This window comes from Acipenser ruthenus, chromosome 4 (genome assembly GCF_902713425.1).
Source record: "Acipenser ruthenus chromosome 4, fAciRut3.2 maternal haplotype, whole genome shotgun sequence".
NCBI classification, from domain to species: Eukaryota; Metazoa; Chordata; class Actinopteri; order Acipenseriformes; family Acipenseridae; genus Acipenser; species Acipenser ruthenus.
In genome coordinates, this window is record NC_081192.1 from 37,790,530 (window position 1) to 37,934,708 (window position 144,179).

Consider the following 144,179-nt stretch of genomic DNA (forward strand, 5'->3'; position numbering starts at 1 on the left):
AGTTTTCTTTTTTTTTTTTTGATACTGAGTTTCATTGGCCATTGGTTATTTCTTCTGATGTTGCGAGATAAGGATTTCTTAACATGAAACCTGCAACAGGATTACAGGAGATAAGGAAGTGTATTTCTGTCTTAGTAAGATGATTCTTCAATTTGTCCTGTGAATTTCACACACTTTTGATCCATTGGTGCCCAATGTCTTTGTAAACATAGCCACCGAGACCAAACTCCCATAATTGTCCCGGCACTGTGGGATTAATCTCGATTTTAACTACAATATGATTTATAGCACCACTTCCGAGAAAAAGATAATTCAGAGTAGACAAAGGTATATTTATTACACCACCAAACAGTGTTTTAATGCATTACAATACTATATAAAGCTGTAATTTCAGAGTTGAATGTTACAAAAATAAATTACCGCATATATAAAATAATTTTTATATAAAACATATTTAAAAGTTAGATCTGCTAGTAGTCAGTGTGCCAGTTCCATTATAGATAGGCAAAAAAAATAAAAATAAAAATAAAAATAATAAATTAACACGGTGGCTGCATTATCCTGTTAATTATTTTAAGACCAGGAGAACTGCTTCTGTTAAGAGGAAAAAAAAAAAACGACCTCAATACAGAATTGCGTTAAACTTGCAGCCATATGGTCAGCATATTTACACATGAAATGTCTGCCATATTTCAAAGTACAAGAATTTACTGCTACCTAGCAACAGCCAACAGGAAGCCTTATATTTCATTGTCTGTCCAAGGGACAAACAGTATGAAAGCAATATCGTACCAGTTCAATCCATCTGTACCTAACTTAAAAAAAAAAAAAAAAAAAAAAAAAAAGACAACCTTGGATGCGGTTTGTTTTCTCAAACTTTTCAGTTGAAATAATGTTCTAACTGTGTGGTTGCATCCCTCTATTTTGACCACCAAGGAGACAGACTAATAGAGTGCGCAATTTCCATACTGAAATGGAATTACAGCAAGTTGTGTGGAGCTGGATATAATTTACTCTATTGCTTTTAATAGACAATAAAGTAATTGTACTCTCAATGATTGTCTTTAGGGGAAAGCGACATGGGAGTTCAGTTTTGTGTGCTGGAGGAATAGGCTGGTGGGACTGTGCTTCTTGCCCGGGCTGCAAGCTTTTGCCGGAGCTCTCGGACGTCCATCATCAGTTCACGCTCCTTGGTTTCTAGGTCACTTCTCCCTCTGTCTAAAGAAACTGGAAAGAAAAGAACATTCTGATTGAATCCAGTTTTTATTTTGCTTGGTGTGAGCTCATGAGATTATAGCAACACATTTCCAAGACTCCTGGCAGGACAGCAGTAGCGGCACACATTCAAACATGATGAAAAGCCAAATAAAACAAACTAAATGGATATATATAAAGTCCTGGATCCATAAGCTACTGGTCACAATGTCAAGAGTCTAATCAGCAAACATATTAAACAGTCAAGTGTAAATCACTTATGGCACAGGTCACCCCTGGCACGATTTCAAAATTAAAAAAAAGAAGAAATGTGTCATAAGATGGGTATTGAGGCTGGCTAGGAAAGATTTCAAGTTTGCTCGGCCAAGACAGGAAAAGGCATGTTGTCTTTAGTTCCAGCCTAAAAGGGCAGAAGCAATTTAATCCAGTAGTTTGAACACAGCGATATAGAACACTGAGCACTATTTTCTACAGTGCTGAAACTTATTTAACAGTTTAAAAAAAAAAAAAAAAAGTGCAATAAAATCACACTGCATTTACAGCTACTTCATTTGTTTTTTTTATTTTTTTTACTGTCAAAGAACATTTATTTTAAAATGAAAAGGCATTTTCAACACAGCTTTATTTATTTTATTTTTTTTTTAATACTATGTAAGTTTTTGCCTTTTCATTTTTTTTTGTTTGAAACTATGTTTTGGTTCTGTTGATTCAGTATGGAGTCAATATCTGTGAGCTTGTCTGGAAAAATGTAACTGTCTATGACTGAACAGACTTGCTCAGGACATAAATCATGCGACAAAATGGCCTTTCAACTTGGCTCTCACTCTCCTCTCTCTGATTGGGACAGCAGAACTGAAAGGTCACTCTGTCTCATGGTTTGAATGGAGTGAGGAAGGCTGTTCAGTGTGAATGATAAAGCAGTACAGGAGCATCAGAAGCACTCTATATGACAGCAAACATCACAGAACGTCAAAAGAAAGGGGGAACAAATAAATTAAATGACAGTAAGTTTCTTGCTGTTTAGAAAAAAATAAAATAAATAAATAAATAAATAAATAAAGTCTTACAAGTGTGACATTATCCTGGACTTGTTTATTTTAACAAGCAGTTAAGCACATTTCTCAACCTTATAAGTAATTATAAAAACGAATGCATAAAACAAATTCGTAAGTTTTCGCAATTTTTTTGCTAAATGAAAAACTAGCTGCTATAATTACAGACTAGCAAGGCGCACGAAGGAGCCCTTAGATTGACATTATTTCTTTTTCAAAAGCTTTTTTAATATGGCACCAGCTCTCTTACTGTATACAGCACCTCCCAATACCATATCTTGGGTGTGTTTTATTTTTAAAGACTAGACTAACTTGCCAGTGTAATTACTGAGAACAACAAAATTCAATTGGTATTTACACTTCCTGCTATGGAATGCATATAGGTATAGAAGTAAGGAAATACAGCAAAAGGCACACATCATTTCACTTACAGTGAGAGGATGAATCATCCGAAGACTTGTCGTTTAGACAGATGTTTCGAGGTTTGGGCTCCACAGCAACAGGCTCTGTCAGTAATCTCCTAGCTGAGTTTGGAGATCTTACTCTTAGGTCCCTCAGTCTCTCTGGAAGGCATACAGTACATTTATTACTGGTTAATCAATAGGCACTACTTATATGTATGCACAGTGTTTGTGAAAGCGGGTTTAAAACTGAGATGCAGTAGTTGGCAGCAATGGACATTTTGTTGAGATGTTCTTTCAGGATTCTGCTACAGAATAAAATGGATTAAAGTAAGCTTTATGATTTAACTAATGCATTATATATATAAAAAAGTTTGTCTTCATTTACCACATTTGTTTTTTATTATAGCATGCTACATACAGTAGCCTATGGCAAATCCAAACCCGGCAGTCTGAACTGACCTGTAAGTCGAATCATGTTATCATAATGAACTGCATTTATAGAAACTTCAATATCATAATTTAAAACATTTACAACCAATTGTATTTAAAGGCTGCACAGTACATACCAATATTCAGTAGTCTAGCTTACTATTGTACAAGCAGTGTCTTTGATATGTGAATGCAAGGTAAGGAGGTGCATTGACAGCACTGGAGACTGATATCCTCTTTAACGCATGAATGGAACAAGCAGTAGTATGTGCCTTAAAGTAATTGTTCCATGTCTTTCTCTTATAAAGAGTACCTCCTGATCTGAACCTAGGCAAAGAGTAGCTGTGTGTGCAGGTCTTTTTTTAGCAGGGGACTCACCAAAAGACTCTCCTTGACTCCTGTTCAGGTTCTCCTCATGCTGCATGGCCTGTGCCATCTCTTCAGCCAGGAACTGTCTGCGGCGAGCTTCGGCTAAAACACTGCTCTGCTTTTCTTCCTCCAGCTGAGCTCTTCTCTCCACAACATCCTCCCACTGCCGAAAAGAGAGAAGCGGGCATTAATTGAATTGTGTTTGTCATAGTCGAATGCCTTTTTCTCTGCATCTTTTAGAGTTGTACTCATTTTCCACTTCGTGGTAGCAACTCTGTTTTGAATCATCATAAATTTGCCAAACTACAGAAATTCCCCAAGGTGCAACATTTGATTATGCAATACAAATTGCATTTCCAAAGTACTATTTGTGAGCAAACCTCAATGAATTAATAAATGAATGAACCAATAACTTAAAAAAAAAAATACAATCATAAATTATAAGGTAAACTAATGGTGGAAGTCAATCAAATACTACACACTACAGGGAAGTAAGCAAGCAAGCTTCCTGCTAACCAATCCTCCCTGTCTGTTGATCGATAACCAGAAATAGCTAGAAGTTCCCTGCAGGGAAGTGCTTTTGATCCCTGCCCTCCCCTCCCCTCCTGTCTCATGAACAAATGTTTCCCATTGTACGTTTATTAGTGTAAATCATGCATTTATCTGAGAAAATGACTTGTAAATGTATGTTTGTTTTCAATAAACAGCAATTCAACTACTCTGTGAAAAAAACAAAACAAAAAAACAAACAACTGCACATTAAATTGACCATACATAAAAAAATGGCAAACAAATAAACAAACAATCAACTGAGATGGAAGACTCATCTGTCTTTCATTTACTATTCATCCTGCAGTCAAGTTACCCTGCTGTTGTGGAGGTTGTTAATAAGTGGTTCAGTATGTTTGCATCATCTAATTTGGAGCAATTTTCTTAATATTTGTTTGGCTTCCTTCACTGAAAGAGGTTTGTTTGTTTACTTTACCAGAAAGTACATTCAAACCACTTACTAATGGTTTTCCACTATAACCCAGTACTATTAACATTGGCTGTATTTAGTTCCAGCACCATTTAGATACATTTATACCCCTTATTGACATAGCCCATTTGTATGTTACTCTCCACTGCACAAACACTATTTTGGAAAGAAGCATAGTGATCCCCTGCAAGAGGGTCAGCAAGAATGGTTAGTAAAACATTCCCTCAGCAGGCACAGTGAGCACACCGACCTCTAAACAGGAAAGACACAGGGCCCAATTCACATACCAACGGTAAAACTGGAGGTGTGTTATTAACACTCCTCCAGACTTTACTCCGTGGGTCTGCTGTAATTCACTTGACCAAATGGTGGTTTTCGCAGTAGTGTCCAGTGGTTAAAGAAACAGCCTTGTAACCAGGAGGTCCCCGGCCACTGACTCATTGTGTGACCCTGAGCAAGTCACTTAACCTCCTTGTGCTCCGTCTTTCGGGTGAGACGTAATTGTAAGTGACTCTGCAGCTGATGCATAGTTCACACACCCTAGTCTCTGTAAGTCGCCTTGGATAAAGGCGTCTGCTAAATAAACGAATAATAGTGTTAGATCTTCTTTCATGAATAATTATTTTGTGTTAATACCACCCTTTTTACTGTAATAAATGGCCACTTGTAATACCCAGTACAGCTAGAATATGCCTTTGCGTTACCTAAAAATGGCTCAACTAGGGAGTACATTTTAACACTGATATTCTAATATATATTACTTGTTACTTATAACGTTTCTTCTTTCGAGTTGTTTTTCTGTTACTTTCAAGCAACAGTAATGTGAAATGTATTATTCATGCCGTGTATGATTTTATGTGGCTAATAATTTGGCCACTTTGGACCACTTTCAGAAGCAAATTTGGACTCGACTTTGTAGAAAAAGAAATTCAGAAATTACTTCACTTACAACTTGTCATTTTACCAGATGGATCAACCACTCACATGAGGTTAACAAACATAGTTTTTGAAATGTTACTGATCAAACCTTTTACATGTATGCCCAATTCACATATTACTTTTATAAAACCTCAGCCGCAAAAATCATATACAATCTCTGCTTAACTCAATCAGATATCGTAAATACTTCTGAGTTTGACAATTTTCTATGTTGATAACTAATAACTAAAGGTGAATTTTTTTTTTTTTGCATTAACAGTTTATTTAACTGTATAATAACAAAAATCTAAATTATACTCACTTTGAGTATAGATAAGCTCTGGACAAGTAACCTTTCTTATTCAGTAACACAAGTCAGTTTTGGTATCTATAGGTGAGTGTTTCATTCTAAAAGCAGTACAACAATTCAGTGTTTTAATCAATGTCAGAAGCAATGGTCAAAGAATTTTATGTCTCAATCATAGGCGCATAACTTTGTTAAACAGTAGGGGGGGCAAACTGAAGGACTAACTGCTGAGCATAGAGAAGCATATGTTTTTTTTTTTTTTTTTTACAATTAAGAAGCTCTAAGAAACCAAGCAAACCTTGCTGTTGTGTAGTTATCGTTTCAGGAATTGCAAACTTACAAAATTGAGCAGATGTTTCAGCATAAAATGTACAATATGAACTTAATGCGCATGCATTAAATACAAATACATGCAAGTCTCTGCACAGTGCTACACCTAGAATTCCCACATGAAGCTTATTAAAAGGAAAGAAAAGCAAGTACTGTTCTTTAGAAGGTAATTATTCCCCAAGTAAGGCAGTTCAAAATACTTGCCATATCAAAGCACTGTTTTACTATATAAAAAAAGACTTCACTCGAGCAAATGCAAAGGCATTTTTTTTTTTTTTTGCTGAATAAAACAATTTCAACAGTATAAACTTAGTTGCAGGAAGGACCAGTCAAGAGTTGTTTCTTGTTTTATTTAAACAGTCTTATTGCTCTAAGAAATTGTGTCTTTGCTTTTGTGATTGCTTCTAAATATGGTCAATTGAGTTAGAGGGCAAAACAATAATGTAAAACAATAATGTAACTGCTGGTAGTGCAACAAATCATTTCTTGCTAGTTTTAAAATATTTATATTTTTTACTTTAATATTCAGGCAAGTTTTACACTTGCTACGGATCGGGTACATTATTTATATCTTTAAGGGCTGACAGTGCGCAGAACGACAGGGAGAGTATAAATAAGCAAACAATTTAATTACCTTACGATTCAGGTGCGTGCCTTTAAATTAATATTAAACCATTGTTATTATTTATACACAAATAAGCTTACTTGACTTGAAAAACGTCTTAAGCAAATTCCTACTTGGTTTGCTTGAATGAGTAGTATACAACAAGCTTCAATATGAAAGCTGAAAATTAATTAATAAAGAACGACAAGTTTTTCATGAAAAAAAAAATCATTTCTAAAAGTAAAAAACGGGATTCTGTTATTTTGCAATACCACTGCTTCAGATTATTACCAGTGCTTAATAGCAGTAATATTTTATTTAGAATTGTTGAACTTAAACCCGATCACGGCCTCGCAGCAACACAAACCTAGTAACTTATTTAAAAAAAAAAACAAAAAAAAAACACATAAATAACCGTCTGAATATAATTTAATTAATGAGAATAAAACAAACTAAAGTAACAATTACTTAGCTTATATTTAATTAATCATTTTTTGTAGTATCCAAACAACCCAGCCTTTTCTGTTGCAGTCACACCACTGCTAGCGTTAGCTGTTGTAATAGTGCAGAGCGGACTAGGGCGGGTCAAACCAATGTTCATGTAGGGGCCGTTTTATTGTGGGTTTTTATTAATTTTTAATTTTGGACTTATGGCATCTTATGAATGGCTTTCCTTTTTTTTAACACTTTAAACAGTTTATAGGCAAAACCATAACAAAACATAGAATAATAACGTGTTTACACGGAGCAAAATATATAGCTTGCCTCCCCTGTGCTCTATGGGTTAGGAGCCTATGGTCTCAATCAAGATACAGTTCAACAGGAGAAAAAAAAAAAAAAAAAAAAAAGGTCACAAGTCATCAAGTACTTGAGAAAACATTACAGTCTGTCTGTCCCCCACCCCCACCCCAAACAGATTTTTTTGGCATTTCTACACGAATCATAGGAATGGACCTGGGTGAGGCCATTTTGATAGAATTCTGTCTACAGATGGAGCACTTTCACCCAGAAAATTGTAATAGGAAATAACATACAAAAAATGCAGCACTGATGACTGCTACATAAACTTGCTGATAAAACCTTGCCGTGTGAGGCGAAACCTTTTAACAAACACGTAATCTGAGAAAATGTCTAAATTTGTTTGGGTTCCGATATGGAGCAGATGGGATTTCCCCTACTTAATTCTTGCTTTCTGACACCTTTTATGTAACCAAACAGACATCTTTCTACAACGCCTGGGTATAAGAATGTGGTTAATACCTAATTTTTTAAAAGCTAAGTTCTCCTGGTTTTAATAACGCTCCACTGAGGTTGTGCTAAAAAGTGTCTTACACCTTCATGGATTTCACGGATTATATAAATTAATACAGGAACGCCCCAAATGCATTGAAAATGTGTTAACAGCACTAATACAAGCACACAGACTGACCTTTGTGGGTTAGATAATTTGCTGAAGAAAGATATTAGCACTGATACCAGGTCAGAAATGGTACCAACATCAACAAAAAGAGTTTATGCAATCAGGCCAATAGTTGGGAATGGGAGTCCGAGATCTTAAATTTATTGGCCATCAATCTGCCATATAATTAAACACAGATCTACTTTTTACTGCAGGTGAAAGCTATTAATTTTATCTGTGACTGCAACAAAAACACATCTGAGGCCTGCAAAATCGACAAATGTTGTTTTAGCAAGAAGGCTCAAACCCTGATCCTCACCCTCTTTCCCTCAACCTCCTTCATGAGGCCGAGGATCTGCCCCTCCTTGGCCCGTGTCCCTCTGCTCAGTCTGGCCAGTACTTGGTGATCCCTCTCTCTGTCTGTATCCGCTTGCTGCTGTCTGCTGATCATCTCCACTTGCCAGTCTGTGTCGGTGCACAACTGATCTGCCTCTGCCAATGCTTCCTCCATCTTCTGCAGGGAATAATAAACAACTGGATAAGGGTACTCCTTGTTAAGGATGGACAAAAGGCGCCAATGTCATAAACATGTAAATGTGGTAAGGACTGGGGTGCTGTCACAAAGTATAGTCCAAAACAGAGGTTCAAATGAGAAATGCATTTAATTAGCTCAGAAGCATCATCGTGTTAATTAAAACTGTGAGTAAAGGTCATTCAGGTTTCATAAATAGGAGATCATATTTATCTAGTATAACATCCTATTGCTAAACTATTCAGTATGCAAAACCCTTACCGTCTTGGCGCCAATGTCATGATACGCATCCGTTTCTATCAGTTTGTATAACATGTGATCTTCGATTTCTGCCTTTCGCCGACAAGCATCCACCTGTCCTTTTACTTCCTGGGTCACTCTCTCCTGCTCCTTAGCAAGTTGCTATTAAAAGGGAAGGCAAACCACATTTGAACAACAGGGCTTTCTGTACTATAATCAGCATTCCATCCTAAAAAACAAAATCATTAAAAATCCATCTTGGCTTTTCAGTTTGGCTGGTTGTAACACTGCACCTTACTCAAACCTTAAAATAGTTTAATGAATACCTATTGTTAAAGAATTAAGGAGTTGTGAATAAGAACCACTATTTCTTTTTCAACTTGCTGGGGGCAGTGTGGTACTGCTGCAAATTCAAAATAATATAGTTATGAGCGCCATGTTAATTGGCCTGCAGTCACTGTAATAGACAGACACAAGTGCGGGGCATTGACATAAAAGGCAGGTTTGTGGCTTTCAAACAAGCCCTCATTTGTGTATTTCCGGTAAGGCAGTCATTCGCTAGATCATTGCGAAGGAGAAGTTGTCATAGCAAAGTGGAAGCACTGAAGGGAAGACGCTCAGTCACAGTTGAGAACCGCAAAATTTTGAAAAGAATTAAAAATAAAACCTAGAAAATGGCTTCATCTGAAGGACAGAAGCGGAGCTATACTGCACAGGAAGCTTTTTATTTGATTGAAGATCAAGGTGACAGTTCTGGGTCTGAAAAAGACAGCTGTGATTCTGCTGAAGAATTGGATTTTGCAGAAGGACTTGATCCACTGATAGACAGTATAATATTTCATGCTGTAACCATATAGTATTCTGAAATTGTAATTCCTATATTTTATGTATTATATTTTGAGAGTTTTATCATAAATGCGCTTCGTAATCACCCGAATTTATTGGATTTATTGAAAAATAGTAGTGAGAAGATAGGATAGTGCTTATTTTTCACACTTTTAGCTTGTTTTGCGTTTTTGGTAATCATGTGTATATTAAGCTGTAACGTTTGTAAATATGTTCCAATTTCCACAAATATTTTTATTTATTTTTTCACATGTTCCCAACACACTGAACTTTGAATATAAAAGGTCAAAAGGTTACTGACATGCCTAAAGTTTTTTTGTGTGTTTTTTGTTATCTGTACTAAATAGGGTGGGTCTCAGATAATTGAATTTGACTTTTTATTGAACCTCAGTTTGTGCTGATTAATTCCATATATGACATGTACAAAAAACCTTTACAGATAGAGTTATAATCACAAATCTAACAAAATTGCAAAACAGGCGAAAATATCACAGACTTTAAAGGGTTTAAATAAAAACATATCTCCAGAGTTTCTCAAATTTGCCTTACTCATACCTGTTCAAACATTCTTCTCTGGGCCTCCAGTTCCATTTGACGTATTTCAATGTCTTGCACCGCAGTGCCAGTTTCTTGCTCTCTTAGTGACCTCTAATAAAATAAAATTAAAAAAAACACAACATGGCCAGGATTTATAACACATTCGTTCAATTCCTATTGATCACTTTAAATCACTAACACTCAATAATAAGATATTCAGCAATATAAAAGTAGCAAGGTTCACTTGTCAAAGTCTTGAGTCACCTTAAATCAAAATGCTTGTTTACTGTAACATTTTACCGACTGATTATTTAAATTGATGGGTGAAGTATTGGGCACCACTAACCAGCTCAGTGATAGAGCAGCATAAATAACAGTTTAGGGATCCAAACCTTTCTGTCAATCTCATCATCCAGTCTCCTCAGCTCCATTTTCTTCTGATCCTGCTGGTATTTCAGAAAGCGCCTCCGTGATGCATCGAGCACATGCAGCTCCTTCACTTTCACCTCCCGTTTCATAGCAGCCAGCCTGGGAACACATTAGTCCATTATTAGGTACAATAAACACTGCTTAGCTAACTTAAAGGAGTCTATTTTTCAACTTCTTATTAGCATTAGAAATAATGTTTTTGAGAAGAGATCACTTGCATAAGTTTATTTTTTTGTTCCAGTTTTGGTACCACCTACCTACCTAACACAAACCTGAAATGCATATATATTTTTTTATCATAGCAAAATAACCATAGCAGTCATAGCAAAATAACCAGCAGTACAACAATGTTTAGTTTGTATACTGCCTTTAAAATCTGAATAATTAAATGAACACATTTTGTAACAGAAAATCAGCATCGCTGTTGTGTAAAGGCTGCTGGTACCGGACTCTCTGGGCCATCAGTTTGTTCTCCTCCTCCAGAAGTATCTTCCTCCTCTGCTCCTCTGCTTCCTGGAGTAGCTCCTGCTGTTTGTACCACGCCTCGTCCCCAGCCTTCCGCTTCACTGCCTCAGACTCCAGCTCGTGGGCTATCTGCCTGAAGCGCAACACAGGGTCAGGATGCAGTCACTGGGGACATGCAGTCTTTAAAACGTTTCGATGACTCACTTCATAACAACCTGCACGGATATATCTGTTAGTGAGACTGCAAACCATGATTTCACAATGAAATTAACAAGAGAGTGGACAGAGAAGAAACTGAAAAGAAAACGGTCATCTACTGAGAATTCTCTTCTATCAGGTTTTGGCCAAAGCATTATTCAATAACACTTACGGTAATATATACACACACACATACAGCAATCCGTCGTGTATCTGCCCGTCACATATCTGCCCTAACCGTTTATCCGCTATGATCAAAGCTCTTCATCAACGTTAGTTTATTATTGAACAGAGAAGATTAGTTCAGAGATTGTAGATCCCACCAAAGTACACTGTGTTGTATGTACTCTGTGCGCTACCATTGCTGGTAGTGTCACGTGAGCTGTTCAGTGTGTTGATATGTAAATAAATCCTGTTTGCCTAGGGGGCATATCAACTTCAACCTCCGTCTCAATCTCCTGCCTGTCACTCAGCAGTGAATGCACGCACCCACACAGCAAATGACTACCCTGTCACAAGCATTAATACCCTGTATCTTTCTAAACAAGGGATTTAGGGGAGCTCCCTAATAAAAGCTGAATCTCAAAACAATAATTGTGTGACTATAGTAATTGTTACAGCTGTGTGTAATGGAATTTGAAACAGGATTAATTTATCTGACTTTTTAAATTCTCTCTCTCTCTTAGTGCTGGGACAAATATCCGAACAAATATTTTTTGACATGTATTTGGATACATAAATGAGATGTTCGTATTCGCTAGAAATGACAAACATACCTTGCACTTATTTACCACCTCACCAGAAGTTGCCCGACAAAACCAGATTATGCAGGCGCACTCATAGTGATCGCTATGGAATGCCATCTAGGACAAAAATGCGCGTGCTGCTTTAGAGCGAGCCAGAATCTCATGGGACAGAAGAAAGGCAAGTATAATATTATCAAGATTTAAAGTTACCGTATATATTTGGTAGCATTTTGCTATCCAAAACACTTAATTTGATACTAGTTTTTTTATGCTGCAGTATATGACCCTGAGTGAACATGTACATAATTACAGGTATTAGTTTTTTTTTTTTTGTTGTTGTTTTTTTAACACGTACATTATTAGTATCTTGCTAAAGCAGGAAACCAAGCTATGTAGATCAGCGAATGAGATTTGTTTTTGTAGCCGAGCGATCATGTAAATGAACAGATTGTCTATTACTGTAAACTCTCGGTTGTGATCTTCACATACGTACAGCGCTTGTTAATTTATTTTTTTTAAACAAAAAAGTGGGCTTGCATCAAAAAATATTAATGACATTTCTTTAAACTTTTTTTCATACAATGTAGCTAGTGTACCCAAGTAGTCTGTTGAAAATAAATACTTACTTTCTCTAAAACTAAACATTGCTAAACAAAATACTTTAGATTGCCGTTGAACAAATGTTATTATTTCCTGCAAACTGTAGATAAAATGAGAGGTTTATCTGCTTCTGTTTTTTTTTTTTTCTCTGATCTTTGTGATGTCCCGTTTCTTGGACATGGTGCTGCCTGTTTGATTTGACCTTTCAACTCTTTTTTTTTTTTTTAAAAAGGGGCAGTGCTCTGTAGGCTACTCAGAAACAACCAATTTAAACATCTCGTTCTTATTATTGAAGAAAAAACATATAGTTTCATTTTGAACACGTTAACAAAACCAGTTATTTGGCATGCTGATTTTGTAACGTTGTATATATAAATAACAGGCAATGAGCTAACAGGATATTAAGTTTATGTCTATAAAATGTTAATTGAATGTGTCATGGAGATCATTTTGTTATAATGTTAACCCTGGTTTCACACACACTAAAAAAAAAACAAAAAAAACACACATAATAGGTAGATAATTCTGCCTACAAAAAAACCCCCCAAAAAAACAGCAGCAAATAGATAGCTATAACGTTACCATCAGTTGTTTTATCAGTACGAATAATAGACGAAACACAATCTTGAGGTGTATTAATTTATCTTTTTTATTTTATTATTTTTTTTATTTTATTTTTTTTAAATCGCTTTCTATAGTGTGTATGATTTGTTAGTTACCAAATCTCAGTCAACAACTGAAGAGGATAATTTCATACTACTTAATTTGCACCGATGAAACATAACCTAGTTACCTGTACTGCTGGCACATTAAATGCTTAGATGACAGATATGGTTGCATTATAAAATACATTTCGACAAGGACTTGCATTAGTTACATTATTAAGGCTACGAACACACAGAGGCTAAATGCGGTGGGGAGTTCACCTTTTGCTCTTAATACGGTACTAGAGTGACAAAGAGAATATATAACTATAACTGTAACTTACCTTTCCCTTAAATACTCTAACTCCTGTTGTCGAATCCTCTCCCTTTCCTGGGACTGGTACTCCACAATGAAGGTGGGGTACTTGTTGAAGACTGGGTACTGCCCTCTGGTTAAGGGCTCAAAGTCACTCAGCATGCGCTGTGGATGGAGGTCGGTCGGAGTGCTGTCCATGAGTCTATAGGTTTCCTTGATCATTGCATTAATATCCAAGTTATTGCGATGGTGGAAAAAATACTGCAAGAGGAAAACATAACTTATGGCTAGGCTTGTTTGAATCAGCGCAGCAAAAGATCAGTTACAGTTGCCAAATGGCAAACTAACTGGACACATGAAAAAAACTGTTGAACGAAAAAAAGAGACAGCCAGACAGAGGAGGGCCCTTCAAAGTAATGAAGTTGTACTGTACTATTAAATACATATTACAATGCCCATGTCATTTTTTTTTTGTTATATATCCAATTTCTTTACTTTCCTGAAGACTCAAAACACAATTAAAAATCTAACTGTGCTACTATCATAATTCCCTACCTCAAAGTCATCCTTCAATGTGCAGTGTATTAAGGGAGCCCGGGAGCAGATCACATATGACACTACTGCCATCAGCAGAAAAGAGGGGTGGTTGGAGAAAACATTATCAAATAACTTCAGCCATTCTTCTCGCGTCAGCACCTCAGAGAACAGGGTTTCCAGAAGCGGCCAGGCGTAAAGCTACAAAGGAAGGGTGGGAGTACAGGCAAAAAATTGAAAATGATTCTTCTCTGATGTAAGAGATACAGGACAATGAAGAAGAACAATCTGATCACTTACCTCACTAAAGCCCTATTCACTACGAGTAGAACGAGGTGCTACACATGGTGGTAGCATCTAAATTGCACCCAGGGTGATTTATCTGGTCAAGGTCCCTTTCTCACTTTAGGTTGACCTTTGCAAGGTCACAGGTTGAAGGGGAAATTTTAAAAAAAAATAATCATTTCTGAACTCAGCGTGTCTGAAAACCCCCAGGTGAATCTTTCTAGGAAAATCTGAGACGGACGGGCAAAGGCACTGGTTGAGTTGGCATGGAATGACACCCTAGTATTTATTGGTCCACTTGTTGAATCTACAATGTTCACCATTTTCTGTTCTTACTACAGTCGCTAGGAGTAGAGACAGCCATGTTTAGCAAGTAAAAAAAACTTTAGACAAGTAAAAAAAAAAAAAAAAAAAAACTAAAAACCACTCTGAGTACGTAGTATTAAGGAGTTAATGATAAATTAGAAATAAGTTATAAAACAAAATTGTGATAATAACTAAATAAATGAATACATAAATTCAATTAAGGTTGTGTCCAATGATCCAAATAAACATACAAAAACGTTTTATACAAGCGTCATCGCTGGGCTTCTAGGTAGTGTAGTTTTCAAAGCAATCCATTATTTTTTATAGGAGAATAACAGTGGTAAAAGACAGTTTTCTGTTTTAAAAAAAAAAAAAGGTGCAGTTGCAAAGAAGAATTCCATTCACAAAATTCCAATTCCGTTTCCAATGTCTAATTTCTGTGATCGTGGAAAATCAGTAGCCCTATTCTTGTTTTATTATGTTTATTAATATATATATATTTTTATAGGATTGGGATAAGCAGGTACTTCATAGTTATATATGGTTGCTTACACTAATCAGTAGTATGCCAATTATTTAAAAAGCCTTAGTTATCACTCATTTAAGGTCTTCCTCGCAGTAAGGATTCATCACATAATAACTTGATATCCTTCACAGGCACAAATAAGTAACCTTGGTCATTCCAATCCAGATCTTTGTTCCAACCATGTCCTTAATTATTAAACTTAGCAAAGCTGGTGCTGCCTATCCCAGCTAGACATCAAAAAGTCATAAAACATAAGTGATGCATATATATTTAAATCGTGGCTTTCTTTTTTGCCAGAAAGGTAAAAATGACAATTACAAGCACTACTGTATTTTTTCCCAAAAATCAGTAGCCAGCTTTTTCTGCATCATTTTCTCCCTGTCTCCACTGTAGCAGGGCAGGAGCTCTGCACATGAAGAGGGGGTTTGTGTGTATGCATTGTAAATAGTGTTTTTGTGTAATTGTTGTCATTTAATTTATTGCAGTATCTGATGCTCCTGGGATAGCCTGCCTGCTGTGTGTGATTGCCAGCTGTGGATGATCAGCGGGTAGGTGTGTTCCAGCACGGCGTCAGGTATAAAGAGGTCCTGTTTGTTCACCTCGGGGCTGCTGCAAAGCCAGGGACAACGGGCTGAAGATCGTCCACACTACCCGAGCATAGTGAGAGAAATAAGTTGCTGAAATCCTCCAATAGCCGTGATGGAGAACCGGGATCGGAGCCAAAAGCCGGAGTCAGGGTTTGTGTTGATACATAAAGATTAGTTCGGGGATGGTAGATCCCTTATATATAGTATAGTGAGGTGAGCAAGCGGGACCTCCACGCATTAGGGAGTAGCGCAGGCCGTCTTTATGGCACCTTTTATTTTATAGTTTTTTGTATTGTGTTTTATTTTGTTTTTTCGTACGCTGGCAGTATGCACTCAGTGCGCTACCATGGTTGGTAGTGTCACGTGAGCTGTTCTGTGTGTGTGTGTGTAAATAAATCCTGCGCGCTTGAGGGGGGGGCAATTTCAACCTGTCTTGGTCTCCTGCCTGTCACTCAGCAGCGAATGCACGCACCCACGAGAAAGAACCCTTTCACATAGACTAAAAATAAACACAGGAAAATTCTCAGAAATTTAAGAAAAACAAAACTAAGAACGCCAAGGACAGTTGAGATAAGGACGGAGTTCTGCCGATTACCTGCGAGGTTACTCCACAGTTCACAAGGTGCTGGAGCAGCTCTTTGTCATGATGGGCCAGGACATTCTCTGCCATACTCAGCACATTGAGGGGAGGGTTAGGGAAGTACTCAAACCAGTGCTGGCACCAGTTCACTGGGGTAGAAGAAATAAGAAAAGGAAAAAAAAATATTAAAAGCGCTGTTCTTTTTTTTTTCTTCTTTAAAATGAATACTGTCCCTAGTAAAATGCATTTTTTTTTGTTATTGTATTTCTTTTTAGCACACAAATAGTGTGTGCGGCAAGAAACAAAACAAGTTGGTATGTGGTTAGGTGAGATTTTATAATTATTATTATTATTATTATTATTATTATTTATTTTTTAGCAGACGCCCTTATCCAGGGCGACTTACAATCGTAAGCAAATACATTTCAAGTATCACAGTACAAGTAATAATACAATTAAGAGCAATTAATATTCACAGCATAATATACTGTGAATATTAATTTGCAATTTCCTTACTCATTTGGGTAAATACTCTACAGGTAATTTTACAATCGGATAAGCAGTTCTTTAAGTATATTTGAAAATGTAAGTGTGACATTCATGCAGTATGTACAGTACATACAAACACCACTTTATACATATTTGTTTATTTAGCAAACGCCTTTATCCAAGGCGACTTACAGAGACTAGGGTGTGTGAACTATGCATCAGCTGCAGAGTCACTTACAACAACATCTCACCCGAAAGACAGAGCACAAGGAGGTTAAGTGACTTGCTCAGGGTCACACAATGAGTCAGTGGCTTAGCCGGGATTTGAACCAGGAACCTCCTGGTTACAAGCCCTTTTCTTTAACCACTGGACCACACAGCCTCCTCTGATAAGAAACATGTTTCAGGAAAGAAGCTTACTTACTTATAACTGTAGCGATCACCTCAAAGCAGATCATCTGGTTATTCTGGAACAGTTTAACAAATGGAAATGCCACTAACGGCAGGTAACGCACCTCCCCAAAGATGGCTGACCAGTGAGCCAACAATGATAATATTCTACAGACACAGAAACAAACAAGCATCAGTTAGGACGATATACCTTGAGCACAGACCAATGTCTTAACTAAAAAAGGAGCCTTGTGGAGTTACCATTTAACACAGTGAATGAGGATCAACACTTGTTGACTGAATTAGGCCCCAGATGTAGGCACAGCACCAGGGAGAACATTATTGTCAGTACCATAGTTTTACCATATATTATAAAGCAGGTTAAATGGCCCTCTAGAGAGCAGTGCCCCAGACACACCTCTGGAGGACTCTCTGCAGCTTGGTGCTCTTGATGGGATAGACCTCGTGGAGTCTCACAAAGGCAGAGTGGGTGCCCTTGTCAGTCAGGCTGCTGAACGCTGCATGGTTCTCAGGAAGGTGCAGCAAGGAGCGCCAGATGAACATTCTAGAACGAAAAAAAAAAAGGAACATCAAAATGGGGCATGTATTCAGAGTGATTACTCTGTAATTTGCTGCTTTTTGGAAGTAGAAAAAGCCATGTTAATGTTACAAAATATGAAAGAAACCACTTGAGGGCTTAAAGTACCTGGTGCTAACAAAATAATTCCAGTAAATCATACCTATTTATTTCTATAATTTTATTGATATCAGATTTTCCTATGTGAAAAAGACACACTACAGTAAAGGTACATTCGATTTTTTAATAGTAAATATTTATCAAACCCTCATTGCAGATATGTCAATGCAGTACTTCCGGTCACCTTTCTAAAGTTGTATGAAGGAATGAAGTCTCCATTGAAAACACGTGTCATAGCAAAAGCAGTGCTCAAATGTGAGCCGATGTGTCTAGCTTCTCGGAGTTTCACTTATTTAAAAGAAAATAAATGGCAAAGATTTAAAATGTTTTGGTTTTTTTTTTTTTTTTTTTTTTTTCTGTGACCATGAAGAGTCATTTTCTAACTAAATGAGATGTTCATAATTGTCTTTCCTACTGGACTCCCAGAAGCAATTCACGTGTGCCGGTCGCACAAGATGTGTTCGCCAATTTTATTGTTTATAAATGCAGATTATATATATATATATATATATATATATATATATATATATATATATATATATATATATTATATATATATAACCGAAGAGCATATAAACGGGGGAGGGGGTGGGGGCCGCCGTGGGGCACAACACACATCTGACTAAAACACAAAATAAAATAACTCCCTCTCTATAATGCACATGCAGTGAAGCAAAAATGTAACTTTCTGTGAATTAACCATGCATAAAGTACCATGTAATCAACGCTATATTTTTTACAAAAAAATAGCCTGGCTGAACGATGGTCAGGAGTTCAGTTCGATGCAACAGACAAGCAAACCAAGTGTGAGAAGGAGAGCCGGTCAGGAGAGGGGAAGAGAGAGTGGGCTCGCCTCAGGTTCGGCTTCTGGAGCGGGGCTAAAGCGAAGCTGAAGCGTCTTGTCCCCCGGAGAAAGCTGCAGCTCCTCTCGCAGCAAAAAAGTAAATACTTTAGGAAAGATAACCACGTAATAGGCCTAATATTTATTTAGTTATAAAACTAATGCTGAATAAGATGTCTGCGTTATAAAGTGCCAGTGTAGCTTTTCTTCAGTTCAGATACTGTATCAAAAGGTAGAGACAAAAATGGAAGTTAGACTGAGAAGTTGTTTACGGTTTGAACAACACCGGTACTGTATTTACTGTAGAAATATTGCATGAATCACTAGTATAGGGAATTGGGGGACATGCTGTAGGAGTGTTATATCCGAGGCGCGTTATAAATGAGAGCTTTATAGCGAGGGAACACCGTGTGATCATTTTGACATGGAGTAGCCCTAGGAATACAGTTTATTTTATCAAATCCTTACAGCTAACATAAAATGTAATTAGTGTTGCGATTTGGTACTTTAATAGATGCTATAAGGATAAAGGAGCCATAATATGCAATCCTAAAGTAGGTCAGAAGAGAAACTAGGCTTTGTTCACAAGTGATATAATATTGCACAAAGTTAGGTGTTACAAACGAGACGGCTTGGATTAAGCCACATCCCTACAACAGATGAAATGCAGGCTACAATACCATATTAACCCTTTAAGGACCGGGATCGTGTTAGCACGATCTTACTGAAGTGGGCTTCTAGGACCGCTATCGTGTAAACACGATAAAAAAAGCACTTAGTTTTTTGGACTTACAGGGCCACCATACTTTGCAGTACAGGTTTGAAACACATCAATGGATAGGGGAGGGGCTGATGTTCACTTCCCGATAGTGATGTCACATGAAAAAAAAACTGAGAGGGGCATTTGGTGTCTAAACGGAGGAGACTGTTTATAGCAGCCTGGAAGAGATGAAAGCAGAAATAAAACATCACAGAAGTGATTTAGAGCATTGTTTGGAGCGAAAAAAAGGGAAACACTGTAAATCTGATGTATTTGACTTACAATTATATTAGAACATTTATTCTGTCTCATGTGTCTTAATATATATGTTTTTACAACATTTATAAATGTCAAGAAACGAGTGGATATAAGCAGATACTATTTCATGAACTAAATGTATCAGCTACATTTTTTTTCCTATTACTGATGATAATGAAATTAGTAACTTATTTTATTTATAAATATTTATTTTGAGAATAAATCGAGAGTAGTGTCCATTATTGCTTATAAAGATCATGAGAATAAACATGCATTATGTCACTGCAATCACTCAGGTGAAAGAATGTCTTGTAATTTGCCCAAACATCAGTATGTTTTAACAAAACTTTCAGGAAGTATTGTAAGGTCCCTCGGGTCATAGAATAACATTTTTTTTTACACATATCTCTAAACAGAATACATAACAAAAATGACAACTTAAAAAATAAAAATAAAATAAAATATTGTGTTGAAAAAAAAAAAAAAAATCAGAAAGTTTGTATGGTACTTTATAATGTTCCCCAGAGTATTCTGAAAAAAGGACACCATTTCTAAGATGCTACTGTAAAAAATGTATTTTTAGTAAATTTTTATAGGAAGAGAGTCAACTACAGCCTAAAAGCGCCTGGTCCTGCGGGAGCATCCCACTGAAAAATGCTTGGCCCTGAAAGGGTTAATGTAATGGGGCAGCACCCCTAGTGGCAGAGCACCCTGTCATGAAGGCACACAAACTGAATCATCTCTCATAAACCCAAAGCAAGCAGAAAAACTGAAAAATGACCCTTTACTACATATGCAGCTTAGATGTTATGGCTATTTCTGATTCACGATTATACAATACCTGTATTTTGCTGGGTATTCCCCAAATCCTTTGAGCAAGGCTTGCAGTCTCTTTTTGTTTAAACCCTCTGGCAATTCATTCTGAAATGCAAGTGCATTAAATTAATCTTTGCTGTCTTCCAATTACAATTTCAGGAAAACATGTATTAATCATAGAGTTTCTTCAGTTCATACGCATATTCACATTAGTTAGATCAACAGAAGAATCACCAAGAGCTTTTTCACATTTGCATTGTTTGTATATGCTCTGTGGGTTACTAGCCAACTGGGTTACTTATTAGGATTTAGACCCATTACCACAAAAAACATTTTCATTGAATAGCCCAAAAGCTAGAAGAATGCATGGAAACACAGGCACATACAGTTGGTGAATCAGCCACTGTGTTAGGCCTGCTGCAAATAATCTAACCATGTTGACCATTAAGGTTTCACTGGGTTCATCCCACCTCTTTATCTTCCAGTGTGTCCGCAGGAGGTCTCAGGATTCGGGTCTGGGCTTTGGAATCTCTTGTCTTAACAGGCCTCTCAACACGCCCAGATGCCACCTTCATCTTCAGGCCAGAAACTGGATCTCTGGAAGCCTTGCTTCTGTCAAAGTCTGTAATCACTTTGACCAAAGGAGGTGGTGGCTATGGGTGCACACAAGATAAAACAGTTTAGGAGAATAAGATGTAAAACAAAGTGCTATTTCTAATCTTCTGATAGTTTCCAGACTATACACATGAGCAGTGTAGGGGTTGTAGCACATAAAAATAGGCTTCAGCTGACTCCCCCTTGCTTGCCAGAAACAGAATTACCCAGCAAACAGAAATGATCCTGCTTTATTTGCAAACCATAGGCTTTTTAATTACTTCAATCTGTTAGCAAGATTTAAAAAATGAAGAGGATCTTTTGTTTCCAAATAGTGTTTTTTGATGTACTGATAACACTTTATAGGAAACCAACAGAAAACCATTTGCCAATGTTTGAAAATATACGCCTACGTATCTGTGTTTTGTATCTGTGTTATTGGTTACCTTATTAACATCCTGCGTGAGAGACTGTACGTTGTATATGTTAAGGCTGCCATTTTCCATCACAGCAACAATGTAGTGTCCATTTGGAGCAATTACAGCTGAACCAATGCCGTCGTCATGACTCCCAATGTCGAAGATCAGCTTGCAAGTCTGGATGTTGATGAACCTCAATATGCCATCCTGACTCAAAACTCCAAGGACCTGAAAAGGTGGTACGAGCACAAGTATGCAAGTTATTTTTACACAATGATGATGCTTTTTTTTTCTTAGCTGTAGTCAGAGAGCATTTAATGTTATACAAATTCAACCACCAATGCCTGCGTCTATATACAGCAAGCTTCATTACCGGGATTGGACAAAATAAATCGAATAATCTGACACCATCACTTTTAAAAAAGTTCTTTGGGAGTAGGTTATGGAGAAGCACCTGCCAACGAAGCTCCTGCTATCAACCCTCAAAGTATACCAGATCTGCGGTCTTGCCCATTGTAACTGAAACTTAAAATAGAACTTTTAATGCAATAAAAGAAAGTCAAAAGATCACTGTTTTACCAACCTGACTCGATCCTCCATCAAAGCTGTCAGGCAGAAATACCATGGAACGAACGGTCCTGACTTTTGGTGGCATCTGAATTATTCTCAGCAGCTGCCTGGTGTCCAAACACCACAAGTGAAGGTAGTTTGATTTCCCCCCAGCAACCAGAACTCGCCCATCCCTGCAAAGATATTGTAATAAAAAGTGAACAAGATTGCTATGGAAACACTACAATTATAATAATAAACTTTAAAAAATCATCTGTTGGTATAGATGTACAGTTTGTATATATACACACACAGTATGAAACAAGGCAGTGGGGAGTAATTTATTTTACATTTCAATGAACAGCCAAAAATCTATTTTCCTAACTTAAAATAGCATTACCAACCTTATCACTACTTTCCTTACTGTGCAGAATGTCATTTGGTTCTTTGCTTAAATGGGTCTATTTTACAGTGGCATCTCTAAATTATATTTCCACAACACTCGTAAGCCTAATATATTGCAGACCTTTTTTCCATTTTTATTGTGATGCTAAAAAGGGGGGCAATAAATCAACCCTGTGGAAGAACTATAGAATTAAAAAGGTGGCGTTATTTAGATCAGCCTGTTTAGATCATTAAAATCCCTTCCAGGTGTGGAAACAGCATCAACCACACAACTCTTTCTGGATCAATGTTCACTTTCTTAAGGAAAGTCAATACCCCTACTCATTCAAAGGGCTGAGTATCATAGTACATCCATACAACAAAGCCCTACCACCAATAGCACAGTGCTGCTAAACACACAACGCATTGGGGTTCTGGACAGGTAAATGTTGTTAAGAGGAACATTGTGAGATCGAGGTGAAAAAGACCACTACAAAATCTTGAAGCCACTATTATTTTCACTGCAATATAGGAACACTGTAAACGAACTCACTGTGTGACTGCAAAAGCTTTGTAATGCAACTTGGGCCCTTCCTCTGGTACTGGTAACTGATATTTACAGTGCAGCGTGTCACTTTCCCAGGCGAATATAGAATCATCCTTAAAGCAGCTCAGGATAATGTTACTTAGAGGCAAAAAGAAAACCTGAAAAAATAGAAATATATAAATCAAGGGTACATTTCTTAACTGAAATATACAAAAGCAACATTCATTTTACAAAACTGGTAACAAGCACCTCAAAAGGTTATTTAAGGACATAAAGATCAGTTGTTTGTTACTATTTTTGTCCTTGATAAATCAGGCCCATAATATATCTCATTGTGTGCCAGTGTCAGATTACTCTCATATTGAAGCCAGGGCACATGATGGATAAAGTAGGCCAACTTTCATCTTGAATTCTGTATTTACAAAAGCACCCAGTTGTTCTCTCATTCAGCAATGCCATTTTCTGCTTTAGTTGGAGTTTAGAATATTGACATGCACTTAAATACTTGGGAAGTTCTGTAGTCCTAAGCCACTAACATAACCCTTTAAAACACTGGTTAGCCAATTGGCATATTGCAGTTCTACTGTATTACTTATAAAATACAAAGGGCTTGAAGATTATGACCTTCAGGGAATTTGGGGGTGTAAATCGTGGCAGCCACTTAAGTCAGGAGTACTGCCAATTGACTCTCTTGCCAAGATACTGAACCCAAGATGTGATGTCTAGCCTGGGAAATCCATGCCTGGCTTCATTGGACACTTGACCAGTAGGGGTCATTAAAGCACAATTAGGTGAACTACCCCTAGCTGATATTCAATACTCACATGAGCCACTGTGCACTGTAACTAGGTAAACCACTGTGGACCTCATAGTCATCCCTTTTGAGATACAAGCATAAAAAAAGAGGTAAACTGAACACACGAGCACAGCTAAACACCTCTTCATTATCCACTGTGACATGGTCCCCTCTACCCCCCCCCACCCCCCATTTCTCCAAGTCATGTTTACAGCCTGTGCTGTGTTTTGAGCACCAGGGATTTTCTGTCAAGATGATCCTTTTTCCCCTTCTTTGCACTGACCTTCTGTATACCAACAGACTGGCGGACGTTTAGCTTCCTTTTCCTCTGGAAAGTGTCCAGGTCCCAGAGCTGGGCTGTATCCGTGGAAGTGGTGATGGCATATCTCCCTGATCCATGCACAGAAACGGAAGAGACAGCTGATTCGTGCCCTCTCATCCAGCTTACCAGCTCCTTGGTGTCTTAACCACAAAAACAAATGCACATCAGGCACGTATTATACTAACCACAAAGGAAAACTTATTGGTGGGACTGCCAGCCCCATCTAAAATCCATGTTCCGAAACATGACGTTTAATCAGGTTGTGTCTTAAATAAACTTCATCGGTCCGTGTTTTTATTAACTATTCCCTCCTCCCCCTCATTCAGTTCATTATACCACTACTTGATATTCTTATCATTATGTAGCGTGTCAGTGTAACTTAAGGTATCTTGCCACACTGGTTCAGTCACTGAATGCAGACGTACTTGAAGCAGCCTATGACAATCATTACATGGAGAAAAAGTGTTTACATTTGTACAGCATTTCAAATAATAGCTGTCATACAGTATTTACACAGTAGTATGATTGAATTGTTAAATTATGACTATCTTGGGATTTAAACCAATTTAAAGGTGTGATACTAAGGGTTGGTTCATACTTCTGTCACAGATTACTGCGACACGTCAGGCGCAGCAAGTTGACATTTTACAGGTCGCAGACGCATGAGAAAAGGCTGTCTCACAGGGTCAGAAACCCTCGACTCTGACCAGAAATGATATTGGTCTGAAGTATGAAACAACCTGAAGGCTTTAAAGTCCATTGGTCTGAGTAACCTCATCACTTATCCCCTTTTAGCATTTTCACCAAGGTCAGATACCAACATGCATTCTGAGTTTGTGTATGGATTATATGACTTCAGGCAGCTGTCAATAAAACGACCCTAAATAAAATGTTGACAATCATTTCCGTTACTTAGTTTCAGTTCCTCTCAGGAAACTGCTGTACCTGTGTCAAAACACTTGATAGAGTAGTCTGCTAGTGCCACCAAGTATTCGGTCTTCCTTCGCAGGTTGAAGGCCAAAGCAGTGCATGCCTGTCCAGTCTTCTGTACAAGGTTAAACCTGTAAAATTATCAAGCAGATTACCACCAGCCTAAACCAGAATGATAATGTACCAAAGCGTACAATAGAACAGAATTTAACATCAGACCATGATTTAAAACATTCACTGCGCAGCAGTTTGAGTCATTCCGTAGTTGTATACAAATGTGCATTTGACAATCACCGTCTTGTTAGGTTGTCTCAATGCCTAGGTAGTACAGGAAATCTCTTAGTTGCTTTTCATTGCTTTTTTTCTTATGCGAGTGGGAAGAGATACTAGGATGTAGAATTACGGTATGGGACACAGCCCAGATTTTAGTAAGTGACAAACACAATTTAGGCTTGCATCTATCAATTCCAAGAAATATAACACAGATAAACATTGTTTACCTGTTTCTGTTTAAGTCAAACGTATAGACATTTCCATGGTGATCTCCGGCAAGAAAAGCCTCCCCTTTTGTGTCAAAGGCAGCGTGAAGAAAGCGAACTGTCTTGGACGGATAGCCGGCTGCACTGTGGATAACATTAACCATTACCCTGTATGGGGGGGGGGAAGGACAGTCACTGAATTTGTTTCACTAATTGTAAACAGGAAACCAAACTTTAAATAAAGCAAACCCTGTATTATAACCATGCCTCCCAGATTGTGCTTGCAATCAAACAGAACCGATCAGCTGTTGTGCCTCTTTTCAACCAGAAGATGGCACCACACTAGTGACCCAGGCCATTACATTTGATCGTTGAAGCCAATTCTAGAAATTAATCCCATCCAGGAATGCTAGTTACGCAAATTGTCATATGCACAGCTTGTGAAAGGATTTTGCTTTGTAATTGAATTATTACAATCATCTATTATTGAATCACTGATACAAACAATATATTCCCCAAGACTTTACTACATTAGGTTTAAAAATGGTGTTACATTTCAGGCAGATTACCACAATTTACAGTAGTAATAGTGAGCAGAGATAAGTGTAAGGATTCAAAATGGACTTTTCTGTTAGATTAAAATTCAGCTTCATGTTGTAATAGCCAAATGACTTTCCCTTGGGGTAAGGGTTGTGGTGTCCTCTTGGCAATGAAACAGTTGGTACTATGTGCACTTACGATGTTAAGTTATATTGTTAACATGATGAAAAACATACAGTACATCTCCAATTTGTAAGCAGTCATCGACCTTTATCGGCCGAGTAGTGGTACCCTTTAAATACTGTAAATGTGTCTATTTTTTAATTTAAGGAAAGGATGTGAAATATAAAAATAACAAAAAAAAAAAAAAAACGTACCCATCACTGGATGCTGGCGAAGGTTTTCTGTGCCAAATCTTTCCGTTTCCCTTGCTCCCTATGTCTGTAGTCTGCATTTCCTGAGATTAAAATGTAGCACTTTACCAGTAACTGGCTTCTGCTGGAGATGCAGAATGCGTTTGCTTTCAAGGCGCCTAATGTTGCGGGAAATTCAAATATAACTTAGTTTGTAAGCAAACTGTAAAGATACGCTCTAGGCTGTAATTCCGATAAATGTATATACATTCATTTTCTGAAGAACACTGAATTTATATTTATAACATGCACGATCTACATCAAAACTACAAATCAGATTGCAACTACACTGCACAGATCGTTTGTTGACAAACCAGGAAATTGCCGAAAACTAACAAGAAACATGGTGGGTTATGGGAGTTGTCGTTTTTAAGGCCACTTCCTCCCTATTCCTAACATGTTAAACCAGTACATATAAACTACATATCCCATAGTTTATTTGCGTACAATACTCTTAGAAGGTGAATGGTGGGTGGGATTTAAAGTAACTGCCAAATGCATATATTAAATCTTTAATATCACATGTATGTTGTAGTTGCAAATACGATACTCACTTCCTATGAAGTTTTATAGTGTCACCAATAAATTACATATGCATTAAATAGTAAATACATTAAATAGTTACGTCAGCCATTATTACAGTCTACTGAACCAATGTGAAAAATCAATGATAGTGACATGTCTAGGACCGGGACAAACCGGTCCTGCTAATTGCTGAAATCTTCAACAGGTTATTTTCTAACTGCAAGATTTTGATGTTGAAGACAAGGTGATTCGGTCCCATGGTAAACTTTTGAGGGTTTTTTAACATGTCAGTTCCACCTGTTGCCACTGCGGTAGAGAGCTTTGCAAACAAGAAAATCCATTGCGGTGATTTCTTATGTAATAATAACTTGTATTGGCATGGAAGGCGACAAGTAATCTATTAGGTATAGGCCCTGTTCACAACCTGTGAAAGAATAGGACACATACCCACTTATATTATTATTATTATTATTATTATTATTATTATTATTATTATTATTATTATTATTATTATTAAATATAGATATCATTGTTTTATTATTATAATTATGTAGTTCACCATTAACTTCAGACCTATAATAACCTTAAAAGGTGTTTTTGTATTGGCAACCTATTTCATGAACCGAAAAAATGGAATATCTTCTGCTCGCTTAAATTGCAGCAGCTGAACACTTCTTGACAGCCCTCCCTCAGTCACAACTTCAAGTTCTGAGGAAACCAGAGGGGCGCTGTGCAGTGCACACTGCACGCTGCACGCTGCGCAACTGCCCTGCCCGGTTCCTGCCTGCATAATTAGTAAGCAGGAAGTGTATTTAAAAAACAAGTCCTAAGCAGTCACGTCGGGGAAACTTAAGATTGTTGTGGAAGCAGAAACGTCGAGATCTTTTTTGTTTCGTTTTAAAATAGCACAGTGACTTACAAGAAGCATTCTAAAAGGGTCTGTGCTGGTATATATATATTTTTCGCCTGGTCGTCTGACAGGCACTCTGTGTACGTCTGAAGAAGTCTGAGTCACAGTAGTACATTACAAAGATGTCCGACATTGGGGACTGGTTTAAGAACATCCCATTTATCACCAGATACTGGTTTGCAGGATCAATCCTGGTGCCTCTGATTGGAAAATTAGGTCTCATCAGTCCTGTGTACCTGGTTCTGTGGCCGGATGCCTTTATTTACAAATTTCAGGTAATGTTGATTGCTATACTACTACACACGCTAATATGTCAATACTACTATGTTCTCTTCCTATCTCGGTATAACTGAAACCATTGTTGACTACCACTGTAATTCTACGTGTAAATTAAATTCGTCTTCATTGACCTACAGTGTATCATCAGCTAGTTGCATTTATTGCCATCATTAGAGCAACTCGTGTTACCAACTGTACTCGTGTATATCGGCTGCGCTAATGTAATGTACGTTTCAGTCTAGTTATGCTATTTTATAAATAGACTCCGGTGTGTATATGGGTGTTTAAACATCTCGCAATCTCTAACTAGGCCTGTTAGTACGGGTGTTTTTCAATGTTGACACCAAAGCTGACCATTACAGAAGTGGCATATTTAATACATGACCAATTAGGATGCAGTGGAGGTGGGATTTCCGGGGTCTGCTTTTTGCTTGACTAAACAGATTACTGAATTATCGAACGTGTGTGTGTATATATAATTCTATACAAACCAAATGTATTTCTCATTTTACACTGTTATATTTCGCTATCTGCATATGTCTTAAGTGAAACACCATCCTACTAAATATTTTCCTAATCAAAGAAATTGTGTATAGGCTGCATTCCAGGAAACTAAACCTGAGCATAGTAAGGTATTCAGCAACTGGAAAAAATGTGCATGGAACGTTAGTATATGTTTACCAAGCTTTGTATGTGGTTTACAAAGTGATTTTCCCTACTTTTTAAACGTAATAAACCATAGTATTATGTACACAGAAAACACGTGAATCTTTGAATCGGGAAGGATATCATAATTTTACTAGAGATAAAAAATAAGAACCCAACATTCTATTACATTCTATTTTTAATGTATGATTTCAATTTTATTTCGTCATAGTGGTGATGCAATTGTATACTACACTAAATGGCACTGGTGTTTAACCCATTGTTGGCTAGGTGTAATGCAATGTTTGTTTAAATGTGGTTTGTCCTGGATGTCTATTTATCCCCTGCTGGGTTTGCATATCCCTTGCGATGGGGATATCTAGTGGAGGCAGTCAAGTATCTGTACTATTGTATGTTGTATGTGACTGATGCAGTCATTCTATACTAAGTCACACTCATCCACTGTCCAAGTCTTTTGTGCAGATGAAAAATGATTCACTTTCTGAACTAGGAAAATATATTTGGAGGCAATTGTTTAACAGAGCACAAGCTGTGTTTTATAAAAGGATCAGTGTGAATTATCTGCGAGTCCTGCTTCTGTACAAAGGAGTGAAAAGTAGTAATAATGTTTAAAGAGCTTCATGCCGGTAAGCAGACATGTGCAAATTCCACGCCTTGCTGCTGAAGTAGTAGTGGCCAACTACTAACACCTCTCTGTTATCAAATCAACAGAGCTGGGAGCGAAGACTTTGTTTATCATTTTTGCTTGTTTAGGATTACCCCTTCTCCTTTTGTCCCCTTTTAATATTTTTGTTCTATCTTGACCAGAAAACCTACGCAGACTGATGTCTTTGTTCCTCAGACCCACAGCCAGTTGTTACTGTTCTTGATTCTTGGTCTATAGTAGATATTCCAGCCTTTTGCATATACCAGTACTTTCTGTTTCATGTCTATTACGGTAATGACCACAACCCTGTTTTGCTCAGATGATATGTAAATTAAAGTGCTGGCTGCTACAGAACAACCTGCTAAAGTTGCAGATAGCCAGCATCAGTACTGATTTGAGAATGCTATCATGGCATCTCGGTTTGTGTGTTTTAGAATTTGCATGATGTCGCTATTTAGGACGGTTAGTAACTGAAGAAAGGTCACCTGGAAGTGTAAGAATGGAAAGTGCGACTGTCGGGTAAAAGGTCACCAAAGCGTTAATGCTTAGTATGCAGCGAAGGAGGAGAGATTGGCTGTGATTTTCCACTTAGCTGTGTATAAGAACTTTGTCAGTTTTCCACACCAGGGAATTGCTAAGCAAATATGGATGACAAATGCACTTGTCTTTTTGCTTCTAAGACCCTGTATAACTGTTGCTGTATTGCAGCCCAGACAGAATGACAATACCCATTTCAATTGAGGTGTAAGTGGAAAATTACATAAGGCGTTATGAGGCTGATCCATAGAGTACAATCATTTGAAATTTATTCTGTGTTGTATTTTGGCAGTCACAGTTCTGAGGATAAACTGCTATCACTAACACAGACAGGGAGAAACAAGCAGCCCCAGTATCTAATAAACACATTGTAAGTTTGAGATGTGCACACTTGAATACCTAAATATGTAAGTCTAAGTATTCATTGAATACAGCATAGTTATTTAAGGAACTTATTTCCCCCCAAAAGTATGATTGTGAGTGTTTGTACTGTATATATTTCTTGTTGTTTTGTTTGTTTGTTTAAGCTCTTTATTTTGGCCCTTGTGCCCTGTTTGTTTGTTTATTGTTCCTGTTTATTAATGAATGTGCATTTTTACTGAAGCTTTCCTGTCTGAATCTCCCTTCCTGATGATAATATCACAAGTATACTTTGTAATATGGTCAATCTAGCTTCAAAATGAAATATTTTGGTAGCCAACCCCATGTTTTTAGGGCCAGTGAATCAATTAAATTATTGTAACTAGGCTTACTTTTTTTTGTTTTAATGGAGTAACCCATGTTATCCAAAAAAACAGGCTATCCCTGGAGGACCCTACTTTCATTGCATTGCATAACAGTTGAACTGCCATGAAGAAAAGTTCCTTTGGCAGCAACCTGTTTTCAGGTTTCTTGGGATACGACAAACATTGTGGATTGGTAAACATACTAATTAAGTCAAAGTGGATTGCATTTGTGAGTAGATTCCATGCACAGTTACTTCAACTTTTCATTTTACTTGACATTCAGTTTTGTAATGGTTTTCCTTTTTGAGACGAGGACTCCTTGTATTAAATTCAATGCTGATTTATTTTTGCCCTTTTTATATTTGACAGTGCAACAAGCAGTTTACAATTAGCATCTAAACAAGTCATCTTCTTCTCAACAGATATGGAGACCGATATCATCAACGCTGTATTTCCCGGTAGGCCCAGGGACTGGATTTCTATACTTGGTTAATCTTTATTTCCTCTATCAATATTCAACAAGACTGGAAACAGGTATGGCATAGATGGATCGCATCACCATTTTGCAGGGTTGCTTGGTATTTGCAGGAGTAAAATAACCAGTCATTTTAGACATGTGATTCTGTAGGTTTTTGTTGCTATAGAGTAACATAATATACAGAATCTCCATTCTGAGGTGCAGCATGCTTGCTTTTTTCAGGCAGACAACAACGTATAGGCTTTTTTGTGATGTTTTCAGAAAGATATTTTATGCTGAACAATTAAAAAAAACAAAACAAAAAAACAACAACGTTGAAATATTTGGTTACACGCAATTATCTGAAGCAGTTTGAGAGTGTCAAACACTTAGGCTATAAATTGTTACAAATATGGTGCAGTAGGTAGTTACACCTGTGCAAACACATCAGCTAGGGACTAAAGCATATCCAGGTTTAGCACATCAGCAGGCAGTGGAAGGAAATCGCTGGTTCAGCTTGCCTTTCCTTATATGATTTAAATTGTTCAGTCTATTTCTGAAAATAAATCCATAAAGTGCAATATATAAATGAAAATGGTACAGTACGTGTCATTGAAATTCTGCATTTAATAATCGGCTGATGTTCTACAGTATGTGTTTTTATTTTTTGTAGGTGTCTTTGCTGGAAGACCAGCGGATTTTATATTTATGCTGCTCTTCAATTGGATTTGCATTGTTGTATCCTTTTTCACACTGTGTTGGTGCACCTAGGAGTACTTGAAACCAGCCCAAAATAACGTTTTGTTTTTTTCTGTAATTTACATAAGAGAACAGTTTTTTAATTGTCATGACATGTGGTTAGGATATTATTTAAATGCATTTAGACTATCAGAATATGGGGATATGTCCTTATGTAAAACAAATCCATATGCTTATGGGGGATGGTTCACTAGTGTGATATGTTCTTCAAGATGAATTGCTGTAGACTCAGATCCTTAACCATACCATACAGATAACAGGCCTAATAATGGACATGCAGGTCAGCATTTCACTTTTTCAGTGTAGTGCTTTTGAAGTATAGGGAGGGGGGTGTAATAATCTTAATGATATAATCAGATTTAAGGTGTCATTTTGAAGAAGTAATCACCCTTGCATTGTGAATCAAGTATCCCTGTAGGTGGGCTTATACAGTATACTGGGGCCTCATATGGCATGCAGCCAATGGTACAGACTACAGCTGAGTCCCTTGACAGATTACAGTACAAAAAACCATTTCAGAAAACAAGTGTGTTTTGTTCAGGGGAGTCATTATATATTATTTAGAGCGATAATGGGACCTGTAACCCTGTAATCAACAATGGCTTGATACTACATCTACAACACAATACATTTTTCCTTCTTGTAAAATATGAAGTACTCTTCTTTTTCTGCTTCTGAAAGTTCATTAATAGATTTATTGTTTCTGGTGGCCATTTGCAGTTTGGCTGCTGTAAATCATTGGAATGGGTATTCAGCTTTTCAGTGGAAGGATATATAATGAGGTGGTCTTTATGTGTGTTTGTACTTTAAAAATCAGTTTTATAATTGCGTTGAAACTAGGTATGGATATTCCTTGAAGTTATAGGTTGAACTAATGAGGACTATTTTTCAGAACCGCTTCAAATATTCACTCAGAGTGAACACAGTGCTGATTGGCTAAGCCTATTAAAATATGTTTGTACATAGAGGTATTATGAATACAATACAATTCTAGACATTTAGTTAATTTTTGTATTATCATAACAGAAGGATAATATTTATATTTTTGTATATGACATTTATTTAATAAATGTATTTGTATTTTTTCCAGCTATTGATGATTCCCCTTATAATGTCAGTGCTGTACGTATGGGCTCAGTTGAACAGAGACATGATTGTATCTTTTTGGTTCGGCACTAGATTTAAGGTATGATATGAATTGCTGTATTCTGATTGATTGATTTGGGGGTGGGGGGTGAGGGATGATTCATTGGATTTGTTTAAAAATCCCAGCATTTGTCATGTTTCTTTTCTTTTATATTTAAATAATAACAACAAAACCCATTACATAGATTGTGTACATTGTAGGTCTTATACTGTGTAATGTATGTTCTGTACAATTCTTTTCAATGACTCAACTTATTAAACAGTCAATAAAAAAAGATTTTATATTGGTTCTAGGCTTGCTACCTTCCTTGGGTGATTCTCGGTTTCAACTACATTATTGGAGGATCGTAAGTATTTATTTGAGCTTTTTGCTATTTCTTCCCCAGTGACTGTGCCCACCCTCATTATATTATTTGTGGTGGTGCTGAATGGGAGAACCAGATCCTGAATGTTATGATAATGACTCTGTGGATGCTGGTGTACTTTCAACTGCTCCAATCCTGCCTCACCAAGGCCTAAATTAAATGAGAAATGTAAGCAGAGCTATATATTTATCAGCACTGTAAAGCCCTTAAGTATCATGTCACTGAAGCAGGGCTATCCATTTGATATTGCAGAAACTTAAGTAGTAATAAGTAGCCCTGTTTGAGATCCTAATGCCATGCATGTAACATGTACCAAATTTTATGATTAACCAAACAATGCTTAAAAATAAAATGTAAGGTCTTGTTTCTATTTTTTTTTTTCAATCCAGGAACAAGGAGTGCTATAGTACTTATACACACATTAAACCTTAGTTCTAAACTTGTTTCATCTTTAATATTGGGATATGAACACAGCGGAAATGAAATATACTATAACCTCAATTACAGGATTGTCAACGAGCTTATTGGAAACCTTGTTGGACATTTGTATTTCTTCTTGATGTTCAAGTACCCCATGGACTTGGGAGGGAGGACCCTTCTCTCAACCCCGCAGTTTCTGTAAGTTTTCAGCATACTGTTTGCTTCCCTTTTTATACATTACCTTTCTACAATTACAGGTGATTAGTAATTAGGAATTAGTGCTGGGACAAGCATGGAATTTTCATATTCACACCAGTATTCAGACAAGCTAATTTGCAGCAGTGTGGAGTAGTGGTTAGGGCTCTGGACTCCTGACCGTAGGGTCGTGGGTTCAATCCCATGTGGGAGACACTGCTGCTGTACCCTTGAGCAAAGTACTTTACCTAGATTGCTCCAGTAAAAACCCAACTGTATAAATGGGTAATTGTATGTAAAAATAATGTGATATCTTGTAACAATTGTAAGTCGCTAAGAAATAAATAATAATAATAATTTGCAAAACATTATCGGTGCCATTGTATGCGACACTGTATTAAAAGTATCCCATAAGTAAGAATAGGTTTTGAAGGCTCTACTTTATCTGACTGGATTAACTACAAAACAAGGATGCCATACAGTAGTTGAGGTAAAAAAAAACTGTAGTGTCTATTTACAGTACATAAAGTAGACGAAGCATTTACTTTTATAATCCCTGCTTTTATCGTGTCTTCCCAAATTAATAAAGTAGTCATGGACACATTTTCATGAAGTAATAGCATTACTTTTTAAAGTGACTAAACACTTCAAATTAAATAAATGTGATAAAGGGTGCATTGTACAATGAAGAAAAAAAGTTTTCTTCTTTTATTACATTCCACATAACAAACTAGGATTTCAAAATAAAAGAAAAACAAAACATTTATAACAATATGAGACATTTCCTTTGCAAGTTGCACCAGTGTTGGAGAACGTGAGGCCTTTTGAAGTGACGTACTTGATTTGAGTCATATGGCAGACAGAAATGGACACCGATTGACTTGCTTTCCAAATCTGAAGTAATACTGGCAACCAGCATTCCCTCTAAGGCTAAAATGCGCACATTTTTTGCAATAACTGGCAACATCCTTCGCATTCAGTTTACTAACTTTCTAGAGTTATAAATATCAACCTGAATGGAGACTCCAACCTATCATTTTGAGAGCATTCTTGCAAAGCATTAACAAAAGCATACTTGCAGCTGATTTTCTGATTTCCCTCTGTAAAAATGCACGTCACAATGCAGAGCTTGCTCGGGCACCAGCAAATCTATTAGTACAGCAGGGGCAGCAGTATGGAGTAGTGGTTAGGGCTCTGGACTCTTGACCGGAGGGTCGTGGGTTCAATCCCAGGTGGGGACACTACTGCTGTACCCTTGAGCAAGGTGCTTTACCTAGATTGCTCCTGTAAAAACCCAACTGTCTAAATGGGTAATTGTATGTAAAAATAATGTGATATCTTATAACAATTGTAAGTCGCCCTGGATAAGGGTGTCTGCTAATAAATAAATAATAATACAGGGTGGGCAAAGCAGTCATCTGGTGATTCTGCCTCTATGGAGAGTGCTGCTCATGAACTTTACAGTTTTGAACTCGTCGTAAAATTGAATACTAATAAGTGAAGCACAATCATTCTGCATTATTTAGAAGTATAGATACTCCAGTAAACAGAAATACAAATCACAATACTCATACTTTGACAGTTTTTGTTTTAGTTCCTTTAAAAAAAATGACCATTTCAGAAATAGCATCTTCTGCGTTTTGAAACTGGTAAAAGTGTAATCAAAATATTAATTTATAGTCGAAAGTACACATTTAAGTGTATAATATAGTAATTGAAGAAGACATACCATGTGCATTTGTTTTTGCAAGTTGAGTTTATTCATTATGTGACTTCAATCACGTGTCTCTGCTGAAACTCAGCATGGCAGCTGCATGGGTGCTGTGCGTGATTTTTTTGGTTTAATATAGATGCTCAGTAATCGTATCCCGCTGAGCAAAATACATTTCAGTGTACTTCTCGAACTTAATGGACTGATAATAATAAAAAAAATAAAAACGTTTGCATGGTCGAACGTTGAATCAGGAGTGGCTCAGCGACAATAGAAATACCCAAATGGCAATGAACAGTGAGTAAGCAAGATTTGCAAGAACCAGACTTTTGCTGTCCGGTCACTGTACGAATTCTCTTAAAACTGGATGTGCAGTCGAAAACTGTTTCTGATGTAGAAATAAAGACAACTACAAGCTGTTAGTGAATCAAAGCCATGCTGAACACATAAAAAATACAACCAGGGTCAAAGGTTCAGGAAGTAACAGTGTGGTATAACAATGAGCCACAAGGTGGCGCAGACCTGCAGTTTAACATCCATAACATCTCCCTTTTTTTAATAAACAAAAACCTGCAACTTGAATTGCGTATAAATGTGTACATTTTTAAAAAGTTCAATCAAATGTCTTTCTTCATATCGTCTGTATGATCAGTTCCTACAGATGAAATCTTTCCGGTGGCATTGACTGTCTTCCACTGTGAGAGTAAACAGGGCTCTTTCCTGCAGGGAGCTGCTTAGCTCTCACTGGTGTTGATGAGCCGCTATGAGCTCTCCAAGCTGACGTACTTGGCACTGAAGTGCTGACTGGTGTGCTTGCTTGCTCCCAGCTCTCATCGTTACTGCTCTCTGGTTTGTCAGCTGTATACCCTCTACTCTCCCTGCTTGTCCTTGCACTAATTGGGCTGCTTGGCACCTCTGTTTGGGCTGTGTGCAAGCTGTCCACTGTCCTGCATAGCTGGCTGCTCTGCCACTCGCAGATCCATACGATTGCGGCAGTAGAGAGTTCCTTTAACGTCCACAAGATATGAGCGTGGTGCGACCTTTTGCATACAGGTACCCAGTATCCAGCGGCCTGTTCGATCTCCAGGCAGTGGCTTCATGTGAATTGGCTCACCAACATTTAGCTCAGGCAAGTCTTTGGCAGATGTGTCGTAGCCTAATTTAGAAATCTGCTTCTTCTGTCGCAGCTTCTCTGGTACGCCTTGTACTACACTGGGCTTGAGTAACTTGTTGGCTAATGGCAATTATGTCTTTAGTCTCCTTGACATCAGGCGCTGTGCTGGGCTACTATCCATGCACTCTGTTGTCGTGTTTCTCCAATGCAAGATGGCTTTCCATGGGTCTTAACCATCACTTTTAGCTTTCTTGCACAAGTTCTTCACTATCTTGACAGAGGATTCAGCTTTGCATTAGGTTGCAGGTGACGCGGTGATAAGGTGACATGCTCAAACTCCCATTCAGTGTCAAATCGTCTGAATTTTGCATGTAAATTGAGGTCCATTATCTGAGATCATTCAATCCGGTTGACCATGACGTGCAAACTGGTCCTTGCAACGCTGGATTGTAGTCTCAGCAAACAAGTCTGGGAGCTCTTTCCCTGCATAGTTGAATAAGTACATGCTGATAATCTTCCAAGGCTGTGTTGGTATCTCATGTGACATCATGGTTTCCTTCTGCTGCTCATTTGCATATTCATTGCAGCTAGAACAATTGCTGACAAAGTCTTTGATCTCACCTTGCAAGTTGGGCCAGTACAGCATGTCGCGTGCCTGCCTGTAGCATGCTTCTCCACCAATGTGGCTTGAATATATGCGTGCTAGCATCTCTGGTTGCAATGATTTGGGTATGATGACCCTTGGCCCTTTGTACCGAATGCCATTCTGTATTCTGATTTCATCTCTAAATGACCAGTATTCTCTCACAGTGATTGATGTTTCCTCCTTCAATTCTGGCCATCCAGTCAGAACTACTGACTTCAGTGCTTGCAAACATTAATCTCTCTGTGTCCTGTACAATCTGATGCAATTGCTGATCTGTGACATTCAAATAATCTGCTTGATTGATCTGCGCTATGTCATTTTGCTCCTGTTGCACACTGCAAACTGTGTGATGCTCATGCTCTGCACTGGACATCCTGTCTGCTGCTGTTGCTCTGCTGAGTGTCAGGGCCTGAGGCTGTAATGTAAACTTGGGTGCGCTCAGGAGGGGCTTCTTGAAGATGGCTATCAGTGGCTTATGGTCAGTTTCTGTTGTGATCGTTTCTCGGCCGTAGAGATAGTGATGGAAACGCCGGCAGGCGAACACTATGCTCAAGCATTCCTTTTCTATCTGTGCATAGTTCTCCTCAGTTGGGGTTAGGGCCTATTTTTGCTTGAATCACTCTGTAGTGACAGGCTTCATAACATTATAGAAATTCAACACAGGTGTAACTGTGACCAAGCACTTTATTTCCTGCACTGCCTTGTCATGCTTAGGAAGCCAGTGCCAAACTGCATCCTTGTCAAGACGCCTTCTCAAAGGCTTATACACCTCTGATAGGCGTGGCATGAATTTGGCCAGGTAGGTCACAAACCCAGTGAAGCGCTGCACTGTTTTCACATCGGGAGGATGTGGCATCTCCAGTATGTCGCTGATCTTATCCGGGTCAACTTTTAAGCCTTTTGAGGACAAGATGTGTCCATGGAAGGTGACTTCTTTCACCTTCAATTGCAGTTTCTTCATACTAAGCCTTAGCTTCACTTGCCTGCATCGATCCAATAGTGCTAGCAGCTTGTTGTCATGATTACGCTCTGCTTCCTCATCTGTATTACCACAGCCAACAATGAGGATGTCATCTGCTACTGGCTCAATGCCACTGAGCCCAGCTAATAGCTCATGCTGCTTACGCTGATACACCTCTGGTGCTACGGAGACTCCAAACGGTAGTTTGAGCCATCTCTTCCTGCCCCAGGGGGTCCAGAAGGTTGTCATGTACCTGCTCTCTTCATCTAACTTGCATTGCAGAAATACATTACATGCATTAACAAACGTAAACACCCATGCTTTAGGTAACTTGTACTAGACGTCCTCAAGTGTTGGCATGATGTAGTGAGATCTTCTCAGTGCCTAGTTTAGAAACTTTGGATCTATGCAAATTCTCAGCTTCTCAGGCTTCTTCACAATTACCATGTTGCTTATCCAATCAGTTGGCTGTGTCACAGGTGCGATATAGCCGTCTGCTTCATGCTGATCTAGACAGCTTTCAGAACTGGGCAGACACATGGCAAATGACATTTAATAGAGAAAAGTGTAAGGTACTGCACGCAGTCAATAAAAATGTGCATTATAAATATCATATGGGAGATACTGAAATTGAAGAAGGAATCTTTGAAAAAGACCTAGGAGTTTATGTTGACTCGGAAGTGTCTTCATCTAGACAATATGGGGAAGCTATAAAAAAGGCCATCAAGATGCTCGGATATATTGTGAAAAGTGTTGGATTTAAATCAAGGGAAGTAATTTTAAAACTTTACAATGCATTACAATAAGGATATTGCTGCTCTAGAAAGAGTGCAAAGAAGAGCAACCAGAATTATCCCAGGTTTAAAAGGCATGTCGTATGCAGACAGGCTAAAAGAATTGAATCTGTTCAGTCTTGAACAAAGACGACTACGCAGTGATCTGATTCAAGCATTCCAAATTATATTCTTATGCTTATCTAGCTGTGCCTTTACCGCTGGCTTGATGGCGACTGGCACATTACGTGGGACACATTGTACTGGTGGACTGCTTGGGTTGAATTCAAAATGAACCTCTCCTGGAACTGATTCTGCTGGCCCATTCAACACATCATCATATGCACTGGTCAGCTGTTTCGACAAAGGTCCATTTGGCTGATGTTCTACCTTGTTTAGCTCAGCAGGGATGGTGAATTGCATCAGTCCCAAGCACTTGCATGTCGAACCAGACAACAACGGTTTCTGATTGGCTTCAGCAATTTCAAATTCCAGCTTGTGCGTATGTCCACGTATGATACACTCTGTTGTGAAAAGTCCCAAGGACTTCATTAGCTCTCCTGAGTACAGCTTCAGTTTGGTGTCGCTTGGCTGTAGTCGGGTTCTAGGTGCTAGCTTCATCTTGGCTTTTAGAGTCATTACATCACATGTTGCCTCAGAGTCAAGCTGGCAGGGTTGTAACTTATTATTCAATCTGAGATTCACAAACCATTGTTGGCCTTTTGCTTATAGTGGCAATGCATTCTTTGGAATAAATTAACTCGGCGCTTTGGAGGTCTGCATGATCTAAAGCTGTTTCCTCTGAGTTGTGCTGCTTCCCTGCTGAATTTCGTCTCTTACTTGACAGGCATACTCTAGCAAAATGATTTAGGCTGCCACATGACCTGCATGTTTTCCCATGTGCTGGACACTGCTCTTTCCCTCGCTTGTGTACACTGCTGCAGTACTTACACGCTGTAGGCTTCGCTACAGGTGAGCTGCTGTGGTAGCTGTTTTGCTGTTGTTTGCCTGGATAGCCAGCCATACTTCGCGGTTGCTTTTCTGCGGCATTGGCACGGTCTGCTGCCTGTCCTGCTCCATGGCTCATTCGCTTGTCAGTGATTTCCGCTGTGCAGCACGTCTAAATAGCTGTATTCAAGGTTAAGTCTCGTTCTCTTGGGAGACAGCGACATGTGCTCTTGCTTGCTACCCCATAACTATTTTGTCCTGAATGAGCTCATCTTTCAGTGGGCCGTACTCGCACGTTGCTGCTTTTTCTCTCGGTCGTGTAACAAATGTCCCAATTGATTAATCTTCTTCTTGTTTGCAGCAGCCGAACACGTACCTTTTCATAAATTACATGTTTTGCTGGTCTGAAGTAAGCTTCTAATGCATTCAGGATGGCTGTTGCGTCCTTTTGCTCTGCTCTGAAATTTTCCCAGTTGCTGCTCCAATCACTGCTCATCTTCATCCCTTCAGGGGGTGGAATACTATTGGCAGCTGCCATGGTGCTAACATATGTTTGCACTCCCTATTTACAGCCTCTGGGCTCCTGAATAGCAATAATCTCAATAGCAACAATGAGCCACAAGGTGGCGCAGACCTGCAGTCTAACATCCATAACAAAAACCAGACAGTTGGCAATCCTAACTACACCGTTTTGTTTCATAAAGATTTTTCTCTCCGAGAGGCATAGCTCTTGTTAAATTTAGCAAATAACAAGGCAGAATTAGCAAATGATTAATTGGGAGGATTAATTATGCGTTTACATTAAAAGGGGTGCTATTTAAATTACAATCGGGTGATACACAGCACTGAACCTGTGTAGCGCACTGAGTCAGTCAACAGTACACCTTTTTTTTTTATATGTGTTTCATGTTTTATCCTGGTTATTGTAATGCCAGTAAAACACTAAACATAATTTGTGGAGTACTGATTATTCTCGCATGACATTTGCTGGACTTTTACTGAACTGTTTCATATTTTCTATTGTTATTGTAATGCCAGCAATAATATAAACCGATACAAAACCATTTGTAGACTGAACTACAGTGTCAGTGGAAGACTGCAAATATGATTCTCACAACAATGCTGGACATCTGTTTTCTGAACTGTTGTAATATTGTTCTTAGGTTGTACTGCTTATTTTAAAGCCAGCAATGAGCCAGTGATAAATATTGACAGGTTTGACGCATCTTCAGGTATGTTACTTACTATTACAGCAACAAAAAAAAAAACAACTCTTGGCTTTAATAAAAATAAATAAATTGTGGTAATATTTATTCATTTACTTATTTTAACTATCAACATTATATTTATGTTCAAATGCCATGTTTAATTAATAATACGTCGATAACAAGTGGGGGGGAAAAAACACAATTTGCTATCCAAAAAATGGAAAACCAGTAGCCCTAATAGATAGTTACAATTGAAGGCAGTGCAGACACCAGTGTTTTATACAGCAGTATAAAGCAATTGTATGCAGGCCGTCCGTTAAGCAAGCAGTCTACTGATAAGGCTGCATTTATGATGAGATCTCAGATAGGCTTCATAAAGGTAAATATATACGCTTCATAAATTTATATATATATATATATATATATATATATATATATCAGGATGATTCAGAATCCGAGGCAGAGCCACAATAAATGACTTGTTTAAATTTCAATTAAATTGTAAAATTGTTCTGATACTTGTGTTGGAATATTGTTTCAAAATTGTATAATGCAACAAAAATAATATATTAAATGGGTAAGGTATGGCCGAAAGTTTCTCTCAGCTAATTTACCCTTTCTCAGTCAAAACCGGTAAGTTTCTCTGTATCTAAAAAGCTTAGAGGGAACGCTGCTGGCAGCTACGTGGAGATCACTATTTGGCAGCATGTGTTGCATGTACATCAGAATCTGGACTCTGTTTAAATTATAAAGTTTCTTGACAGCCAGAGGAAATGGGGAACCAAAAGCAATGTGTTGATCTTCTGTTTTTTATTTTAGAAATCCCACACACAGAGTTATTTTTCCACTTTCTAATTTTAGAAACTGTTGTGCAAGACAAAACGCATTGCTGTATGTGTCTCTCTCAGTTGTTTTTTTCTGGCGGACGGGGGCGTGTCTTTTGTTGCCTTTTGAATACATTTGGATAGTTGTCCCAGCACTGAGGAATTCCTGTTCAAGAATATTAATGCTATATAAAATGATCTGACAGTTGGAATTGGCTAGTCCAAGATGGTCACATTTATATTCTTCTGAATGCCGATATGGAGTCTTTGTTAGATTGCACTCACCTCTTGTCCCACTGGATTGCAGGTACCGCTTCTTCCCCAGCCAGAGAGGTGGAGTATCTGGGTTCGGAGTCCCCCCACCTAGCAGGAGACATGCAGCCGATGAGCAGGCTGGGGCGAGGGGTGGCCGACATAACTGGGGCCAGGGATTCCGACTAGGGGACGACTGAGGAAACCTCCCATTACAAGCAAAGACTTTAACTACTGTGCAAATGGACATTATTCAGAACACTGTGTGGTTTTGAACAAGTTGTATCTAGCATTCTGGGATAAACGCAAGGTGCAGCAATGTGTCGAGTATTGATGTCAGAGCAGCAGAAAAGCACCATATTACATCACGCTATGCATTTACATACAGTGTCAAGCTAACACAAACAAATTAAGGTTATACACAGAAATGTAGAGGTAAATATTTCCTGACAGTAGTTTGTTTGAAAGGTGTTTTCTGTGGAAAGACTTATGCTTGCCTTTTACTGTATGTTTTCAGTGCATTTTTTTTTTTATTTAGTTTTTGCTACTTTTGCTCCAGACGCATTGTGTAATGTTTTTGCTTGTTTGATATGTGTAGCTTGGTAGCTATTAATTTAGCTACATCAAATGGTAGATGGAGATGAAAATGTACAAATTAAACAAAAATGCATCTTTTTTTTAAAATACTGTATGAAATTATACTATAGGCTGTTTTTTGCATGATCTATATATGATCTTCCAAACAATATTGTGATTTAAAAAGGAAGTATCTGCTTTAAATGATAGTGTTGCACTGGTACAGGATGCTTCACAACGACTGTTAAAACAAAGCCTATAGACTGGTAGACATTCACAGATTCAAATATTTCCTAGTTACCATAAATACAAGAGAACTGAAAATGGTCTGTCTGTGGTTATGAATGATGGAATTGTATTATGTGTTTGTACTGCTGTTCTAATACCAGTCTAAACTCTGTAAGAGGTGGGAGAATGTGACATCTTTACGGTGCATCCAGCAGAGTCTTTTCAGTTCATAACTTGCTACTGCTTAGATAATTGATTCTAACCCCCCAGGTAAAGACTGGGTGTAGGACTGTTGGCCCTCCCTGTAGTATTTCAATCTGTTGGTAGACAACATATCAAAGTGCTGTTTTATGGTAAACTGTCACTATGGGTATAAAATGTATGGATACTATTGTGTCCCATTACCAACTAAATACAGTGTTCTTAATGATGGAAATGCTTGTCTGACACTTTTTTTTTTTTTTTAATTTGCAGAAAATATTTTTTAATGAATATGAAATTGTGAGATAACAAGTTTTCCAGCCTGTTTTATTACACAATATGTTGTTAACAGGTTGGCAATTAATAACTCCAGACATCAATTTTACAGTAGATAAATCAATGCAACACCAGAAATTGCTCAAAATTGATGACTTTAAACAATGGAAAATATCTGTTAAGGTATAAAGTTTAGTTATGTTGTATTTTTAAGACAATATAAACTAATATTATTTATAATTTTATTGAAAAAGTTGCGATTTCCACATGGGGTTCAACAAAAGTATTGATTTGCCTTTAGTATATTGTTCAGGAATATGTGCAAAAATAAGGCTTTTTTCCCTGTCATACTGAGAAATAGTTTCACCTCAAAGCAGTGATTATGAGTACCTCTTTGTCTTTATGACACATCTATCTGTATAGCTAATCTTTTTCTTCAGTGCCAGTTTTACAAAAATTACAATAAGAAAAACTGATACACTATCATGTTAACAGCAGACGCCCTTTGACTCCAGCCATTGTTTCCCAACGGGTATTTATTGTCACAAATAAAAAACAGTGGAATGAGGTCTAAATTGGAGCTGGTTTAAGGGTCTCACTATAAAATCCAGTGCTGTTTAGATCATTAAAATAGACCCCGCTGACTTGTATAATGACAAGATTGACAGAGATGTTTTTCATTGGTGTTGCGGTTATGTTTCAGTCATTACCACCATCAATCAGGGATAGCAAGTCACATGAAAACATGCATCCCCATCACTATGATGTATCATTTGCATTCATACAGTATATGGGATAGGTGTAAGTTTTATAAGCTAAGATCTATTAAAAGTTTTTGCAAAATTCTTGTATGATTGCAATTTATTGTATTCAAATGTGTGTATTCACAGCACACAGGACTGTAATCTTAAGCAGTGCCTTTTAAGCCAAGAGTCACCATGAGTGATTAAAGTCATAAACATGTCTAGATTCGAAGACCCCGTTATGCCACCTAGTCAATGAAAATAATCCAGACACTGTTTTTGTTTTGTACAAAGAACTCTCTTTTTGTAATTATTGACTTTAAATAATGTCATTTTAATCTTAACACATTTTTTCAATGTGATTTAAACCATTTATCAAGAAAATGTTATCTGACTCAAAAATACTAGCCTGAGTCAGGCTGCACACACTGTACATACAAACTGCATAGTCACTGTGATTACAGTGAATTTGTCAATTTGCTTCTGCTCCATTTCCAGTTTTCCACACACAAATATATGTGGGTTTGTTTTGAGGTAATGTTTTTTGTTAATTTTGCTTCTATGTTGGGTTTTCTACAGTGCGCACATCCATCTAGAATCAGGAAGGTTTTGTTAATATCCAGGTTAGATTTTTTTTTTTTTAGACCTTTGGAAGCTACTATATGGTAACTCAACTGATGGAAAATCAGATTACTATATCCATACTAGTTGTACAAATCAGCATTGATGTAGATTAATATTACGCTGTTGATTTAACTAGTTAGCTCTGATGGTTAGTTTCTCAGGGTACCAAATTTAGTCCACTTGATGCAGCCAACAGGGGGTTTACATTATTGATAATCTGGATCAATTGCTGCCTACCAAAAATAGATCATCTGTTAATCTTGATCAAGGTTTGTGCCGATTGCAGTGATGCAGCGATTGCAGGTTTGTGCTAAATCTGACCCCAGCGGTCACAAAAAAGATCCACATATGTGACCGGTTTCACAGGCTCTGATTAGCACTAATCTTGGACTACCTACTGTAATATTAAGGTACACTATGATTAGTACCTATGAAACCAGACCGAAGTGGATTATGTTAGTCTGCTTTCTCACAATATTTACTTGAAAATCTGTTTAATGTGAGTTACACACATTAAAACATTGTTCTTATGCCCCTTGTACCTGTAGGTTTGTGCATACAATGCTTTCACTGCATTATATTATACTGTGACATTTTACATTTTTTTTTATTTAAAAACTTGTACTTTTAGCTATTCTTGATAGTATTTCACCTTTGCTCACCTTTATAATAGTTAACATACTATATACTGTGTTGAGTCTAGATATTAATAACAGAACAAATGGTGTATTTTCACTACAATGTATTCTCAATATTTCAATGCAAATTTATTCAGATTATGAATTGAAGTTTGGATGGGATTGAAAAAAAATCAAAGTACAAATGATAAAACAACATTTATCAAGAACATAAATCATCAACATGTATGCAGACCACAAAGTGGGGCATAGATTGTCTTGTAAATTGTCTTGTAAATAAACTATATATATAGTCATTGCCAATTATTTTTGTTATTTTCTCCCAATTTAGAACGTCCAATTATTTTTAGGCTCAGCTCACTACTACACCCCTGCGCTGACTCGGGAGGGGCGAAGATGAACACACACTGTCCTCTAAAGCGTGTGCTGTCAGCCGACCACTTCCTTTCATACTGCAGACTCACCATGCAGCCACCTCAGAGCTACAGCGTCGGAGGACAACACAGTTCTGGGCAGCTTACAGGCAAGCCCTAGGCACCGGCTAGACCACAGGGGTCGCTGGTGCGCGGTGAGCTGAGGACACCCTGGCCGACCTAAACCCTCCCCACCCCAGGGTGGCGCTCAGCCAATTGTGTGCCGCCCCGTGGGAGCTCCCATCCACGGTCGGCAATAGAATAACCTGGACTCGAACCGGCGACGTCCAGGCTATAGGGCGTATCCCGCACTCCACGCGGAGCGCCTTTGCCGAATGCGTCACTTGAGAGCCCAATATATATCTTTTTTAATAATGGTTTTAAAATTCTAATACAACCTTACAGCCCATATGAAAATTGACCATGGTAATGTTTCACACATTTTACACTTTAATACTGTGCATTTTATAAGTGTTTTAAAAGTAAAAAACACCAATTATAATTTCTAAAAAAACAACTTCCGTCTACTTACAATCCCCTGATTTAAATGTCAAGTTTTTCTAGCATTTAGAAAACGTGTTTTTCTTGTTTTGCACAAAGTTATGGCACATTAACATTAGGCGCTTTTTGAAAACAAGTGCTTGTTCTGGGAAAGTTTCTGTTGTTAATAGGCTGCAGTGTTGTCTCTGTCAATCACAAAGGGGTAAACTGGTTCTGAAAATAACAATGACAAAAACACAATGGAACTCAAACTTGGAATTCTTACCCACTATTGCTTTACTTTAGCCATGTGTTGTGTTTTGCCTCAAGGCAGTGTCATGCTGTAAGTTAAGATAGTAATATAATTGATCAACAAAAACACAACAGAAAGACAGCAGGAGGAAGTCTGTGCAGAACAATGTTATCCAAGCATATGTGAAAAGGAAAAGTTACAGTTAAAAAAAAGTCACAGATATACAAATATTTATATTCTTATTACTGCATTTTTTTTTTGTTAATGTAGATAATTCAAGCAAAATTAGAAAACAAACGTTGTAAAGTAAATCATTAAATATTGCATCAAGCTGTGCTTGCTGGATTGACAATATTCTTTGGTATTTTTCTTCCACAAACTTCTGGTTCTGTAGAAGAGCTAAAATGTTACTTATGTAAGAGTGGGATTGTGTACTTGCCAACCCTGAAAACAAAACACACACACACATACAGTGCCTTGCAAAAGTATTCAGACCCCTGACCAATTCTCTCACATTACTGAATTACAAATGGTACATTGAAATTTCGTTCTGTTTGATATTTTATTTGAAAACACTGAAACTCAAAATCAATTATTGTAAGGTGACATTGGTTTTATGTTGGGAAATATTTGTAAGAAAAATAAAAAACTGAAATATCTTGCTTGCATAAGTATTCAACCCCTGTGCTGTGGAAGCTCCCAGTTTACACCGATGAAAGAAATTGTGCTAACGAGGACACAATTACCTTACCATTGGCCTCCACCTGTGAACCATTAAAGTTGCTATCACATTTTCTGGATAAAAACCCCACTGTTGAAGGATCATTGGTCAGGCTGTGAATCTGAAGGAAAATGAAGACCAAAGAGCATTCTACAGAAGTTAGAGATAAAATAATACAAATGCATAGATTGGGGAAAGGGTACAAAATAATATCCAAGTGTTTGGATATCCCAGTGAGCACAGTTGGATCAATAATCAGGAAGTGGAAGCTGCATCACACAACCCAGGCACTGCCAAAAAAAGGCCGTCCCTCAAAACTCAGCACTCAAACAAGAAGGAGACTTGTGAGAGAAGCCACAGAGAAGCCAACAATCACTTTGAAGGAGCTACAGAGTTCAGTGGCTGGGAGTGGAGTAATGGTGCACCAGTCAACCATATCAAGAGCTCTACATAACACTGGCCTGTATAGGAGGGTTGCAAGAAAGAAGCCGTTACTCAAAAAGTACCATCTGAAAGCACGTATGGAGTTTGCCAGAAAGCATGAGAGTGACCCAGCTGCGATGTGGGAAAAGGTTTTGTGGTCAGATGAGACCAAGATAGAGCTTTTTGGCCAAAACTCAAAGCGCTATGTGTGGTGCAAACCTAACACAGCCCATGCCTCAAGACACACCATCCCTACAGTAAAGTATGGTGGTGGCAGCATCATGCTGTGGGGATGCTTCTCATCAGCAGGGACTAGGCATCTTGTTAAAATTGAAGGAAGAATGGATGGAGCAAAATACAGGGAAATACTGCAAGAATACTGCAATTACTGAATTACACATGGTACATTGAAATTTCGTTTTGTTTGATATTTTATTTTAAAAAACTGAAACTCAAAGTCAATTATTGTAAGGTGACATTGGTTTTATGTTGGGAAATATTTTTAAGAAAAATAAAAAACTGAAATATCTTGCTTGCATAAGTATTAATAACAGCTTTAAGTCTTTTGGGGTAAGTATGTACCAGCTTTGCACACAGTGTCGGAGTGATTTTGGCCCATTCTTCTTGGCAGATTTGCTCCAGGTTGGTCAGGTTGGTTGGACGACGCTTGTGGACCGCAATTTTCAAATAGTGCCACAGATTCTCAATGGGATTGAGATCAGGACTTTGACTGGGCCACTGTAGGACATTCACCTTTTTGTTTTTGAGCCACTCCAATGTTGCTTTGGCCTTGTGCTTGGGATCATTGTCCTGCTGAAAGGTGAATTTCCTCCCGAGCTTCAGTTTTTTAGCGGACTGAAGCAGGGTTCTCTTGCAGTATTTTCCTGTATTTTGCTCCATCCATTCTTCCTTCAATTTTAACAAGATGCCTAGTCCCTGCTGATGAGAAGCATCCCCACAGCATGATGCTGCCACCACCATACTTTACTGTAGGGATGGTGTGTCTTGAGGCATGGGCTGTGTTAGGTTTGCGCCACACATAGCGCTTTGAGTTTTGGCCAAAAAGCTCTATCTTGGTCTCATCTGACCACAAAACCTTTTCCCACATCGCAGCTGGGTCACTCTCATGCTTTCTGGCAAACTCCAGACGTGCTTTCAGATGGTACTTTTTGAGTAACGGCTTCTTTCTTGCCACCCTCCCATACAGGCCAGTGTTATGTAGAGCTCTTGATATGGTTGACTGGTGCACCATTACTCCACTCCCAGCCACTGAACTCTGTAGCTCCTTCAAAGTGATTGTTGGCCTCTCTGTGGCTTTTCTCACAAGTCTCCTTCTTGTTTGAGCGCTGAGTTTTGAGGGACAGCCTTTTCTTGGCAGTGTCTGGGTGGTGTGATGCAGCTTCCACTTCCTGATTATTGATCCAGCTGTGCTCACTGGGATGTCCAAACACTTGGATATTATTTTGTACCCTTTCCCTAATCTATTCATTTGTATTATTTTATCTCTAACTTCTGTAGAATGCTCTTTGGTCTTCATTTTCCTTCAGATTCACAGCCTGACCAATGATCCTTCAACAGTGGGGTTTTTATCCAGAAAATGTGACAACAACTTTAATGGTTCACAGGTGGAGGCCAATGGTAAGGTAATTGTGTCCTCATTAGGGCAATTTCTTTCATCGGTGTAAACTGGGAGCTTCCACAGCACAGGGGTTGAATACTTATGCAAGCAAGATATTTCAGTTTTTTATTTTTCTTAAAAATATTTCCCAACATAAAACCAATGTCACCTTACAATAATTGATTTTGAGTTTCAGTGTTTTCAAATAAAATATCAAACAGAACGAAATTTCAATGTACCATTTGTAATTCAGTAATATGAGAGAATTGGTCAGGGGTCTGAATACTTTTGCAAGGCACTGTATATTAAAATAGGGATGAAATCGGTAAAAAATTTGTTTTGAACTTAAACATCGGTAAAAATCGGGGGGAAAAATCTCAGTATACACACTTACATGTGGAATATGATGTGTAGCAGTTCTGGTTTCTGATTAATAATGTCCCTGGCATGTATAATGAAGCACAATCTGTGCAAGTCGAAGCCACATTTTCCCAAGGTAACTGGTACTTTGCGAATGTCCGCTGTGCTGACGGAAACAGTATTTACAGAAGGTATGAACATATCAGCACGAAACAAGCCAGGTTTATTCATCTTTAAATCATAAAAAGTAAAGAAAATTGACAGAACTGGGTGGCGCAGGGCATCGGAAGACGCGTCAAAAATCACACTGGACATTTCCATCAACCCGTTCCATGTAAGTTTACCAACTAAAGCATCACCATTTTCAGTCAAATATTTACGATCAAGATTGTCGGCGTTAGACAGTGTTTTAGCTAATGGACAGAGAGTACTATCACACAAAGTCACCGATACATACCTCTGCAATAACTAGTGGCTGTCCAGCAAAGCACAGTGCTCTGAGAAACTCATTAACAGTCATTCTGCGTTCTCTTTTTATTAAAGCGTGTGTAAAAGCCGCAAATGGATTGCTTGTCTCTCAGTTCACTTTCTTGTTTGAGTTTGTGTCGCTTATTTTTCGGTATGTTCTCCATTCCTCATCCACTAAAAATGTTATATTTTCGTGTATTTCAATTTAGCTTTTGATCAAGCTGTTACTACGCCCAGCAATTGCCACAATAATCAGACTTTGATTGGCCAACATAATCAGGTGATAGTGCGTTTGTGAAGTGACAGAGAACCACAGTTGAACGTTATTTGATCCTTTGACGTCTAAACAGCTGTTGTATCCTAGGATACAGTGTAGGGATGCTTATTACAATGTCGGAGTCAAAATAAAACAGCATTTTGATCAAATTATTGTGTATTTCCTAGAAAACAGTACTGGGTTAACACTGAATAATAGACAACAATCAGGCATAAATCAGTAAAAACCGACGTCCAAAAAAAAATCCTGTAATTTTTCAGTAAAATTCGGAATAAACCACAAAACACGTAACACTATGAATCTGCGCAGAATGACCTCCATGAACACACCCTATCTGTGCATTACCATCGTTGGTAGAGTCACATGACCCATATATTTACTTTCTGTTTTGTGTTTAATAAATCCTGCACACCTGTGCCGGCGTTTCAACTCCAACTCCCATGTCTCTGTCTTGCAATGCGGTTACCCACACATGTGACACGAAAACCTTGTCACAATACCGTTTAAATGTTGATCAATGTGAAGGAATCTTCATAAAAGTACTATATATTGATGTTAAATTCCAATTTGCCGTTTTGTCATTATTCTGATACAGAAAAATGCCAAACCCTATTATTGTGAACACCCTGATATAACGAACATTTCTCCAGGTCCCATGGGGGTTCGTTATAGTGAAGTTAGCTTGTGTGTGTATGTATTGTAGCGTTTCCGCGCAGTGCGCAGGATAGACAAACACAACACGCCGTTTTCAAGTTCAACGCTTTATTTATGAACTTCTTTAAGAGCCCACTGCTACAGCCACTTGCTCAGCACCGACCACAATGAGCGTGCAACGCCCTGTTTTATAGCTAAGCCCCGCCCCTTTATGTTAATCGGGTGCCAGAGCGAACAGCTAACCGATTGGTCCCCAGCCGCACACCAGGACCAATGGGCACACACAACAAACAGCCTATGACAGGGGCAGCTCGCACAGCCAGAGACAGAGCGAACCCGCAGCTACAGGTAATACAGACGGGGGAAAGGAACACAATACAGCGGCAATAACAGACAGTAGAAACAAGAGGGAATACAGTACACAAAACACAATACACGGATCGCTACACTACCCCCACCTTAGCCTTTTTGCCCCCAAAAAGTTCACAAGGCTCCATGCAGCATATGACTGGGCTCGGCAACCTCCACCCCTGAAACACAGACCCCCTCCCCGCATGTCCGGTTTTCCTTCCAGGGCCTTTGGTGGGTGAGCCGACGGGCCGTGCTGTGCGGAAGGCAATCGGCTATTCTCTGCTGAGCTGAGCGACTCTCGGTACCCCAGTATCAGGAGCTCTCCCTCAGGCGCCAGTGGTTCTCTTTGCTCCTGTCCCTTGGTCGCGCCCTTTGCAGGAGCCCTTAAAAGGACTGGCGCTTTCAGTGGTAGCTCTCTTAAGGCAGGTAGCAGTAGTGCTTTCTCAAGCGGCGACGGGCCTCTCTCAGGCGGCGGCGGCGGCCCTGGCTCTCCCTCACGCGGCGGCGGCCCTGGCTCTCCCTCACGCGGCGGTGACAGCCCTGGCTCTCCCTCACGCGGCGGTGACAGCCCTGGCTCTCCCTCACGCGGCGGTGACAGCCCTGGCTCTCCCTCACGCGGCGGCGGCGGCGGCGGCCCTGGCTCTCCCTCACGCGGCGGAGGTGGTGGCCCTGGCTCTCCCTCACGCGGCGGCGGCCCTGGCTCTCCCTCACGCGGCGGAGGTGGTGGCCCTGGCTCTCCCTCACGCGGCGGCGGCCCTGGCTCTCTCTCACGCGGCGGCGGCCCTGGCTCTCTCTCACGCGGCGGCGGCCCTGGCTCTCTCTCACGCGGCGGCGGCGGCAGCGGCGCTCTCTCGGGCGGCAGCGGCGCTCTCTCGGGCGGCGGCAGCAGCGGTAGGCCCCCCATCTCACACGCTGGAGATGATCCAGACTCCTTCGCGAGCCTCCTCGAACGACCACCCCTTCTCCGCTTTTGTTTTCGAGCAGGCAGTAGGTCCCCTTCCTCCTGGAAGGGGCAGCACGTCACCTGGTGCCCGAACTCCCCGCAGGCAAGGCACCAGCCTCGCTCCTCCAAGTCACCGAGGAGATCCTCCAGTCCGCCGTCTCACCGGTTCTGTGACGGCTTGGAGTCGTACCACAGCCATTGGTCCATCTTTGTCTTCTCCTGGTCCTGCGCAACGCTGGATTACTCGTTGTATTGATCCCGCTTCTGACACCAGTGTAGCGTTTCCGCGCAGTGCGCAGGATAGACAAACACAACACGCCGTTTTCAAGTTCAACGCTTTATTTATGAACTTCTTTAAGAGCCCACTGCTACAGCCACTTGCTCAGCACCGACCACAATGAGCGTGCAACGCCCTGTTTTATAGCTAAGCCCCGCCCCTTTATGTTAATCGGGTGCCAGAGCGAACAGCTAACCGATTGGTCCCCAGCCGCACACCAGGACCAATGGGCACACACAACAAACAGCCTATGACAGGGACAGCTCGCACAGCCACACAGAGCGAACCCGCAGCTACAGGTAATACAGACGGGGGGGGGAGGAACACAATACAGCGGCAATAACAGACAATAGAAACAAGAGGGAATACAGTACACAAACACAATACACGGATCGCTACAGTATATATACATTATATATATATATATATATACAAAATTCAGTAATTTGTTTAGTCAAGCAAAAAGCAGACCCCGGAAATCCCACCTCCACTGCAGCCTAATTGGTCATGTATTAAATATGCCACTTCTGTGGGAGGCAAAACATTTGGTACTTGACTAATTTCACTGGGACTTTACCAGTCCCCCCAGAGTTTGATTCTTGAACCAAGTGACAAGCAACATGTCCAGCAAATATTATAAAATATATTATTAAAACATGTATAATAAAAAAAGGAAGTTAAAACACTTAGTTTGTTACATGACCTACATCTATAGCCTCAAAGGTTCGTGAAGCTTTTGCCTCCAAAGCATTCTACCCCACAATGCAGGGGCAGTATCTTTTAAACCTGCTGTGGGAAGATGAAAACACTCATCAGTTTCTCATTAACTCCAATACTTGGACCAACTTGACATGGAATGAGTTGCTCAGAAATAAAACCTAAAAATAAATGTGATAAATAAATAAATCATTGTGAAAATTGTTTTAAAAACCTGACAAATCCTGTGAAGCGAGCAAACATTTTGTGAAAATGATGCTCTGTCAGAATAATCACACAAACCGTTCATATCTGTTTTCATCAGAAGCGCATACATCTTTTCACATGAAAATTACACTCACTCAAAATTCTCACTTTTGAATGTGTGACGAATAACTGAAACTTTGTCACTTCAACAGGTGAAAACATGGTCAAATCGAAGCGATTAGATGAAAGCATTATTCAAAAGAGGAAAGATATTTTTTACACCTGGATGAAGAATTTCACATCAGTTATGATTTTAAAAATATATTTTTTATGGATTCACATGTGACCAGCACTGAGAAATAAGGAAGCAGGTTTCATTTGAATAGTTTGTGTTTATTGGGTTACAGCAGATGGGCAACTGGTTAAAAAAAAATCTTAAAATCTTAAAATCATGATCTCCATAACAGTATAGTATTGCGGTATAAACTTTTTTGAACATATAACACTATTGCAGAAGCTGTACACAAGAAAAAGAATAATCTGGAAGTATGGTCTATTTCTGCTGTATAAAGTGCACTAACACTAGGATCTCCTAAAAGGCTAACATGTAATAACAAACATACTGATATCGTGTCCCCCTAACACTGTGAAACAAGATGCAAAAAAGAAATGGGATACACTGTAGATTGCTAAAACCCAGGTTAAGTTACATCTCTCTAGCTCATTTTGTGTTTAAATAACCATTTATTACAACGTTGCTCCCTGGTCCAGCTTAACAGGGGCCACCACCTTTACTCTTCTTAAATCTCAAGTAAGTGCTCCTCACAAGTGTAAACATTACCTATAGGGACCATACTAGGGATGGGCACATGTAATCATTTATTCGAATAATCGATTTGAAAATGTTAATTGTTTAGAAAATGACTAACCTATCTTGTATTGCTGCACATATAAATAGTCTGAACAGACCCACGCTAAGCCTGCTGCTGCAGTCCGATGTATGATTATATATAAATAAATAAATAAATAAATAAATATTAAATAAATCATTATTTCTTTATGACGCTAAATTATGCTAAGCTCCTGACAGATACAAAAAACAGGCGTTCTTAAAAGTGCAGGGCAATACAAATACTGTAGCTAGGGGTAACGGAGGTGGTTGGAATGCACCATTGCACGTATTAAAACTAAATTTACTTAATTATTCTATTTAATTAACAAAAGAGACTACAAAATAAAGGTATTTTACAAAACAAATAAAACAGGTAAATCAAAACGAACCTTTAGAGCTTGCCACCAAATGCACTAAAAAAAGGAACGTATAATGAATCTAGTGGTTGAAATGATCGCTAAAGATACATGGACTGTCAGCGCTGTTGTACGACAGGGCTCGTTCATTTCGTTTTAACTTGAGATTTAGTTAATGACATTCAATGATTTAATGTCTACTCTGTATGGCATTATTTCTAAGATTATGCAGCAGAATGTATACCAGGAGGTATGTACCGTATCGAATATGATATTTTGCTTAATGTAAAAAAATTAATTAAAAAAATGCATAGTTGTCCAATGAAGACATTTATTGATTCATTGTAATCTGTATATTATCATGTTGCCTTTAATTTCCGTTTGGCAAGTATGCAAACTGGGCTTTATACATTGTAGTTGTACTTCGTGTTACAAATAGCACTTATTGAAGCTTTGTCATATATTGCCCCGATTGTTATTTTTTACGTATTATGTCAACTTTGGTATTATTTAAGCATTACGTTTAGCCAGAGGCATGTTGATGTAAAGTATTATATTGTAATCGTTTAGTAAATTATGTGTATTAGATTATTCAAATATAGAAAAATGCCCATCCCTAGACCATACAGTAACCAACTGCTTAAGTCTTTAAAATCCATCAGGCTGGTATGGCAGCCATTATTTAAAAGTTAAATTGTATTCTATTAAAATAGAATAAAATACTATTAAAACCAATAGGGGTTACTATGTCTACAAAATGGAGAACAAACCACTAAAATGATCAACCACAACAAAATGGAAATGAAAACAACAGCGACAACAACGCACCAATTATAAATGTAACAACATTTCCCAAAATTGTACAAATCTGGCAATACAGAAAAAAATATTTACAAGGAATCTTTTTGTTGCAACACAGAAGTACAGATTTGACACTCAAATGTGGCTACTACAGATTCTCAGCTCATTGTGTCTCTTCTGTCTCCAACATTGTGGTTCATATGCAGTCAATGGTTCCAAATACGAAAATATAACATTTTTATCTCTGTCCTCTTCAAAAAGAAGATGTTCTGTACAATTGACAGCAGTCAAAATTCAATCTCCTAAAAAAAATTAGATAAGAAGCTGTTAAAACAGGGGAATTTTCTTGTAAAAGTAAAAGATGAACACCAAACCAATAAAGAACTGGATAACCTTTTTGAAAAATCTGTAATGCAAAATCCTTAATTTTCCTGCACACTAAGATTCTGCAGCTAATTCTGCGACATAATTTTTGTATTTTCATATATTTATGAATGAGACCCAACAACCCAGCAATAATACTATGAATATTCAAAAATACAGTTTGCTTTATTAACCTTTATTTTATATACATTTCAAATGCTGTGAACAATGTAAAAATATAATTTCCCAAGAATTAACAGAGAAATGAACTATAATTATCATCAAAACAAACTGCATGAGGTCACTCGGACACTGCAGCTGTAATGTGACTTTATACAATAATGTAGTCAAATATTTTAAAGCATGGCTAGATGAAAAATAGTAATATTAATCTGAATTCCATGTCATTTTATATTAAATTGCTTCTGTTTGTCCTAATATTTTAAGAGGATTTAAATCTACATAAATGTATTTATTTTTTATTTTTTTCTTACACTTTCTATAAACTGAATCACACATAACATGAAACTGCATTTTCCAGAGCCTCAACTATATTACATGCAAGACAAGAGTAAAATGGACAATATATTTTGTAAAGCAATGTAATTAAAAGAAAGATTTAAACTAAAAATCAAGAAAAATATACTTCTGGCATTTAGATTTGCCAACTTCTTACCCTCATATTCGTGTAGCTACCTGTGGCAGTAATGACATTTTTAATTTCCTTTGTTTCAACAGGTACCACTATTCTCTTATTTGTTAATTAAAATAGTCTATGTTGAATTAAAATGAGCTCCCCAGCTTATTTTACTTCTGCCGCAACAGTCTGTGCATGGAGACTGTTAGGCAGTGTTTTATGTTTCGTCAACTTCTCTTTTTTGAATTCTGACTTTTGTCTCTTGTGCTTTAGCCTAGTGTTCATGGATGGTTTGGCATACGGTTTAGCTAGCACACCCTTTTGCAGTTATATTTTGTATCGCTTGGTATCAAAATAAACCAAATCAAATCAAAACGTCTACAGTCGATTAATGGTTTTCTGCAGCCATCGCTGAATTGATTTGTGACATCGCAGAATCACAGAATCCTAGAGGGATTGCTTGCATTTTTTTTTACCTAAGTATATTATAATTATTTACAAACTCACACACTATTATTACCTTCGTGTAACAGTTTATCCTGTCATGCCTTCTGAGTCGTCTTCAACCATTTCATACCCAGCTTCAGTGCAGTCAGAAGCATGGTCCTCATCTTCGTCCACCCCGACCGTCACCTCCACCCAGTCCCCCTGCTCCTCACTTGAACGCTTGCCTTGGCTAATGTTCTCTGCTCTGTCAAGCTTGTCCTCTCCCTGCTTGTTTGCAAACCAGTCCCTTATTTCCTGATAGCTCAGTTTGGACCCCTCCACCAGCTTTTCCAGGTCATCCTCCCGCAACTCCTTAAACTCCTGGTAGTGCTGCTGGAGGACAGAATGGCCACTTTTGGAACCCAGGGTGGTCTGGCTCTGTCCATTCTGGCCCTCCCCATTCAGTTTCTGGTACTGCTCCATCCATTGCAAGCTCCCGCTCTTAAGAGCGGACCGGTTTTCCATGAACCATCGGACGATTTCTGTGTGGGCCAGCCCCGTCTTAAGCGCCAATTGGTCGTACTCCTCAGGAGAAGGCCACCGAGTCTGTGCAAAAACACCTTTAAGAAGATCCAGTGTTTTTTGTTCTAGGGGGATTGAGGCAACAGTGGGTAGTGGAGATGCCCTCACCTGGTCCCCTTGCCCGTGTGTACCATTGAGTGCCCTTGGCTGTTGCTGATCCTCTTTCTTATGTGAATCCATGGAGTTCAACAGGGCTTGCTCCTTGTTGTCTCGTACTATCCGACTCTCCAAAAAACAGTTGTCAATCTCGTTTCTGGACAGGCTGGTGTCTACCATCAAACGGTCGACCTCCACCTGTGTTGGGAAGCTGGTTTTCTGGAAGTTGGCCTCCAGGACCTTTAGTTGCTCTGGGGTATTCCCTTTTAACCTCTGCTGTGCTGTCTGAATGCATGGGCTCTGAGGTTGACTGGACCTTTGTGCCATGTCTTTGGCTACAGATTCACTGGTGATGTTTACAATGCCCCTTTGAGTCCGATAGCGGTGGTCGCTAAACCACTTCTTGATCTCCCCCCTTGACAGGCCCGTGGCCTCAATAAGCCTGTAAACTTCTTTGTCTTCTGGAAACTGGCTCTTGAGGAAGCTGGCCTTAAGCTCTGAGATCTGCTCCCTGGTCTTCTTGCGGTCCATAGAAGGAGACATGATGGGCGTAGCAGGATTTGGGTGTGATTGAACCACATGGCCGACACTTGCTCGCTTTGCTTCAGGGGTCACCACCGGAGCTGGCAAAGGCCGCTTGAGGGGCTGCACTTGGTCGGCTACTGTCAGTGTGATGGGGGAGTAAGTCATGGTTGATCCGTTGGCGACCTGGGTCAATACCAAACTGGTCGGTCCTAAGATCTGGCAGGGAAGAGTCTGTATAAGGGGCTGCGTGACTTTAGTGTTCCTAGCTAGTTGCGCAGGCAAGACTGTTAAGGTCTGTGTCATGGGCTGGATAGTACCATTAAACATTTTCTTCCTGGCCTCTTCCACCTCCTCGGGGGACCAGCTGATGCCACGCTTTAGTCGCTGAACGATGAACCAGACCCTTATTTGCTCCTCAGGGTGTTTTGAGGCTGCTGTCAGCCAGGAGAGCTCTGCCTGTGTTGGGTACGGAAACTTATTGAATGAATTAATGAGGATCATATTAATGTCCAGTGACGGGTTATATTTGGTAGTGTTCAGGGGGACAGCAATTTTGGGCACCAAGCTGTAATTGGGGGGCCGCTGTAAAAATGGCATAACATGCGTCAACCCTTCTGGAACTGAAGCTTCAGGGATTATAACTGTCCCATTGACATTTATAGTAGGAATAGGATCTGTGACCATTTCCGGACTTAGGTTCTCTGACAGATTCTGTAGGTCATCTCCCTTCCTGGGTAAACGTCTGGGGTCCATTTTTGGCTTCCCCATTTTCATCATGGGTGTTTTACTCAAAGAGATTGCAGGAGTAGCGTTCTCACCACTGATCATACAGGCAGTACTGTTGGCTCCTTCAATTGTCTGCTCCAAAATTGTTTGGCTGTTTCGTTTGATCAACTTCAGCTTGAAATTGCTCTCCCCGGGATGACATTTCATATTATGTTCCGACAATGTGTCATATTTTTTTGTGTTGAAGCTGCACTCTGCACACACATACAGAGGGTTGAGAATGACGTTGGGATGGTTCAAGTCCACATGTTCCGTGAACTCGTTCAAGTTCTGCGTGGAGTAAGGGCAATACTTGCATTCATAGCCTCCTTGTGGCTTCCGTGGTTGAGGAGTGTCTGCTGCTGGCTTGTCCTGCTCTACATCCTTCTGCTTACTTTGGACACCATTTCCTGTAGTCCAATCATCATTAGACAATGGCTTCGGAGACCCGTTTTCCACCATGGTGTCTCCAATGACCTCCATCTCATCTGGGTCATCCTCTTCCACCATTTCAGTAGCACGGACCATACATGGAATAGTTGACTTCCTTCTGCTGGCCATGGTAAGGGGTTGGTGTGAAACTTCGTTTCAGACCCTGTCAGTTTATGCAGGGTGTGTGTGTGTATGTGTGTGTGGTGGAGTTTTTAGGATTTTTCACCCAGTTTTGTTTTTGTAAATGGAGCTTTGATACAGACTTTAAATGTCAGCTCCAATGGGGAACCTTATGAGACTTCATCACAGCTTGATCTACAGTAGAAAGAAAGAAAAAAGGAGCAAGTATTGATCAATGATATTTCTACAGAATCACATTTAATATAAACATTTAGAAATCCTGTAGAATTAGTAGTATGTTTATAACAGGGGCAACTAGCTTTCACAAATTGTTACTGTTGCACCATAAACAAACGTTAACAGTGCTCATTAAAATGCTTGATAGAAAAGCAAATTTGTCAAGTGTTACCAACTGACAATAATAAACCCTACATCACACGTTAAAAAAATAAAAATAAATGGTGAATAAATTCTGTAACTGTACATCACTGCAAATGTAATGTATTATTATTGATTGTCATTTCACACCTGTCTATAACTGTTTCCCCTTTGTTGTACAGCTGGAAGCTGCAGTGTGCAACCAGAGGTATCTCATGGAAGAAGAGGTTGAGGTCCTGGTAGGGCAAGAAAGAGGGGGAGAGTTGCGTCCTCCAGCTCTCTGGGCTGTTTTGTACACAACACCTGGTGCACTGATGAAATACAGTCGCATGTGTTCTCATTCACTGGTGTTCCTGGCATCAGTTAGAGAATGAGGGATGATGCCACGTAACTGGATTATTTGAAGCTGTTTCTGACCGATGATGTTATGAATGTTATGAATTCACAAGCAGACGCATACATTTTCCCAGGAGCAGATGGAGAAAATACCAGCTGATAAACCCCATGCAAGAGCGAGGAGCTGGGAAAATGTCACTTTAGATGGCCTGTGGCAGTCTTTGGGCCTTTCATTTTTGATGTGGATAGTAAAAAAGCCATGTCTCGACAGCTACTGGTCTGGGGACCCCACCATCAAGACTCCCTTCTTTGGTAGCATCATGAGCCGGAATCGCCACAAGCAGATTCTTCAGGCACTGCACTTCCAGGATAACCAAGCTGTCAGGCCTGAAAATGATCGCCTTTGGAAAATCTGCCCCTTCTTCGACCGCATTACAGCCTTATTCACCAGCATCTATATACCTACGCAAGATATTTCAGTGGATGACTCTTTTACTGTACAAAGGAAGGCTTCATTTCAAGAGGTACATCCCAAACAAACGGGCACGCTTTGGGATGAAGTCATATAAGCTTTGTGAGGCAAAGACCGGCTACACCTGGAAATACTTGATGTATTCTGGGCAAGACCAGCAACTGCTTGATGGTCAACATGGTTCCAGTTTCTGTATTGTGATGGAGCTCATGAAGGGACAGTTAGATAGGGGGTACCGATTAGCTGTAGACAACTACTACAACAGTCCTGAACGTTGTCTGTCTCTGTATGACAGGAAGACACATTGCCTGGGAACGGTGTGTGGTAATCGCTGTGGTTCGCACACGAAAGCAGATGGAACATCATTGCAGAAAGGAGAGGTAACGTACTGCACAACTGACAAGCTGATGGCACTGTGCTGGCGTGACCGGAATTATGTCACCATGCTTTCCAACTGCAATGATACCAGCATAGGGAAAACAGGAAAGAACACCAAAGAAGGCCAGCTCATTCACAAAGCTCAGGTGATTATAGATTATAATGCCATCATGGGAGGAGTTGACAGAAGCGACCAGCTGCTTAAGTACTACAGCTTCCTGCGGAAAAACCATCACATGGTATAAAAAGTTTACCTTTTACCTTATTATTATTAATGCGCATATATTATACTCGCAGAAGCAGCAGAAACCACCATCTCTACTGTCATTTCACGTGAGCCTTGTGAAGCAAATTCTGCACAGTGCAGACCCCAGTGCAGGTGATCAGGGAGGCAGGGCAAGCACCACAGTGCATCCCGTGAGGCTGACGGCTCGTCATTTCCCAAGTCTCATCCTTGCCAAAGAGAACAAGGCAGTGTTTTTCGACAGTGCAGAGTGTGCAATATGGGTTGTGGTCACTGATTTCACCTGGGCGAGTCAAGAAGGTGAGTGGAGATGAAATACCAGTGCATACCTTGCGGGAACATTCCACTTTGCGCTGCACCATGTTTTGAAAAATGGCACAAAACTTAAAAGTAATTTTTGGCCTAACTATTTATTTATTTATTTTGTTTATTTATTTATTTACAGTCATGGTCAAACATTGACCAAAACATTTGCATTGTTATTGGGAAACATATATATATATATATATATACACATACAGTGCCGTGAAAAAGTATTTGCCCCGTCTGATTTTCTGCATTTTTGCATATTTTTCACATTGTATTTGGTCAGATTTTTTTGTGGGTTGTAGTAGTATATAGAGGGAGTCTGAGAGAAAAAATGACACCAAAGTTTGGTGCTGCTTTCATTTGTTTGGTGTGCAAGGTAATCTAACATGCAATCTTCAGGTGTGAAAAAGTTATTGCCCCCCCTACTTAACTCAACCCAATTAAAGGGATAATTAGGGTCAGCTGTTTGAGTACTTTGGTTAACAACCAGGCCTGATTTGGGCCAGCCCTGCCTAATATAAATCTGACTAACTTTGGCCCTTACCATCAGAATTAAGTTGTCATCACACAGGTTCTAGAGGCACATCATGCCACAAACAAAAGAAATTCCTGAAGACCTCTGGAAAAAAGTTGTTGATGCCTATCAGTCTGGAAAGGGTTACAAAGCCATTTCTAAGGCTCTGGGGCTCCACCGAACCACAGTCAGAGCCATATTGTCCAAATGGAGAAAGTTTGGGACAGCAGTGAATCTTCCCAGGAGTGGCTGCCCTGCCAAAATCTCTCCAAGAGCAAGGCGTAAAATCGTCCAGGAAGTCACAAAGAACCATAGAACAACATCCAGGGATCTGCAGGCCTCTCTCGCCTCGGCTAAGGTCAGTGTTCATGACTCCACCATCAGAAAGACACTGGGCAAAAATGGGATTCATGGGAGAGTAGCAAGGCGGAAACCATTGCTCACTAAGAAGAACACGAATGCTCGTCTCAAGTTTGCCATCAAGCACCTGGATGATCCTCAAGAGTTCTGGAACAATGTTCTATGGAGAGATGTGTCAAAAGTGGAACTTTTTGGCTGACATGGGCCCCGTTATGTCTGGCGAAAACCAAACACTGCATTCCACAGTAAGAACCTCATACCAACGGTCAAGCATGGTGGTGGTAGTGTCATGGTTTGGGGATGCTTTGCTGCATCAGGACCTGGACGCCTTGCCATCATTGAAGGAACCATGAATTCTGCTCTGTATCAGAGAATTCTACAGGAGAATGTCAGGCCATCCGTCCGTGAGCTGAAGCTGAAGCGCAGCTGGGTCATGCAGCAAGACAATGACCCGAAACACACAAGCAAGTCTACATCAGAATGGTTGAAGAACAAGAAATTTAAAGTTTTGGAATGGCCTAGTCAAAGTCCAGACCTAAACCCCATTGAGGTGTTGTGGCAGGACCTGAAACTAGCAGTTTATGCTCGAAAACCCACAAATGTCACTGAGTTGAAGCAGTTCTGCATGAAGGAGTGGGCCAAAATTCCTCCATGGCGCTGTGAGAGACTAATTAATAACTACAGGAAGCGTTTGGTTGCAGTTATTGCTGCTAAAGGTGGCATAACCAGTTATTGAGTCTAAGGGGGCGATTACTTTTTCACACGGGGGCATTGGGTGTTGCATAACTTTCTTTAATAAATAAATGAAATATGTATCAATTTTTTGTGTTATTTGTTCAATCAGGATCCCTTTTATCTAATATTAGGTTTTGGTTGAAGATCTGATAACATTCAGTGTCAAAAATATGCAAAAATGCAGAAAATCAGACAGGGGGCAAATACTTTTTCACAGCACTGTGTGTGTGTGTAATATATATATATATATATATATATATATATATATATATATATATATATATATGTACACACACATACACACAGACACACACTGTATATATATAATCCCTCCCCCCTCCAGCTCGTGTTATCCAGAAGCAAACCTTTAATTTCTTCATTTTCCATCTCAACAGCAAAGCGCATAAGCTGTATTGAAAGAAATGTTTCTAAACTCCTCTGCTGTTTGGGATTTTTTTGTTAAATGGCCAGACGACCAAAAAAAAAGTTGAATGTAACCAATCTCTGGGGTCACTTGACAAGCGTAAGTTCATATTATTATTAGCATTATTAATATTATTAATATTTTTAATAGTAGTAAAATGTGACTGATAACCTGCTTGGAACGGTGACTGTTAAATAAAGCTTTGTTTTGCCTCAGTCCGCTGCACTTGTGCAATGCAAGCTTACTGTATGTACTGCAATCATCTTCAATTACGTGTAAATAAACAATGTGTATTTTTATTTTTATTATAAAAACATGATTACTGTTCTATAGAACATATTTTTAAACTGCATGTGAATGTTTTATTCCATTTATATGGATTACCAGTAAAATAATAGGATTTTCAATCATATATAAACCAGTAGCTATGGTGACGTCACCAGTAACTTATGCAAACGAGTACCATCGAAGGTTCAAACCTTCCTTCGGAAATGTAAAGAACGTCATACTTGTATTTGTTAGTAGAGAATCACAATTTAAAAAAGTTTGAACCATTTAAAAAAATAATAAACCTAAAAAGTAATTTTAGTGGATCTTTTTCCCTTTTTTAAATACATTGGAACGTTACACTTTTTAATTTTACTTTTGGGGTAGTGGTTTTATTTGCAGACTATTTAAAAAATAATTGTTAGCAGTTAGTTAGGAAAAATGTCATTCTTCCACCTGTGTGCTATTAACAATTTATCAATAAAATGGGGAGTGGCAAATTATCTGTTTTTATTTTTTTCCATTTTGTTTTAGGGGCAGGATAACAGTACTACTGCTAATGAATGGTGTGCTGGAACTGATCGATCTACAATTGCAGATGCTTTTGATCGTGTATGAAAGTATGACCCACATTCAAAAACATCAAATGAAATAAACAAAGCAGTAGCAATGATTTTGGTAAAAGCCATGCTTCCTTTTCAAACTGTTGAGAACCCTAGATTCAAACAGCTGGTCCAGAAGCTTAACCCAAGGTATACTTTGCCATCTAGAGTGTAGTTCTCAGGGAAAGAAATTCCATTGCTATATGGTGTTGTGCGTGCTGAAGTTGAGGCATCAGTTCAAGCAGCTTCATGGTATTCTGCTACAACTGACCAGTGGAGATGGAAAAGGAGAGCCTTGCATCACTCTCACAGTTAATTTCTAAGTCATGGCAGTTGGAGTCAAAATGCTTAGAAAATGTGTTCGTGTCACTGGATCACACAAGTGGCAACATTTCTGAGACTTTTCTGAGATTATTGGATGAGTGGAAACTGAATAAGAAACTACTTACATGTGTGACCACAAGCAACACAAGCAACATGAAAAAAAGCTTTCTAGGAGGAGTTGGCTGTAACCGTGGCTTTCCTGCTTTGGCCACAATTTGAACCTGGCTATCGGAAAAGCACGAAAAATAAAATCTAGATTCAGCTGTAAGAGTTTGTCGATGTCTGGTTCAAGCTTTTAAAAGGAGCTGGAAGAAGAAACGAGAGCTCAGGAAGAAACAAACTGAGTTAAATGTCATTCAGTACTCGCTACTGCACGATGTGATCACCAGATGGGGTTCAACTTTTGTAATGATCAATAGGTTCTTGGAACAGCAGTAGGCAATCTGTGCTATGCTTGCAAGTGACAGAAATGCTTGGTATCTCATGCCAAAAGATTACAATGTTGCAGCTCTGGAAGATGTCCACAAAGTTTTAGGACCTCTTAATGTCTTCACAGACTCTCTAGCTGGTGAGGAGCACGTGACAATATCTGCTATACACCGCGTACTTCACCATTTTATGACTGCGCGTCTTGTGCCAAGCACAGATGACCGACCCCTGGCAGTAGAGATGAAGCATTTGACAGGACCTCAGCAAGACGTATGAAAACAGCACCAGTACTAAACTTCTGGAAGTTAGTAGCTTCCTTGATCCAAGGTTTAAGGGAGCATTCCTGACTGATGAAGAGAACACAGTGAGTGTGATACAGACTGTGAAACTGGAAATGTAGAAGTCAGTGTATTTGCCAGGGACAGATTCACCAGGACCAACACAATCTGCTACCACCAGTTATGCTTCAGGGAGTCAAATGAACCAGCAGTCACAACTTGGCACATCAGCCAATGTCTCAATTTCTCCCAATTTGCAATGTTCAATTGTATTTTAGGCTCACCTCACTGCTACCACCACTGCGCTGACTCTGGAGCAGCGAAGACTAACACACTCTGTCCTCCGAAGCATGTGCCGTCAGCTGACCGCTTCTTTTCACTCTGCAGGCCCGCCATGCAGCCAAACCAGAGCTACAGCATCAGAGGACAATGCAGTTCTGGGCAGCTACAGGCAAGCCCGCTGGCGCCTGTCCAGTCTACAGGGGTTTGTACAACTGTCTGTACAGTGGTTTAGTTTTCTAATAGTGCCCCAAATTGTATCTCATGTTTCCAGTTTTTTCTACAACCTGGGTTGAAAAACATTGCCTCCTGTGATGTCTTTAAAAGTGGAATGCAGACGCTAACATAACTTTTACTGTATGCCTATCAAGTTTAGTAACTATGCTAAGATCCTAATTTCCACTTCGTAGGTAATGAAGAAAAGAAAAAAAAAGTTATGATACAGCCAACAAAAGTATATTAATCATTAAAGAGCACATTTTGGTTACACAGTATGCCAGTACAAAGGTATGAAGTATTTATTTCTATAACTATTTAAAACAAAATCTGAATACAGCAATAACCTGGTTTAAAGAAAAATGTGTTCTGGGAAGCATCCAGGGATTAAGATGTGTTCATTACACTAAAGTTACCTATTTCATCTGTTTACAGAACCCCTGATTAGCACTAATCTTGGACTAATGTTAATATAGGTAGGGCATTACAAGATTAGTGCTTTCAAGGTCTGCGAAACCACCAACAACTCTGCTTTGACTAAGTACATAGTAAAAGCCTACAGATCAGATCTCATTTCCTCACTTATCTGATCTGAAATGCACTTGCTGAATATACAAATAACAATGTGAAGTTACCCTACCACAAACCCCAAACTGCCAAAAAAAAGGAAGTTCATCAAAATCAGTTAGGAAGGGCAATCACTAATTTCAATCCCACAAGCCTCAGAGAGGGTTACACGTTTCCCTACCACAGAGATTTGTATTACCAATACCACCAGAGGCTATATAGACAAAACTGTATTATTATTCAATTGAAATATTTCAAATGACACATGCCATAGAGTTTTAAGCAAATGACTAGGTAGAATGCTCCACCTTCTTACTCTCTATTCATCCATAACTATTACACACTCAATAGTGCTGAATTCACAACTACTGTACTAAAAGAAACTAAAATTCAAATGACATACGTTTCAACTTCTAGTCGAAACATTTGCCACTGAATTTGAGTTTCTATTAGTATTTCTAAGGCCTGTCCACACAATGCCATTAAACCGGCTTAAAAGTGCTAAATACGGTTAGCGTCTATACTACACACCGTTTAATACCGTACTTGAGAACCAGACTCAAGACCACCTCAGGGGGTAGTCTCGAGTCCAGTTATAAATGAGATCGCAGCAGGTAGTGCGGTTTATCAGAAGTGTGGACGCTGTAATACCGAACTACAATTTTGGTGCATGCTTTCCGATATCTTTTGGCGCGTTGACATCACAAATACAGTACTCAGGACAGGCCCCTGAAGAGCAGAGAACGACTATCAGTACTAATGTACCGTATACAATTTATGAGGCTTGTTGTAAAATGGTGGATCATGAAGCAACGTGATCAGATACCGAAATCAAGGCACATTGATATCTGGAACAATGAAAATCGGTCAAGGAGAACTTCAGAGTTCAAAATGAAACTCAACATTAATAAAATGTACCTTGTGTTTTTAAGAAACAAAGCCATAACGTTCATGGTAAGAAGCACTATGTCTTCCGTCAGCACGGGCTCCATATTTGCTGGGTTGTAAACAGCAGTCCAGATAAGCTGCGTACCTGCCATTTTTAAGCATGAAAAAATCAGAAACACGCACTAAATTTAAACTGAACGCGTAAAAATATGAATAGCAATTTTGCTGCACAGCTTATCTGCCTCCCCTCCCACCTCCTCTAAAACTTCCACCAACAACAATCTCCCAGAATACAATGTCTTCAGTTACATGGAAACCGTACACAAGAAAGACCAACCCAACAAACATTATCCAATCTCTGGCTAGCCCTGTTGTTCGATGTTACACAGGTTGAAACGTACAAATCCAACTACAACCATCGTCAGAGGCAACCGCTAAGAAAAGGTGCCTATAATATTAAACAAACTGTTTTACAACCTATGAATGTATTTAATTATTTTATTTATCTGCATGGCTTTATATTGAAATTTTAACATGTTCACAGAGTTTAAGAATTTAACGCTGAAATAATGCACTGTGCCGATAAAGAACCTTGTAGAACACACGCGTGGTTGTACAATACAACGTCACATATCCGACTCCCTGTGGACTGGGGTATTGGCGGATATGTGAAAAAGTCAGATTTGCGAACATCTACAGAAAAAGCATTTACACATCCATAGATAGGTTAGTGAACAAAAACAACACGCAAACTGCTTTAAACGTGGACATTTTTTGCTTTAAAATTAAGCAAATGTAAACGAGATTAATTAGGCTACAAATACACAGTGTTGCTATGCGGTTTGCTATAAGCCATCTCCACACAAAGCTTTTTTTAAAAAAAAAAAATACATAACAAACAATAAATGTACAGTGACCTGCAACTGATGGCTTCTTTCTTAACTCTAGAAGTCCCTGCCTCCCTGATTCTGCTTTCTTAATATCTCTGTGGTTTGTTAGGTTGTTAGCCACAGTTGCAGGAAATCCTGTCAAGTTTGAATTTTTGAAATAGAAAACATTCAATCCTTTGAATATTGTCATGCTTGGGAGATATATAATAATATAATCAAGTTAACATATTCAGTTTCAACTGAACTGATAGTTGAGGATTTCAAATTCAGGTTCAAAATTCACAAGGACATTCTTCCAAGTTGTTGCTTTATACAGGGTAGCTAGGGTTTTAAACGCTGGAACAGTAAACATAGTTATTGGTTTGAACATTATTTTTCAGATGGCAGTTATGGCCAGAAATGTAAAGTTCCTTCTAACCACCTATATGATGTAACTCCAGGCCAGGGCTGAGACATTTTGACAGGACAATGAGTGAGGAACCTCACACTGTGCCTGTCTGCTGTGAAGACTTTAGTCCATGACCTTTCTATACAAGAAGTTTAAGGTCAGTGACCACAGGCAGCACTTCTATTTTGTATACTGGGTATGCCAGCAGCAGCCCCAGCAAGGACCAGCTATTAGTGCTGTTGGAGCTGATGTGGTGCAGAGGAATCTACTAGCTGTCATTCTGTTCTATACAGACACCCAAACACATAGGCTTGATGAAAGACGTTTACCACCGTTGCAGCAAACATCTAATGAAGTGGAAGAAAATGCATCAACTAGGCCATGGCCTGAACCAGTGACATGGCGTGGCTGATAAAATGTGACACTGACTAAATATGAATATGCCTGTAGTAAAACTACCAGATACCAAACAAGGTTTCTCTCCCTACAGTAGCAGAAACTGGCCTATGAACCCTGGAAACCAACAGGCCTCCAGGCACCTGTATCCAAGGAAATTCCCCTGCTGCATGACTACAGCAACCGGTTTCTTAAAAGATACTGTACAGTTGCTGTAGTAGTATATCAAAATAAAAACTGCCACTAAATTATTAAACCGATGTTTTTGAAAGGAAAATAGTATCTGATGAGGAATGGCAGCTAGTCATAAGAGGCTACGGAGGCTAAGCCTACGTGTAATTTTGTAAAAATAAAAACAAAAGCTTATCTTACGCTATGCTTTCCAAGGTCTACTGTATTGCTATTGCCTAATATAGCCTCAAAATGGGTGGGATGCTGTCTCTTCAACCTGGAATCACCCTCTGTCTGTCGAGTTTTAATGTAGTTGTATTGGCTACACGATGCAAGCTTCCTGCTAGCATCTACCACTCATAATTAGAGGTAATCTTGACGTGTCTGTTGCCAGGCAGGTTATGGGTCATGTGTGGCTACTCCCTTAAGTTTCGATTTCCATACAGTACGTTATACATTTTTTTTAACCCTTTGCGGTCCATTGTCAGACCTGGTCCGACATTGCAATTATTCCTATCCGGTCCATTGTCGGACCCTGTCCGACATCATCAAAAAAATGCAAAAAACAGGTTTCTAGTCGTTTTTTCTCCGGAAAAAGCCGAGAAAACCATTCAATGGCCGAGTGGGAGCGACAGGAGCCGAGACAAGCCAATAAAAAAAAAAAAATACAAAAAAAAAAAATTGGCGTATCTCATGATTAGTCATACATGCCCCTGGCATTACATAGGGGCGGTCATAAGGAAACAAGCTGGCTGTTAGTGTATCAGCGCACAAAGACTATCACGGACATTTGCAGAGCTTTTTTGAGATGTTATAGTAATAAAATAATGACTTGGATTGCATTATTGAGGAGTTTGGTGATAAAACGAGTGATCAGGAGATGATTTATCAGTATGTATGACTATTAATAATAATAATAATAATAATAATAATAATAATAATAATAATAATAATAATAATATTTATTTCTTCGCATATGTGAAAGCGATAGCGAACGAAAGGGTGGGGCGGGGCTGGAAATGCCTAGTGAGTGCTTTGTTGATATGCAGGGCCTTTTAAACCCGTTTGACTGTGAAAAAAAAATACTTTTAAACAGCGCGTCTAAAATTAACTGCGCGTGTGAAAATAAATTGGACCTGACACGCCTGACGCGGACTTAATAAATGGACTGCAAAGGGTTAAATTAATACACAATTTTCCTTGCTTTCAATTGAGAAAAAAATAATTATAAAAAACAATAAAGGTAGTCCAAAGCCTAAATTGGACATTCTTAAAGGGAGGACCAAAACAAAATTGCCTTTTCAATTGCTCATGGTACAAAAAAACGAAATTATTTATTATTATTTATTTCTTAGCAGACACCCTTATCCAGGGCGACTTACAATTGTTACAAGATATCGCATTATTTTTACATACAATTACCCATTTATACAGTTGGGTTTTTACTGGAGCATTCTAGGTAAAGTACCTTACTGAAGGGTACAGCTGCAGTCAACCGGGGAAATGGTTGACTGCAAGGATTCGCAGTTTGGTTTTTCAAACCAGCTCTTCATCTTCCCAGTGGATTTCTGTGGGCTACAGTGATTTAAAAAATCTTTCACGAGCTGTAAAAATATTATTTCTACAAATTACATCATTCAAGATTCATCAATCAAGTAAGTCGACAAGTACGTTTTTGTTATATTGAGTTGCTTGCCTTATGTGCTGTTTATACTACATTACATTTCTTATTAAATTACAAAGTACCTTTTGAAATGTGCAAAGTTTTATTGTGTATAAAAAAGTACATTATTATATATACACTGCTGTGCAAAAGTCTTAGACATTTTGCATTTTTCTACTCTGATGCATTATGAGCATCAACAATTTACTCAAAGCCTCCACTAGTGTTTTCTACTATTATAACAACCTTGACTTGCATAAAGAAGGAAAAACACTGAGTGAAATAGCTCATATCACTCGATTTTCAAGGCGTGACATCTGAAGCATAATCCACAAGTACACAGAAACATCATCTGTAATTGACAAGCCCAGGACTGGAAGACCCAAAAAGCTGTCTAACAAGGATGAGCAATACTTGAAGATACCATCCTTAAGGAATAGAAAGAAGACAAGCGTTGAATTGACAAAATAACTGGCAGAAGGCACATCAAATCACCAGTATGAAGGCCACTCTTGAAATCAGGACTTAAAGGATGTGTTGCAGCAAGAATACCTCTGTTAAGAAAGGGAAACAAGACTAAAAGGCTAGAATATGCACATGCACACAGAAATTGGACTATGGAACAATGGTCAAAGGTGCTTTGGACTGTTGATGGATGGACAATGACATCTGACTAATTTAACTATCATACTAAATTCAGCTTCTTTTTATATAATGTTGCCATATAATCCAAGCACAACATGCTTTGAAACAACAGAAGATTAATCGGTAGATTTAACAGATAAAAAATAAATAAATAAATAAATAAATAAATTATTGCCTTAATATTTAAATCAAGAAAACGTGAATACAATATGCCTACTTCTGATTTGGCTTGTCCAACGTGAATGTAGAGACCTAAAGTGTGTATCCTAGCAATGCGCTAATCTAACGTACTAGCAGTAAAAAAAGCACACTCACACACTCAAAATTTTTATGCAAATTGGCAACAGGAGACTTCAAACTGGGTTCTAATTTTAAATTGGCAGGCTTAAGGGAGTACTAATAAAAATGGTGGTTTCTAAATATTGCTGTCAGGGCTTCAAATGACCCTTTAGACACAGCTTTTTTTAAAAATCTTACCACATTTTCATACTGTATTCCTGGAACGTAACAAGTGAGAAAGAAACTGTATAGTAACTACATTACAATTCTTAATCATTCAACATGTTTGCAGCACAAAAACAATGACGTTGGAAAACATTTAACTGGACTGTACAGTACTGTACCAAACCCACAGTCCAATTAAACTATCTATGCTGTAGATGTTCGATTTAGGGTTATAATCTTGACGTCCTCATCGCAATGCTGTATTTTCACTTGTCCATAAGCTGATCATGTAAGTTGCACGATCGGCTTGTGTGTTCAGGGAGCTGAATTTATAACTGTCAAAGCATCAGCACCTGGGGTCCAAAGCTGTATGCTTGGGTAAGATCTACAAAATAACCCCTTTTCAATTATCGTATTACAATTTGGCATTGCAGCGTTAATTTTAAATTGATCAAAATGACTGCGGCCCTTAAACGAGGGCTGTGATTATACGAGGGCGGCCTTTATTAATAATACCATGCTTTACAAACACTGCAATGTTTTATTAAATGATTTAAGGCATTTTAGAAACGGCGCCATGAGAGGCTCTGATCTGCAGCACTATACTCGTGTGTTTTTGGGGCTTGAATACAGTACATTTACTGACAGTTAACGAGAGCCTATTAGGTGGGAGTTGGGAGGTCAGTGGAGTACCAGCGAATCAGGAGTGTGTATTGGTTGCTATGGGGTGGGACAAGAACAGGAGAGAGAACAGCAGTTGAGTGTGATGCAGTTGTTTTTCTTAACGAAAAATATTACCTCTGAATATCGGTTTGATTTCTGTTAAAACTAAAATATATCCTACTCTGTTCTTTTTTTCTCACTGTATATTTACCTACTTGTTTGTAATTTCTCTGTAAAAGAAACCGAAACTAAATCTTCTCATAGATAGTAAGCATTTTTTATATATATATATATATATATATATATATATATATATATATATATATATATATATAAATTGTACAGGACTGAATAAAATTCCAAATGAATAAAAAACTAAAGCCCCTACCAAAAGATATCTTCAGCCAGCTTTCGGATAGCACTAAAGAGTGACCAGCAAAGCTCTAAGTTCCTCTGAGTTTAAGTTTTCACCATCCAAGCTCACGACGAGGTAAACAGACAGCCCTTGTTTTATCCCCTGCTGTGTTGGTACTGAACTCTGCTGGAAAAAAAGGGACATGAAGGACCGCTGTGCTGTAAGTAGTTCATCTTGGGTTGTGTGTCGGGACGGTTAACATTTGCTTACTAAGGTGGGTGTACATTAGTTTGTATTACATGCTGGAGTGAGGTTGCAGTCTCTTCGGGGGTGTCATGTACACAGACAGAGTTGTGTGTTTCGTTCTTTATTTTTTGAGCAGGGGTAGAAAAAAATACCTTTATGTTTCTTTATTGAGAGCGGCGTTTATTAAAAAGCTGATATCTGAGTGAGGCGTTAATTCAAGGGTGTCGTTAATTTGAAGTAATACGGTATATTTTACACAAAGAAAAGAAAAACTATTGCCTAGTTTTTTTCCATGCTCTGAATATGGATTCCAGCTGATAACATGAGGATTGTTGGACTCAGATCAGCTGGCAGTGGGAATTGCTCCATGGTGTACAGTCATTAGGATGACAACCTCATGTCGATCACGACCACTTTACAGCTTGGTGAATAATTTGGCAATGCACACCAAGCTGGCGTGGAGGCTGTGACTGCAATGGTGTTGTATTCAGATTCTAAGATATACTTCACAACAATTGCTGTTGCTGAGTACAGCTGCAATAAGACTGTGCTTGGCATACAGTCACTTCAGAAGGAAAAACAGGAATGCTGCAATTTCTTTTGCTTTAGGGAGTTTATAACACTTCAAAAGTATGGGAAATGCAACATTCTTCCCAGGCGTTTCCCATGTTAGCAACATTACCAGCAGAGGTCTCATTAAATATTAAGGGGACGTTCATTTCCATGTAGTCGTTATGGCAACAGGGAGACATTGAGATGCCCTTCTGTTGCTGTGCTGCTGCATATTAAAGATCCTCTCACATGTATAAATTAATAGAACAACCCTCTGCCTACTTATTGTGTCTCCAAAATCAGCAGTTGCACTGGAAGCTTTGCTCTATGTGCTGCTCAGAAAACAGTACACTGCTTATATGCGGTTTTGTTTAGAGAGGTTTTATCCTCCTCAATCCATGGACAATTTAAACTGAATGTTGGGATTTTTACAAATCACACAGTGGTCGATTTTTGGTGCTGGATTCTCGACAGTGTAACTTCTCCACCTACTGAAACGTATTCTAGACCCCAGCAGGAAAAATCCTATTGTGTTTGATTAAGGTTGTATTTTTTTTTTTTCATGATATCTGTGAAAATGTACCTATTGGTGGGTAACATGTAGCTCCCCGTGAAAATTCCCATTTCTGAAAGAGTATTGTGAACATACATATTTTTTCTCATTTAAAAATAAATACAGCAAATGTCTCTCTCGTCGGCTTTTAAGAAAGCCATATACTTTAAGCATCCCAAACAGGAAGAAATCAGATCAAACATTTCCAGCAGCAAACCATAGAATTACTTATCTTGCTCAAATTTATCTTCTAGATCTTTTAACATTGTACCTGGATTTTAGCAGCAAGTCTGCATGCCACAGGCTTGCTGATTTAAATTCCTAATAGCATTAAAAGCTGCAACTTGTTCAGATCTGTAAATAAATACTTCTTTCAATATTCAGCTGACTGAGAGCATACTTGACACCCTTGCTCCCGCTTTCAGCTCAGTAATCACACCCTCAAGTAACCAATGCAGAGTTCAGGGTGCATGTCTCTTAATATTAATATATTCTGGGTTATAAAAATACAATACTTGCTGACATTGTGGGACTTGTTTGTCAGAATACACAGTTGGCACTGTTAAAGGGTGTAAACACATCATCATAACAGTATTAATAGATGTGTTTAAAGTTTATACAGTAGCATTTTTAATCCTTCATATTAACAACGCATATCTCATGACGAATGGAACCACTGTAGCCTGAATTTTAAATTGAAACTAACCCCAAAAATGACTACAACAAGTGATAAGAATACAACACAACAAACTTCATTCCCACTTCACTTTTTAAAAAAGTATTCCCTAAAATAAACACTGCAGTTTTGAATATTGTTAACAGTTCTCTTTTTATCAGGTGCTGTTTCTAACTCATTCAAGACTGCTGTAGTAAAACCTCTGATCAGAAAACCCACCTCAGATCCCAATGTTCTTAACAACTACAGGCCTATTTCCAATCTCCCATTTCTGTCTAAAGTCTTAGAAAGAGTAGTGCCTGAGCAACTCAACAGATTTCTGGGAGTACATAACATAAGAGAAATTTCAGCCAGGGTTCAGGCCTTCTCATATTATTTGTTTATTTAGCAGAAACCTTTATCCAAGGCAACTTACAGAGACTAAGTCGCACTGAAAGTATTTGTTAGATTTCGAAATGTGTCAATTAAGTATATGGAAAACTACAAAGCAGCATGCAATGCCATGTGTTAAGGTAATATTATTCAGCAGGTTTCATTCAACTTTATAGTTCATTCTATAGGGTTATACTTTCAAGAGAATGAAAACCCAATGATGAAGAATGGAGGAACATGAGCCCCAGCCCCAGTACAGTACATTTACAAAACTAGCAACCTAACATTAACCATTTTACGAGCATGAATTAGCATATAAATTATATCCTTTTACAGTATATCACCACTTCATCCATGGGACGCAGCTTTATTACCACACAAACATAACAATATTGTCTGTCCAGCTATGTCAAATCACGCAGTATGTGCTGTAGTTTCCAGTTTGTGCAGAGGTTTAATGAGCAGCCAGCAGCATACTTTAAAATTGTTTTCTTGTTTCCTTTTCCTAGGAGGCAAACGGTTACCCTGTCGCCAAGCAAAGTGAAGCCCCACTGCCATGCTTGATGAAGAACTGGAAACCTGCCACACTTCTGGGCTCTAGCTTTACTCCCAACAGACCCAAATGAGACTCAAGCTCAGAGCCAAAGAAACAAGAAACAATAAACAAAAACAAATGTGTCAGCCCATAATCTATTAACAGTATATTTCTCTTTTCTTGTATTTCTTTTTACAAATGGCTCTCCAAGCAGGAATCTTATGAACAATGAAAAACTTGCCAGAACTCTGGGGTCAATATCTTCACTTTGATCAGGTTAGTGGAATCTTTTAACAAATTATCTGCAAATCAGACAGGATCGCAGATTTAATGGCAGATTAAACAAGGGGTCTGCCGTACGTGGCCAATTTACCAGCTTTTAAAGCCTTTAACCTCTGGTGGTTTAGGTTACAAGGGAAATGAATTTGGTACCAGGTCCAACCAAGCTACACTACCTGATAGTGCTGAGACAAACATGGAAATTTCAGATTCAGATTATCAGTTCAAGATTGAGACAAGTATTTGAACATTTGTTCTTTCTCAAGCTATCAAAGCCATTACAAGTAATGCTGCATTAAAGTTAAAAAATACAGTTGTGATGGAATTAACTACAAAACAAAGACTGACATACAATAGTTACGGTAAAAAAAAATCTTGTGTGTATTTCAGGTAAAAAACAATACATAAAAGTAGACACTGCGTTTTTTTCTTCTTCTTCATAATCCCTGTCATTGTCGTGTCTTTACAATAAACAAAGTGACCATCGACAAATTTTCATAAAGTAATAACATTACTTTAACTTCATTAAACACTTCAAATAAAATAAAATGTGGAAAATGAGGTGTTGCACAATGAAAAAAAAACACCATCACCATTTTATTTCTCTTATTACATTTTACAAATCTGAAACTTTATGTAGATAAGGAGGCTGTGTGGTCCAGTGGTTAAAGCAAAGGGCTTGTAACCAGGAGGTCCCCGGTTCAAATCCCATTTCAGCCACTGACTCATTGTGTGACCCTGAGCAAGTCACGTAACCTCCTTGTGCTCCGTCTTTCGGGTGAGACGTAATTGTAAGTGACTCTGCAGCTGATGCATAGTTCACACACCCTAGTCTCTGTAAGTCGCCTCGGATAAAGGCGTCTGCTAAATAAACAAATAATAATAATAATATTTGACAGTTTATATATATACAGTCAGCACTCAGATATACGACACTCCGGTACATGTCAGTCACGTTTTACCGTCCTTGTATTAAGAATAAAATCAATCCCCATTATATATATATATATATATATATAATGCATTTACCCGTCACAAGCAATTTCCAACTCTGTCACCAGTTTTCTGATACAAAGCCCATCTCTTCAATGTTACAATTGACTTGTTTAACTGTCACAGCCTGCGTTTTCTTTTTTTTTTTGGCATGGCAAATCAGTCTTTATTGTGCACGGTAGTTACACAGCGCTTCCTCCAAAAACAAAGCGAACGAGACAGGGCACGGTAATGTAAAAGTTAATCATTAGACAGTTTTAGATACTGTGATGCATTTTTTATTTTTAAATATGTGATCTTTAGTTGCTTTTGTGCATTTTCATTTGCACATGAACTATGACATTAGGGTCTTATCGAACACTACATTCTGCAATTTTGAAGACTGACTTTGGATACTGTTTTAATTCTGGGAGCTGGTGTTATTTTTAAATCTTTTGCTAAATTGTGTTGCCTTTTAAGTTTTAAGCAGTTCTGTGCATGGGTAACGTTTTGATTTCATTTTGATGTTGTGTCGTTAATGGGGAAATTTACATACTGTTACTATACGTACCAGTATGTACTTTTCACGTGTCCAGTCGTCTCATATCGTTCTGGATTAAAATACTACTACTGTTGAAAATATAGTACCAAAACCACTCCTACAACCATTAACTGTTGGTCATGTCACCTATTACAAAAAAAAAAAAGCAGTGATTCTCAAAAAATTTAAGCAACTCTCAATAAAAACAAGCCCAATTCCACCTACTATAAGCGGACTGCGCAACTGTGGTTACAACGTGCTCACCTACATACACGTCAAATGAGATAAAATAATCAGATATGCATCACACTCGTTTAACCATCACTGAAGTCAACATTTTATAGGGTCGGATATGTGAGTGCTGACTGATTATCTAATTTCTATCAATTATGTAACTTCTGGCAGACACAGACATGTTTTTTTTGCCTTCTAACACATCTACAAAAATGTTCATTCGCATATTGCTTTTGAGGGAAATTAAGTGATTTCGAGGGAAATTAAGTGAAATTTGGCTTATCTAACTATTGACTCCATATTGTTCAGTAACAATAGTCTGCTAAAATGCGAAGGACCATTTTAATTTGGTTGGTTCACTGCCACACTGCCAGTAAGCATGCAGGAGCAAATATTTCCTTCTATACGGCTTGATTGCCCGCGGCTTGTGATGGATGCCTTATTTTTGTGTCCCATGATGGACATTATTTACCATCTTTCAAGCCCAGCTTTGGCGAGAATATGAACAACAGTAACCTGAGATCTTACAGAATGTTTGTACATCTATTTAATAGTGCCGCTGCTTGGACATCATCATTGAACCAAGATACTGTACCTGTATACCAGTGATTCTGTTCCTATAACTCAGTGAGTAGGTGATGTTGTCAGAGACACCAAGTATGTAAGTAAAAAACAGGTTTTCTGGCATTTTCGATATGTATTTTTTGTAGTGAAACGACAGTACTGAGTGGATTACTTAAGTCCTCATCTTTTTTTCAGTGCTTTTTGTTGAATAATATTTCACATATCTTCCCTGACATCTTTTATTATTTTTTTTTTTTTTACTGAAAACGTGTCAGCTGTAGTTAACACGTTTTCAGTAATATCAACACCACCTCCAGTTTAGGTAGTGTAATACTAAAAAGTGTACTGCACCATGCAGTTAACGTGACCTTAAACATCTACAGCAGAGGTAATGTTCTTGAATTACAGAGGCTGAGGACAAATAGAGCTTGCCTCTTTAACGCTAACTTGTGGATGATTGGATTTCCACAGAAGAAAAAAAACAAAAACAAACAAAAGGCAATCAGGAAATCGTTGAGGGCAGAGCCCCACATGGCTTTGAAGCAAGGCACACTTCCTGAGGACAAGTTCAAATGTCTCAGGAAGCCAGCAGGAGAAATTTACTGCTGTGTGGTTTGGAACCATTTGGGATTTCTGATTTAGATTTTGTTTTATGTTGTTTAGGACTAAAATAACTAACAATCCTGCCAACTGCATTTGATCAGAATAATCTGTGTCTATTTTTAAAAACTGGAGCACCTTTGCAGAATACGGTGGTACTGTACACCACTGGATGGTAACGGTACGGCCTGGTGATGCGCACTGCCTCTTATCAAATAGCAGATGAATGCTGTAAAAGTATTGCCCCAGCACAATAAGGTGCAAACTGTAATTTATAAAACAACCTATGCTGGGTGCAACTGAATTTGAATCAATCATAAACACTTATTTGTAACAAGGTACGACAGGAACAGGAGATTACACATTCATTACAGTAGTTGTATGAATTACTATGAATAATTTACCAGTGTATGCTAGTCTGTAGTCGTCGATCTCTGTTCTGCTGCGACCATGGAGGTAGGCGTCACCATTTCCTACATCATTACGCCACAAACCCAAAAGCATACAGTTTACAGGAGCCTAATTCATTACCTATCCTCGCTCTACATCAGCCTGGCTGTTATTAAATTAGCATCAACTGGATTGATATAACTTCCAAAAACCAAGCGACTGCAGGACAAACATGCTCCTTAAAATACCTATCATTCGTAACGACGTAACGCCATGTCGAATTCGGAAGCCATATTTTGCTTGTTATTTCGACATCGGAAAAAAAAGTAGACATGTTTTCCCCATCCTGGTCTATCAGAATTCAGCCAAACTTCTTGATTATAAACAATCTCCCTTAACTATTAAGCAAGCGGGTACTGCGGGTGACCCACCGTGCCCGTTTTAAAACCCCAAAGTTCAGCGGCTAAGTTCTACTTCTAAAAATAAAGCAAACAAGCTAGTGATGGAAAACGAGCAACGGCTTGGCACGGTTAAGTTTAGGACTTGTTTTGTTAATAATCCTTCTTCTGATCGTTGCATCAAGTTTGTAAGTTTCTTACCTGTCCCCGTGTCTACAGCGCTGGGACGCCGAGGTTCCAAAATGTAACTCTCGTCTAAGGTGTACAGGCTGCGAAGATTAATTCTAAAGATTCCACCGAATCCTAAAGACAACAGTAGAAAAAAAATTCTCGTTCAGAGGGGGATCTACGCCAAAAACCACATGATCTCTAACGTCACCACATATATTTGCATACGATACCAGATGCACTTACACCCAGAGTTTAGGCATTTTGAGCTTAAAGTTGTCAAATAAATTTAAAAAAAAATAAACTAAAACTGCAAGTCCAATTTGTTGTGTTCCTGCATCAGCTCTGCCCTTGGTGAATGGATGAATTTGTGTTTTTTGACGTAGATCTGCAACAGTAAACAACGTTAGATCATTGAATATTAAGTACCACCCGCACACCTTTGTAGAAGCTGACCACTCAATCTATATAGTGTTTGTGTTGCTTATTTAGGCGTTTTTCCTGTGAGCAGAGCTATCAAGACTGACATCAGTCGGTGCAATGAAACTAAGCGTCTGTGATAACAGCATACATTGATATGCAGCTACACTAACCTATTTATTTGAAATAAACTTTCTGGCAACCGTTTGCTTAACTAACGTTTAATCTGTGCATACACACAATATAAAGTTTTAGCTCAGATAGTCGATTTGCAATGCAAACATTTAACAGTCTTTAATGCAACTTTACCCGCTGAATTATTTTTAAGTGCATCCCATACATTTAATTTTACCACAATCAGTTTGACTGTTAATTAAAATAATAATGTATTCATGAATACTATCTGATGCTTGTCCATTGGCCATGAGAGTGTAGCACGGGGTGAAAACAGTACGCCTTTCTCCATGTCCAGATGTATTTATTCTCATACATTAAAATGATAACGGATTTACAATACAGTACTTACGTTTAAGGTCTCCTGTATTTTCTACGTTGCAAGTCTTCAGTCAATATGTGGTTAACAGCGACACCTAATGGCGCTTTATGGAAATAGGTCAACATTTCAAAGGGTGACCAAATGTCATATGTTTTAATGAAGAATTACAATCTGTCTTATGTAAAATAATGCAATTATATTAATTAGGATGTGTGTTGTATTTTGTTAACTTTTTTTCATATGCAGTTGCCTATGCTGAATTCAGAATAAATTATACGTGATTTATAAATATGTAATAAAAAGATAGGTGGGATTTCAAAACTTCTCATAGAAAGAGTAAATACTGATGACAAGATTTAAAAACAACAAACAAGGGGTTATGCAAATAGAGGAGCTGGGCTATCATGTGCTCTGGTGTCCATTCAATGAATGCAACACCTTTAAATATTATATGAGGTCTGTAAGACTTCACTGCATGAGGCAAGACACAATACTTGACGAGTGCTGCTTTGTTAGCTGGGGCGATTCACTTCCAACATAAGAACATGTAGTAATTTCCATAAACCACCTTAAAGAGCCACTTGGTATGGGTATTACCATTAACTAATGCACTTGGTATGGGTATTACCATTAACTAATGCTTTTGTTTTGTACAACATCTTCTGTTTCATTACATCCGGGTGGCTTTTTCAACTCAGAGCGCCTGATTTTTTTATCATCATATTTTCATCATATTTTTAAAACCGAGAGGGCTAATTTGCACACAGTGGAAAATATAGGCCAGAAGTTTAAAGCAGTACAGGCTGTACTCCAGAGTTTAGCCTTTAACCTGTCCCCCTACAACACATCTGCACTGTTGTGATTCTAAACGACAAGAAGAATGTATTAGTTAAGATACCTGTGAGATTTCATATTTTGATGTCATTCAAGTAGTTGTCTGGGAGGACATCGACAGGTTGATTAAAACATTTCTATAATTCAGTATTTGATAATAAAGCCAATTAGACCTCTGTGGCAGGTTTGACAAAAAATTCAGTGGAAATGTTACTCTAGAATGGCAATGCAGTGGCACTACAATGGCAGCGAAATGTACTAAGGATCAATCACAGCATATAAGCAGCTACAATGGTATGAACCAAGCTTTTCTTTATGGGTATGAGGAGATCTCACTACTGAATAAGCTAGAAGCCACTGAGGCCAACCAGCTATATGTTAGATAAGCCTCATTTTACCATGTTTAAACTGCAGGATCAACTGATGGCTGGGTGGGGTTAGAGCTGAGATACACATGTACTAGTCACACAAGTAGCCACTAGAAAAGATTTTAAATACCCTCAAAAGCTTAACTAAAAAAGTTTAACAGATCTATCCCCTTACTTGGCATGACAGTTAAACCCATGTTGCTTTGAATATGGTATGGGGCTTAACTAACCATAATAACTTGCTAATTAGCAAAATGAAGGTGTAGAGAAGCTAAATGCTAGGAAGTAAAACCCATTCCAGTCAATGTAATCCGAATAAGGCTTGGGGGCTTCAAAATGTGATGCAGTGGTTTAAAGGGGGATTTACCCCACAGGAACCCCAGATCTTACTTATTTCCATTTTGGTTTTTAACACAATCTTACAACTACTAATCAGCAGTTGTCTTCCCCCCTATTTAAAGCTACCCCCAATCTCAGTGAGATGATGGAGTGATCATGCAATGCTGGCACAATCTGGAACGTCCTGCTGCACCAGACAGGATTTCCTTTGAAAGACGACCAGGACTCATTTCATCAGAAGGTGGTAACTTTTAAGTGTATTTAAACTTGAACAAAAAGTGCAGGAGTTGAACTAAATCGGACAAGACATGACATTTTTCTATTTCTGTTGAGATATTTCAACAATATTTCATCCATGACTAAAACACTCATTTAATGTTACATTTAGAAATACTAAAATAATTCATTGACAAATACAGTAGATGCCGGTTATTAGCAACCCTGATGAAGACAACTTTCGGTTGTTAACATTTTCCCAAGGACCAATTCCGTCCCATTGACTTTAATGTTAGTGGAATTCTGATATTAGCAACTGCACACCACTTATTGACAACTTTATTACTAGTTGCCAGTGCTACAGAGTGCACTTGCATGATTTAAGGTCATACTTCATGCAGCTTTTATAACACACTGACTTCACACCTGTGTATTTTTGGTGGACTGAGGCAGAACTGTGGCTTTGAAACTGGTTTCAAAGCTGCATGCAAAATTGAGATGGATTTACAGTGGGAGGTGGTACATTGTAAAAATCAGACAACGTTGGACACTTTCTTATTTTATAATTGTGTTCTTTAGAATTGATTACAGCACATATTTTTTATGTTTGCTTTACTCATTGTAAAGACAATTGTAGTACATCGTCGTGTAGTACTATTTAAGCCTACTCCATTTCTTTAGTTTTACACACGCGTAAAGTAGTGTTTTCTGTTTGGGTATTTCATGTTTCTCATGTTCACTTTTTTAACACTAACATTTAAAACATTGTATTTCAGTGCTGTGTGGTCCAGTGGTTAAAGAAAAGGGCTTATAACCAAGAGGTCCCCAGTTCAAATCCCACCTCAGCCAATGACTCATTGTGTGACCCTGAGCAAGTCACTTAATCTCCTTGTGCTCCGTCTTTCGGGTGAGACGTAGTTGTAAGTGACTCTGCAGCTGATGCATAGTTCACACACCCTAGTCTCTCTAAGTCGCCTTGGATAAAGGCGTCTGCTAAATAAACAAATAATAATACAACTGCAGTATATATCGTTGATCCAAATAAATACACTTGAAAACAGGGGATTTCACTTATTGGCAACTTTCGGTTAATGACAACTTTTTGCTGGGAACCGAGAGTTTGTTAATAAGTGGCATCTACTGTATCTTGAAAACGTGTTGAAGATATTTTCCATTTCTAAAATTTTGGCCTCCGTAATGTGATTTCTGAGGCCTTTTTTTTTTTTTTTTTTTTTAAAGTGCTTCTTATTCTCCAAATTTAAAGCAACTTGGTTTGATATGAAATATCAGACGTATTTTCACTAATGTATTGTTCTTGAAGGTTATATTCACTTTGTATCATTTTTGGTTTCAGAAATGACATCCTAGTGAATTAATAACTCAAAAGTGTAAAGAACCCCTGTTGTCTCAATATAGCTCTAAGAATCGAGTTTAACCTCCAAGTACAACTGGAACACCAGAGTTTGAAAGGGACAGCTTAAGCTCTGGGTGTGTAGTATGTTGTTCTTGCAGGGATTTCGTTAAGATTATCAAAAATATATACATATACAGATATTAACATGTACAGTACATACTTCAAAGTTTGGATAAAAGTTAAATTTTAATTATATTGACGGACACAAAGAAAATTAGTTTGGAGATCTGACTGCATTGCCCTTCTTCCTCTGCAAAAGAGTGAAGGCTCATCTAAAATGTTATTGATGAGGGAGAAAAGGGAATAATAGTTGCTGAGGTGAACTGATATTTGCATACAAACGAGTATCTAATGAATAATTAAAATGTGATCCCTCAGCAATCCTCTGAGAGGTTTAATTGATCTATGCTATCTAAAACAGTACTTGGATGAACTGGAATATTTATTATGGAATGTCATTCATCAAATATTGTTCTGTTGCAGCAGCACCTTGTAGGATTATTGAAGTTTGAACAATGCAAACATAAATATTGAACGTTTAGTTTAAATTAGGATGTCTATCAATGCAGAATGACTGGCAGAACATTTGGTCTCCATTTACACCACAAATTCTTCTTTTCTGAATCTAGAGCAATCACAAATACTGGAACTGAAAATAAATAATAATACTGTAAAAAAAACAACACCTCCATCTAGTGGTGAAAAATCATAGCTGCAGCTGCAACAGAAATAGTAAAAAAAAACAAAAAAAAAAACGTTTTAGAGCTCTTTTATTCCTTTTCTCAAACTTTAAAATCGGCACTATATGTTCGATATTAATTAAACCCTAATAAATGAGCTGTATTTAATTTTAAACAATGAGGTTTTAACTACTGCTATAAACAAAGTATTTGGCTGTAGATTTACACAACACTAAAATGAAGCTGATTCGAGTGCTAAAAGATTTATTTTTAAAATGGCGACGAACAAGACTGGTACTACATGTCCACCCAGTTTAGCATTGGTTGTAAATAAATAATATTTGGCATACTACTCAAATAACAGGATGCATAATAAAACATTGTACCCCTCAGGACTTAACAGAGCGTGACGCATTCAGTGCAAAAATTGCCCTCTAGACTGTGCTTGTGACTTTAAATCATGGGCCTGGATCTGAACAGTCAGCCAGTCTGTACTACGGATATTATGTCATTTACTAGCTTTAGACTGGGGGGAATTCAACTGCTGATTAGTAGTTGTAAGATTGTGTTAAAAACCAAAATGGAAATAAGTAAGTTCTGGGGTTCCTGTGGGGTAAATCCCCCTTTAAACCACTGCATCACATTTTGAAGCCCCCAAGCCTTATTCGGATTACATTGACTGGAATGGGTTTTACTTCCTAGCATTTAGCTTCTCTACACCTTCATTTTGCTAATTAGCAAGTTATTATGGTTAGTTAAGCCCCATACCATATTCAAAGCAACATGGGTTTAACTGTCATGCCAAGTAAGGGGATAGATCTGTTATACTTTTTTAATTAAGCTTTTGAGGGTATTTAAAATCTTTTCTAGTGGCTACTTGTGTGACTAGTACATGTGTATCTCAGCTCTAACCCCACCCAGCCATCAGTTGATCCCGCGGTTTAAACATGGTAAAATGAGGCTTATCTAACATATAGCTGGTTGGCCTCAGTGGCTTCTAGCTTATTCAATAGTGAGATCTCCTCATACCCATAATGACTGTTCAACTCGGACTGATTGACTAAGACGATCCATGAGGTTTGTAATTCACCATAATGTACCATAAACTGAAGAGAGGCGGCCTTTCAGTGTGGAAATAAATAAATACAACTTTCAACATCTTTTTTTTTTTTTGGGGGGTGGGACAAAATACAAAGAAGTGTGTGGCAGCAATGTATGTCTTTAAAAAGTGACAAGGTGAGCATTACTTTCAGAGAGGCCACACAGTTTTGCTATAGATTTATCAACTCCAGTAATAAATTATAATAACAAACCATTTCACATGCAGTTTTTCATAGTGTAAACCACGCTGTATACATAAAACCATTAGAGTGACCATTAAATAACCATTAAGAAAACTGCTCGCTTTCTCCACTTTGTTGTAGTATCCCTTCAAGACCTCTGTTTCTCAGATGCCCTTGGGTATGTACCAGTGGTGTAGCCAGGATTTTGTTTTGCTGATGGGTAATAACACTGACGTAGTGTGGTTTTCGTTCCGGGAGAGTGGGAGGGGGGGAGGGGGGGTCTGGTGGTGGATCGAGATTTTTGTACATGTCTGACATTTTTTTTCTCCCACGTTACGCCACTGGTATGTACTGAAGGTTAGAGACTTCCAGATACATCATCAGGGGTTCCTATACTTACTTGTATCTCTCTGTCTGGATGACTGTCATTGTCGTGGATTAATATGTGGTGTGGCGAACACATCTGCCCTTTCTTTAAATGTTTAGGGTTGCTGGTTGAGTAAGGGAGGTTATCCTTGAGTGATAATGGATGTGGGAAAACTTAGCTGGCAGTTCTTTAGATAAAATAAAATGAAATAGTAGAAAGCATTATCTCTTTTACAACATACTGCAGCATCATATAATTTCAGCCCTGCTTGCATGAATTAGATCAATTTTGATAGTCAGTCAGAACATTGAAAACTAAAGGTGAATTGTAACAATGTAAGGATGTAACAGTGGCCTACTGTACATAGTTTTTATTTCAGACAGCAGTAGACTACTAACATTTTAAATTTAAAAAATACACACAAAATACACACATGCTACATTAGAAACTCCTTGTACTGTATTACCCTCGTACTGTATTTAACTTTAAATATTCTGGTGACCTAATTCTCCTAGCCAATTGAGTTTATTTAACCAGCATTTTCATTCTGTATCCAGAACTGCTTGAAAAGCTTCACAGTCTTTTACACAATCATGAACTATATAAGATTGTACAATGGCAACAGCCAAGTGGATAAAGTTATAGAATACGTTCCATCTGGAAAAGTGCCATCTTCATCCACATCTAGACCAAATGATTAAAGGCCTGAAATCACAAAAGGCCATCTTGGTTACTTTCAACTAAAAGCTGCTTGTATTTATTATTTAATACATTCTTATTAGGAAAGATGATGTATTATTTTGAAATCTAAAAGCTTTTTTTTTTTTTTTTTACAAGAATAAAATAATACATTCTATATATAAAACACAGTAATTAAACTTGGAAGTGTAACTTCCCTTTTTTAAAACTGAAATAATGAATTTTGGTGCTGTTTGGTATCCAACATGAGTAAAAAACATTACAAAAAAGTCGGAACAAATCAAAACAGTTATGACTTGGGTAACTCATCTCATATAGACAAAGCAGCACTGTGACAATTATAACTAAAGACAGCCTGAAGCAGCAGTGCAGTGTGCCTGGAAAGCTTTTGTTCCATACAGTGGTCTCACTGAGAAGAACATGTCACTGCAGAAGGAAGTACTGTGGATGCTGACCATAATTACAGCTGCTTAGCACAGCTGATCACAGATGCAAATTGCTACCATGAGGAAGTGGAAGGTTAAATATTCTACAATGCTTTACATTATATACTCGTATTATATACTCTACATTGTCTATCAGTCCAGTTCCTTATGGTAGCTATTTCATTTCTTCCCTGTTAACTATTATGTCATTCATTTTACTATTATGTGTGTGATGTATGATTCTTCATTGTTGTTTCTGTTTCATTATTTCCCATGCTTACTAAGTATTACAGCAAAACATGCTTAGAAAGACCCCTCAAGGCTGTGTGGTAGTGAACAGGGGAAGAATATTGATGTTGCACTGCACAATGATTCACCAAGGGACTTCATTTTACAGCGCAACACTAACATCCTTCCCCACTTTAAGCCAAAAGTCTTTTCAGAAGCATTTTTTGCTGGAATAATTAGTAATACTCTAATTATACAGACCACACATAATGGAATTAAAAATATATATATATATATTACGATAATGTAGATTATATCAGTTATTATTAAATGAATTTAATGCAAGGCTTTTTTTCTTTGAATTCCCCAAATGGGTAACCAGGTAGCTGGTAATTTTTCACAATGAGTACCTGGTTCCAGATGTTCAACATGTGCCGACCTCTACTTTGTAGAGGTCGGCATTGCCATTTACTCAAAAGTGTAAATGACAATTTTTTTGCAAAAGGTAAAAACACCCTTTCAAGTTACAAAGTAAGAAATAAATACTCTAAGTTACTGAAACTGCCTTAAATGAAATGCAACTTAACAGATAATGTTCACCATTTATGATCATCACGTAATACTGCAGGCTTTTAAATTGTAAAAAACATTTTGATTGGTGTTTTACAAAGCCAATTACAATTATTTTTATGGTTAACATTTTAAAAGTTTCTTGGCCCCTTTGGTTTCCTCTGACACATATTTTCACGTTGGAAAGCCATCCCTACTCAGATGGTACCAGCATAACATGTAAGAGGTTCATACAGGACACACCAATATGTGACAAATATAAGTGATATGTACACCATAGAAAGAAATCCTTCAAGAAGTTTATCAGCTACTTCAAGTAGTCAAAGTTTTTATAAGATGAGTCTCCTAATATTCCACTAAGGGGAGCCAACAGCAAAGAAAAAATACTAGTTTGTTCCTGGACACATTCAAAGAATATATTCACATCATGTTAATTCAAACCTTAAGTGCCAGACACAACTTCAATGGTCTGATTTTCCAAATCAGAGGGGTTTTCAATAGTTTCAACTTGCACTGCCATAAAGATATTACCAAATGTTCTAATTAACTGAGAAATAGAGGTCAGCATAGATAGAAAATCCGGAACTGGGTACCCAGATCATTTTTTGGGTAATGATAAAAAAAAAAAAAAAAAAAAAAATCACATATATTAATGTTTTAAGTACATGCTACATATTTAAATACTATATAGTACATTCAGATCTGTAGACTTGTGTAACCTTTTATAATAATCTCAGTTAATGTTAAATGTGTATCATGCTGCGGGATTCTTTGAGACATATATTGGCCATATTCTGCTGTTGTTGTTGTTATTATTTGTTTATTTTTAGCAGACGCCTTTATCCAAGGCGACTTACAGAGACTAGGGTGTGTAAACTATACATCAGCTGCAGAGTCACTTACAATTACGTCTCACCCGAAAGACGGAGCACAAGGAGGTTAAGTGACTTGCTCAGGGTTACACAGTGAGTCAGTGGCTGAGGTGGGATTTGAACCGAGTATCTCCTGGTTACAAGCTCTTTTCTTTAACCACTGGACCACACAGCTTTAAAACACAGCCTTCAGTTTTAAAACTGATGCAGTAGTACAGCACCGCTATTACATTATGGACTGTCGCAATAGCTACCGTAAATTGAGTCAGCTGGATTTTGACGTCAGTCGCAAAAGAGTTAGTGGGACATGTGCGTCTGTTTGGTTGTAACAATAAAGTGCCATTCCTGATCACTACATTCTGTCTTGTGAATACATAACAATGGCATCCAAGCAAAGCTTGTGGAATTTCTTTACCAAGCAGGAGAAAACGGAACTCTGCCAAAGAAATATTTCATTCAAAGGAGGAAGAACACTTACTTAATGTACGCCACATTATTTTATTATAATTTGATTTATTTGCTTATTTATTTTTAAATGCCGACCTGTACTGAGAAGGTTTACTTTTGGAAACTAAGAATGTTTCTCTTGAAAGACACGGCTCAAGTTACAGCAGGACAAAGGCCACAGACTTGTATTTAATCTTGACATATTCTACTGATCGATTTAATCATACGACCGATTCACCGATTAATCACACCTTTCGATTAATCTGACATTTTCTTTTGCGCTGTACTGCCCGTTTTGCATTTCCTTCAGCCAAATGCCGTGTCTAAAAGAAAAAGATTAAAAACACATCAGGAGCGTATTTATTTCTGTAAACTATCAGCTGCACTACAACCTCGAATACGGCATTTAACAGAGCTGTTTTTGGTATACCGTATCTTTCAAGTTTCAGACTAACAAAGGTTACTGAGTGCTGTTTTGTTTTGGTTAGCCGAACAGAAATGTAATTTATTGAGTGCTATACAGCTGAAGAAAAAGTACGATATAGCCGTTCAATTTCTGATACCATTTAAGAAATGTTGAATAAAACGCAAAATCAGCTTACTTGCGACTAAGATGATATACTAAAGTTGTAGTAAAAGTAAAGCAGCGATGAGCAGACGTTGCTAGTGTGATATTGTGAAATATTGGGTATACCTTCCAGTTGCCCTTTTGCCAATGTCTTTAGAAGTACCCTCCGCCATTTTTCAAGATTTCTTTTTCGAGCACCATTTTTTGATACCGCACTCAGGTAGACACGATTAATTGATCAATAATTTTTTAATCGATCAAAGCCATGGATGTGATTCATCGATTAATCATTAATCAATTAGAACCCATAATTTAAATGAATGCACCTCACCTTTGGAAAACGACAGATTCTGAACTACCAGTAAATATTGTTCGGTTATCTTAGGGCACAGAGTCTGGGTTTGTATGCTTTTAAGTCAGTTTCAGTCACTACGGGCAAGACACTTTGAGAGAGATGCTTCTATATCTAAGAATACACGGAACTTACTTAACAGTCTCAAAAGCGATGGCTGCACAGGCCAGTCTAAAAACCACATTTCCATTTTCAGCTCCTCTGGACGAATTACAGCAGCAACAACATATTCCACTAGTAAAGAGGGGCAGAAGTGACGTGTTTTCTCTCATGTCAAATTTCCCCCCCTCAATGAAAAGACCTCACACTCAATAATTACATTTAGTTACCCAGTGCCTAGGGGCATGACCCTTTCCCGGTGGGAGACTGCAGTATTCAAGAAAAGATCAAAATCCTTTGAAATAATAAAAAAAGACCCATTGCAATGCAGGGAATAAGTTGTGCCTTTAAAAGCAATGTAATGATTGTATGGCAATGAAATATAACAGATGATTGTGAGATATACCAGCAAAATGTGCAGCAAAAGTTAAAATACCAATAATACGTTAAACAGCCGGGACCCCAAATCTTTCAGATATGGCTCAAGCCAACGTTAAACCAATCCAGTTGAAAAAAAATATTGACAGCTTGTGAAAGGGTACGCCTGCCCCTGTGTTTATTTGCGTTGTCTTTTTTCTTTTTATTATTATTATTATTATTATTATTATTATTATTATTATTATTGTTAATGTGGGTTTTGGGTTGGCAAGGAAGCAGACAATTATCTTCCCTGCCAACATAACATGTGTCCGTCTTCAAATTGGTTAATTGTTTGCCAATTTGAGGACGGCCACATGTATAAAAAGTGCAGCAACACAACACAGCACTGCATCACTGAACCTGGATTTACATACATAGCACTTTTCCGTGCATGGGTGGAGTATACGTATTGTGTTATTATTTGGTGGGTTGTAATTTTAGAATAGTGCAGACTTGGGAGCTGCTGCCACTGAGCCAGCACACACACCGAAACACCAGTACCCCTGCACGGCACTCAGCACTGGAAACACCACTACCCCTACACAGCAGTCGGCACTGGGAGCACTTTGCCGTGCACTCCAGACAATACTTGTTTTACTTTTCGTTGTGTTTGTTTTGGCCAACATGCCTTTTGTTTTGGGAAACTTATTTCTGATTATTTAAAGTTTATTTTATTTAATAAATATTGAGAGCATTGGCGACTCACCCCGCAATACTGTGTCTATTTCCTGGTCTGTGACGTCACCACTCAGCCATCCTGCCACACACTTAGTGTTTCTTAATTAGTAGTAATGGTAGTGGAGGTTCAGCTGAATTGAAAAATGAAAAATCCTTAGAAGTAAATATGACTTAAACCAGTGTAGGATGAACCACAATGAGGCATGTAGCTAATTATAAACTATCCATGGAAAAATTAAAATAAGTCTCACCTTTTTCTCATGCTATTGTAAATACTATTGTGGAGAATTCATATATTCTTAAAACATTACATTAAGGGACCTTATTACTTAACAAATATAACAATTGTGTTTATTTCAACATATAAACCTTTTTCAATATTGCCCTCTGAAAACGATAGAGATTTACACATTACCACAAACTATCAATTACTCACATTCCATTAAATTTAAAGTTCAATAAATCGAGTTTGTTCAACATGAGTGAATGATTCAATACTGGGAATCCATTCTTAGAAAGATGGTATTTATTACGCATGCAATCAATATAGGTTTGGAAATCACATAAAACAGTGAAATATTTAATATCACTTTAAAGCATTACAAGAACTAAGGTTTTAAACAACAATTTGCCAATTAAATATTAGTACAAACTTGACACTACAACAAGGAAATGCACAATACCTGAATAGATATTTAAGAGTACTGTTACCTAGCCTGGAAAGCAGTCAAGTTTCAGCATGCTGTTACCTTGTGTTTCTCAGAGTGTCAGGACCCCTGATCTCGATGGATTAATACTGAAAGCTGAGGGCTTCAGACACGATCTTGTAGTTTCCTTTCTTTTTTTGAATCCCAGAGAGAGAGAAATTGAGAGCAGGGAGCAAGGAGCAGGGAGCAGGGAGCAGGGAGCAGGGAGCAGGGAGCAGGGAGCAGGGAGCCAGAGAGCTAATGTTTACAGTCGGCTTTATACTCTCGAACAAAGAGATTGGTTAAATCTCGCGCAACACGTTTTGATTGGCCAGTTTGTGCCTGAATGGGGCTTGGAATCTTGATTGTTCCCCGAACCCCCCCAACCCCCCAACCCCCCCCCCCCCCCCCCCCCCGCCCCTCTGTTTCCTTGCCTGATGAGCTTATTATCAGAATTTAGAAAAGGGAAACTTTTAAATGTACATAACTTTTGCTAATTCATTCTGATTTTATTCTGAATTCCTGTTATTTTTACCATAAAAAATTACTCCAAATATTTAGACTCCAAATATGTCGGGATGCGACTTTGGATAGACTTGGATCGCAAACAGTTATTGCGTTATTCTGAGCTTGGGCAATTTAAGAATAAAAACACTTGCATCTTGTACTCTCAGTGATTTTAAATCAATAATGGTGTTAAATTGTTTCAAATCTCTTGTTATCTTTTAAGCTGATTTTAAACTACTGGTCACTTTTTTTTTTTTTTTTTTTTTTGCCTTACTGTAGGCTTCATGCTAAACCCCTCCTTTCCTTACTAGACAAGGTAATTGATGGATTGATTAGTCTTTTGTTTCATGAGAGACAAGATTATTTTATTATTATTTATTTCTTAGCAGACGCCCTTATCCAGGCGACTTACAATTGTTACAAGATATCACATTATTTCTACATACAATTACCCATTTATACAGTTGGGTTTTTACTGGAGCAATCTAGGTAAAGTACCTTGCTCAAGGATACAGTAGCAGTGTCCCCCACCTGGGCTTGAACCCATGACCATCCGGTCAAGAGTCCAGAGCCCTAACCACTACTCCACACTGCTGCCCCATATTTTAACATCATTGCTGTTATTCCTTTTAAGTAAAAGCTTGCGCACTATAACCGCACATTCTTGGAATGTGAGGGGTAATTAAATAATATTTATTATAAACCTATTATAAACATAACCGTAACTTCTCTACTTTTTCATTTCCAAATGCTGCTCCAAAAACTGCATTTGCAGCATGTGTTTCCATGGTTTATATTTCTTACTGCCTGCCCACTGTTTGTTTTTGCTTCCTTTTTTCTTTCGAGAAAACTGGTCCCGCAAGCTCTTCCGGTTTTTAAGTACATATGAGTCACTGTGCAAAATAAGTAAAACAAGCAACAGTATAGTACTTTACTTGTGGTTCGCTAAAGCACTTTAACCAGAACAGAACCATTAATGTGTTGCATATTTTTAATATGTAAGCTACGGTTGAAGTTCTTAATCTTAAAAAACTAAACTTTATACAACTATTCAGTTTAAAGATACATGTTTGAAACACAGGGCTCTATACTTATGCCATTCTCCACAAGTAAGTACAGTAGTAAGCATTTTGATGACTGGACATTTATGTATTTACTGTCTGTCCTAAAATTAAATAATGTAAAATATACATAAACATAAAGATTATACACCTTATATTTATACATGTATTCATTCAATTCAGATGCAGGTATTTTTTTAACACGTCGAGTCTCATTTTGTGTTAAAAATCCTTGAAAGTTTTCTTATTTTCTTTATGGTAGCTCTATTTGTTTCCATTATCTTTTAAGGACACTTTTCATTTCAGCAATATCTACTGTTTTAAATCACTCATCATTAGGCCGATCTGTGTGTTAATGAAATACAGTAGGGGCTACCTGTTGATGTTTGTTGTCATGGTTATAGGAGGCTGTGTGGTCCAGTGGTTAAAGAAAAGGGCTTGTAACCAGGAGGTCCCCGGTTCAAATCCCACCTCAACCACTGACTCATTGTGTGACCCTGAGCAAGTCATTTAACCTCCTTGTGCTCTGTCTTTCGGGTGAGACGTTCTTGTAAGTGACTCTGCAGCTGATGCATAGTTCACACACCCTAGTCTCTGTAAGTCGCTTTGGATAAAGGCATATGCTAAATAAATGTTTATTTAGCAGACGCCTTTATCCAAGATGGAGTGTGATTGGTTAGAGAGACAAATTTACGACCGACGTGCACAGAAAAATAGGACAAAGTTTATTTTTGATGCCGTCGGTTTTACGCAACGCGTCCAGGGTGAATGCCTCCATAGGATGTATCGTATTCTAAAAAAAATAATTTGACGCCTTGACGCAACGCGCTCAGTGTGAAAGGACCTTAAGGCTCTTGCCAGTAGAATGTGGTTATATATTTTGTTGTTGTTGTTGTTATTGGGGATCCAGTATACCGGAAGTCCATATAAGTTCAATACATTCCTCATATAATAATAATAATAATAATAATAATAATAATAATAATAATAATAATAATAATAATAATAATAACCTGGATTACATTACAGAATAAAACAAATACAGGCTTCGTTTTACTTCACACTGTTACTCTCTGTTCCAAACACTACATGTGTTCCCACTCATGCACAAAACCAAATGAAAGACGAACACACAGACACAAACCCCCAGGATGGCCATCCATTTTACAAGAGACGTGCTATTTATATTCAGGTGCATAAAACTATCAATAATTCAGTCAGTCAGTACCCAAGATTTCCATTACATGAGAGTAGGTGTTAAAACTTCATGTTGATATTGAACTCAGCTCTCGCCAAGATAAACACCAGCTAAGACATAGCTTCTTTTACTGTAAATGAATGTGATCTTTCTGCGTTTCCTTCCATCTGATGATGTAGATATCCTTCTGCCTGGTGTTGATGGCTGAAGTGTAATGTTGGCTCCAGGGATCAGCCTATTTTGCCTCCCTGGCGCATCAGCTCACACAACGGCTGCAGTGCTGGCTCCAGGTATCAACCACAGTAAGGCATTACAAGTGAACTGGATGGAGAAGCTACTAGAAGTGATAAATCAATTACAAAGTGTTAAACAATAATATATAAAATGTGCACTAATCAAATCAAAGTGTAAAATTATCAAAATAAAACATACAAGTGACAAATAAATATGTGAAAAATAACGGCCATTATTGACACTGTCACACAAACAAGGTTATTTTTTTAACCTGGAAGAGAGCAGATTTAGACCACGCCTCATTTCCAAAAGTGGCCTGGCAAGACTACGTAGATAATTACATTTACCGGTAACATTTGTTTCTTTACTATTTTAATTAAAAATGAATTAATAACATTAAAAAAAAAAACACATATGTATTACTACATCGAATTCAAGCACAATATCGACAGGCAAAACTCTTCTCTATAACAGATAAATGTAAGCAAATGTTTTGTTGTTTTAGAGGATCCATAAGCTTAAAACCTTTATAAAGTAGGCTGTTAAAGCTTCCTCAAACAATGTGACAATCTACTTTTCATTTCCTAATTTAATGAGATCACAACTCGCTGAAAAATATGTGAAGGTGTTACTAGACATATACCTGTACTTGCTAGAACCGAAGTGATTGTATTTTATCTTGCTCTTAATTATATTAATACTTGTACTGTGAGTCTTGAAATGTATTTTTGTTTACAACTGTAAGTCGCCCTGGATAAGGACGTCTGCTAAGAAATAAATAATAATAATAATAATAATAATAATAATAATAATAGACAAACTAATTGAGTCACAATTCCCTAGGATGTTATAACAATAAATGAAAGATGGTGCATTAATGAGCAGACGGGAGATGCGGGAGAAGTAGACATTCTGCTGTATAACAGATTGACAAGGACGATGTTTCTCAAAGACTCAGATACTTGCCTACTTATTAAGTTGTTCAGTCTGGAAGGAGTCATCAAGCTAGGAATGTGCCATTAAAATGTATAATATCTTATTCATTGTTAATAATCATCAAAACTGTTAATAAAACATTTATAGATATTGTAAAATAAATCATTAAACTACAGGGTGACCCATTTATAGTTATGCATTAAAGCTGGATTAAAAACAAACAAAAAAAAAAAATTTAAGTTCTTATAATACAGAAGTTAATAATTTTTTTAATCAACCTTCAACTGAATAGATTCCAGATGTTTATGGTAAAAGTGCACAGGGTAAGTGTAGTCGATATAAAAATGACCACTGCGGGGGAAATGAGGTAAAGCAGCTTGTTTGCACAGCTCTGACAGGAAAGTCCAGACTCTTGTACAGTGAGGGTTTAAAGTGTGAGGTACCAGATTAGCACCCAGCCCCCACCTATGCAACAGATTACCTTGCTTTGCCCTGTTGATCTCTCCCGTGTCCGCAGTAAACCCCGCACACAAGCATTTTGTGTGGTAACATATATTGTACAGGACATAACTAAACAGAACACTTAGCTTATCCAACAGGAAACATGCACAACACTTGTAAATAAATGGTTAATTTGTTTATGGTGGGTATGTCGCTTAACCACATATCTGCATTCTAAACTTAATCTGTTGATCGTTCTCTTGTGTATATCAGCAGTTAAAGGCAATATGCCAGTACTGGAGGACTGGCTGCCTATTGAAATTTCTACTAGATTGAACTGGACTCAGAGGTAAGGAAGCTGGATTTAGATATGAGTGGTTTGTATTGGAGTGTATAACAGCATAGCAGTTATCTTCAAATTACTTTTGTGTTACTGGCAGCAGAGTCTTACTTTTCAAGGTAAAGCAAACTAAAGAACTCAGGTGGAATGAATGAAAAGCTTTCCTTGGAGTTTTGAAATCTTTAGAAAGTGGACTTCCTCTTCTGTTCAACAACTATTATCTTAAATTCAGAATGCCTTTGCCCTGAAGAAAGTGAGTAAGGAAACAGATCCTGTTGTAGCTGCCCCCATTAATTAGGTGGAAACATAATAAGACTTGTCAAACGTATGCAAACTATTATGTGAGGATCACCTGCCTTTTAGACAAGGTCAGATATAACACCACTAATCATCCACACTGTGAAGCATGATTAATTTAAGGCAATGGCTCTACTTTCCTCTGTGGTAATCTTTAATGCAGCCCATTCTTATCCAGTGACCAGTTTCACCTGGAAAAACCCAAAGTATTCATTGAAAAGAAATCAAGGCTGTTCAATTAACAACAGAAAACAGCTCGCTGGGTCTTTCCATCTGGAAGCATCCATTTTGCAAACACACCAAGACAGATTTTTGTAAAGCTTTTGCTTCTTTTCTGGACGGTAAAAACAGGTTATTTTGACCCAAGAGTTCAAAGTCTTTCCATTCCCATCACCCTGAAGGCAATTTAAACTTTAGAACTAGACCCAGACCAAGGGGAAGATGTTGTCTTTGACAATGCTGCCCAATATATCCAATTTTAAAGTATGTTTCACCAATCTCAAAATTGGCTTTCTGTTACAGATAGCTGTTGGAGAGACCATATTCTTTAGTTTCAGGTTGAATGTGACACAATGCAAATCAATAGTAACCAAAGGGTTTTCTTGACTGAACACAAAGAGCCCAATTTTCAAAATGCTTACCCTGCTGAAAACCCCTGCAATTGCTAGTGAGCTGGTGACCAGCTAATAGTTGGAATAAATATTTAATGGCCTCATACCAGACACCCATATAAAATATCAGGCAAGGTTTAAAGCAAATAGAGTAAATAAAATAGAATAATAATTTAGGTGTGTAGACAACAAACAGCTGGAAGAGGAGGAACGGAAGAGCGAGAAGGGAGAAATGAAACAAAACTAAAAGTAAAACTATATAGGAACAGTGAAGGCGATAGCCCAGCCTGACCTGTTCAGTTTTGTATTTTGTGTTTGTGATTTGTTTTTGTTTAAATCTTTTATTTTCACTCTGTGAGCAAAGTCTTTCTTTTTGCTAAAACCTTTTATTTATTTTTGTTGTATTTAAATAAACGACGCACCATGCCGCGTTTGTTTTGAACTGCAGTACTACCTGGTGTCAGTTTGTCAGTTTCCTGCTTCTGGCCTGAAATCACCACACGACCACCCTGTCACACTAGTCTACAACAGTCAATGCTGTATTATCCCTTGCATTATAAGTAGTGTGTGATTTGCCTGCATTATTAGAAAATATAAGCAATACTCTGTATTGCTGGGACAAACAGATCTGATATAGCATAAAACACCAAAATATTTATTGGAGTGTAACATTTTACTTTAGTCCAGTAGTCCAGACACGGAAAAAGAAGCTTTTGAAAATGTTTTATTTAGTTTTATTCACATTTTATTATACAGTTGTGGCAAAGTGGTTAACGGTGTGCAGGTGCAGCAGTGATCAATGAACAGACAGACAATGATAATCCAGGTGCAATGATATTTATTTTTATAATCCAAATTCTGATGACAAAACCCCAAATTCGAGCATCACCCATACCTCTTTGCTAACAACACTTTGTCGACTTTCTGGGATCCAGTAAGGTCTCTCTCGCACCAAGACACCTAAGGGAGAGACAATGGCATATTCAACAAGGTTAGTTCGACCAGGCAAGTCAGAGAAAACATCATTGAACTCCTCAATTAACTTACACTTGATCAGAGCTGTATAGTGCTCCTCTCCATCTTTCCTTGACCTCCCGTCTGTTGTCCAGCGCCTCCAGCAGCGCCGCTAGTGAAACGTGATCCATCCCGTGTTCTGACACCACATGTGGCAAAGTGGTTAACAGTGTGCAGGTGCAGGAATGCAGCAGTGATCAATGAACAGACAGACAATGCTAATCCAGGTGCAATCTTATTTAGTTTTATAATCCAAAGTCTGATGACAAAATGGCAGTAAACAATAACAATGAGCAACAGGCAATACAGCGGCGTGTATTGCACTGTTTTAATCCATGAGTTGGTCACAAAATAATAGTCCCGATCTTATACACCCACACGTAACACAAAACACAAACACAAGTGCACAGTGAGTGCTAAAGTGCTCGTGGTGCAAATACAGTTATTCGTGAAACAAACTGCAATGTAGTTCGGGTTTGTGTTGGCTTCTGGCGACAGCTCCGGATCGTGGTATCCGTCTAAATAACAACAAACAGTATATTTAATAACGACAAAACAAACAAAACACTTAACCATAACAAGGAACAGATCACTTCGCTACGCCCCCTTTTTGTACTGTCAATCATGACCCCTTGGTTAACAGTGCAACCGCTCCTCCAATCCACGACCGCCACGTCGTTTCCCTTCCGGGTCGATGATTTTGTGTATCGTAGCTTCACCCCCTTTCTAGATGATAACTTCCTCCTAACCCTGGGAATGAATTGTCAGGCCATCCAGTCCAGGGCACCGTTTACACAGCGCCCTCACAGGTCGGGAGAGAGATTCATCACCAAGAATCATTCTGTCTTTGTCACAACAGTGCATAAAGTTGTTTTTTTATATCTCATTATATGATTGTACACACATCACCACAGTGTCATTGGCATAAAAAGGCAGTCATTGCACAAACTGATCAAATCACTATGATCGGGAACAGTGGATTGCACAGAAAAGAGCCCTGTGGGACGCCTAGTGTTATAAGCCTCAAGTCAGATGTACTTCCTTGAACTTTTTCAATCTGGCTTCTATTATCAAATAAATAGCAGATTGCTCAGCAAAGAAAAAAAAAAAAGAAAGTGAACAGTATGTTCTTTAATATTTTAGCTTTCTACTACTCCTGCTTTTACCAGGAGCAAACCCTGGACATAAATTATAGCATTATAGTGAATAAGGTCACTTACCTATTTTCATTCTTCCATTACCCTACTTTTAACGTATGCTTGCAGTGATTTTGTCATGTACTTATTCTCCATGTGTTAATTATGGGCTGAAATAACTATAATAGGACATTATTAAAATAACAATTCCATGGGCATTATTATCTGCAGTTTACAAAAGGTCAATATCCTCATGTGAGTCAGAATTACTTACATCTGCATAGTGTACTAAGGAAACTGTATAAATAGTATGCCATTATATTTTTGTTCACCAAATGCCTCAGATTATGAATGAATGTTATGAAGCAGTCCATTGCAATGCTATGTATGATTACTTTCCTGTTGTTTAATATTTGAAACCTCACGATTCGGCTCAGCCAATCAGGTTCCAGGAAGGGAGGTTATTATCCCACATTAGCTACCAGCTTTATACTCTAGTCAGTGGCATCTGGCTCAGGATTTAACAGCACGAGGTGGGCCTTACCAGATGATAAAGCCTTCTTCTTTGGGTTCTGTTACTTAAATGGAACCCTTGGTTATTTTTGGACAGGATTTGGGTTGAACATTTCACAGATCAATTTATACAATGGTTGTTACCTTTTTCCAACACTTGCCCAACAAGCCTCCTTACTCTACCCCACAAACAAACTTTATACCTAACAGGATCAAGCGCAGCTGATCCAAATTGACAGCACCTAGATGGGCAGTTGATATCTGCACAGCTGTCTTAACTACTCATTGTATTTCCCAAACCTCAAGAAAATGCTGTAAAAAAAGATGCCTTGACATTGTGTTTAAGAGAGGTTACACTGTTACACTTTAATCTACAAGTTCTGACAACTGCTCAATTGAAATGTTCAAACAAAGTTTAACATTTCAGCTTATTTCCCTAGTAGTTGATTTCCCTTTGGTTCATATATGCATTTTCTACACTGCTATTTCATGCCTTGGTTGATTAATAAAATAGACAAACAAACTTACTGACAGGCCTTTGAGGCAAATCCAGTGCCAATAAACAGGAGCCAAGGGGAAAGTGTTCTTCTTACAAAGTGTTCACCAGTTCTGTAATGGAATTTGTTTTGTTATAATCCAGCAAACAACATTTTGACCACAGGAATCTATGAATTGGAATTAGTATAAAGGCACATTTTTTTATTTATTTTTTGTTACCCAAAATCCAAGAAACTGACAGAAAGTAATATGTAGATAGGATTGTCAGTTGTACAGTTGTCAGGATGTGAGTGGTGTGGGTAATGATCCAATGTCAACAACAATGGGTGTATTTACAAAAGGTTGTGGGTTTTTAATTCAATAAAGTATTCCCCTCTACCGGCAATGGTATTGGGGAAATTCCAGTGGGCTTTAGGTCCCCAAAACAATAAAAACAAACAATAAATCCAGTTCCAGGCTGCAGTGCCTGTGCTCTTTGGTGCTGTATCAGGTTCAGGTTGGTGGTAGTGCAGGTGCTCCATGGTGCTGTATCAGGTTCAGGTGGGTGGTAGTGCAGGTGCTCCGTGGTGTTGTATCAGGTTCAGGTGGGGTGGTAGTGCAGGTGCTCCGTGGTGCTGTATCAGGTTCAGGTGGGGTGGTAGTGCAGGAGCTCTATGGTGTTGTATCAGGTTCAGGTGGGGTGGTAGTGCAAGTGCTCCGTGGTGCTGTATCAGGTTCAGGTGGGTGGTAGTGCAGGTGCTCCGTGGTGCTGTATCAGGTTCAGGTGGGGTGGTAGTGCAGGTGCTCCGTGATGCTGTATCAGGTTCAGGTGGGGTGGTAGTGCAGGTGCTCCGTGGTGCTGTATCAGGTTCAGGTGGGGTGGTAGTGCAGGTGCTCCGTGGTGCTGTATCAGGTTCAGGTTGGTGGTAGTGCAGGTGCTCCATGGTGCTGTATCAGGTTCAGGTGGGGTGGTAGTGCAGGTGCTCCGTGGTGCTGTATCAGGTTCAGGTGGGGTGGTAGTGCAGGTGCTCCGTGGTGCTGTATCAGGTTCAGGTTGGTGGTAGTGCAGGTGCTCCATGGTGCTGTATCAGGTTCAGGTGGGGTGGTAGTGCAGGTGCTCCGTGGTGCTGTATCAGGTTCAGGTGGGTGGTAGTGCAGGTGCTCCGTGGTGCTGTATCAGGTTCAGGTGGGGTGGTAGTGCAGGTGCTCCGGGTTGTAGTGCAGTCGCTTCAGCTCCTGTGGTGTCTGTCTGCACAAAATACACAAAACACAACAACAACGCTCCAGCATTGTTACTGTTTCAGCGTAAGGGCCCATACTCACGTAGCTGCGTCCCATTTGTATTGCTAAACTCCTACCTATGATTCCCTCCTACCATCGAGTCGGCCCGTCCCTGTGAAGGGTCCAACCTTTTGCCACCAACCTTACTTAGCTCTATAAATGGTGGCACAGAATAAGATGCACCGGGTTTTGCAGGGAACAAAGACACAGTTTATTTGCTATTTACAGGCTCCTCTGCTCCCAGCTCACTGGTATCCCCAGGAATGGGTCTCTTTGGTGAGGTATAAAAAGGAAACAATCTGAAAGACCACAGTTAAAAACACAACACTCCCATCTGTACACCTGATCTCACTGCCTGTCTTCAAGCCCCAACCAGAGGATCCAGGCAAGGCAGGTCCCTATATACTCAGAAGTTCCACCTCTACAATCAGCCTGAACCAATAGACTACCAATAGGGGTCCTTACCAACATGGCCCAGCAGGGAGAGGTACCTCCTTGTATCTACCTTACCTGACCTCACAAAGATGACTGTCTTAAAGGGCTATCTCCACCATCCATGTGAGAGGAGCCTGCAGTTGACATCAGCACCACCTATAGGTGGGAAGCCGGACATGCTTCAGTACCTTCACCCTTATACAAGCGCCTTTCCAGGTCAGGAGGCAGATTTACAGTTCAGATTCATTCTCTCCCGTTCACAACAGTATATTGAGTTATACTGTCAATGATTCAATTCTAGGAGCTGGTAGCTAGTGTGGGTGGCATTTAGGTAGACTCTTTCCTGTATATATTTCATAAAACCAGAATCTACTGTGCTGAAGCTTTCCCAATTTCCCTTTAAACGATTGAATTGACATGGATGGAGACTGACTTACCCTCACAACAACATCCCCTGGGATTTATTGAACTGTAAGTGATTGGTCCCCAGATTCCACTGAAGAAGGCACATGCCAGCTGTAGAATATTTAATAATTAAAATGTTGCCCACCCCCTTGTTGGCTAGGTAGTATGAGATAGATGAGAGAATTCAAAACAGGTATTTCATTGTAATTACCCCTGGATAGGGCAATAGTTTATTTACACAAAATAAAAGTTAACAAAACATGCAGGGTCAGGGCGTGAGGATTAATCAAAACACAAAACAGGATCTGCCTCTCCCTCGCTCCTCAGTTACAAGTCCCGTCTGTAATAGGGCCAAAGAATAAACACCAATGGTTAATCTTTATAATCCTCCCCTCCACATCTCACTGTCTCTCCCGTTCATAAATCCGAACACCAGCCCCAAAGTACAACAATGCAGTTCCATTTGTACTCACAACCCCGCCCCTGAGATCAGTGAAACACCCATCTGCAAACGGCAGGTTTTTTTAATAAACACTTAACCTGAGTGACCGGGTTTAGCGTACCTGCACACAAAGATGGCGTCCCGGAAAAACATGACTTCCGTCACAGTTACGTGATCTTTGCAAGGGGATTTATCCCATCACAGATACTTTCTATCATCATCCTGCATTCCATGACTAATACATTTGGTGTTATTCATTGTTTTTGTGGGTAACTTTTTAAATCTTTTATTATTCAAAATCTCTAATTACCAGGAATTTAGACCACAAGAATCTTTATTTGTTTTTTTTTTTTTTTTTTTTTTTACAGAAAATATGATATTTCAATTTCAAATATGTTTTATGACGTTAAACTGCTGGCAACATTTGATGTTACATTATTTGATCTCCCACATCTGAACCCCCATCATTTTAACTATTTGAATCATTAAGAGACTGTGGAATTGAAAAGCATGAGAATTTATTTATCAGTTATAAAGCAATTCATTTGAAAGGATAATAGCAAACTTGATAAAGCGAGAGCAATACTGAGCTTCTTTGAATCTATATGCCAGTAACTTATAATGGAATTATCTTTATAATCTGCAACATCTAGATTTTTAGTAGGACCCGTTATGAAAGTTTACCATGGTGAATTTATCATAGTGTTTTCACACTTTTCCCATGGTTTTCCTACGGTTTTAACATACTTTCACTGTGCTTTACTATTCTGGACCATGGGAATACCATGATATAACATAATAGATGTTTCTAAGAAATGTTTACTATAGTACACCATGTTTAACCATGGTCCAGTATAGTAAAGCTCAGCGAGAGCATGTTAAAACAGCAGGAAACCATGGGAAAAGTAAAGTAAAACCATGAGAAAAGTGCAAAAACACTGTGATAAATTCACCATGGTAAACTTTCATAAGGGACATCACTGCTGTTTTACTTGTATTGTAACACTTGCAATGTATTTGCTTACGATTGTAAGTCGCCCTGGATAAGGGCGTCTGCTAAGAAATAAATAATAATAATAATGATACAAACTGGAAGCATATTAGCTAATTAAAATAGTGTTGTCTAAAAGAAATATGAAAATCTGCTCAAAATCATTTATTTATTATTATTTTATTTGTTTATGGTAACTAATTCCAGTTTATACAGTATATAACAGATACAGCTTGGCTCAGCATGTGACAACAACCACAGGTATTATCGCACAAAACAGCATGGCCTAATAGAATATTATAACTTGCATATATGAAATCAACCAATCGCCATTAATGATTTCTCAAAATTCCAGTAAATCTTACCCTGTGTACAAATGTTATTCCGTGCTTAGAATGAAGCAAAATGTTAACTTTTTTATGTTTAATAGTAGCTTCTTAATACTGATCTGTTTTTGTGATTTATAATAAGGTGTAAGGTATGTTATTGTAAAAAACATAATTTCAAACATCTTACTTTGTGGTCCTCTCGTCCAAACATGAAAGACAAATCTCATACAATAAAGCCCATTACACACTGGTGCTCCTACCCGGTTTCTGGCTATCCGGGTCACAATCCTGCGTAGTGTAAAACCACGTAACTAGGCTATACATGGATTGACCCGGGCTGGCAGCGACACACCTCAGGATGTGGGTCGACACGCTTTGACCCAGGTCGAGCGAGACAAAATGCATGATGGGTGTTCGAAAGCAGATGAAGTAACAAACAGCAACACCTGTATGGGCAGCAGTGTGGAGTAGTGGTTAGGGCTCTGGACTCCTGACCGGAAGGTCGTGGGTTCAATCCCAAGTGGGGGACACTGCTGCTGTACCTAGATTGCTCCAGTAAAAACCCAACTGTATAAATGGGTAATTGTATGTAAAAAAATGTGTAAGGGGGGCTCCCAAGTGGCGCATCCAGTAAAAGCACTCGCTAGAGTGCAGGATGCGCTCTATAGCCTGGACGTCGCGAGTTCGAGTCCAGGCTATTCCACAGCCGACCGTGGATGGGAGCTTTCAGGGGGCGGCGCTCAATTGGCCGAGCATCGCCCGGGGGGAGGGAGGGTTAGGTCGGCCAGGGTGTCCTCGGCTCACCGCGCACCAGCGACCCTTGTAGTCTGGCCGGGCGCCTGCGGGCTTGCCTGTAAGCCGCCCAGAGCTGCGTTGTCCTCCGATGCTGTAGCTCTGAGGCGGCTGCACGGTGAGTTCGCAGAGTGTAAAGAAGTGGGCGGCTAACAGCACACGCGTCGGAGGACAGCGTGTGTTCATCTTCGCCCCTCCCGAGTCAGTGCAGGGGTGGTAGCGGTGAGCTGAGCCTAAAAAATAATTGGGCATTTCAAATTGGGGAGAAAATAATAAAAACTAATTGGCAACGACTAAATGTTAAAAGAAAAAAAAAAAATGTGTAAAAAATAATGTGATTATCTTGTAACAATTGTAAGTCGCCCTGGATAAGGGTGTCTGGTAAGAAATAAATAATAATAATAATAATAATAATAATAATAATAATAATAATAATAATGAAGGTTTCACTTCCGCAGGAACATTTCTGTTTAGCCATATTTCTGTTGATTGAGACACACCATAAACCAGATTGTAGCAGGGATGAAGAAACACTTGCTCTAATCAACAGAGAACAGATGAAAGGGTGGTCATGTGAACGTTGCTGCATTGTGTACTTGCTTCTGTCATCCAGGTCGACCCTGCTTCTTCAAAAAGTGTGAAATCATATAGCCGACCTGTGATCCGGGTAGGGTCTGACCCGGATAGAGTATGCCGGTGTGAAAGGGGCTATAGAGACACCTACACATCATTTAACTTTTCATACAACATGTGAAAAAGTTATTCTGATGTTGTACAAGCACCAGCAGCTGGTTATGATCTTAATCACTTCCTTCTTAATTGCCTGAGGCTGCCGTGGACAGATTATTGGGTCCATTTATCTGCTCCTCTTGAAAGCACTAGATTTTATTGCTACATGTTTTGACCTTTTGTGGACTTGCAAGTTTTTCATGTAAAGCACCTCACATACATGCTACTCCACCTTGTCATAACCTATTTTTACAACTTCCCCAAAGTGTAGTAGTGGTAACAGGCAACCTACAACATCTACAGTTGTATCATCAGCTCAGTCTCCTATAATCTCACAAGCAAGTAATTTGCCTTTTTACACCCAGGAACTCAAGAGAGGATATAGGCAAGCTACCAGCCACTGGAGGACAAAGGCTAGCTCACTAGGTGCCTGGCCGGTAGGCTCCGCTGTAGCACGATGAGGAGAAACAGTCCCTGCTGGTTTTGCCTTCCTAACCCTCAGGAGTGCAAGAGCCAATGCATCGCTCCCTCTGGATTCACCAGCGAAGGCCAATGACTTTGCACAGCCAGGACGCTCCCCTGACTATATGACTCAGCTTGTATATCACCATGCTTTTACCCTAAACAAAGTTTTTAATAAGTAACTTTTGTCAGTTTTGTAAAGTTATGGATGAAGGCAGAAGGCTCATTGAATTACTCAAATCTGGTATCATGAAGAGATCATTTTGTTGTAAATGAATACACATTTCACATTAGTTTAACAGAAATGTAATTGATTGATTCCCTATTTGCATGGATCTGTTTAGCATAAAGCTAACTCTGCATATCAGTTCAATACATCTTATGGAACTAATAATTGTAAATAGAAAACCACGGAGCAGTGCACAATATGCCAGGTAAAGCTGGGTAGTTATAAAACCGCAGGGATTCAATTCAGGGCTACATACAGGTGGTTTTCATTTACGTTTCATGAGTTCAGTAGGATGACATTGCTATTATAAAGTGACCTAAGTTGGGTCTTAAAAATTGCATTCAGATGGCTTTGGATATAGCCTGGCCAAGTTATAAGAACAAAAAAGGCCACTAGGTTATTTAATTTAGTAAAACTGAAATTAAATGGTATTATATAGAAAATATAATTATTTTTGGAATATTTTTCATATGAATCCAACAGTGGTAGTTTCTTTAGCAAATGTTACATTATTGCTATCATTATTATTATTATTATTTCTATTTTTTATTATTATTGCTATTTTTTAATATTACTTTATTCCCTGTAGGGAGGTCCTTTGCAAGATTTTTTTATATGGCAGCTGATATATTTTAACACTCCATTATTACAATATTTAAGTCCAGGAAATCTCCTGGTTTACAGTAGTGTTACACATTAGCGAACATTTATATTACTACCAGATTCAGAAAATACCATTTATCAATAATACTGCATTCCTATAGCAAACCAGTTTAATATAATCAATGGTTTACATTGTGTAGACAAGGAAACTGGAGACATGTTGTATTAACAACTGATAAATCCTCTAACTGCAGTGCAAATGCCACTTGAATTAATGGTATGGTAGAGAAGCGGTAGGAGACAACAGAGTTGAAAGGACACAGTTTAGCAAGAGATGGCAGTCTGTGAAAATAAAACAAAGTCAAAAAGGCATTCACGTTCTTGCTCGTAACTGTCTAATGTAGAAATGTTATCAACAATCTGTGAACTTTTTGTTCTCCATTTTGTCTTTGTCTCTGTAGCCTGGCAATGAAACATACAGTGCTCCCCCTTTATAAGGCGGCCATTTATACTGCGAAACAGATTATAAGGTGACACGGTCATGGCTCCCATTTGCCCCATAATGCCATTACAGTAACACTAGTATTCTCGTTATAAGGCAGCACACAAATAATGGTGGCTCTCAACTACAGCGTTATAATGGGGGAGCACTGTATCATAATTATAATAAGTGTGCAGCAGTGAGGAGTAGTGGTTAGGGCTCTGGACTCTTGACCGGAGGGTCATGGGTTCAATCCCAGGTGGGGGACACTACTGCTGTACCCCTGAGCAAGGTATTTTACCTAGATTGCTCCAGTAAAAACCCAACTGTATAAATGGGTAATTGTATGTAAAAATAATGTGTAAAAAAAAATATGTAATTGTATGTAACAATAATGTGATATCATGTAACAATTGTAAGTTGCACTGGATAAGGGCGTCTGCTAAGAAATAATCTTGCACGGCCACAAGCAGATTTCTATATCTAATCGGCTCCACTTCATAAACAGACAGCATCTGTTGCTCCAAAACTTTTTATCTAACATTTGGTTGCATACTGTAGTGCTGTGTCTTTATCTTGGACAAACATATTTAACGTGTTAAAACGAAAAATTAAATATTTCCTTGCATAGCTTTCAGAGTCAGATGATTTCTTGGTTCAATATACATGTTTATTCAAGTAACACATAATAATTTCTGCTATACAGTTGAAAAATAGAGAGAAGCATTCATAATGCATTGAATGCTATTCAGCTCTGGCTCCTTTGTCCTCCAGAGGCCTAGCTCAGTAACATCTGCTCTCAAGTTCCTGGGTGTAAAAGAGGAAGCTGGCTTGGTCGTGGGATTGGAGGACATGGTCCATAGGGATATAGTCATGTGGGGAATTGCTGCGGTGAGGGGAAAAAATAATTGGACATTCTAAATTGAGGAGAAAAATCGAAGGTAAAATAATTGGGCACCTGGGATTGAACCCACGACCCTCCGGTCAAGATTTCAGAGCCCTAACCACTACTCCACACTGCTGCCCTACAGTGGGAGTCGTACAGGGACTTTGTTGAGAGTCCCGAAAGTAATTTGGATATTCCACTCTATTAAGACCAGGGTTGCAAATCGTTTTGAAAACTGGTGCTAAACTGTTTTGAAAGTTTAACACCAGAAAGCCTATTGGTGTTAAATTATCAAACCTCACCCTAATCAAGCCCCCCTCCCCCCGCTGTTTGCAACCAGTTTCTGCAATTAAACTTCCTACACGACACAAACCTTCTCTCCTGTGTATGTGGATGAGTGTGGGTGGGTCATGTGAGTAGCCCAGACCCAATGAGAAGCTATCAACATCTATGGTTGCTAAATTACTGCCGCCTGAATTTTATGTTGCTGGTGTTATATGAGGGACCCTGGTGCTAGAATCTAGTGCCTTAGCGCCATATTTGTACCCTGGATCAAGACCATGTCTAGTTTAGCGCTCAAAGTTCAAGTAACAATATACAATTCAGAAATAAAATTAACTACAAGCCTCTTACATCCCTATCCTCACCTTTATATACAGATGTTTCTTTTAAATAAGGTGCCAGGTTTGGACACTGCTGTACTGCTAAAGCAAGTTACTGTATTGTTATGCTAATATCTGTGAGCAATGAGCAATGAACATTTTTTTTTTTTTTTAATTTAGTCGTCGCCAATTATTTTACCCCGGTTTTCACCCCAATTTAGCATGCCCAATTATTATCTGTATCCTGGGCTCACCGCTTCCAACCCCCCCGCCGACTCTGGAAATGGTGGCTGGAACACACGTCCTCCGAAACGTGCTCCTGCCAAGCCGTCATTTTTCGCACTGCAGATCCACAGCAATGCCACCAGACCTATAGTGCCGGAGGACAACACAGATCTGGCGGCTCCACTGCAGAGCCACAGGCGCCGTATCGGCCACAGGGGTCGCTGATGCGCGGTGAGCCGTGGATTCCCCTGCCGACCTAAGCCCTCCCTACCCGGGCAACGCTCAGCCAATTGTGCGCCGCCCCCTAGGAACTCCCGGTCACAGTCGGCTGTGACACAGCCTGGATTCGAACCTGCGATCTCCAGGCTATAGGGAACATCCTGCACTCCGCGCGGAGCGCCTTTACTGGATGTGCCACTTGGGAGTCCAGCAATGAACATCTTGATAAACTATTCATCATGAATGTTATGAAATTGTCTCAAATATCCCACAAAAGCAAAAGAGTTCATGAACTAAATTCATTATATTGACAACTTATTGGCAAACTGATTTAAAAAATAGATAAAGACAGATGGAAAAGACAGTATTACAAAATGATGTAAATATAACACTGTAATAATAATGCCGAGAGTAATAATGTAATAACATTTCATGTTTATGGTATTTCTATAAAGTTCAAATATTTGATGCATCATGCTCAATGTTCAAAATGGTTCCTTTTTCAATCAAGAGCTGAAAAAAAAAAAACATCATGTTACAATTATCATCTTGTATTGTTCTTGGCTAGAAATGGAAAGTAAAGTTTCCAAAACAGGCATAATCAATCACACCTTTCTTTTCATTCTGGACTCTGAGATAGTAAGTAGAAAAGCTTTTGTTATGATGTGAACTAAACAAAAATATAAAGCACTACCAAATGTAAAAATCTCAAGTGGGTTCTTTTATAAAACATCTTTAAAACACTGAACACTCTTGTAAGATTTCAAACCTCACCAATGTGTATTTAAAAATGCCCGGAAGATATTAGGAATAATCAGACACCAACACAATTGTAATCAACAACACAAGCTGTATTACTTAACTTGTAAGATGCAATTCATGATACACTGTTTTTACCAAAAAAAAGTACAGTTTGTACCCCAAATGTAATCAGTTGGGCCACATAGCTAGGTTTTGTAAGCAGGACGAGCCTATGCAATGCAACATGGGGGATTATTTTTGTGGTAGCATTGTCATTCCCGGGAAACTAGAAGAAGTCCATATTTAGCTGAAGTATATGTAAACGAAACTAAGGCTACAGCTCTCATTAACACAGGCAGTGCAATTATCCTAGTAGCAGCCGATTTAGTGCCTACTACCCAATTAGATCATAATTGCAGTACAGGGATTATTTGCATACACGGGGATATAAAACCATACCCCACCACTCGAGTAAATATCGCCTTTCGAGGGTGTTCGCATGACATAAGAGTGGGGGTGGTTAAAACACTACCTCACCAAATAATCCTTGGAAGATATTATCCAGGGCTTCAAAACGTGGTCAAATTAAATGGGCAATTGGCTAGCCCCAAGTCAAACGACAGAGTGGACAATACCACTGCTGAGAGTTTTCTGACATTATTTCCATTTACGGATGAAGGATTGTTTTAGGGGCCAACGCCCAACAAAGAAAAACTTAAGTCATGCCGACAGCGGCGTTTAGAAAAACTGAACAGATCCCAAAATGTACCGGTCTTAGTGGGGGAACGGGAAAAAAGAGCAGGGAAAGGAGTAAGCACGCAGTGTTCTTCCCATGAGATAACCGAGGAGACGGGGGAGGAAATAATTGAGATGGACAATAGTGGTGAACAGGAACCATGGTTTGAACCTTTCTCCCTCGGCTAGGAATTTCAGTTGGGATCAAGCTCAAGATCGTACATTAATAAATGTTCGTGAGAAAGTAGTGTGTGTGTGTGAATGGTGTGCCAGTAAAGGTTGCTCTTGCCAATCCTCGAGAACATTTTATTGTTAAAAAGGACTTGTTGTATAGTAGAGCAGTTGTTGAAGTTAGCGCACAATCATTTATTTGGTTCCCACGTTGCAAAGAATTACTAAAAGGTTTTATTGGTTAGGGATTAAAAAAAACGTTGACCATTTTTGCAAATCCTGTCCTGAATGCCAAAGAGCCAGCCCTCGACCCCACATCAGAGAGAGAGAGAGAGAGAGAGAGAGAGAGAGAGAGAGAGAGAGAGAGAGAGAGAGAGAGAGAGAGAATGTTTTGATATCGTCAACCAACTAAGGTTATCTAATCACCTCAATTTGGCTTTAGGTGACTAAAGCATAATGGCAGCCAAATAAAGAAAGAAGGACGTAAGGAAGTTGTTTTTTTGTTTTTTTTTTACAAAAAGTCAAAGTGTAAGTAGGAAGATGTTATTAAAGTAATAAACACAATTGATAATGATTCTCATAGCAAATGTAAAAATAATTTACTAATGAAGTTAGCAGTCATACTTTCTTTCTAAACAGCATACATCAATTTATCATTTTATCAGGCAAATGAAGCAGTGCAGCCTGGTAAAAGCAGTACAGTGGCAGGTGGAGCAACAGGGTCGCAGGTGAGGTCTGTAATGGCTTAGTGATTATAACAGTGAAAGTGTTAGACTCAGTTTTGAGATATGTTATTGTTTGAGGCACATTGTGATATGATAGTAGGCTAATGCTGTATAGTAATACTCAGCAAATAAAGTTAGCATAGCCATATATTCTCTCTCTGTATGGCATGCATCAATTTATTATTTTATCAGGTGAATGAAGCAATGCACCCAGGTACGAGCAGCAGCACAGACACAGGAGAGGCAGGCAGAGCACGTAAGCTTGCATGTGCTCATGCTTGTAGCGCCAGGGGTATTGGTAGCTTACAGTAAGGCTGGGATAGGTTATAATTCAGGTTATTAGTAATTCTATAGCAGGGATGTCAAACCAGCTTCCAGGAGGGACACTTTATCATAGTGTTTTGAGTGTATACCAGCCAACTTCATGTCAATCAGATTGTCCTCGATTCATGTCCAGCATTCATTTCAAGTCACCAGATGTGACCATTTAACAGCTGTCTCCTAAAAAAAATTTTCCCGGGTGGGCATGCCCCCGAACCCCCCTAGCAACCGCGACTCCGCCCCCCTAAATAATTGTGTCCCCACCAATGTTCAAACCAAACCTACGCCCTTGGTCCTTCCCCTCTCAGGTGCTGTTCACGTCTGAACAGTCACAGACCTGACGGTGCGCTTCAGTTCTGTGAACGTCCTTTCACGGGCTAACAATAGAACATTAACAGAACATAAACAACCAATCACAGAACACTCACACACATAAACAGAACACGCAGTCCAGTGGCCACGCCCCCCCTGCTCGTGCCACAGTTATGACTGAGAGCTCTCAGCTGTCAGTGTCATGCACAGCAACACAACACAAACGCTCACCGTTAAAATATCTTGTCTTTAACCCAGGATTTGCATATCACAGTAAAGCAGACGCGAGTGAACACTATCCCTTATGAGAAGTGGGTAAATGCTATATTGCCCAAATTAAAAGTGGTTAAACGCCGTTTACCTGCATATACCCTTGACTACACCACTGGATCCACTTCTAAATCCCACTTATTTTTTCTCTGTTTTTGGAATATGGTTTAAATCAACATGTGTCACATGATTAGGTTATAACGCGCCCCCGTTGTAGTGTGGAATCAGTTATAACACGGTAGGGTCATGTCTCCCTTTTGCTCCACAATGCCATTACAGTAGCCCTTTTATACTCGTTATAAGGCGGAACACAAATAGCAGTCTTGTAACTATGGCTCCCCACTATAGCATTATAAAGGGTGAGTACTGTACTCATTTCAGCCAGTGTGCAATTAGTTTCTCCACTTTCTCTGCATAAAGAATCAAAGCAAGAAATGTTTTAAACATATGCACTCAAGTTTATGCATGCAACACTTCTACAGACCAGTTCTCTGCTGGATCACTGGGTTTTTCAAGACTTGAGGATGGCACTAAACTGCATTTTTACAGCCAGAACACTTTTCCACTTACTGACTCCTGAGGCTTTAGTCCTAAAGCCAGCTGCATGTCAAGGAACACGTGGTGATTGACTGGTGCAGCAAAAAGTTTGTACAATTTCTCAATCACACTGAAAAACCCTACAGCAGTATGATTGACTTTACAACTATCTATGAGAGCAAGATTGATTTTATGGACCATGCAATGTACATAAACTGCTGATGGGTGTCTGTTTACCGATGTTCTTGAATTCTGGAAATCAATCAACACCATGTTGTTTTTGGAAGCTAAATTCAGTAAATGTGCAAAAATACAAACATTCCAATTGCTATCATCATTTAATGATCTTTAGTTTACGCATGCAGCGTTATTATGCTGATTAAAGAAGGAAAAAATTAAGTTTTTGTGCTGGCGCCAGGACGCTCAACAATTTCAAGTTGAGAAAAAGAATAAGCAGTGCTAGCTCTGTGTTTTTGGTATCCAAGATGGAAGAGACACCATCACAGCATGAGGTGGAATTTGGCAATCCGCAGACAATGAAAGGAACACTTCATGCCACAGGACTAGAGATTTTTGCAGAAGGTTGACAATAACATATGGTACAAAACACAGAGAACTGCTCAAGAGTGCCGAAAACAGTTCAAAGATGTCTGGCGGAGAAGCAAACACAAATGATCATTTGTTTGCCAGGCTGCAAAGTGGGGGCCCCTGTGTCTGTCGTTATAAACAAGCAACGTGACAATTCAGTTTTGGGATTAAGATTCAACAGAGTAAAAACCAAAAACATATTTTTGCATTTTTTATTAGTATTTAATCGTAATGTTTATACTTGTATTGCTTTTGTTATTTATCATTTTTTGATGCTTTTGATCTGCCTGTGACTAAATACATAACCTTTACAGTGAATAAAAATAATATATAAAATATGGTTTAACTACAATATATAATGGTAATTAAACCATATATATGCGTGTGTGTATGTATAATATGGTTTACATATTTACCCGTAGCTCAGTTTTTATTTGCAACATTGAAAAACCTGAACCAAATTAGAGTACATTTTTACTCTTTTTGTCTCTTTATACTGACACACAACCGATAGTGCTGTTGTTTTGTAGTTTTTAACGTATATTAATAACATTTATTATTATAATCCAGGGCTTATAATGGAACGTGAAACAAGCAATGCGATTGGTCGAGCGAGGTTCCAACTGTCCGTATATTGGATGGATAAGGACAGTTGGAGCCTTGCCACATATTCTAAATCACTGCGCTGCCTCACAGAATTTAAACTAAGTATCGGTAGCCATCTTGCTTACACTCACTTAGAGATGTACAGCTCTACCATGAAACTGATTGACCAATTACCTGCAAAAAATCCCAAAGTAGTAACAAGACATGCCAATTTGGATGAAGAACAATTACAGTGCCTTGCATAAGTATTCACCCCCCTTGGACTTTTCTACATTTTGTAGTGTTACAACCTGGAATTAAAATGGATTTAATTAGGATTTTTTGTCACCGAGCAACACAAAATAGTCCATAATGTCAAAGTGGGAAAAAAAATCTACATATTTTTCAAAATTATTTACAAATGAAAAACTGAAAAGTCTTGATTGCATAAGTATTCACCCCCTTTGCTGTGACACCCCTAAATAAGCTCTGGTGCAACCAATTGCCTTCAGAAGTCACATAATTAGTTGAATGGAGTCCACCTGTGTGCAATCAAAGTGTCACATGATCTCAGATTAAATACACCTGTTTCTAGAAGGCCCCAGAGTTTGTTAGAGAGCATATCTAAACAAACAGCATCATGAAGACCAAGGAGCTATCAAAACAAGTCTGGGATAAAGTTCTGGAGAAGCACCAATCAGGGTTGGGTTATAAAAAAATATCCCAAACTTTGAACATCCCCCAGAGCACCGTTAAATCCATTTTTTAAAAATGGAAAGAATATGGCACAACCGCAACTCTGCCGAGAGAAGACTGTCCACCAAAACTCAGTGACCAGGTAAGGAGGGCATTAGTCAGAGAAGCAACCAAGAGGCCAATGGTAACTCTGAAGGAGCTGGAGAGATCTCTGGCACTGCTCTGGCCTGGTTCTCCTCCTACCTCTCCAACCACACTTACCAGGTAACCTGGCGTGGAGCAACCTCCACACCTCGCCCTCTCTTAACAGGAGTCCCCCAAGGGTCAGTCTTGGGTCCTCTCCTGTTCTCTCTCTACACCCGCTCCCTGGGCCCCCTCATCGCATCCTATGGTTTCTCATACCATTTCTATGCTGATGATGCTCAGATTTTCCTCTCCTTCCCCACCTCTGACTCCACCATCCCCTCCCGTATCTCTACCTGTCTGTCTGCTATTTCCTCCTGGATGCACTTGCATCACCTCAAACTCAACCTCTCTAAATCTGACCTCCTTTTCTTTCCCTCCTCCTCCTCCCCCTCCTCTGATCTCTCTATCTCTGTTCCTCTGGAATCTACCACACTCTCTCCCTCTGCTAAGAACCTCGGAGTCACCCTGGACCCCTGCCTCTCTTATTCCCAGCACATCTCCACTTTGGCACGCACTTGCCGATTCTTCCTGAGCAACATCCGAAGAATCCGACCCTTCCTCACCAACTACGCCATCCAGCTCCTGGTCCAGGCCTTGGTACTCTCCTGCCTAGACTACTGCAACTCCCTCCTGGCTGGCCTCCCTGCGTCCACCACCCGTCCGCTCTAGCTCATCCAGAACTCCGCTGCCCGCCTGGTGTTCTCTCTGCCTCGCTTCTCCCATGCAACTCCACAGGCTCCCGATCACCGCTCGCATCCAGTTCAAGACTCTTGTACTAGCCTACAGATGCCTTGACCAGACTGCACCCAGCTACCTCCAGACCCTCATCTCTCCCTACACCCCCACTCGACCTCTCCGCTCTACCTCCTCTATGTTCCCCTGCCTCCAGAGCCCGATCCTTCTCCACTCTCGCTCCGCAGTGGTGGAATGACCTTCCTACAGATGTCAGGACTGCCTAGTCCCTGACCACATTCCAGCGCCTCCTTAAGACTCACCTCTTCAGACAGCACCTGTAGAACTCCTCTGTTTTTACCCTGGGACACTTATCACCCTTCCTTAAATGCGCTTTACTTGCTCTTATCTGCCCCCTATTTTACTGCATTTAATCCTGTACTTCAGAGTACTGTAATCTGCCAAGTGTTTAATCTGTAGTATTTTGTATTTAATCATATCCTGATGTAACTATCACTGACACTTATCTGCTGTATTATTGAATTGTATTTTGTCACACTTGTACTTGCTTGAACCAAAGTCATTGTATTTATCTTGCTCTTAATTGTATTATTACTTGTACTGTGATACTTGAAATGTATTTGCTTACGATTGTAAGTCGTCCTGGATAAGGACATCTGCTAAGAAATAAATAATAGTAATAATAATAATAATTGATTGCTCCCACCTGACGCAATCAACCTAGGCTGGGAGGAGAATTTAACCCCATCCCTGCCAGTATTTACAAGGGCAGAGCCCTGCTCTGCCACACACCTCCCCCCACATACAAAGTACGCAGGCCGCAATCGGCCAAACTCCCCCCCCCACCCCCCTCCTTTGAACCCAAGCCCTCCCCCCAAGAGTCCCCTTATGTCCCTTGGGTGGGCTATTTCAGCGGGCGGTGGTGGGCGGGGTTGATGTCAGATCCCCCAAGCTTTCTTCAATAACGGGGCCCCCGGACCTTCCAAGCACACGAACGCTGGCAGGGAAACTGGACACTCCAGCAGGAGCAACGCTGGTGGCACCTCTGGTAGCGGAGGCGGGAACGGCGGCCTGTCTCCCTCTGGTGGCGGAGGCGGGAACAGCGGCCCGTCTCCCTCTGGTGGCGGAGGCGGGAACGGCGGCTCGTCTCCCTCTGGTGGCGGAGGCGGGAACGGCGGCTCGTCTCCCTCTGGTGGTGGAGGCGGGAACGGCGGCTCGTCTCCCTCTGGTGGCGGAGGCGGGAACGGCGGCTCGTCTCCCTCTGGTGGCGGAGGCGGGAACGGCGGCTCGTCTCCCTCTGGTGGTGGAGGCAGGAACGGCGGCTCGTCTCCCTCTGGTGGCGGAGGCAGGAACGGCGGCTCGTCTCCCTCTGGTGGCGGAGGCGGGAACGGCAGCTCGTCTTCCTCTGGTGGCGGAGGCGGGAACGTCGACCCCTCACGAACAGCAGGCGGAGACGGCGGACCCTCAGGAACAGCAGGCGGAGACGGTGGCCACTCCGGCAACTGCAGTTCCCGCTCCTCCAGTGGCAACGATTCCAGACACTTCGGCATTGGCGGTGGTGGCCATTCTCGCGGCCTCTGAAGTCGGGCTGGCACCTCCTGCCGTCGCAGTCGGGTGCGCCTCCCCTGAGTTCCTCTCAATAGCATGTGCAAGGGCTGCTGATGGGCGTCAGTCTTCTCCCCTTCTGGCTCTCGGGTCCGTGGCTCCTCCCCTTCTGGCTCTCGGGTCCCTGGCTCCACCCCCTCTGCTCTCGGGCTGGCAGTTCCACCTCTTCTGGCTCTCGGGACGGCAGCTCCACCCCCTATGGCTCTAGGGACGGCAGCTCCACCTCCTCTGACTCTCGGGACAGCAGCTCCACCCCCTCTGGCTCTCGGGACGGCAGCAGCAGGTGAAGCAGCAGGCATGCTCCCTCTGCTGGTAGCAGCGATGGAGGAAGAAACAGCAGGTAATCTTCCCCTGCTGGTATTTTCTTTTCCTAAGGGCTTGCACTGATTCATTGTCCAAAGTCTTGTCTGAAATGGCCACCCTGTGCTATCCACACCAGGATAGCACAGGGTGGATCAGAAAAGTTCACTACCCATATTGAGTAAATTACTATAGGCGGAGATTTTATTTTGGCCTGGAACGCAGGGTTGTGTATTGGCTCATTCAGAGGGTCAGTGCTGCGTGGGAAAAAGATAGATAGATGTTGGATAGTGATTTGCAAGCCATAAAATGAAAAAGATATTTGTATTGTAGGGCCAAATCAACCCTCTTTAAATTCTACCATCTCTAGAGGACAGTTAGCACTTACCTAATGGGCAAAACAAAAACTGCTTTTTTCTGGGAACAAAAATGAAAAAAAGAAAACAGAACACTTTTATGATTTAAGTCTGTTGTTTTTAATCCTGTTACATTACAGCTGCTTAGTAACAAACAGCTCTTAGAGGCCATCTTAGGAGGCTGCTTCAAACAACTAACAGCTGGTCCAATACGGTCTTGGAATCCTCAAGGCCTGATAGAGGATGTTTTCTCTCATCTCGTCCCTGGCCTTTGCCCTGGGAGTCTGGCCTTGGATGTCCTTAGACTTTGAGGATAAATACACAACTTGGCAGAGCAGAAGCAATGATACCAAACAAAGTGCTCATTCTCTTACAAATATTTTGAGGTGTCACTGAATCTCTAACATGGATAAACAGGGATTACATAGCCTTGACCCTTTAAGGACCGGGATAGTGTTAACAAATTTAAATATCTCCGCGTATGTGAATCTCTCATGCATGTCCGTTCTTAAGTATTACTAAATATTTGAATTAAATACCCATACAGTGTTTCAGCTACAGAATCGTAAAAATGAATAAATTATAAGCACTTGCTTCTTCAACCGCCAGACCCGCAGTTTATGTGGCATATTGAAATCAATACAATATAGCCGAAAATTTAGTCTGGGCTTTGTAATAATATCAAAGTCATTATGAAATAACCTATTATAATCCTTTTGAGTTCTTGAAACACATCATATATCATTATTATTTGCACTACATTTCTCAGGCAGAACGAATGTGCCACCCTGAGTGTGACGGTGCAAAAAATAAAAAATGTGCGTATTCTAAGCTCTCTGCAAGGATCAGTGACCATCGGGACTGATGCTAAACGAAAGCCAGAGACTGTTGCATTTTACAACGCAACAAAGTATGGTGTGGATATACTGGATCAAATGGCACAGCTGTATTCTGTCAAAGGTGGTACTCGCAGGTGGCCTGTGGCTGTTTGGTTTGGTTTAGATTTGTACAAGGAGTGCATGGGCAACACAATCACTTGGAGGGACTTAATTTTGCAGCTAGCCCTGGAGCTACGGCAGAAACATTTTGATAAGAGACACGAAAGCTGGCTGGCAAATGCCCCTCAACCTTCAGCCAGTGCTGCGCCCACTGGCACACAGAATAAAAGACAATGCCAGGTTGCGAAATGCAATAAAAACAGAACTTTTGATGTGTGCGCATGTGAAAAGGCAGTCTGTGGCAAATGCACTGGTACAGTTGAAAAGCATGTTTTCTGCGTAGATTGTACTTAGAAAGCTGTAATAGAACTCTGAACAGACAGACAGAGCCTTTAAACTCTGTTTCACTCAAAGCGCTTTCACGTTGCATAAGTTATGTTTATTTTTGTTTGATGCTATTTTTATAGTTATTTATGTTTTATAATTTTATATGTGCATACAGCTTTCTACACCTGTTTACACAGGAGGTTATTGCGTAAAGTTTAAATTATTACAGTTTTTCATGTTTATGTATATGTGCTCTTTTTGAAAAAAAAAATAATTAATTTTCAATGTAAATACGGTGTTTCTGCTCTGAAAATGTTATGTATGATGTTCATAAATAAAAAATATTAAGTTGTATCCGATTATTTGTTTTTCATTTTCATATCGAAGCCGTTTTAAAATGGAGCCGCACATTTTGCGGGTGCAGCGGTTGTATGTAGTCTGAAATCTAGGCGGTTCTAGTGTTAACACGATCATACTGAAGTGGGCTTCTAGGACCGTGATCACGTAAACACGATAAAAAAAGCACTTCATTTTGATGACTTACAGGGCCACCGTACTTTGCAGTACAGGCTTGAAACACATATCATTGGATAGTGGATGGAATGACGTTCACTTCCTGATAGTTGTTTTTCGTGTGACGTCACTGAGAGGGGCATTTACTGTCTAAAGGGCGGAGACAGTTTACAGCAGCAGGCAGAGTCAAAAACAGAAATAAAACATCACAGAAACTTGTTTAGATCTAATAAAAAGGGAACACACTGTAAATCTGATGTATTTGACTTATAATTAAATTAGAACATTTATTCTGTCATGTATTTTAATATACAGTGCTCCCTTGCTATAAGGCTCTCGGTTATACCCGCCTCGTATATAACGCTCCTACAGCATGTCCCCCAATTCCATATACTAGTGATTCATGCAGTATACAGTAAATACAGTACCGGTATTGTTCAAACTGTAAACAACTTCTCAATCTAACTTCCGCTTCTGTCTCTCCCTTTTGATACAGTATCTGAACTGAAGAAAAGCTGCACTGGCACTTAATACAACACAGACATCTTATTCAGCATTCGTTTTATAACTAAATATATATTATGACTATTACGTGGTTATCTTTCCTAATGTATTTACTTTTTTGCTGCGAGAGGAGGTGCGGCTTTCTCCGGGAGACAAGATGCTTCAGCTTCGCTTCAGCCCCACTCCGGCAGCCGAACCTGGGGCAAGCCCATTCCCTCTTCCCCTCTCCCGACCTGCTCTCCTTCTCGCAATATAGAATTGATTATATGGTGCTTTATGCATGGTTAATTCATGGGAAGTTACATTTTTGCTTCACTATATGTGCGTTATAGAGAGGGAGTTATTTTATTTTGTATTTTAGTCAGATGTGTGTTGTTATGTCCCGCGGTGCCCCCCATCCCCTCCCCCGTTTATAACGCTCTTTGGTTATAACACATGTTGTGTGTCCCTCAAGATCCCCGTTATAGCGAGGGAGCACTGTATATACAGTATATATATATATATATATATATATATATATATATATATATATATATATATTGAGATATATTGTTTCTGAACATCCTAAAATGTTTTTTTTTAAGAAAATGATTGGATGATTGAGGTAGAAGCAATACTTTTCACTTAATGGTATAGTTGGTTTAAAAAGAATACACAAAGCACATTAAATGTAAGTAAAGGACACAGCTTTAAGGAATGGCGGATCTATGAAGAATGTTCATACTTGAATCTCAGTGGTCAAGTTGGAAGGTGACGGCAGCGCTGGGAGCTGAAAAGGAGACCAGGCTGCCACACGAGAGGAGAGTGGCGTGTGTTAACAGAGTATGTTAACAGAATAGCATGTGTTAACTGGGCGTAGTGTGTGTTAACAGAGCCCAGTCCATTGAGAGTGTGTGCACTGTACAGCACGTGGTAATGACGGTGTAGGTTACCAGCAGCAGCAAACAGTGCTTGTGTCTGTGCTTAAAGGTGGAGTGCAATGACATAAAGTCATTGTTGAGTGCAGCTAAACTTTCTATACATGTCCTGAAAGTTTCATTCACATTCGTTACTTATAAAGTGGAAAAAAGGCAGATTTGTGGTTAGACCTCTACCAGGAAAAGCATGCGTGCGTGAAGTCACACCAGGACATTCACTGTTGTAAACAAATGCAGTAGACGGAGGACAGAAGTGAAAGCGATGTTACCGGTTCGGATGTTTCGTGTGGAAGTTTTGATGTGGATGACGATTCACCCCCACAGTCCCCAACAACATTTTTATTTATTTTGAAGAATATCGCTTGATTGTTGCATCTATGCATCCCTGCTGAAGTGTGTTACTGGAATCAAACAAGAGGTTACATTATCAATTGTATGTTTCGACTACGCCACCCTCAATAAAGGTGAGGGACCTAAATAAAAATCCTGCACAGGTATTTAACTGGGCAGAACATCAGTGACTGATAGTATACAAAACAACAAGGAGGCAGATTGCAAAAAATGAGTGTTTATTATTCAGGTTCACAGTAAAAACAAGACATAGACCCTGAAGTATTCTGAAAGTTTTAGTTATTGTTATATTTTTTTTATAATAAGATGTTCAATAGTGATAGGATTTACTTTAGGCAACACCAGACTTTACATAATAGTACACCCTTTAAACATAAAAAAATAAACACAAAAGAATACAGATTCTACCGTCTTTGTTTTGAGACAGAAAGAACAAAAAAGGTGCGTTCTCCCAGCTCAGGAACTCCGTACAAAATAGCCAGTCTCTCGTTTCTTCACTGTAGGCTTTTTAAAAGAAGCTGCGCTTGCATTTCCGCATCAGGTAAAGGAAGTGGAGCAATAGACACAGAGTGTGTCGGATCTCCATGGCAACAGATCAGCCACAATTTAACATGCAAAACAAGTACAGTAATACCTTTCAACTTATGAAAACACGAGAACCAGAGGTCTCCTTTTTTGGGCTTACTGCACAACTTTCTCCAAACAAATCAATATAATAATTCTTACATATACAGTAAATAATACTTTATTCTTAACTTGTAGCCTATTAGAATCTGATATAGCTTATATCAACATCATAAAGTAGCCTAAGACATTTTCGCAGGTCGGATGGGGAAAATAATAATTAATAAATAAAGTTGAAGTTTATGTTAAGATTGGCGATCTAAATAATCTGGAGGCAGAAGATCTTATGCAGGAATGTTCCGACGAAATCGAGAGACTTAACAGGAATGCATATGAGAACGTGACATAACATGATCATTTTATCACATTATATAATGTACATGGGAGGTTGTTGGCTATATTATCATGTCACTTTATACATATTTTCATCAAACAGTAAGAGAATTATAATGAAATGATAGGATCATGCCCTTACCCTCTGCACCTCTTTTCCTGGCAGCGCTCGAGTCCAGGTGATTTTACATTTTTTACTAGAAGAAGATGCTGCTGTCCTGCAGGTACCATCCGGATAAATGGATGGAACTGCATCCTTATTTAATTTAACTTTTTTAACAGCACCCATCTTGAACATCATTACATTAATAAAGCTGTCTTCAGTAAAGTGGGTGCTGCAGATGCAGCTGCTGTTGGGTTAAGCATCCCAATCCCTGGTCCTCCTCACGAACTTCACCCATTGCCAGCATCGTACTGGCTCTTTAGGAAACTTGTACAGAGATACCAATGGACCTGCTGTGTTGGAGCAACCATATATTACACACCTATTTACCAGGGTATCTCTCCCCTGGGTGTGTTGTGTTTTGGTGAGCGGTAATGCTGGAAAGCAGCGGGCGGGCAAGCTTGTCCTGGTGTGACGTCACGCATAAATTAGCCGCAGCTTCGAGTGAGCTGGACTTTTCATAGAGGTGTCAACTTCAGCGTTGTTTTTTATACGCTTAGCGTTAAAACCTATACATTAAAACTACACAGATACTTTTATTGACCTACCAATTAAAAGATTTACATTTAACAAAAACAATGTTATTTTGATTCTTGCATCTATAGACGTTATCCTTCAGGCACCCTCTGCTGCAGCAAACCACAACTCAACTCCCGCTATTTATCTGAGCAATGTCGCACGACTCTCGCAATAGAAATCAAATTTTCACACATTTTCAAATCAAGCTAGTAACTGTCACCAAAAGCTTACCTACACCTTAACCTGCTAATTTCAAAGTAGGGACTTTGATGACATGCTGTAGCTGGCAAATGAAAGTGCATAGACAGTGCAGGTCTTGATGATTGACAGTCATTTAAACAGATGAGAGCATTCTAGCGCTGCTTCAGTCAACGAGATCTGTCAAAACAGGGTGAAATGACAGTGACAGTGAAACTACAGTACTAACGGACCACTGAGATAACTGACAGCGACCCCTAGCCATTCAGAGTGGAACAGAGACAAGATAGACGGTAAGTATAAAAACTACACAAACTAGAGATCATTTCTAAATTATAAATGATTCTTTTTGTTAAAAAAATAACAAATAGCGAGTGGTTTTACAAACGTTTATCCCCATGTACATTTATTTCAGTCAAACTTTTCGGGGAATTCGGCGTTTAACAAGCTTTACTGATTAATATATAAGGCTACATAGCTGGGTTGAAATTCCATTTTGTAGAGAAGAGGGAACACTGGGGATGTGGGCATCGCTGATCCAAAACAAAGGCACCCTGGACCAGAAACTAGTTATTGGGTATGACATACTGTAGGGTGTGTTAAGTGCACACAAGCAAAGTCTGAGGTGCTTACAAAATGAGGGCAAGGCATTCTCAGTTTATTTATTCTCAGAAAAATCATAACAAATAAAAAGCATACTTTTATTCTGATAAGTATTCAGTTTTAATAAATAAAGTCTTATTAAATCAGTGCTGCTTATTTTATTCCAAACTACACTGTCATAAATTTGGCTGCTTTGCTTCAATCCCCCTATAACTTGGTTACTCATGCCTACTGTACTGCACAGCTAAATTGATGAGCAAAAATAATATCACACTGACATGACAGTACAGACTCTTGAAAGCAAGAATTTCATCATCTTAAATTTACAAAATATTCCTAATTTTGTGATTTGTATGGGTCCTGCTAGACTGAATGATAACTGTATTTTCATAATCACACGTTGCTTCATGATTTATTGTTAGAAAGAAGTGTTGCTTTGAGACCTGAACCTGAGAAGTTTGCTGGTAGGCTGCCAGCAAAAGGGGATGTTAGGGGTTTAAAGAATATTCTGCTGTTTGGCTGACTGCATAAAGCTGTGGCATTTCTAGGAATTTGTTTTTACCATAGGGGACCTAAATCCTACATCACCCCCTCACAAAATGTATGAACACTTTAATAACATTTAAAATACTCAGAATCAAATAAAATGGTTATAACTAAATTTACTAATAGTTTTAATGATCTTAAAAGTGTTTTGTCTAAACACACAATATCTCATGGACCTCTTTTATTGCAATTAGTGATGTTAAAAAGAGGGGCAGAAAAACTGTCCTGAGGGATTGTTATTTCAAACATGCTAATGAATTTATTTAAACTGTTTACTGAACCACAGTTTTCTGGACTAGGTTAACATTCTTGTGCTGTACATACATTAACAAATTGAGACCTATTCTGTCTATTTCGGTAGGTGCGTCAAATGTCTCATGTTTGGAATGTAACCATTATTAAGGAGTTTGAAATTGTGGGGTCTTTTGGGAGCATATTATCAACAGCTTTTAGTTTTTACAAATGTGAATGTAACAATTAACAATGTGACCCTATAACAGGTTTGAAGACATGCCTTGATGAAAAGGAATTGTGCATTAAAAATACTACTTCTAAGCGTCATATTTTCAATATAGACTAACACCTAAACTCTCAGCTTGAAAACATGATGTGTTTCACACAACAGTAAAGAAATGCCATTGGGCACGGAGGCAAGATTCTCCTTTTGCACTGGATCACTGCATAAAGACAGCACCTTCAGTCATTCAAGTTGATATCAGTGTTCAACAAGGACCTCTTTTGACACTTGCCAGCTGACCTAGATCAGTTTATATTGATTTTAAAAGGCTGGTCTGTGTCCCTTCGAAATCTGCTGTGTGTAGCTTCATCTTCTTAAACCTGCCCATTCTTGGATTTAACAATGAAGTCAGCACCAGAAAGCATTGTGTAGCTAAAGGGTGTAATGGCCTGCAAAGTTCTAATTGGAAACAGAACAATGCCAAATGGCAATATGTATAGAATCAGTAGCAGATGATTTTCTAGATGTAGTATACAGTAGGCTCCAAGATATCTGAATATCCAGTATCATTGTTCTCAAGGTAAATATTAAGACCCCCAGGAGTTTAAAATGTTATATAACATTGCAAAAACAACTTTACTCTTTTCTATAAAACAGATTATATACATTGCCTATAGAAAGTCTACACCCCCTTGAACTTGTTTCACATTTTGTTGTGTCAGTGCCTCAGAGTTTCATGCATTTAAATGAGAATTTTTTTCCACTTATCTACACACCATACTCCACACCTGTAGCGGACTGGCCATCTGGAGCACCGGGAGAATTCCCAGTGGGCTGCGGGCCTGATACAAAATATATATATATATATTTATATATTATCTCCCGGCCCAGGCTGTTCGACCGGGCCGGCCCAATTAATGGGGGGGCTAGAAAGTTGAGCGACGCGGGGGGGGGGTAGAAAGGAGCGACGCGGGCCAGCCCACTGGTCCATCTCTCCCCCCCCTCGGCCCTTTGGTCCATTCCTCCCTCTGTGCAGTGGCTGCAGCCCTTAACCCCACCCCCCTTCCCTCACACACACACACACACACTGACAGTTACATAGCCACAAGACGTTGATGTTGCTAGCTATCAAGGGAAGTCTGCTTCAATTTTGGAAAACATCATGGAAAAGCAACACAGTAAAAAACGCAAAGGTGGGGCTGAAAAGTTAAGGAGAAAAAAGTAAAGTCCCTTGAGTCAGATGCAGCCAAATGTAGGAAGTTAACTGACTTATTTGGTAGTAGTGCTGCTAGTAGTGCCAATGCCAATGCCAATGCCAACAACATACATGTAGTAGTCCATGCCGAAGAGGATGCCGCAGTCCCGGTTCAAACTAGAGTAGTAGCAGAAGCAAGAGACAGCGACAGCATAGCCGACGACGAGTCTAGCACAAGCAAAGTCAGTGCAGCGGCTGCATCTGAAGCGGTAGGCAATGGGCAGCCAGGGCAGGGAGGGAGACAGATAACACAACATCAATATTGTGCTAGCTAACTAGGCTAACTAACTGTACCAGTAACATGATTCCAGCCAGACAGTTTGTTAATTAATGTACATGCCAGCCATATCAGTCATTTCAAGCCCTATTCCTCAACTTTTGTTGAATAGGAACTACACCATATGATATTTCATATTTTCATCATATTTTACTATGTATTTGAGCTTGTGTCCTCAAAAGTGAGTACACCTCAGCAATTTATAACTATTTTTACCAGAAAGGTGAGATTTTAATCTTTCTTGGAGTATGCAGCATTACTAGTTATTGTGTATTACCCTCTCATGATAAATAATTACTTTTGGGTATGTCTATTTAGGTGGAAATCTGCATTTTTACATTACATTCAACAGGTTAATGTTCGTTTGAAGCCCTACTATTTACATTAGTCAGTCCTTGACACAGCACAGCCACCTTTTATTAATTAAATTCATGGTGATTCAGTCTGACTATAAGCTATTGTTTCCACTATGTTGCTATATTTATAATCTGTAGCTAAAACAAGTATGAATTACAACTGAATTTTAGTGCTAAGCTACTTTTCTCCAGCCCCATTCATGCTATACAAATAAAGGTTTATTATTATTATTCATTCATTCATTTGATAAAATGGTGGGGCTGCTGCTATGTTTTTGTATTTTGTCAAAATATTGGGCCTTTATAATTAATTAGTTTATTCATTAATTCATATCCAGATTGAGGTTGATGATAGGCCCAGTTCAGCTGCAGTGGAAGAGAGAGTCAGGGAGAGCCAGGATGCCAGCCCAACTTTTGATTATTTCAAGAGACCCAAGTCAGATGACCTAAACATGTTTTTTAGTTTCCACCCTCAACAGAAATCAAAAAACCCTGTGGTGCAGGTGGTTTTCTGTTTTAAAGATGGCACCAATCGAAAGTGGCTGTCATAGTGAAGAAAGCCATGCTTTATACTGTTCAATTTGTATGGTATTTGCCAAGCCCACCGACAGCAGTATTTTCATGAGTGGAATGACAGATTGGAAACATATTCACCAAAGAGTAGAAGAGCATGAGAAGAGCAACATGCACAGAAGTAGTGCTGAGGCGTATGTTTTAAGGGCCTCCAAAGCAGATATTGAAAATCTGCTCAGTGGCAGTCAGATGTCTGCTCATAGAGAGCAGGTTCGCAAGTGGAGGCAATCATGACAATTCAGTATGTGTTCTGTAGAACTCTTATAACAGTGTACAGAGTGTATGTGTTCTGTAGCACTCCGAAAATAGTACTGCATTAGTGTACAACAATAGCTGTGATGCAGCTAGGTGGTGGTATTAGGGGCTGGTGTGTGAACGTACGTGCGTGCGTCGGCGGGGCAGTGGCGGTAGAGTATCCGCGGGCCGGTTGTGGTGGGCCGGTCTGGGTCAAAGTCCAGGGCCATTTTTTAGTCCCAGTCCATCTCTGCTCCACACTGTTAAGGGGAAAAAAGTTTTTATTGAGAAAAAAATGATATATTAAAAATACAAAACTGAAAGATCATAATTGGATAAGTCTCCACCCCTCTGAGTTAATACTTGGTGGAAGCACCTTTGGCAGCAATTACAGCTGTGAGTCTGTTGGGATAGGTCTCTACCAACTTTGCACACCTAAATTTGGCAATATTTGACCATTCTTATTTATAAAACTGTTCAAGCTCTGTCAAGTTCCTTGGGGAGCGTTGATGGACAGCAATCTTCAAGTCATGCCACACATTTTCGATTGGATTTAGGTCAGGGCTCTGACTGGGCCACTCAAGGACATTTACCTTTTTGTTCCTTAGCCACTCCAATGTAGCTTTGGCTGTGTGCTTTGGGTCGTTGTCATGCTGAAAGGTGAACTTCCATCCCAGTTCCAGCTTTCTTGCAGAGGGCAGCAGGTTTTCCTCAAGGACATCTCTGTACTTTGCTCCATTCATTTTCCCTTCTATCCTGACAAGTGCCCCAGTCCCTGCCGATGAGAAACATCCCCATAACATGATGCTGCCACCACCATGCTTCGGGCATCGGGCACTTCGGGGTCTCCAAGACACTGTGCAGACTCCGAGAGGCCTTCTATTGAGGACAGTGCTGCTGGGACGTAGAGGATTACTGCCGCTGATGTGACGCCTGCACCATAAAGAAAGGTCCACCAGGTCAGTCCCGGGCCCCTCTGCAACAGCACCAGGTGGGGGCACCAATGGAGAGAGAGAGGCGGTGGACATTCTAGGTCCTTTTTTGCGTTCTACCCGGGGGAATTGGTTCGTCCTAGTAGTGATGGACTACTTCACCAAGTGGCCAGAGGCCTACCCCGTTGCCAGACCAGGAGGCCGGGACAGTGAGGTTCTTCACTTGGTTCGGGGTCCCCGTGGAGCAGCACTACAATCAGGGGAGGAACTTCGAGTCAAAGGTGTTCCAAGGGATGTGCACCTGCTTGGGGATCCATAAAACCCGGATGACCCCACTGCACCCCCAGAGCGACGGGTTGTTTGAGGGTTTCAACTGCACCTTGGGCGCTCAGCTGGCCCTGACTACGGCGAGGGACCAGAGGGATTGGGATGTCCAGCTGCCCCTGGTGCTGCTGGCCTGCCGCACCGCAGGAGTCGACGGTCTGCACCCCTGCACTCCTCATGCTGGGGTGGGAGCTTCGCATGCCACCGGAGATCATGTACAGCCGACCCCCGGATGGCCTGGACAGGATGGCTGGTGGCTGCAGGAACGCTTGGAAGTGGCCCACCAGTTCGCCCGGACTCCACTACAACATGTGGGGGTCCAACAAAAATGTAACTGTGATGTCCACGCTAAAGGTCGACACTTCACAGCAGGGCAATTAGTCTCGCTGTACTGCCCTCAGAGGACTCGGGCCGCTGTCTGAAATTGGAGAGCCAATGGGTGGGTCCCTGTGAGGTGCCTGAGCGAGTGAGTTAGGTTGTCTACCGGGTCCGGCTACCCCCCCCCCCACCCGAGGCTGGACCGTGGTACTGCATCGGGATCAGTTGGCTCCATACCAGGGGCAGGCCTTTACACCCACCGGTGACTGGAAGCCCTATCCCCCGCTTGTGTGTGAGTCTGGGCGTCTGTGGGTGCTTGGGGTGGGAATATGTGGACTTGGCGGGGGACCGTCGGAGCACAGTGATTGGTGGGAGGGAGCTGGAGGGGGGTGGGCGCAGTGGTCTGGTTGGGGAGGAGGGGGTGTTTTGGGGAAGGAAGGGGAGTTGGTAAAAGGAGAGTAATGGAGAAAGACCGGGCTGGTAACCGTGTGTTACTGCATGCAGGAACACAGGAGCACGGATACAACACAAAGTGACAGAGAGCTGCAGGATAGGATTGAGGGTTGTTAGTAGGTTTTCTTGTTTTGATGGTGTGGTCCTGGCCCATACAGGGACCATTAGTGTGTCACAGAGGGCATTAAAAAGCTCCACGGATCATTGCACCTGCCTTGGTGAAAGTTTTTTTTAAAGAAATTGTGCATTAAAACGGCTTAAAAAAACATCCAGAATGATTGTAAAAATGTATAGGAGGCTGTTAGTAAAATATAAAAATGTAACTTTAATGTTTCTTGGTCATACACATTGCATTTTCCCTTACTGACCCCTGTAAAACAAATTTCCCTGAACTCCAATAACTAAAGACCTTCAATGTACAATCAGTATTTATGCCCAGCACATTTAGGATGGCCCATGTTTACAGTAAATAATGAACGTGGAGACTCTTCTTCCAAAATCCAATCTTAAATATTTTTAACTGTTGCCTCTCAAAAGCACTACCTCTCTTTAACTGCATTGAAGCAGATACACCCCTAGCACAGGATTACTGTTAGCCTTAGGTTAGGTGGCCGAACCTTAGCAATGGATGTTACCAAGTTACTGAATACTGGAACTCAGGCACATTTGTTGGGTACCTGACCAGTATGGATGCTGATGCAGGAACTATCCAAGGCAATTTTCCTCCAGCCAAGGTTGGTGGCTGTGCTTTTTACCAGGTGAGACCCCCCATTCACAGCTAATCATTATAAATTATTTGAAAATACAGATGCCATGGTTCTGCACTATAAGATAGACCAATAATTGTACATCGCAAGATAAGGTATTGGCAAGAGTGGTTACATTTTCATATTTTAACATGATATTAACAATGGTACACACTAACACACACTGATAAGGGAGTTCAGAACATGCACATCATAAATGCCCAATAAAAAACATGTTCATAAATCTATGTTTTCTTTGTATCTGGTAAAAAAACTAAACAAAACAAAAAAAGAACACACACAAATACAAAAATATCTTCTTAAAGAGAATTGAACAGCAGTAAAATGGAATGCTGTTATAAAAATAACACAGATTGGGATTACAAATTCAGATAAGGTAGAGAGGATTTGTATTGTTGCTGAACTGTGATCTACATGTGCAATAACATGAAAATTGCCCGCACAGGAATTACCTTTCATGCTAAACAACAGGTGGCTTTCATGCTAAACAACAGCACTATGACTTTGTAACACAAGAGCAACAAAGTGGATAGCACCACTTAATATTCAACTGATTTAAAACAAAAGACAAGTCCCTGCAGATGTTAGAAGTGGGTTAAAATAACAGTTGCAGTGAAACTGTAAACAGTATTACTCAATACAGAACCAGCTACCCTTGTATAGGTTACAGAGTTACTGAAAAAGAAAAAGAAAACATGATGATTACTTTAATGTAGTCTGGTCAAAAGCCCAATATATATTCAAATAAGCACACATTATATAGAAAAAGACAATCCATGAGCTAAAACAAAACTTTTTTCATACACTCCTGGCCACCTATAGACATTTGTATTGCATTTTGCTATAATCTGATAAACATTTGATTTTATACAGTATGAATACATGCCTGCACGTGCACTCATTCACTTTGTTACAGTCTTAAATCACATTTTACGGGGGGTTTTTTTATGTTCTGTGCACAAAACTGTGTTTTCGCCGAGGCAGGGCCAAATAGTGTGGCATAATTATTCACAACCTCCGTTGTCAATACTTCCAGCTGTTGTTCATTAGGTTTAAAATTGCAAAATCTAGCTGCTTGGGCTGACTCTGAGGATTTTCCCTCATCTGCCATTGTTTTCCTTTATTTCCTTCTTCTCCTTCTTACACCACTGTCTCTCTTTCTCTCTCTCATATTTTTTATCCCTGCCGCCACCAGTAAGTAAGCTACTTCACCTGTTCTCAATAGAATAAATACCATGCGCAACTTCAGACTTGTTGCCACACACAATTTGTATGCTAATTACAATTTTTTCGACCAGTATTTTTGCTTCTAATTAGTTAGTAAATTGGGCGTGACACTTTAGGAAACACCATGCGCAGTCATCTCAATTTTCCTCCCGCAATTACCGCCGATTAGTAAATCAGGCCCAAAATGTATTAATCTTAGGCATCAATTGGATTTTTAAAATTAATGTTATCAAGTACAAAAAATTAGTATGAAAACGTTTTTATAAAACAGAACGCACGTGCCTCTAAAAACCTAGCGCACAGTACAAATGGCGAAAACATCATTCAATGAACAAACGTAACAAATTAATATCCCAAAAGCATGTATTTTTTTTTTTTTTTTAAATACCATACTGAATTCTGACCATCCGTTAGTTAAGGCAGACAGTCTCCGACATGTTCAATGTGGAACAGGAACAGCTTTAGCCTTTTCGCTAAATCATTTTAGTTCCATTTCTGTTCTAGCATCATGGCTGACAGTGATTTGGGGATGCTGCTTGTGCATTGTGATGATTTTCTTTTTGACAAAAACTTCCAAGCAGTAGTTACATCATATGTAATAAACTATAACATTAATATTATGGGTCAAATATATACAACAAAAAAAATCTCGCTATACAGTACATACAGACCATTGTAAATTGCATTTTGCCAGCATTGCATGTACAGTTGTAAATTATCTGTTAGAATACAGTGAATTAGCAGTACAGCCAGGGATGTAATGCTGGTGGGTCGCAGGGGAGCACCGCCCCCGCTTCACTTCTCTTGGGCAGGGAGAGCACTGCTTCCACACTTCGTGTAGAATATTGAACTGTTTTGCTCCTATTCATATATGGAGATGTACATGTGTATAACCCATACAAATAAGCAAGGAATACAATAACTGTAAGAAACCCTTGAGAGATAAATGATAAAAAAAGTTTGAATATAGTGTGCCTGGTCTGGAACAACAGGTGTGAATAAGAAGGGAACCTGTATTAATGCTTTACAATTAGATGTAATAATTGGGACAGTTCTTATTTTAGACCCATATATAAGAAATAATGTAGATAAAATAAGCTAACATTTTATTTAAAAGATAAAACTCAATCGCAACAAACAAATAAAGGGTACCTGTGGCCTTACACATCTTATTTTGCAAACGGATGCACTTCTGTTTCATAACCTGTCTCATTCGTTCTTAAGCACCTCCAATAGGACAGTGAGACGAGCTGATTCTGGACCAAACCATTCAATATGAGAAGGGGGAGTGAGGGAGTGTTGCACATAGGATTAATAATAATAATAATGACAGCGTTTTAATCATGTGTGTATTAGTGTATGAAACTGGTTGTGAAAATATGTAGTGTTTGTTTATTTATTTATCTTTAATATAAATAGCTGTAAGTCTAGTTGCTTTACAATAATATCTCAATACTTGATTGTCTGAATTTGTAATCAATTGGTACACTTGTTAGCCCTTTCAAATACCGTACCTACTAGTGATAAACTGCGGTTCTGTTGAGCTTATGGGGAAACAGGGACTGCAGGAGGCGTGGGGCATGGGAAGGGTTGAGAGAGCAGGGGGGGGGGGGGGGAGATAGTAGCGACCCGTCACTTATAAATATAGCACTACACCGCTGAGTACAGCTGTGGCGAAAAGTTTTGCATCTCCCTATATAATTAAATAATTTGGCTTCACAGAGTCGTATGAAGCCTTTGGAATAATGCTACATTAACATCTAATGCTACATTATCCAACATGCCTTAAATACTACTGTACAACCGTTACGGCTTCCAGTTCCGGTTTTGTGACATCGTTCTGTAGTTTTTTTGATTATATGATGTTAAACGACCTATTGCCAGAGCGTTCACTCAGCATCCCGCCTCCAGATAGACAATCTGTCAACTGATTTGCGAATTTGTGTTTTGATTGACAGTCCGCAAATACTACCTTGCTACGGTTTCTAATCCCAGTGGAGTAGACGGCACCTATATATTTTTTTACGTCTAGTCATTAAAGTGGGCACAGAAAAAAAAGAAATGGACTCGGGGCAGGGCCCAGGTGGCTCTCGGCAAGCCAAGGGGAAAGAATGTCATCTTCCTAAAGTCACAAGCACATCATTCCTATTTCAAGTCCCAGCCCTTGTTCCTGTTCTGTGAATCATACCTTCTTTACTGAAGAAAATGTATTTTATTGTTGCCGTTCTCTTAACTGCTGTTTTTGGTTTCCTGTTGATCCTGCTTAGCAGTTAGCTATGGTTTCTTGTAAAGTATTCTACTTAGCTTGCATGTTGCTGCTCAGCAGACCTGGGATATTGATTTTATTTAAATATTTCAAATTTATTTGATATGATTCTAAATAATTAAGTATTTCAAATAATGTTGTGAATATTTATAAATATTCAAATATTTCGATTTTTCTGTTTCAAATATATGTATAAATGTTTTACAATGACGTGAAACATTATGTTTTATATAAACATCTATTTAGTATTATCACATTAATATTTACACTAAATATTATCCAGTATGCAGCATACATATTTACAGTTTCAAAACTACTTGAATCCTAACACGATTTAACTACACTCTCATTACATGTCATCTGCTACGTTCAGCATGGCCTATTATTTTCCACTGTTTGTTTTAAAAACCATCAAGAATGTTTATGTAATTGCGTGACAAGCACTTACTCTGAGATGCACAAGAAGGTTTGAGGCAGATTTCACCGAGATTCCAGCTGCTTGTTTACAGTATTTACAAGTGGCTTTAAATGTATCCGAGGCACTGTCTGGTATAATAAAATGCAAAGCAGCCATAGATCTAGGAAATCATATGTTGGTAACATAAGCAAGTAGTGTGTGAGTGACTTGACCTTGAACTGAAGACAGGTAGTTTTTATATATCAAGTGTCCTTGATTGACTTGTAATACAGATGTTTGAGAAGGTTTTCAAATGAGGAGACTATTAGTTTATACTTCAAAGTAAACCAATTAACCAGGTGAAGAGACTAGCTATAACGTGAGGAGTTAAACCATTCTGTTACTGTTTGAATAAATGGAATCTCAAACCCTTCATTTGCTGCTCAGACCCTTAATTCATTTAGAAAATATTATTTATATTTATTTGTTCAGATGACCTATAAACTACATGCATTCTTTCATTGAACTTGAATAATTTTCTATCATACAACTAGGTACCCTGCATACAATACTCACAAATCATTAGAAACACTGACCATCTCTAGCACACTCTTTTGCATACATTGACCATGATTTATTTATTTGTTCTGCAAATGGGATACCTGACATGTATTCCTTATTATAACAAGCTGCATTGTTTTGTTTCAGGTTAGTTTCAGTCATGCTGGGAAAGGCTGATATTTTATGAGGATCATTGTCAAAAGTGATGATTCTGTCTTTCTCTAGAGAACAGACTTTGCTACATATTTCTACCCTCAACTTCCCTGAAGAAGTTGGTCATCCCTGGGGAATGGTCACACGCTGAAGAGTAAATTAAACACCTTGCACATTTATTATTTTGTGTCAGTGTCTTCCAGGCTGACCACTGTATTCTAATACGTTTGGCTGACCACTGCATATTTTTTAAATCAAGATTAAGTCCCTGATTAAAGGTTACATTGATTTTCCAAGTTCCCAATGTAATTGATTTATAAGAATAAGCAAAATTTAGATATTTTGCATAATGAGATCAAAGTTACACTTAAAGATTGTAACCATCTGTGGAGTTTATGTTGAAATATTTTAAATGACATGCAGAATGTGGAATTAAATGCATAAAACTAAATCAGTAAACAATGATCAATCACAGTTCCAATCATACTTGCTTTTACTGTTTTCAATAATTGTTTCTTTGTTTGGCTTGTGCTAATGAATTGGTAATATAAACTAAACCCAAATAAGTATATATTTAAAATCTAATGATACTGATGATGTTTTTTTTAATTTTTTTTATCATGTTAGCAATATACATTTAGCTTCAGTTTTTATTCATATAAACATAGATAAAACACCTCTAAAACAAAATACAAAAATTAAATCAGAACATTGTATCAATTCATACAGTCCTCAGTGCTTCACAAGCATTGACACCTTTAATGATACCTGTTGAGTAACAAATTATATTTCAATAGCTGGTGAACTGAACAGCTATTTTGAAATCTGAATGTTACTTCAAGGTTAGGTTTAAATTAGGATTTACAACAAAATGCATTATTTACCATTGCTGCCTGCTCTGTTGCATGTATTTTTAAAATAATCGCTATGAGGACAAATAACTGGATACACATTAATGACAAGGGATATGTGAACACAAATATCAAAATAATCCTAATTATGTTGAAAAATATATTTCAGAAATACAACACAGTAAACAATGGTAAGTAATGTGTTGGGTTGTAAATGCTTTAATGTGTCTTTAGACAAAATGGCTAGTCTGCAGTAAAAACACTCTGAAGCTTGTTCAAATTATACTTTATAAATTAGAATATTATGTTGATATAATGCAGATGTTCAGTTTTACTGTAGTTGATTGTTAAACACATAAACACACAATGCATTGTGTAAAATATGATTACAGACATTTAGTGCCAGAATGCATCGACTTTCTTTAAAACATGTAAACCCACTTTCTTTTAGCAAAGCACACCCAAGGGATGTACTCCAACTGTAAAATAAACAATCACAGTAACGTTTTCTAATTTGTCAATATCCGAGCTTAAAGAGTGGACTTTTTATGTTAAAAGTGAAAGTAATGTAAAAGTGTAGTAATTTTGTCAGATGGAAACTATCCTCTTAACAGTATGAACACCTAACAACAACATACATAGGTTTCAGATGATATTGCTGTATGATAACGGCTTATACTCATTTTGTTGGTAGCCAGTTATATTTAAAGTTGCCTTCTCAGTTTCATGATATCACATTTGGTTTTCAGTATGGTTGCTACTTCATGGACAATTTGAAAAATAATAGTTCTCTGTTTAAATAAATCTGTCATCTTTCTGTTTTTAACATCTGTGAATCTTAGACAGAAACTTCCCCTCCACAGCAGTATTCCTATGTTCATGTTTATAATGTAATAGTGCAGCAAGTTAGTTGTATAAACATAGGCACTCCACTTTTCCTAAAAACAAGCTACATTTATAATGACTTCTGGCACCCAGAATGGAATGTTCTTTTTCAAGAATTTTCATGTGCGTACCCAAGTGTGGAACATCTGGAGGTATAGGCCAGTGCCAGTTTGGTACGATTAACATCGTTCCATGGGTAAAAATGCATCAAATTCAAGGAACAATATGAAGAATATCACTGAGATAGAAATACACGTCCTTATCCCCTATAATTCAGTTGCAAATCTCGTGTTAAGAAATGCATATCACACTACGTCAAAACAAGTAACGCAAAAAAAAAAAAAAGCCAAATGCTATACATTATAAATGCAATATACATACTTCCAGACTCACGCTGATAAACCACTGAAATTTCAGCAGTGAGTTGAGCTCTCCGTTTAGATCAAGCAATAAACCCACGGTCCTTAAGATCATAGCATCACACTATAGAAGAATATTAATACAAAATACTTCTCTTATAATAATTACAGTATTTTCTCAATACAGCCTTTCTTTGAAAATGTATTGATTTAAAGTTAAGAATCATAGTCTTTTTTTACACATTTTTTATTAAATGCTTAATAACCAAAATAACAAACCACATATTAACTTACTGTCACAAGGCTGGCTGGTAGTGACACGTCAGACCTGGAAGAAACAGACAGACAGAGACAGTGAGGTTGGTGAAGCTGAGCACTTGGTTGTGCTCAGCATTTAATAAACAAAATAAGAGAACACAGAAAACAGGACACAGCACTTTACGCCAAAATAAAAAGACAAACAAAACGTACTAACACACAAAACAAGTGGACGAACGTTAAACAAGTACCGTGCTGGCACTTCCAGCATGCTGTAGCAATTGTTATTTCACCTTAACTGTATTTCTCCTTTCTCTCTCTCCCGTTCTCCACTCTCGAACACCCAACCCCGAGTGAGTGCTACGTGTCTCTATATATACTGTTGTGCTGGGATTCAATTACTAATTAATTATTCACTTGAATCCCAGCACGTGAATTAATTACGTGCAACCCCGTGCTCACATATTATACTTTAAATACACGTGCAGTGATGTGCAATCCCGTGCCTAAATAAAAATATACAATTTAAATCACACGTGAAACACAGACCCGTTTATATCCCGTGTACCAATCTCTATACACCAACATTTACACACAACATGCAACATACAACACAGAAACGCACACAAGGGCAGGGCACATTGCCACACTTACGTAGTTAAAAAAATAAAAATAAAAACATTAATTTAATTTGTAGTAGCGATAACATGTTAGCACAACTTTACCACAGCACATTAAGGAATCCATTGTGTGCTATGAGGGAATATTAATACAAATATTTATCAAATAACTACATTTAACAGTCCTTGGAGATACACAAATGATGACCACTAGAACACTCTAGTAACATCATTCCACGATTCTGAAATATCATTCTAAAATCCTACAAAGTCATTGTAAACTCCCTTTTTAATGCAACACTATATGGAATATTAATATAGCCCCTCCTTAATTACCATAAAGAGACACCTACTGGTATGGTAATTAGAAATTTGTTATAAACCTATGTCAAAATTAAAAAGGGATTTTTTTCTGGGAATAAGAGTGTGACAATCTCAGCTTGCTACCTCTATTTTCATTGTAAATGTAGCCACAGATACTTACATTTTAAATGCTTTTTAGGCACGTTTTTTTGGCAAGTTAGCATAAACTCGATTCATAATTTTAGAACTCATACTGCCCTCTCTCTTTTAAGAGTGTGCTTCTTTATACCAACAAGCTTTTATCTTATAAACAAACTGTCACAGGCAGTCTTTGCATGTTCCTTTTGTGCTATAAGAAATGAGATCCTTTTGCATGGAAGGCCTCTGTTGCGAGGGTGTGCGGCTCTTCGATGGAGCCAGATTCAGTTACAATGTGTTTGCCCACTGATGACGTACAGGAGAAAAGAAGTTGGACACCAAGTGACATGAAAAATTGTGAGTTTTGGCCCACACCTGTATTCTGGATGGAGGGGGTACCTCCTAAAATTATCCTCTGTGAACAACATGAAATGTATCAAGGAAACAGTTATCAATCTAGAACCATTGTTTCTGGTGTAGAACTGGCTCTGAACAGAGCAGTTAGAAGCAATCCTCTGGTAAACTGTGGATGTGACAAGTGCCGGAGCGGATTATGACAAAGTCAAAACGGCCTGTAGTCATATGGTCTGGCGCTGTCGAATTCTATTTGAATGTAGTAGCCCTGAAGGAATATTGTTCTCGCACTTGAATGTTGACCCAGATAGTGTGAAAAGGGTTGAATGTGTGGCCTGTTAAAATGATCACTCAGTAAAGTGGGATCATTTGGGTAGGCTAGAGTGTAAGGAGGGCATCCCTGCTAAATGTGTACAAGTGTCTTGCAGGTATCACGTGAACACTATGCTCGTTCACACCTGTGATGTAAAAAAGTGGATTCATAGGCCTGTTGTAGTGTTTACAGAAGCAGTCAGAGCTGAGCCGGAAAGGGTATTTGAATCCTGTTGGAGCAGAGCTGACTTACTGGATATGAACTGGATACTTTAAGATAAAATGCTGAAATACGTTACAGTTCCAGCAATGCCCTCAATACAGCCAGCACCAGCCGAAAGCAGCGTAGCAGGCTCAGCAAGCCAGCAACCCTGACAGGCTCCAGCCACAGGCCCTGCACCCGTTCAGCCAGCACAACCTTTTGGCATGGAGGCAATGCACCACTGATGCATGGGTGCTTGCAACCGTCCACTCTGGCTACTCCATTCAGTTTTGCGCCGGACCTCCTCCCTTCCAAAGGCTTGTGAACACCTTTGTGTCCGACTCCTCACAAGCCTCTGTCCTTGCACGAGAATTGGCCACTTTGCGCGCAAAGTGTGCAATTTGCCTTGTAGATCCTCCATGTCAACAGAATGGTTTTTATTCAAGGTATTTTCTGGTCAAAAAATGGGATGGCAGGTTCTGCCCTATTTGGATCTCAGAGGCTTGAACAAATTCTTGAAGGAAAGAAAGTTCAAAATGCTCACTACCCATCACATTCTCCAGTCCGTCCGGCCAGGCGACTGGTTCACAACCGTGGACCTTTGAGAATTGTAATTTCACGTCATGATACGTTCTGGCCACAGAAAGTACCTCCGCTTTGCCTTTCAGGAGAGCGTGTATGAGTTCTGTGTTCTGCCCTTCGGTTTGTCTCTGGCTCCCAGGACCTTCTCCAAGTGCATGGATGCAGTCTTGGCACCCCTGCGGCTGCAGGGGGTTAGGGTCCACAATTACTTGTGGCCAGTCGAGGAAGCAAGCTGTATCTTACATGGTTCTGGTGACGAAGCATTTTACCCGACTTGGGCTCACGCTTAATTTGGAGAAGAGCTCTCTGCAGCCGGCGCAAGTTGCGGTCTTCCTGGGTATCCGGCTGGATTCCCATTCCATGCGCGCTTCCCTGTGCGACAACAGGGTAAGTGCATTACAAGCCTGTCTGTCCCTGTTCCATCTCGGACAGACAGTGCAGGTGGTGCTGTGCCAACGGTTGCTAGGTCTGTTGGCCGCAGTCTCCTCAGTCCTTGGTCTCCTCCATATGCGCCCCTTGTAGGCGTGGCTCAACGCCCAAGTGGTTCTCCCGTCCCGACAGACATCGCTGACTGATGGTGTCTCGGTCATGTTGGCGGCCCTGTGTTGGTGGAAGAATCCTCACCACCTCCACGGAGGAGTGGCATGGGTGTTGGGTACCAGAGAGAAGTGCTAACCACGGGCGGTGTGGAACGGCAGAGGGATCCGTGGGGTCTGGACTGGTAAGTGGCAGTCCACCCACTGAGGAACTGAGGACAGTGCACCTGGCCCTGTACCAGTTTCAATCGGTACTGAAGGGCAGGTATGTGCTAGTGCGCATAGACAATACCACGGTCATGGCATATGTCAATCGCCAGGGGGGACTGCGGTCCCTAGGATTGCACCAAGCAGCGTTCCGGTTGCTTACCTGGGCACACAAGCTTTTTCTCTCCCTCAGGGCGGTCTATCTGTCAGGGTATCGAACCAGGCGGCAGATCTGCTGTCAAGGGGGGCTCCTCGACACGCCAAGGTATGCCTGCATCCCCAGGTGGTAGCCAGAATTTGGCACAGGTTCTGCAAGGCAGCAGTCGACTTTTTTGCCTCAGAAGAGTCCACTCATTGCCCTCTGTGGTTCTCAATTCAGAGTGACGGGGGCCCCCTAGGAATCGATGCCCTAGACCACAGGTGGCCTCAGGGTATGCTTTATGCCTTCCCTCCTCTGACGCTTCCCTCCTCTGGAGAAGGTATGGAAGGAAGGCACAAGGGTCCTCCTGGTGGCACCATACTGGCCCAGAAAGATAAGGTTCGCTGCCCTGAGCTAGCTCATTCAGGGTCAGCTGTGGGAGATCCCACTACACAGGGACCTTCTAAGTCAGGCGCGGGGTCACTTGTGGCACCCGGACCCCGGATCACTCAAGCTGTGGGTCTGGCCACTGAATGAGAGTGTTTGAGTGCCCTCGGCCTCTCAGACTCCATTATTGCCACACTGCAGAATGCTAGAGCCTCTTCAGCGAGGTCTCAGTATTCATATAAATGGAAGATTTTCCAGGAGTGGTGCTTGGAGAGCAACCATGACCCCACCTCCTGCCCCAATGCTGGTTATTTTGCAGTTTTTACAGGACCTGCTTGAGGAGGGTAATTTCCCCTCTACATTGAAGGTATACCTGGCTGCTATATCTGTGTGCCATGTTAAAATTGACTCTGTCACGTCAACAAAACGTGTCAGTGAGTTACAGGCTCTCTCGATAGAGGATTCCTGTTTGCGCTTTGCCAGCGGTGGTGATAAGGTTACTTTGTGCACTAACTCGGCTTTTCTGCCTAAGGTTGTTTCGCAATTTCACTTGAACCAGTCGTTGGAATTGGAGCCATTCCATCCGCCCCCTTTTGCTTCTGAAGAAGATCAGAGACTTAACACACTCTGCTCTGTCAGGGCGCTGAGGTGTTACATGGATAGGTCTAAATCATGGCGACAAACAGCCCTGTTACTGGTATGTTATGGGTTGCGTACTCAGGGTCAGGCACTTTCCAAGCAACGGTTGTCGCATTGGATCGTGGATACGATCCATTTGGCTTATGAATTGGCTAACTTACCCTCTTCGGGTAATGTTACAGCACACTCGACTAGAGGGACTATGACATCTTGGGCAGTGTTTCATGGGGCATCTCTGACAGACATATGTAACGCTGCGACGTGGGCCACACCACATACGTTTATAAGGTTTTACTGATTGAATGTTGCTGGTTCAGCAGTACCTTCTGTGGGTTCCAGAGTCCTTGAGGCTGCTTGCCCTCTTGCGCAGAAGCCTCA

The 144,179-nt window shown here is 39.3% G+C and overlaps 3 protein-coding genes across 4 annotated transcripts; 1 reads left to right on the forward strand and 2 right to left on the reverse strand.

Moving 5' to 3' along the window:
• Window positions 1-821: 821 nt before the first annotated feature.
• tbc1d31 (TBC1 domain family, member 31) lies at window positions 822-26,938 on the reverse strand. The gene is made up of 22 exons (XM_034001074.3): window positions 26,566-26,938; window positions 25,670-25,816; window positions 25,185-25,300; window positions 24,201-24,379; window positions 23,128-23,279; window positions 22,225-22,384; window positions 21,669-21,869; window positions 21,099-21,281; window positions 20,654-20,733; window positions 17,675-17,821; window positions 17,291-17,424; window positions 16,393-16,526; window positions 14,115-14,294; window positions 13,588-13,820; window positions 11,036-11,188; window positions 10,554-10,689; window positions 10,180-10,272; window positions 8,800-8,940; window positions 8,326-8,520; window positions 3,479-3,632; window positions 2,699-2,830; window positions 822-1,227 (listed from the first exon to the last, which is right to left on the reverse strand). Exons 1-22 carry the CDS (start codon window positions 26,640-26,642, stop codon window positions 1,088-1,090), a joined length of 3,267 nt encoding a protein of 1,088 aa, XP_033856965.3. The 5' UTR covers window positions 26,643-26,938; the 3' UTR covers window positions 822-1,087.
• A 934-nt stretch (window positions 26,939-27,872) lies between these two features.
• LOC117400556 (derlin-1) lies at window positions 27,873-44,792 on the forward strand. The gene is made up of 8 exons (XM_034000697.3): window positions 27,873-28,311; window positions 31,312-31,423; window positions 32,020-32,084; window positions 32,359-32,385; window positions 33,196-33,291; window positions 33,546-33,598; window positions 34,124-34,234; window positions 42,724-44,792. Exons 1-8 carry the CDS (start codon window positions 28,159-28,161, stop codon window positions 42,866-42,868), a joined length of 762 nt encoding a protein of 253 aa, XP_033856588.1. The 5' UTR covers window positions 27,873-28,158; the 3' UTR covers window positions 42,869-44,792.
• Window positions 44,793-54,467: 9,675 nt separating this feature from the next.
• Window positions 54,468-80,986, reverse strand: LOC117400766 (zinc fingers and homeoboxes protein 2-like). Of its 2 annotated transcripts, none has more exons than XM_034001092.3 (3): window positions 80,819-80,986; window positions 57,665-60,285; window positions 54,468-56,446 (listed from the first exon to the last, which is right to left on the reverse strand). In XM_034001092.3, exon 2 carries the CDS (start codon window positions 60,097-60,099, stop codon window positions 57,679-57,681), a length of 2,421 nt encoding a protein of 806 aa, XP_033856983.3. In that variant the 5' UTR covers window positions 60,100-60,285; window positions 80,819-80,986; the 3' UTR covers window positions 54,468-56,446; window positions 57,665-57,678. The 2 variants fall into 2 exon arrangements, with proteins under 2 accessions (XP_033856983.3, XP_058878325.1); XM_059022342.1 differs by lacking the exon at window positions 80,819-80,986 and adding an exon at window positions 80,234-80,298.
• Window positions 80,987-144,179: the final 63,193 nt, after the last annotated feature.

Bases quoted from the DNA above. Each gene is read 5' to 3' on its own strand.
- tbc1d31 (XM_034001074.3), bottom strand. From the start codon at position 26,642: ATGCAGACTACAGACATAGGGAGCAAGGGAAACGGAAAGATTTGGCAC. The intron at 21,282-21,668 runs GTAACCAATAAC...GTGCACCCATAG, and splicing joins TCACGCAGGATGTTAATAAG to CCACCACCTCCTTTGGTCAA. The intron at 17,822-20,653 runs GTATTGTATAAT...TTTTCGTTCTAG, and splicing joins GAATACCCAGCAAAATACAG to AATGTTCATCTGGCGCTCCT.
- LOC117400556 (XM_034000697.3), top strand. From the start codon at position 28,159: ATGTCCGACATTGGGGACTGGTTTAAGAACATCCCATTTATCACCAGA. The intron at 28,312-31,311 runs GTAATGTTGATT...TCTTCTCAACAG, and splicing joins CCTTTATTTACAAATTTCAG to ATATGGAGACCGATATCATC. The intron at 32,085-32,358 runs GTATCCTTTTTC...CATACCATACAG, and splicing joins TCAATTGGATTTGCATTGTT to ATAACAGGCCTAATAATGGA.
- LOC117400766 (XM_034001092.3), bottom strand. From the start codon at position 60,099: ATGGCCAGCAGAAGGAAGTCAACTATTCCATGTATGGTCCGTGCTACT.